Here is a 144,179-nt window from a genome sequence, read left to right as displayed (position 1 = left end):
GAGAATGAGGCCATGGAGGAGTACGTGAGGGAGGCGCTTTCACGCGGACACATTCGCAAATCCTCGTCCCCGGCAGGGGCTGGATTTTTCTTTGTGAAAAAGAAGGGCGGTGAGTTGAGGCCTTGTATCGATTACAGGGGTCTCAATCGCATCACGATCAAGAACGCTTACCCGATACCCTTGATTTCCGAGCTGTTCGATCGCCTCAAAGGGGCCACGGTCTTTACCAAATTCGACCTGAGGGCGGCATATAACCTGGTAAGGATCAAGGCGGGCGATGAGTGGAAGACCGCGTTTAACACCAGGACCGGTCATTATGAATCCTTGGTTATGCCCTTTGGGTTGTGCAATGCGCCCGCAGTCTTCCAGGAATTCATCAACAATGTTTTCCGTGACCTGTTGCAGCAGTGTGTGGTGGTCTATTTGGATGACATCTTGGTATATTCTGAATCCATGGAGGCCCACATTATGGATGTCAGACGAGTGTTGCAACGGTTACGAGAGAACAGGCTGTTCGGTAAGCTTGAGAAATGCGAATTTCACCGATCCCAGGTAACCTTCTTAGGTTACATCATTTCCGCTGAGGGGTTCTCCATGGATCCTGAGAAGGTTTCGGCTGTCTTACAGTGGCCCCAGCCCAGTGGTCTCCGTGCCCTGCAGCGCTTTTTGGGCTTCGCCAATTATTATCGGAAGTTCATCAGGGACTTTTCTATGCTAGCCAAGCCTCTCACGGATCTGACCAGGAAGGGCAGTAATTTCCAGGTCTGGCCGCTCGAGGCCATCCGAGCTTTTGAGGCTCTAAAGTCCGCCTTTGTGTCGGCTCCGATTCTGTCGCATCCCAACCCTGGGTTGCCCTTTGTCCTCGAGGTGGACGCGTCTGAGACGGGAGTAGGCGCCCTTCTGTCTCAGCGTAGAACACCCGAGGGTCCTCTGCTTCCTTGTGGGTTTTACTCCCGGAAACTGTCTTCCGATTGGTGACAGGGAGTTATTGGCCATCGTGCAGGCCCTTAAAGAATGGAGGCACTTGCTCGAGGGTTCGGTGGTTCCGATTCTCATCCTGACGGACCATAAGAATCTGACCTACCTTTCTGAGGCCAAGAGATTGACACCACGTCAGGCCAGATGGGCTCTGTTCTTGTCACGTTTTAATTAAGTGGTCTCCTACCTACCCGGTTCCAAGAACATCAGAGCGGATGCCTTATCACGGCAGTACTCCGAGCTTTCCGGGGAGGAGTCGATTCCGACTTCGGTCATACCTCCGAATCAGATCCTGGCCGCCATTCGCACCAGCCTGACCTCTCCCCTGGGTGAGCAGATTTTGGCGGCTCAATCTGGTGCTCCCTCTGGGAGACCTAACGGCAGGTGTTTTGTGCCTGAGGAGTTGCGCACTCGGTTGTTGCGAACCTACCATAACTCCAAGGCCGCGGGGCATCCTGGAAAGAATCAGCTGTCCTGGGCTGTTTCACGTCTGTTCTGGTGGCCTTCTCTACGTTCCGACATCACCGCATATGTAGCGGCATGCTCCGTTTGTGCCCAGAGTAAGTCCCCTCGGCACCTTCCGTTGGGCCTTTTGCAACCCATAGCCACCGGGGAGCGCCCATGGTCATACCTGGGGATGGATTTCATTGTGGACCTCCCTGCATCCCGAGGCCATACAGTCATTCTCATGATTGTGGATCGGTTTTCCAAAATGTGCCACTGTGTTCCTCTCAAGAAGTTACCCTCTGCACAAGAGTTGGCCACGATTTTCGCCAGGGAGGTCTTCCGGTTGCACGGTTTGCCCAAGGACATTGTGTCGGATCGGGGGAGTCAGTTTGTGTCCAGGTTCTGGCGCGCCTTTTGCTCCCAGTTGGGGATTCATCTCTCTTTCTCCTCGGCCTACCACCCTCAGTCCAATGGGGCCGCAGAACGATCCAATCAGGCCTTGGAGCAATTCCTTCGTTGCTATGTCTCCGATCACCAAGACAATTGGGTTGACCTCCTGCCTTGGGCTGAGTTTGCCAGGAACACGGCGGTGAACTCTTCCTCTGGGACGTCTCCCTTCATGGCCAATTATGGGTTCCAACCTGCCGTGTTACCGGAGGTATTCTCTCCCCAGGATATTCCGGCTGTGGAGGATCACCTTTCCGTCCTACGTGCTTCTTGGGTACAGATCCAGAGGTCCCTTGAGGTCTCTGCGCAGCGCCAGAGACTCCAGGCTGATCGCAGACGAGCGCCCGCTCCTTCCTACCAGGTCGGAGACCGTGTATGGTTGTCCACCCGCAACCTTAACCTTCGAGTGCCCACTCCCAAGCTGGCGCCTCGCTTTGTTGGTCCCTTCCGAGTGCTTCGCAGGGTAAACCCGGTAGCCTATGCCCTTGCGCTTCCTCCTGGCATGCGGATCTCCAACGTGTTTCATGTCTCCCTGTTGAAGCCATTGGTGTGTAATCGTTTCACTTCCTCGGTTCCTCGGCCCCGTCCGGTCCAAGTGGGCAATCGTGAGGAATATGAGGTGAGCAATATCCTGGACTCACGCCTGGTCCGCGGCCGGTTGCAGTTTTTGGTCCATTGGCGTGGTTATGGTCCAGAGGAGCATTCCTGGGTTCCCTCCGCAGATGTCCATGCTCCTGCTTTGCTCCGAGCCTTCCACCCACGCTTCCCTCTGAAACCGTTCCTTACTCCGCGGAGGAGGGGCCCTTGAGGGGGAGGTACTGTCATGGTCTTACCTTCTTACTGTTCTCCTTCATTTGACATGTGCTGGCGGCCATCTTGGTTTCTGGGTTTCTTGTAGCCTCCCACCCTGCGGCTTCTCCTTCCCACTGGGAGGAGCTGGATGCCTAGCTCATATATATAGGAGGTCTGTGGCTTCAGTTTCTTGCTTGGTCCTCCTGTGTTCACATGCTTCTAAGACTGCTGCTGCTTCTGGTTCCTGATCCTGGCCTCGTCTGACTACCCCGTTGGTTCCTGATCCTGGCTTCGTCTGACTACCCTGCTGGTTCCTGATCCAGGCTTCGTCTGACTACCCCGTTGGTTCCTGATCCTGGCTTCGTCTGACTACCCTGCTGGTTCCTGATCCAGGCTTCGTCTGACTACCCTTCTGGTTCCTGACCTCTGTCTACGTAGACCCTGCTTCGGTTTAGCCATCCGTTTGGACTTTTGCTTACAGCTTGCTTTTCAATAAAGCCTTCTTATTTCCACTTATCCTTGTTGTACGTCTGGTTCATGGTTCCATGACACCCTGGTTTACCCAATGCTAAAACGTTGGCGCAAGCTTTTGTCGACCATATTGTTAAATTGCACGGCATTCCCTCTGATATTGTTTCCGATAGAGGCACGCAGTTTGTGTCCAGGTTCTGGAAGGCTTTCTGTTCTCGCCTGGGGGTTTCTGCTGTCCTTCTCTTCTGCTTTTCACCCGCAGTCGAATGGTCAGACTGAGCGCCTCAATCAGAATCTGGAGACATATTTGCGCTGTTTTGTGGCGGAGAACCAGGAGGATTGGTGTTCATTTCTCCCTCTTGCTGAGTTTGCTTTGAACAACCGTCGTCAGGAATCTTCTGATAAGTCACCATTTTTTGGTGCATATGGGTTCCATCTGCAGTTTGGGACATTCTCGGGAGGGGCTCTTTCTGGTTTACCTGAGGAGGAGAGATTTTCCTCGTCTTTGTCTACCATTTGGCAAAAGATTCAGAGTAATCTCAGAAAGATGAGTGAGAAGTATAAGCGTGTGGCTGATAAGAGACGTGTGCCTGGTCCGGACCTGAATGTGGGTGATCTGGTGTGGTTGTCTACAAGAAATATTAAACTGAAGGTTCCCTCCTGGAAATTGGGTCCCAAGTTTATTGGGCCTTATAAAATTTTGTCAGTCATCAATCCTGTTGCCTTCCGTCTTGATCTTCCACGGGTTTGGAAGATACATAATGTATTTCACAGATCTCTCTTAAAACCATATGTCCAGCCCACGGTACCCTCCTCTTTGCCTCCTCCTCCGATTTTGGTTGATGGCAATCTGGAGTTTGAGGTTTCCAGAATTGTGGACTCTCGCATTGTCCGCGGTTCTCTTCAGTACCTCGTTCATTGGAAGGGTTATGGTCCTGAGGAGAGGATGTGGGTTCCGATGTCGGACATTAAAGCCACTCGCCTTATCAGGGCATTTCATAGGGCTCATCCTGGGAAGGTGGGTCCTGGGTGTCCGGAGTCCACCCATAGAGGGGGGTACTGTCACTACCAGAGCTTTGAGACGTTCTCACAGCTCTGTGTCTCCACCCCTGTGATGATGTCACTTAGAGTTTGGAGGTGTTCTCACTGTTCTGTTTCTCCGCCCCTGTGATGAGGTCTTTACTCCCAGCTGTCTCTCCTGCGTTTGATTTCCCTGCCTTTAAATCACCCCTCCTCCTATTGCAGGGCGTGGATTATATTTCTCTTTTCAGTTGTAGCTCTGCCTTGAGTATCTTCACTTCTTAAGCTACTAGTTCTCTGGACCTGTGTTCTGCTGCTGCAAGCACTCCGGATATTGCCAGCGGCCCTTAGATCCGTCTTCTCTGCGGCTGCAGCTCCATCAGCTAAGTGTGCAGACTTTGTTGTGTACCTGGTGATTTCCTGACTGGATCTGAGGTGGCCACGGTTCCCTCCATATTCTGAGCAGGGCATCGGTGGCCGTGCCCCTTCCACTATTGTAGGGGTTACAGGGCTCATCAGTCTAAGGTACGCGGGCATGCCTCGTTCCACCATTTGGATCCGGGCATGTGCTTTAGCAGCATAGGGAGAGTGTTGAGGGTCTGACAGGGGTCACCCTTTCTCTTCCCTAGTTTGGGTCCGGTCAGTAGCTCTTCTTACTGTGTATGCTCTGGTTACCCTTAAACAGCCGTGTCAGGAGGAGGGCGCACTGCGCCACCAATGATAATATAATTAACATTTAATACAGGAGGCGGGTGCTGCACCTGAGGGGTTAACTGCTGCTAATCGCAGCTCCCCGCCAGCCAGCATTTGTATTAAAGAGGACCTTTCATCTGTCAAAAAATTCTGAACTAAGTATCGTGATCTGTACAGCGGTGCCCAGGGATTTCACTGCACTTACTATTATCCCTGGTCGCCGCTCCGTTTTCCTGCTATGTCCTCCGGTATCTTCGGGGACATGGTTATACTGGGAGGAGACTGCCCTTGTTCTCCTGGGCGTCTACTCCCAGGCTGTAGTGCTGGCCAATCGCAGTGCATAGCTCACAGCCAGTAATGCTGAGCCCCCTCTTACTCTTAAGGGGAACCTGTTATTTTGAACATTTAGTACTATCCTTTTGGAAACATGCCACAGAGCAGAACATGCTGAGCAGATTGATATATAGATCTGTGGAGAAAAAAACAGGACAACTTGTATTTTATTCATTGAAATTCCAGCACATTCTGGGTTTAGGTGTCCAGTGGGTTTTCCTGATTATGGCCGCCCAATTGACCCCTAAGCCCAGAACAAGCGGGAATTCAAGTGAACAAAATACAAGTTGTCCGGGAAAAATAGAGGATGCTCAATTTTTTGACGTTCGTTTTTCACTGACCGTCAAAAAAATTGCCATACGAATAACCTCATAGACTATGATCTTAAAACGGACGTGTGATGGCTGTTAAAGAAATGTCCACCACATGTCCGTGGACACATGTCCATGTAGTCTAAAGCTAGCCACTTGGCAGTGTTAATTAACTATGCAGGGAAATAAAGCCACCAGCTACCACTTCAGGAGAATCTTATGTCTTAGTTCTGTATTTTTCGTGACGCCAATTGCAGGGTACTACCCCAGGGCCCTTCCAAGGTGTTAAAACGCATGCCCCAGACTAGGAATGCCAGAGTGGTGTAATGGCCTATAATGTCTCTATAGGGTGGTGATAATTGTGTCAACGGTGTCTCCTACCTGGGTACGGCTGGACTCCTGGCTCCTTTGCAATACATTTTAGTGTAGTGATAGTAGGAGTAATAGAGGGATTTTGCTGAAGAAATGATGTTCAGACATTTTATTTACTGAAGATAGCTTGTATCCAAGCAGTATATAACTTTGGTCCCTGGTCCCAGCAGGTTTTGGCGATCATTGGCAGGAATAAATGCTTCTGCTTGATATGTTGGGAGCTTGCAGGATAGGACGTCTGCTTGGTAGCTCTGTAACTGTGGCAGGAATTATTCTTCTGCACTTTTCTGTACCTTCTGTTTTGTGGGGACAGACTAGCTTAGGAGGAATAGCTTCTCCCAGGTCTCTGGACTTAATTCACAGATGATTTCTCAGGGGATGCTTTCTTCCTGGAACTCTGGAGGTTGTCTGCAGTTTTCTGATTCTGTTCATCCAGCTGAGCTGCAGGGCTCAGACTGGGAATTTGATCAAGTCTCAGATTGAGACTTGGTCCTTGCTGTCTTCCCTATGCAGGGGCCAACTAGAACTGGTTCTAACTGTTTTTTTCCTCCCTTGCTGCAGGAAGACGGAAACCTCCACTTATCTTCAGCAGGAGGGCAGAATAGAACAGGCTTGTTCCACTCTGAACGGCCATAACTTTAAAACCAATGATGCTGCCACCTGCTGGTAAACCTGGAAAATTACAAGAACAATTGAATTTAACATAGGTTTTACATGCACATTTGTGGAGGACATAAGCAAAATCACATCAGAAGACAGTATAAAAGCTCTTAACAGATAGTAGCGGGGTAGAAGCGTGTGGTAACACAACTCTGGGGTGTTACACTTACCAAGTGTGATATTGGATGTCTACCAACTATGTATCAAAATGAGTCAGACATGTGAGTTTTAGGGTACTCTAGTAGGAATTTAAGGTTTTGTTGAGTGGTTCTTGCTCCAGACCACCTTTAATCACTGGAGAAGATATGGTGGAACCTGATGTATGTATAGTGAGTGTCTTACACTTGAAATCTTTCAAAGATTTCAAAGGCTGAAGAACATCAGTGTCTTCACAGTTCCTCGGGCAGTATTTGTTAACATGCTGAAGAAAATAAATCATTTCTTAGAAAAAAAGAATTCATAGCGGAGAATATCATATTCAATTTCTGAAGACTATGACCCATTTCCATTTTTTTTTTCTTTATTATGGCTCTATAAAGCCCTAAATGTCTTGGAAGTGGAAACACACGTGACTGCCCATCTATGCCCTTGCTCACATCCTATTTCTAATGTGTTATTCATAACGCCAACACAAGACATGAAATTTACTGGGGAAGTGGAGGAAAATGTCTTTTGATCTGTAGCCAAACAGTTGCAAAGATTAGATACAAAATGATCTTTCATCCTTGTAAAGTGTTTCATTTCATTGATTTCCATGAAAACTTTTTGTAACGCTTTGTACTTCTCATCTGTGTGTGTGAAATTATATCATCTAATTATTCTCCAATTATTATACACTAAGTACCCGGCCAGTTCCTACTGCTCCGCACTCTATTGGCTCTACATTCAACCAAATGGAGCTCCACTAGAAGGGAGATATAATGGGCTAATGCCCTTTAGAGTCTGTTTTCTTGATGCACTGAATAACTTTCCTATGGGGGATGACGTTTTATCTCGGAGAGTCCTCCAAACCTTCCCAAACTGCTTTGATGAAAAAGATAATAGACAACTGGACATATTAATGTTCTCTTTCGCTCAACATCAAACAGGCTTGAGTCTTTTCCGAAGAAGATGTTCAAAGGGTAATTTACCAATTAGTGACATTAGTGATATTGTTGAATACAATGCAACAAGAAGAAAGACTAAGTGGTGATTTATGAAATATGGAAGTATATGTCTAGATGAACTGTAGCATTTACTAAACACTCAGAGGAGGGCCAGTTGAAGACAACGGACTGTAGGAAGACTATAGGAAATCATAATTAGAGATGAGCGAATTTCTTAAAAGTTTGATTCGGCCGATTTGCTGACTTTCACTAAAAAATTTGCTTCGTTACCAATTACTTTGTCATGAAGCGCATTTTTTTGTAAGTAGCAGGTGCAATAACATGGAGCGGCAATAGCGCATCTGAGGGTAAAATTAACAATAACTTTTTTTTATCAAACTTACCGCCTCCATTTGCTCGCGACGGGACGGCCGCCACCATCTTGCTTGAAGATCTCGGCCGAAATCCTGTGCGGCGCGTGATGATGTAATCTCGCGGCGCACAGGATTTCGGCCGAGATCCTCAAGCAAGATTGAGGCTGGCGGCCCGTCGCGAGCAAATGGAGAAGGTAAGTTTGAATTTATTATATTTTTTATACTATTTCAGGTTAAATCGATTCGCTGACACGAAGCACGAGGAAATTTGGCTTCTAGGCAAATCAAATTTATCCTGAAATTTGGAACGAATTCCACTTTGTGGGATTCCATTTGCTCATCTCTAATCATAATGTATCAAGGTTCAAGGTACATATTGTACATTTTTTATCTGGGGCTTAGGCTTCGTTGACATCTGGTTTAGAGGCCAGCAGAGAACAGCCTGCCAGAGCTCTCTGGATCCGACATAGCCGGACATTACTTTGCGCTCGCTGAGCCCTTTGACTGTAGCAGGATCCATTGGAGATCCAGCTGCTAAGTGAAATTTTTTTTGTCCAGCCAAATCCTGGCTGGATCTCTACTGGATCCTATTACAGTCAATAGGGGGGGACATGTGGTAACATCTGGCTATGTCAGAATCATTCCAAAATGAGTCGGGCGTGACCACTAGCAACCTCACCACCACCAGCATGATCCGCCACATGGCATCCAAGCACTGTAATAAGTTTGGGTCCACAATCTGTGTCTGCGGGTCACACCACTGCCTCCTCTTCCCCTGTGAACCCAAGCGCAAATACCCAGCCACCCACCCACAGGCCATAGCACTAAATGTGCAGCTTTCCAAATTACTGGCCCTAGAAATGTTGCCATTTAGGCTTGTGGACACTAAGGTCTTGCGCAGCCTGATGTCGGCGGCCGTCCCGCGTTACGCAGTCCCCATCCGCCACTATTTTTCAAGGTGTGCCGTGCCCTCCTTACACGAACATGTGGAAGGTCCACTTAACCTCGAACACATGAACAAGTGAATTCGACATGGACGCTACATTTTCCTGACGGCACACTGGGTGAATGTTGTGGAGGCCGGGAGCGAGTCGTACCCTGGGATGGCACAGGTGCTACCGATGCTAAGGATTGCAGGCCCTAATTCCATCAGGGTTTCTGCCACCACCTACGTTAGTGGCTCCAACCCCCACTTCTCCTCCTCCGCCTCGTTCTCCACTTCCACCTCAGAATTATCCTCTTGCAGCACCAGTCAGCCATCAGTCAGTAGCTGGAAGCAATGTAGCACTGCAGTGGGGAAGCGGCAACAGGCCGAGCTGAAGATGATCTGCTTAAGTGACAAACAGCACACCGCCGCAGAGCTGTGGCAGGGTATAAGAGACCAGACTGAGGTGTAGCTCTCGCCACTCAACCTACAACCAGGCATGGTTGTGTCTGATAATGGCCGTAACTTGGTGGTGGCTTTAGAGCTCGGCAAGCTCACACACATCCCATGGCTAGCCCATGTCTTAAACTTAGTGGTTCAGCGGTTTCTTAAAACTTACCCCAATTTGCCTAAACTACTGGTGAAGGTGCGCTGCGTGTGTGCACATTTCCGAAAGTCATCGACAGCTTCAGCCGGTCTGTCAACGCTGCAGCAGCGCTTGCAATTGCCAGCTCACCGGCTGTTGTGCAACGTGAGCACGCGCTGGAACTCCACGTTCCACATGTTGGCCAGGCTTTGTGAGCAGCAAAGGGCAGTAGTGGAATACCAGCTGCAACATGGTCGTCGCCTTTCTAGTCGGCTTCCGCTATTCACAAGAGAGGAGTGGGCATGGATGTCTGACCTCTGTGAGGTTTTAAGAAACTTTGAGGAATCAACACAGATGGTGAGCGGCGATAACACTATTATCAGCGTAACCATCCCACTTCTGTGTCTACTCAAACGCTCGCTGCTCACAATGAAGGAGGACGCTTTGCATGTGGAAGTGGTGGAAATGGGGAAAGACAGTACACAGGGTGATAGCCAGACCACCCTCCGTTCGTCTTCTTAGCGCGAATCGGACGATGAAGAGGAGGAGGAGCAGGATACGGTTGCTTCCGCTACAGAGGGTAGTACCCATGGAAGTTTAATTCCACCTGTTCTGCGTGGATAGGCAGAAGAGGATGAGGAGATTGAGAGTGATCCTCCTGATGACGACAGAGAAGTTTCGCCTGTTGGTACTCTGGCACACATGGCTGACTTCATGTTAGGCTGCCTTTCCCGCTACCCGCGCGTTATACGCATTTTAGACAACACGGATTACTGGTTGTTCACTCTTCTTGACCCCCGCTACAAAGAGAACTTCTCATCTCTTATTCCTTTGGTGGCGAGGACGAGCAAAATGGTGCAATACCAGAAGGTCCTTGTTTAAAAATTGCTCTAAAAAATTCCAGCTGACAACGCTGGCGGCAGAGGCCGTAGTTCCTTGGCCAACCAAGGAGAGGAGACGAGAGGAACACAAAGCAGTTCCAACAGAGGCAGGGCAACACTCTCCAAAGCCTGGGACAGTGTTATGACACCCCGCCAGCACCCTCACCCTGATGCGGTGCCTAGTGTCACAAGGAGGGAAACATTTTGAAAGATGGTGAAGGAGTACGTAGCAGGCGTGTCAGCGTCCTCAGTGATCCCTCAGTGCCTTACAACTACTGGGTGTCCAAGCTGGAAACGTGGCACAAACTGGTGCCCTACGCCTTGGAGGTGTTGGCCTGCCCTGCCGCCAGCGTTTTGTCAGAGTGGGAATTTAGTGCTGCTGGAGGCATAATAACTGATAAGTGTATCCGCCTGTCAACTGAAAATGCTGACAGGTTGACTCTTATAAAAATGAACAAGGCCTGGATTGCCCATGACTTCTCGACTCCACCAGAGGAAAGCGGCTGAACATAAAGGCACTCTAAATGTGTTGTTTATAATGTACTGAATACACTATATTCCCATGTAGAGATGGCCTTGCGGTTCGCCCAGCGGTCGTTTCTCGGCAAACTTTGCGTGTTTGCGATTCGCTGAACATGCTAACATATGGAGATATTCAGGCCCGCCATATTCTTTTACATTGTGAAGAACTTTGACCGATGACACATCCATCAGGTGGGACAGGACAGACAATTGAGACGTTTCAGCACATGGACATACCCCCTACCTTATAAATACACCCGATCTGGCCGCCATTTTACATTCAGTCTTTTGCCAGTGTAGGGAGAGGTTGCTGTGTGGAGCAGGGACAGGCTGTTAGGGACACTAAACACTAGCTAATAGGGCCACAAAAGTCCTTTTATGGACTGGTATAGGTGTGCTATCGATATGTGTGATACACAGAGGGGTGCGATATACTTATAATATACTTTTATAATGAGTCAAAAACACCTAGATCTATATAGTGATCATCTAGAAGTCAGGGGGCTAGGGGCTTACTAGGGCCATTTTTATATAGGGTAAGGTTCCGGACGGGGTCGCTCTTATCAGGGCGGGTGGTCTGTGGTTAGGCTATCAGGGCCAGAATAGCACCCCCCTGTAGGGCAATATCAGGGACAGAGTCACTAAAGCGGCAGCGGCCCTTGCTCCAAATGTTTTGGAGGGTCACCAGCAGGCCAGCAATCATAATTTTTCAAGGGTGTGTATGATGCCCTCCTTTATGTGTAATAAAGGGTGTATTGGAGCGCCATTCCTTATAATTTTTGGCAGTCCTTTCACTTAGTGCATAGGCTTTATGAGTGTAGGAGTCCCACTACCTGAACAATTGTACCACAATGTGAATGAGGCCCTCCATTATGTGATATACAGATTGTGCCTCTTCCTTGTAATTTTTGGCAGCACTTGCACTTTATATACAAGTAAATATACAGAAAAGAATGTTTCCTAACAATTATTTCTCTAAAATCGATTGTATCTTCGGTTTTGTGCGTATTATTGTCAGTCTGTAAAAGTGGCGCACTACTCGGACAACATGGTTCCCAGCAGCGACCTGGGAGTCCAAGATGCATCCAGACATCCTCCCCATGCTGTTCCCGAACCATTACAGTGGTGTTTCCATCAATTTCTGACATTTTCCTATGAACCACCAGACACCCTCCCGTCTTCAGAGCAGGGGGTGCCTGGTTTAATGCTCGGGTTCTCCCATTGACTTCCATTGTACTCCGGTGTTCTGTAGATGTCGGCCCGAGCACCCGAGCACTTTGGTGTTCGATCAACACTATTATTATTCAACTGGGAAGACATAAAATAGAGGCGGTCGTGCCCCATTTGTGGTTCCCGACAGCTAAAAGGATTACAAAGTAGCAGAACTGTATACCGCGTAGTGTGGTGCTCTTCAGGCCCAACACTGATGTGCACATAACCGGAGATGCCGATCTGAACCAAAGCAGCGCCGTTCTGCTGCGGGGATCCCAAACAGGTCTCAAACTTGTAGGGAACAGGAAGCAGTAAAAGAAGCAGATTGAAGGAAGCTAAGTCTAAGGGCTCATGCACACGACCGTTGCTGTTTTGCTGTCCGTTTCTCACGGATCCGTTGTTCCGTATCTGAGTTATTTTTCTCTCTGATTTAAGTACTCTTCCGTTCCGTTATTCCACAAAACATATCCGTATGGTTTCCGTATGCGATCCGTTTTTTGTGGATCGGAAACGGAAACATGAGCAATATGGGCTGGGCATAGCATTTCTACAGTATGGATCCGCAAAATACAGATTACATATGGATGTGTTCCGTGTGTGTTCCGTATTTTTTGTGGACCAATTGACTTGAATGGGGCCTCGGACCGTGATTTGCGGACAATAATAGGACATGCACTACTTTTTTGCGGAACAGAAATACGGAAACGGAATGCACATGGAGTACATTCCGTTGTTTTTGCGGACCCATTGAAGTTAATGGTTCCGCATACGGTCTGCAAAAATAACGGAAGTGGAAAGAAAATACGTTTGTGGGCATGAGCCCTAAGGCTAAGACTAGTTTTAAACTAGTCTTAGCCATACACTTAGCGACTCTCAATCTGCTTCTTTTACTGTATCTGGATGATCCTTTTACGGCTAACACTTCTATCTTCGAACTTCTAAAACACCCATTTACTAGAGGAATATTGCGACGATATTGGGGACTTTGCAGTTGATAAATCTGGCTGATATCAGCTCGACGGGCCCACCAGGTCCACTTCCCACCTACTTTTTAAAACTGAATAGTGTAAAATTGCAAAACGTAGCAAAAATTTTTGATCAAATGAACTCAAATTGTTTCAAAGCCTTATTTCACAACATTAAGGGTACTTTCACACTAGTGTTTTTGTATTCCTGTGACGGAACTCAATACTGGAAAAAAAACGGATCAGTTTTATCCTAATGCATTCTGAATGGAGAGCAATCCGTCCAGGATGCATCAGTTCAGTCCCTCTTACGTTTTTTGGACTGAGAAAATTCCGCAGCATGCTGCAGTTTTTTCTCCGGCCAAAATATTGAACACTTGCCGGATCCGGCAATAATTTACATTGAAGTGTATTAGTGCCGGATCCGGCTTGATAAATCCCCCCTTGTGTGTAGGTCTTGTAGTTGTCCAAATGCTGCACCCACGTTACGAGCCATACCTTGCAGACCCCTGCACTAGTTATATGTAGGACAGGGATAAACCTGACATCTCTTTGGTTGTGTGTAGACAATGCTATGCCTCATGGTTATTAAATGCCCCCTCCCTCCACTGTATGGCATCATATACAGGTATTGATGCTATCATAATGTGATCTAGCTGAGAATTGTGAACTGATTCCAATATATCGATCCTCTTCTCTCCATTTATTTATCTATGTAATTTAATTTTGGATCTAATGTGTCCCAGGCACCAGAACAGATTAGTTAAATGGCATTTACATAATGGATCATTCAAAACAGATTTATCCACACTGAAATACAATTAAAAATCCAATATCTTATCTTCCACAGCCGGTAATGCTATTCCAAAAAGTCAATCACTGAGCGGCATATCTGCTTAATTTGTTGATCGCCTGAAATGTACAGTATGAAAAGTCCAGCACTCATGAATAAAAAATGAATCCTGTCATACACAGAGCAAAACTGTGTTTCAATTTCATTATGGGATTATTAAAGTTGTATTGTATTGTATAAGGATGTAGCATAATCCAAACTGCACCAAAGGAGTAACCACCGATGGTCCCAGACTATAACTAGATTATAGGGTTTATGGGCTACAAGAGAGATTAAAATTAAAACAGTTCACAACCCTAAATAACACTGAAAAGTGAGGAGAGCAGTTTGTTTGGTTGTTCATAACTATATAATACTACCTCTTATGTACAGAAATATGACTACTATAATACTGCCTCTTATGTACAGGAATATAACTATATAATACTGCTCCTATGTACAGGAATATAACTACTATAATACTGCTCCTATGTACAAGAATATAACTACTATACTACTGCCTCCTATGTACAAGAATATAACTACTATAATACTGCTCCTATGTACAAGAATATAACTACTATAATACTGCTTCTATGTACAAGAATATAACTACTATAATACTGCTCCCATGTACAAGAATATAACTACAATAATACTGCTCCTCTGTACAGGAATATAACTACTATAATACTGCTCCTATGTACAAGAATATAACTACTATAATACTGCCCCTATGTACAAGAATATAACTACTATAATACTGATCCTATGTACAAGAATATAACTACTATAATACTGCTCCTATGTACAGGAATATAACTACTATAATACTGCCTCCCATGTACAAGAATATAACTACAATAATACTGCTCCTCTGTACAGGAATATAACTACTATAATACTGCTCCTATGTACAAGAATATAACTACTATAATACTGCCCCTATGTACAAGAATATAACTACTATAATACTGCTCCTATGTACAAGAATATAACTACTATAATACTACTCCTATGTACAAGAATATAACTACTATAATACTGCTCCTATGTACAAGAATATAACTACTATAATACTGCTCCTATGTACAGGAATATAACTACTATAATACTGTTCCTATTTTCAGGAATACAGCTACTATAATACTGCTCCTATGTACAAGTATATCACTACTATAATACTGCTCCTATGTACAGGAATATAACTACTATAATACTGCTCCTATGTACAAGAATATAACTACTATAATACTGCTCCTATGTACAAGAATATAACTACTATAATACTGCCTCCTATGTACAAGAATATAACTACTATAACACAGCCTGCTATGTACAAGAATATAACTACTATAATGCTGCCTCCTATGTAAAAGAATATAACTACTATAATACTGCTCCTATGTACGAGAATATAACTACTATAATACTGCTCCTATGTACAAGAATATAACTACTATAATTCTGCCTCCTATGTACAAGAATATAACTACTAGGGGGGGCAGAGCTAGCGCCGGACGGAGATGGCAGCTTAGTTTCCTGCTCTCCTAAGAGGATCGTTATAACGCTAGCCTACATCAGCACTTTCGGGCGAGAATGGTCAAGATCGGCAACCCGAAACAGGGTGACCACTCTTCTACCTCTAAAGGCCAAGTTCCGCCTGGAGAAATGGAGAAATTCCTTAAAAAGGCAGCCGCAACGGTTGCGCTGAAGGAAACAAAGATGGCGCCGACACTACCATCTAAAGCACAGAAGCGCGCCCAGGTCCTGTCGGAGGGGGAAAGCGAAGCGGAGGACTCTCTGGAAGCCTGCTCTGATCTTCCCCTCACCAGAAGGTATTTGGATCGAGCCCTGAGCAGGGTTATGGAACCCATACTCACAGAAATCTCGGCATTCCGGCAGGAGGTGAGGCACATAGGGGACCGGGTTGAGGCCTTAGAGTCGCGCCAGACAGCGTCCCTGAATCACCACTCTGCAGTGTCAGACGCCTTACGCCGAGGTTCCACCTACCTTAATGGGCTCCACAATGCGGTCGAAGACCAGGAAAATCGAGGGCGCCGCAACAACTTACGGTTTCGCGGGATCCCCGAAACAGTGCTGCCGGGAGACATACCAGCAACGGTCGTAGCAATTTGCGGTGCGCTGCTGGGCCCTGAATTTCACAAGAAGTAATAATTCAGCGAGCTCACAGGGCCCTCCGTCCGAAACCCAAACCCTCTGATCCGCCCAGGGACGTCATTTGTAAGTTCCTGAATTTTCCGATTAAGGCAGCCATTTTAGAAGCAGCTCGCGGTAATAAAAACCTTTCCTATGAAGAATGCAAGCTTGAAATCTACCAGGACCTGGCCCCTGCTACCTTAAAGAAAGGCAGGGCATTGAAGCCCTTGACCGACTGGCTTCGGTCCAACAAAGTCCTGTACCGCTGGTCTTACCCGTTTGGACTCTCATTTGCCTTTGCGGGGAAAAGAATATTCATCTCATCCTTTACAGACCTACAGGCTACCTACGACGCTTTGAACATTGACCCCTTGCCAATTGAGAACTGGGAGCTTTATCAAGATCTGAGTGACTTTCCAGAACTTCCTAAAATACTCCCCTTTGAAGTCCTGCGGACCCCGAAGACCTCCAGATCAAGGAAAAGAGGCCTACAGTTCACCCCTAGAAGCCAATCACGAGACCAACAGCCCAATCCCTAGCAACTTTCATCCACATGATTGGTTGTATCGTTTTGCCTTTTTCTCCTTTTTCTCTGAGCAGGTTATCGTCCCCTCTGTCTATTAATATGCTGTTATTTGTTTAGACGGGGAAATGTATATCTCTGCTTACCTGTTCAGATTGATCCTTTCTCCCTGATAATTCATTGGCTCTACTTGAGGCGTTATATGTCCTCTCTCATGGTCACAAGACCACACTTCCCCCTCATGTATGTAGCATATACACATATGCTTTGTTCTTTTTTGTTCACTGTTTTATGTTTTGTTCTCTGTTCTCATCCCATTCCTTCCCCAAGGTATAGGCTACTTCGGTTTGCAACACGTGACCCTCGCTGCGCCTGTGACATACTTGCGCACCTGGAGAGGAGCATACACGGTATCCCCATGCTCTCTTGGAGGAGGCACCATCTGCTTAAAGGTAACTCCACTCTCACTCCACCTTATGGCTGACCTACACATTGCTTCCTATAATGTCAAGGGCTTCCACTCCCCTTCCAAAAGGAGTCAGGTCTTTGCCGTTTTAAGGAAAGCCAAGGCTGAGGTGGTGTTCCTCCAAGAGACACATTATCGCTTTAACCGTTACCCCAACATGCAATTTTCATTCTACTCTGATTGGTATCACTGTGGGGGTAATTCGTCTGCCTCATGTGGGGTTAGCATAGGGTTTCATAAAAAATTACCATTTAAACTAATTGACCAAACTCTTGACCCAGATGGAAGGTACATACTAATCAAAGGCTCCATTGGCCAACAAGTATACACATTCATTAATATATATGGCCCTAATGCCAACCAGTCACAGTGGATAGCCAACATGGTCTCAATTGTCAGCCCCTTTAAAGAAGGAATAGTGATAATGGGAGGAGACTTAAACATTGCCCTAGTCCCACAGCTTGACATCTCCTCACATAAGTCGTCCCACTCAAGCAAATCCCTGAAATTAATCAGAAAAAACCTCTGGGATCTCCACTTGGTTGATTATTGGCGTTCCCTTCACCCCGATACCCTTGACTACACCTTTTACTCGTCAGTCCATGGTACGTACCACCGGCTGGACTACCTTTTTATTTCTTAGGAACATCTTCACCTGTGTAGTTCGGCATCGACTGGTTCCATCCACCTGTCGGACCATTCCCCAATATTTGTCAAGTTGCTAGCCCCTACAAAAAACCCTACCTGTTTTAACTGGCGTTTAAACGAGACCTTATTAGGCTCCCAAGATACAGTAGACCAAATCTCCAAACACCTAACAGATTACTTCTCTCTGAATGAAAGCGCGGATGTCTCATCTAACACACTTTGGGACGCCCATAAACCGGTTATTAGGGGTCAGTTTATCAAAATTGGGTCCTATAAAAAGAAATTGCAAGAGAAAGCCATAGACGAAGTCCTCAAAAAAATACAAGACCTTGAGTCTTGCCATAAATCATCCTCCACTGATCCCCAGTTAAAGGAACTCTCGGAATATAGGGCGAAACTAAAATCCTTGCTTTCCTCTAAAGCAGCCAAATACTACATGAGTGTGCAACATAAGTTCTTTGCTCATGGGGATAAGGCTTCAAAATTCTTGATGAGTAGAATTAGGGGAAGGAGGGCCTCGAATTATGTCCACCAGCTATCCTCAACTGGTGGTAAACCGATCTTCTCTACTTCTCAGATAGCTGCACATTTCCGAGACTTCTATAATAACCTTTACAACCTTGCCTCCCCTGGATCTACTGATGAGAGGGTGTCAGCCGTACGGGTTTTCTTAGACTCATCCAAAGTGCCGCATTTCTCCCCAGACCAGAAGCTACAATTGGAGGCCCCGTTCACCATTTCGGAACTTAGGAATGCTATGCTCCAGATGCCGTTAGGGAAGAGCCCTGGCCCTGATGGCTTTCCACTCTCATATGATAAAATATTTCAGGAACTCCTCCTCCCCCACCTCTTGAAGGTTTGTAACCAGTCCCTGACGGGCTGCCCGCTTTCTAGAGACATGACTATAGCGCACATTTCCATAATACCAAAAGAGGGGAAAGACCATAAACAATGTTCCAACTATAGACCCATATCCCTCCTAAACATAGACCTCAAACTCCTGGCAAAGATGTTGGCCAACAGGCTGGCTATTCTTCTACCCCTTCTCATATATGGAGATCAGGTTGGCTTCGTCCGAGCCAGGGAAGGCAAGGATAACACTTCTAGAGTGATCAATGTCCTGTGCCATGCCAAAAAGCTTTCTTCCCCTCTGCTTCTCCTTAGTACAGACGCGGAGAAAGCTTTTGATAGGGTTGACTGGCATTACCTAGAGCAGACTATGCTGAAGTTTGGCCTTCCTGATCCTTTTGTAAAGGCGACTTTTTCCATGTATGGGCAGGCGTCAGCTAGGGTACAAGTCAATGGTAGTCTGTCCGCCCCCTTCTTGATAAGCAATGGGACGAGACAGGGATGCCCCTTATCGCCTCTCTTATTTATCTTAGCACTAGAACCCCTTCTTGCAACTATAAGGTGCGATGAGGAGATTTCAGGTCTATGCTTGGGAGGCAGGGAACAGAAAGTGGCAGCTTTTGCGGACGATGTCCTTGTAATGACAGTCAACCCCCTAACCTCCTTACCGCATATCCAAACCCACCTAAATAGTTTCAGCCTAGCTTCAGATTTTAAAATTAACGCAGGTAAATCTCTGGTCCTCTGCAGGGGAATACCCCAATCTACAAAGAATCAGTTGATGGTGGACTCACCTTTTAACTGGTCTACGCCTACCCTCACATACTTAGGGGTCAAACTTAGTCCCAACATACAAGACCTCTTTGCTCTAAACTATATCCCCCTTAAGGAATCCATTTTTGAGGCCATAGACAAGCTAGCGCATTCTAACCCAACCCTTTCTTGGTTCGGCCGTAAGAATCTCCTTACATCGCTTATCCTTCCACGACTTACCTATCTACAACAGGTATTACCTATACCGGTTCCCAAGCAATACTACGAGCAAAGTTCCCAAAAATTTAGATCATTTATCTGGTGTAATAAAAAGGCGAGACTGTCGTTTTCTCTGTTAACTAGGCCTAGGCAGGCGGGTGGGATTGGACTACCAAACCCTGAAATCTATGGTAGGGCTATCCTCCTTACCCGGGCGGTTGCCTGGCTACGTTCCTCCCCGAAGTCACCCATAGTGGACATTGAAGTGGATATCCTTAAGACATCCCCCAGGGCTCTCCTGCTAGGCTCTCAATTGGTTTTTCCGGGACAATTCTCGGATTATCCAATAATAAAAGCCACACTGGAAGCCTGGAAATGGCTCTCGTCCTCACACTGCTCTATCCCTTTCCCCTCCCCCCTCTTGACAGTAGCAGATGTTATCGATACGGCCCCTCCTCCCATAAGATCCGCGACCTCGCAAGGGCTTAGGTCCTCATTACTACCCATAAACGCTTTGGCACCCTCCTCGGGGGGGTGGATGGATTACCAAGCGACAAACACTCTCCTAAACCCTCACCCTTGCGACATCTTCACTATTGTATATCTTAGAGCATATTTGAAACAGCACATAAATATAGGGGACCTATGCCGCCCCTTGGTTTGGTTCGAGTCAATTTTCTCCATCCATCCTACCCCTAGGAAACTTATATCACTAATTTATAGTAAACTCCGCTCACCCCCCATGCTGGCCAAGCCATCGTTTGTGAGGAGTTGGGAAGGGGATCTTAATATAGTAATCCCGTTTGATTGTCTACCTAGTCTCCTTTGTTCTCCCCATGGGGCCTCCCGCTGTGTACGAATTCAGGAAAATAATTATAAGATCCTTACTAGATGGTACAACACACCTGATAAGACATCTCTTTACTCTGAATCAGCGTCAGACGCTTGCTGGAGGTGCCATGGGGAGAAGGGCACCTTTTTCCACATATGGTGGTCCTGCCCTCCCATTTATAAATGGTGGAAGGAAATTTTTTCTTATGCTAATAAGATCTGTGGGACCTCCTTCCCAATCTCTCCACAACTGGCTCTCCTGTCCCTCCCTTCGTCCGACCATACTGCTAAACCACCATATGTATTTACTCAAATGCTAATAGCCGCGCGCCTCTTGCTTCCCAAGCATTGGCTACACTCCCATATACCATCCTTGGATGAATGGATCCAAAAAATGGATCAAATACACAGGTTCGAAGAACTTTCCTCATTGGAAATGCGATCCCATACCACCTTTCTCAAGAAGTGGCTTCCTTGGTCGGTATTCAGAAACCCCCAAAAGTAAATCAAGTACCTTGCCAATGATACTATGCCTCGGGTTTTGGGGGAGAGACCCTTACTTTAATTGCCCACTCTCTGGATAGCCTTCCACTCCAGTGGCTTTTGGAGTTGGGATCTTGCCCTGAGAACCACTCGGCCTTCCATAAAGCTATGTCCTTTTCCCCCCTTAGATACGGCTCTCGGTCTAAGACTATGCCTTTCCTAACATCAGGAAGTGTATTGCCCTCTTTCCTAAGGTAAGATATATTTTAAGATATGTAGTTCATGTCAGCTCATAAATCTTTCTCTCCTAATTAGGGATGAGCGAACTCGAACTGTATAGTTCGGGTTCGTACCGAATTTTGGGGTGTCCGTGACACGGACCCGAACCCGGACATTTTCGTAAAAGTCCGGGTTCGGGTTCGGTGTTCGTCGCTTTCTTCGCGCTTTTGTGACGCTTTCTTGGCGCTTTTTGAAAGGCTGCAAAGCAGCCAATCAACAAGCGTCATACTACTTGCCCCAAGAGGCCATCACAGCCATGCCTACTATTGGCATGGCTGTGATTGGCCAGAGCACCATGTGACCCAGCCTCTATTTAAGCTGGAGTCACATAGCGCCGCCCGTCACTCTGCTCTGATTAGCGTAGGGAGAGGTTGCGGCTGCGACAGTAGGGCGAGATTAGGCAGATTAACTCCTCCAAAGGACTTGATTAACTGATCGATCTGCAGCTGTGGATCATTGAGCTGCTGATCCTCAATTGCTCACTGTTTTTAGGCTGCACAGACCGTTTGTCAGTCACATTTTTCTGGGGTGATCGGCGGCCATTTTGTGTCTTGTGGTGCGCCAGCACAAGCTGCGACCAAGTGCATTTAACCCTCAATGGTGTGGTTGTTTTTTGGCTAAAGCCTACATCAGGGTGAAGCTGTCACACCAAGTGCATTTAACCAGCAATAGTCTGTTCATTTTTTGGCCATATACAAAATCAGGGGCAAGCTGCGCCTGTCACCAAGTGCATTTAACCCTCAATGGTGTGGTTGTTTTTTGGCTAAAGCCTACATCAGGGTGAAGCTGTCACACCAAGTGCATTTAACCAGCAATAGTCTGTTCATTTTTTGGCCATATACTAAATCAGGGGCAAGCTGCGCCTGTCACCAAGTGCATTTAACCCTCAATGGTGTGGTTGTTTTTTGGCTAAAGCCTACATCAGGGTGAAGCTGTCACACCAAGTGCATTTAACCAGCAATAGTCTGTTTATTTTTTGGCCATATCCCAGTCTAATTCTGTCACTAAATCCATACCGGTCACCCAGCGCCTAAATACTAGGCCTCAAATTTATATCCAGCTAAATCTGTCCCTAGTGCTGTAGCTGGGCGAGTTATTTAGTGTCCGTTCAAGCACATTTCTTGTTCTGGGTTGAAATACAATTCCCAATTTAGCAATTTCATAATTTAGTGGTTTCTGCTATATCAGAGCTATTTGAAATCTATCCCTAAAAGGGTATATAATATTCAAGGTGCACATTGGGTCATTCAGAATAACTTCACACACACCCGCTACTGTGTATTTCCAAGTCTAATTCTGTCACTAAACCCATACCTGTCACGCAGCGCCTAAATACTAGGCCTCAAATTTATATCCAGCTAAATCTGTCCCTAGTGCTGTAGCTGGGCGAGTTATTTAGTGTCCGTTCAAGCACATTTCTTGTTCTGGGTTGAAATACAATTCCCAATTTAGCAATTTCATAATTTAGTGGTTTCTGCTATATCAGAGCTATTTGAAATCTATCCCTAAAAGGGTATATAATATTCAAGGTGCACATTGGGTCATTCAGAATAACTTCACACACACCCGCTACTGTGTATTTCCAAGTCTAATTCTGGCACTAAACCCATACCTGTCACCCAGCGCCTAAATACTAGGCCTCAAATTTATATCCCGCTAAATCTGTCCTTAGTGCTGTAGCTGGGCGAGTTATTTAGTGTCCGTTCAAGCACATTTCTTGTTCTGGGTTGAAATACAATTCCCAATTTAGCAATTTCATAATTTAGTGGTTTCTGCTATATCAGAGCTATTTGAAATCTATCCCTAAAAGGGTATATAATATTCAAGGTGCACATTGGGTCATTCAGAATAACTTCACACACACCCGCTACTGTGTATTTCCAAGTCTAATTCTGGCACTAAACCCATACCTGTCACCCAGCGCCTAAATACTAGGCCTCAAATTTATATCCCGCTAAATCTGTCCTTAGTGCTGTAGCTGGGCGAGTTATTTAGTGTCCGTTCAAGCACATTTCTTGTTCTGGGTTGAAATACAATTCCCAATTTAGCAATTTCATAATTTAGTGGTTTCTGCTATATCAGAGCTATTTGAAATCTATCCCTAAAAGGGTATATAATATTCAAGGTGCACATTGGGTCATTCAGAATAACTTCACACACACCCGCTACTGTGTATTTCCAAGTCTAATTCTGGCACTAAACCCATACCTGTCACCCAGCGCCTAAATACTAGGCCTCAAATTTATATCCCGCTAAATCTGTCCTTAGTGCTGTAGCTGGGCGAGTTATTTAGTGTCCGTTCAAGCACATTTCTTGTTCTGGGTTGAAATACAATTCCCAATTTAGCAATTTCATAATTTAGTGGTTTCTGCTATATCAGAGCTATTTGAAATCTATCCCTAAAAGGGTATATAATATTCAAGGTGCACATTGGGTCATTCAGAATAACTTCACACACACCCGCTACTGTGTATTTCCAAGTCTAATTCTGTCACTAAACCCATACCTGTCACCCAGCGCCTAAATACTAGGCCTCAAATTTATATCCCGCTAAATCTGTCCTTAGTGCTGTAGCTGGGCGAGTTATTTAGTGTCCGTTCAAGCACATTTCTTGTTCTGGGTTGAAATACAATTCCCAATTTAGCAATTTCATAATTTAGTGGTTTCTGCTATATCAGAGCTATTTGAAATCTATCCCTAAAAGGGTATATAATATTCAAGGTGCACATTGGGTCATTCAGAATAACTTCACACACACCCGCTACTGTGTATTTCCAAGTCTAATTCTGGCACTAAACCCATACCTGTCACCCAGCGCCTAAATACTAGGCCTCAAATTTATATCCCGCTAAATCTGTCCTTAGTGCTGTAGCTGGGCGAGTTATTTAGTGTCCGTTCAAGCACATTTCTTGTTCTGGGTTGAAATACAATTCCCAATTTAGCAATTTCATAATTTAGTGGTTTCTGCTATATCAGAGCTATTTGAAATCTATCCCTAAAAGGGTATATAATATTCAAGGTGCACATTGGGTCATTCAGAATAACTTCACACACACCCGCTACTGTGTATTTCCAAGTCTAATTCTGTCACTAAACCCATACCTGTCACCCAGCGCCTAAATACTAGGCCTCAAATTTATATCCTGCTAAATCTGTCGTTAACGCTGTCCTGTTGTGGCTGGGAAAGTTATTTAGTGTCCGTCAAAGCACATTTTTTGTTCTGGGTTGAAATACAATTCCCAATTTAGCAATTTCATAATTTAGTGGTTTCTGCTATATCAGAGCTATTTGAAATCTATCCCTAAAAGGGTATATAATATTCAAGGTGCACATAGGGTCATTCAGAATAACTTCACACACACGCTTCTGTGCATTTCCAAGTCTAATTCTGTCACTAAATCCATACCGGTCACCCAGCGCCTAAATACTAGGCCTCAAATTTATATCCAGCTAAATCTGTCCCTAGTGCTGTAGCTGGGCGAGTTATTTAGTGTCCGTTCAAGCACATTTCTTGTTCTGGGTTGAAATACAATTCCCAATTTAGCAATTTCATAATTTAGTGGTTTCTGCTATATCAGAGCTATTTGAAATCTATCCCTAAAAGGGTATATAATATTCAAGGTGCACATTGGGTCATTCAGAATAACTTCACACACACCCGCTACTGTGTATTTCCAAGTCTAATTCTGTCACTAAACCCATACCTGTCACGCAGCGCCTAAATACTAGGCCTCAAATTTATATCCAGCTAAATCTGTCCCTAGTGCTGTAGCTGGGCGAGTTATTTAGTGTCCGTTCAAGCACATTTCTTGTTCTGGGTTGAAATACAATTCCCAATTTAGCAATTTCATAATTTAGTGGTTTCTGCTATATCAGAGCTATTTGAAATCTATCCCTAAAAGGGTATATAATATTCAAGGTGCACATTGGGTCATTCAGAATAACTTCACACACACCCGCTACTGTGTATTTCCAAGTCTAATTCTGGCACTAAACCCATACCTGTCACCCAGCGCCTAAATACTAGGCCTCAAATTTATATCCCGCTAAATCTGTCCTTAGTGCTGTAGCTGGGCGAGTTATTTAGTGTCCGTTCAAGCACATTTCTTGTTCTGGGTTGAAATACAATTCCCAATTTAGCAATTTCATAATTTAGTGGTTTCTGCTATATCAGAGCTATTTGAAATCTATCCCTAAAAGGGTATATAATATTCAAGGTGCACATTGGGTCATTCAGAATAACTTCACACACACCCGCTACTGTGTATTTCCAAGTCTAATTCTGGCACTAAACCCATACCTGTCACCCAGCGCCTAAATACTAGGCCTCAAATTTATATCCCGCTAAATCTGTCCTTAGTGCTGTAGCTGGGCGAGTTATTTAGTGTCCGTTCAAGCACATTTCTTGTTCTGGGTTGAAATACAATTCCCAATTTAGCAATTTCATAATTTAGTGGTTTCTGCTATATCAGAGCTATTTGAAATCTATCCCTAAAAGGGTATATAATATTCAAGGTGCACATTGGGTCATTCAGAATAACTTCACACACACCCGCTACTGTGTATTTCCAAGTCTAATTCTGGCACTAAACCCATACCTGTCACCCAGCGCCTAAATACTAGGCCTCAAATTTATATCCCGCTAAATCTGTCCTTAGTGCTGTAGCTGGGCGAGTTATTTAGTGTCCGTTCAAGCACATTTCTTGTTCTGGGTTGAAATACAATTCCCAATTTAGCAATTTCATAATTTAGTGGTTTCTGCTATATCAGAGCTATTTGAAATCTATCCCTAAAAGGGTATATAATATTCAAGGTGCACATTGGGTCATTCAGAATAACTTCACACACACCCGCTACTGTGTATTTCCAAGTCTAATTCTGGCACTAAACCCATACCTGTCACCCAGCGCCTAAATACTAGGCCTCAAATTTATATCCCGCTAAATCTGTCCTTAGTGCTGTAGCTGGGCGAGTTATTTAGTGTCCGTTCAAGCACATTTCTTGTTCTGGGTTGAAATACAATTCCCAATTTAGCAATTTCATAATTTAGTGGTTTCTGCTATATCAGAGCTATTTGAAATCTATCCCTAAAAGGGTATATAATATTCAAGGTGCACATTGGGTCATTCAGAATAACTTCACACACACCCGCTACTGTGTATTTCCAAGTCTAATTCTGGCACTAAACCCATACCTGTCACCCAGCGCCTAAATACTAGGCCTCAAATTTATATCCCGCTAAATCTGTCCTTAGTGCTGTAGCTGGGCGAGTTATTTAGTGTCCGTTCAAGCACATTTCTTGTTCTGGGTTGAAATACAATTCCCAATTTAGCAATTTCATAATTTAGTGGTTTCTGCTATATCAGAGCTATTTGAAATCTATCCCTAAAAGGGTATATAATATTCAAGGTGCACATTGGGTCATTCAGAATAACTTCACACACACCCGCTACTGTGTATTTCCAAGTCTAATTCTGGCACTAAACCCATACCTGTCACCCAGCGCCTAAATACTAGGCCTCAAATTTATATCCCGCTAAATCTGTCCTTAGTGCTGTAGCTGGGCGAGTTATTTAGTGTCCGTTCAAGCACATTTCTTGTTCTGGGTTGAAATACAATTCCCAATTTAGCAATTTCATAATTTAGTGGTTTCTGCTATATCAGAGCTATTTGAAATCTATCCCTAAAAGGGTATATAATATTCAAGGTGCACATTGGGTCATTCAGAATAACTTCACACACACCCGCTACTGTGTATTTCCAAGTCTAATTCTGTCACTAAACCCATACCTGTCACCCAGCGCCTAAATACTAGGCCTCAAATTTATATCCTGCTAAATCTGTCGTTAACGCTGTCCTGTTGTGGCTGGGAAAGTTATTTAGTGTCCGTCAAAGCACATTTTTTGTTGTGGGTTGAAATACAATTCCCAATTTAGCAATTTCATAATTTAGTGGTTTCTGCTATATCAGAGCTATTTGAAATCTATCCCTAAAAGGGTATATAATATTCAAGGTGCACATAGGGTCATTCAGAATAACTTCACACACACGCTTCTGTGCATTTCCAAGTCTAATTCTGTCACTAAATCCATACCGGTCACCCAGCGCCTAAATACTAGGCCTCAAATTTATATCCAGCTAAATCTGTCCCTAGTGCTGTAGCTGGGCGAGTTATTTAGTGTCCGTTCAAGCACATTTCTTGTTCTGGGTTGAAATACAATTCCCAATTTAGCAATTTCATAATTTAGTGGTTTCTGCTATATCAGAGCTATTTGAAATCTATCCCTAAAAGGGTATATAATATTCAAGGTGCACATAGGGTCATTCAGAATAACTTCACACACACGCTTCTGTGCATTTCCAAGTCTAATTCTGTCACTAAATCCATACCGGTCACCCAGCGCCTAAATACTAGGCCTCAAATTTATATCCCGCTGAATTTGAATACAATACATTGGGCCAAATAATATATTTGTTGTTGTGGTGAACCATAACAATGAGAAAAACATCTAGTAAGGGACGCGGACGTGGACATGGTCGTGGTGGTGTTAGTGGACCCTCTGGTGCTGGGAGAGGACGTGGCCGTTCTGCCACATCCACACGTCCTAGTGTACCAACTACCTCAGGTCCCAGTAGCCGCCAGAATTTACAGCGATATATGGTGGGGCCCAATGCCGTTCTAAGGATGGTAAGGCCTGAGCAGGTACAGGCATTAGTCAATTGGGTGGCCGACAGTGGATCCAGCACGTTCACATTATCTCCCACCCAGTCTTCTGCAGAAAGCGCACAGATGGCGCCTGAAAACCAACCCCATCAGTCTGTCACATCACCCCCATGCATACCAGGGAAACTGTCTCAGCCTCAAGTTATGCAGCAGTCTCTTATGCTGTTTGAAGACTCCGCTGGCAGGGTTTCCCAAGGGCATCCACCTAGCCCTTCCCCAGCGGTGAAAGACATAGAATGCACTGACGCACAACCACTTATGTTTCCTGATGATGAGGACATGGGAATACCACCTCAGCATGTCTCTGATGATGACGAAACACAGGTGCCAACTGCTGCGTCTTTCTGCAGTGTGCAGACTGAACAGGAGGTCAGGGATCAAGACTGGGTGGAAGACGATGCAGGGGACGATGAGGTCCTAGACCCCACATGGAATGAAGGTCGTGCCACTGACTTTCACAGTTCGGAGGAAGAGGCAGTGGTGAGACCGAGCCAACAGCGTAGCAAAAGAGGGAGCAGTGGGCAAAAGCAGAACACCCGCCGCCAAGAGACTCCGCCTGCTACTGACCGCCGCCATCTGGGACCGAGCACCCCAAAGGCAGCTTCAAGGAGTTCCCTGGCATGGCACTTCTTCAAACAATGTGCTGACGACAAGACCCGAGTGGTTTGCACGCTGTGCCATCAGAGCCTGAAGCGAGGCATTAACGTTCTGAACCTGAGCACAACCTGCATGACCAGGCACCTGCATGCAAAGCATGAACTGCAGTGGAGTAAACACCTTAAAACCAAGGAAGTCACTCAGGCTCCCCCTGCTACCTCTTCTGCTGCTGCCGCCTCGGCCTATTCTGCTGCTGCCGCCTCGGCCTCTTCCTCCGCCTCTGGAGGAACGTTGGCACCTGCCGCCCAGCAAACAGGGGATGTACCACCAACACCACCACCACCACCTCCGTCACCAAGCGTCTCAACCATGTCACACGCCAGCGTTCAGCTCTCCATCTCACAAACATTTGATAGAAAGCGTAAATTCCCACCTAGCCACCCTCGATCCCTGGCCCTGAATGCCAGCATTTCTAAACTACTGGCCTATGAAATGCTGTCATTTAGGCTGGTGGACACAGACAGCTTCAAACAGCTCATGTCGCTTGCTGTCCCACAGTATGTTGTTCCCAGCCGGCACTACTTCTCCAAGAGAGCCGTGCCTTCCCTGCACAACCAAGTATCCGATAAAATCAAGTGTGCACTGCGCAACGCCATCTGTGGCAAGGTCCACCTAACCACAGATACGTGGACCAGTAAGCACGGCCAGGGACGCTATATCTCCCTAACTGCACACTGGGTAAATGTAGTGGCAGCTGGGCCCCAGGCGGAGAGCTGTTTGGCGCACGTCCTTCCGCCGCCAAGGATCGCAGGGCAACATTCTTTGCCTCCTGTTGCCACCTCCTCCTTCTCGGCTTCCTCCTCCTCTTCTTCCACCTGCTCATCCAGTCAGCCACACACCTTCACCACCAACTTCAGCACAGCCCGGGGTAAACGTCAGCAGGCCATTCTGAAACTCATATGTTTGGGGGACAGGCCCCACACCGCACAGGAGTTGTGGCGGGGTATAGAACAACAGACCGACGAGTGGTTGCTGCCGGTGAGCCTCAAGCCCGGCCTGGTGGTGTGTGATAATGGGCGAAATCTCGTTGCAGCTCTGGGACTAGCCAATTTGACGCACATCCCTTGCTTGGCGCATGTGCTGAATTTGGTGGTGCAGAAGTTCATTCACAACTACCCCGACATGTCAGAGCTGCTGCATAAAGTGCGGGCCGTCTGTTCGCGCTTCCGGCGTTCACATCCTGCTGCTGCTCGCCTGTCTGCGCTACAGCGTAACTTCGGCCTTCCCGCTCACCGCCTCATATGCGACGTGCCCACCAGGTGGAACTCCACCTTGCACATGCTGGACAGACTGTGCGAGCAGCAGCAGGCCATAGTGGAGTTTCAGCTGCAGCACGCACGGGTCAGTCGCACTACAGAACAGCACCACTTCACCACCAATGACTGGGCCTCCATGCGAGACCTGTGTGCCCTGTTGCGCTGTTTCGAGTACTCCACCAACATGGCCAGTGGCGATGACACCGTTATCAGCGTTACAATACCACTTCTATGTCTCCTTGAGAAAACACTTAGGGCGATGATGGAAGAGGAGGTGGCCCAGGAGGAGGAGGAGGAGGAAGAGGGGTCATTTTTAGCACTTTCAGGCCAGTCTCTTCGAAGTGACTCAGAGGGAGGTTTTTGGCAACAGCAGAGGCCAGGTACAAATGTGGCCAGCCAGGGCCCACTACTGGAGGACGAGGAGGACGAGGATGAGGAGGAGGTGGAGGAGGATGAGGATGAAGCATGGTCACAGCGGGGTGGCACCCAACGCAGCTCGGGTCCATCACTGGTGCGTGGCTGGGGGGAAAGGCAGGACGATGACGATACGCCTCCCACAGAGGACAGCTTGTCCTTATCCCTGGGCAGCCTGGCACACATGAGCGACTACATGCTGCAGTGCCTGCGCAACGACAGCAGAGTTGCCCACATTTTAACCTGTGCGGACTACTGGGTTGCCACCCTGCTGGATCCACGCTACAAAGACAATGTGCCCACCTTACTTCCTGCACTGGAGCGTGATAGGAAGATGCGCGAGTACAAGCGCACGTTGGTAGACGCGCTACTGAGAGCATTCCCAAATGTCACAGGGGAACAAGTGGAAGCCCAAGGCCAAGGCAGAGGAGGAGCAAGAGGTCGCCAAGGCAGCTGTGTCACGGCCAGCTCCTCTGAGGGCAGGGTTAGCATGGCAGAGATGTGGAAAACTTTTGTCAACACGCCACAGCTAACTGCACCACCACCTGATACGCAACGTGTTAGCAGGAGGCAACATTTCACTAACATGGTGGAACAGTACGTGTGCACACCCCTCCACGTACTGACTGATGGTTCGGCCCCATTCAACTTCTGGGTCTCTAAATTGTCCACGTGGCCAGAGCTAGCCTTTTATGCCTTGGAGGTGCTGGCCTGCCCGGCAGCCAGCGTTTTGTCTGAACGTGTATTCAGCACGGCAGGGGGCGTCATTACAGACAAACGCAGCCGCCTGTCTACAGCCAATGTGGACAAGCTGACGTTCATAAAAATGAACCAGGCATGGATCCCACAGGACCTGTCCGTCTCTTGTCCAGATTAGACATTAACTACCTCCCCATAACCATATATTATTGGACTCCAGGGCACTTCCTCATTCAATCCTATTTTTATTTTCATTTTACCATTATATTGCGATGCTACCCAAAGTTGAATGAACCTCTCCTCTGCCTGTGTGCTAGGCCTAAATATATGCCAATGGACTGTTGCAGTGGTGGCTGACATGAAGCCTGATTCTCTGCTATGACATGCAGACTAATTCTCTGCTGACATGAAGCCAGATTGTCTGTTACGGGACCTCCCTCCTCTGCCTGGGTGCTGGGCCTAAATTTATGACAATGGACTGTTGCAGTGGTGGCTGACGTGAAGCCTCATTCTCTGCTATGACATGCAGACTGATTCTCTGCTGACATGAAGCCAGATTGTCTGTTACGGGACCTCTCTCCTCTGCCTGTGTGCTAGGCCTAAATATATGCCAATGGACTGTTGCAGTGGTGGCTGACGTGAAGCCTGATTCTCTGCTATGACATGCAGACTGATTCTCTGCTGACATGAAGCCAGATCCTCTGTTACGGGACCTCTCTCCTCTGCCTGTGTGTGTGCTGGGCCTAAATATATGCCAATGGACTGTTGCAGTGGTGGCTGACGTGAAGCCTCATTGTCTGCTATGACATGCAGACTAATTCTCTGCTGACATGAAGACAGATTCTCTGTTACGGGACCTCCCTCCTCTGCCTGGGTGCTGGGCCTAAATATATGCCAATGGACTGTTGCAGTGGTGGCTGACGTGAAGCCTCATTCTCTGCTATGACATGCAGACTAATTCTCTGCTGACATGAAGACAGATTCTCTGTTACGGGACCTCCCTCCTCTGCCTGGGTGCTGGGCCTAAATATATGCCAATGGACTGTTGCAGTGGTGGGTGACGTGAAGCCTGATTCTCTGCTATGACATGCAGACTAATTCTCTGCTGACATGAAGACAGATTCTCTGTTACGGGACCTCTCTCCTCTGCCTGTGTGTGTGCTGGGCCTAAATATATGCCAATGGACTGTTGCAGTGGTGGCTGACGTGAAGCCTCATTCTCTGCTATGACATGCAGACTAATTCTCTGCTGACATGAAGACAGATTCTCTGTTACGGGACCTCCCTCCTCTGCCTGGGTGCTGGGCCTAAATATATGCCAATGGACTGTTGCAGTGGTGGCTGACGTGAAGCCTCATTCTCTGCTATGACATGCAGACTGATTCTCTGCTGACATGAAGCCAGATCGTCTGTTACGGGACCTCTCTGCTCTGCCTGTGTGCTAGGCCTAAATATATGCCAATGGACTGTTGCAGTGGTGGGTGACGTGAAGCCTCATTCTCTGCTATGACATGCAGACTGATTCTCTGCTGTCATGAAGCCAGATTGTCTGTTACGGGACCTCTCTGCTCTGCCTGTGTGCTAGGCCTAAATATATGCCAATGGACTGTTGCAGTGGTGGGTGACGTGAAGCCTGATTCTCTGCTATGACATGCAGACTAATTCTCTGCTGACATGAAGACAGATTCTCTGTTACGGGACCTCTCTCCTCTGCCTGTGTGTGTGCTGGGCCTAAATATATGCCAATGGACTGTTGCAGTGGTGGCTGACGTGAAGCCTCATTCTCTGCTATGACATGCAGACTAATTCTATGCTGACATGAAGACAGATTCTCTGTTACGGGACCTCCCTCCTCTGCCTGGGTGCTGGGCCTAAATATATGCCAATGGACTGTTGCAGTGGTGGCTGACGTGAAGCCTCATTCTCTGCTATGACATGCAGACTGATTCTCTGCTGACATGAAGCCAGATCGTCTGTTACGGGACCTCTCTGCTCTGCCTGTGTGCTAGGCCTAAATATATGCCAATGGACTGTTGCAGTGGTGGGTGACGTGAAGCCTCATTCTCTGCTATGACATGCAGACTGATTCTCTGCTGTCATGAAGCCAGATTGTCTGTTACGGGACCTCTCTGCTCAGCCTGTGTGCTAGGCCTAAATATATGCCAATGGACTGTTGCAGTGGTGGGTGACGTGAAGCCTCATTCTCTGCTATGACATGCAGACTGATTCTCTGCTGTCATGAAGCCAGATTGTCTGTTACGGGACCTCTCTGCTCTGCCTGTGTGCTAGGCCTAAATATATGCCAATGGACTGTTGCAGTGGTGGGTGACGTGAAGCCTCATTCTCTGCTATGACATGCAGACTGATTCTCTGCTGTCATGAAGCCAGATTGTCTGTTACGGGACCTCTCTGCTCTGCCTGTGTGCTAGGCCTAAATATATGCCAATGGACTGTTGCAGTGGTGGGTGACGTGAAGCCTCATTCTCTGCTATGACATGCAGACTGATTCTCTGCTGACATGAAGCCAGATTGTCTGTTACGGGACCTCTCTCCTCTGCCTGTGTGCTAGGCCTAAATATATGCCAATGGACTGTTGCAGTGGTGGCTGACGTGAAGCCTGATTCTCTGCTATGACATGCAGACTAATTCTCTGCTGACATGAAGCCAGATTGTCTGTTACGGGACCTCTCTCCTCTGCCTGGGTGCTGGGCCTAAATTTATGACAATGGACTGTTGCAGTGGTGGCTGACGTGAAGCCTGATTCTCTGCTATGACATGCAGACTGATTCTCTGCTGACATGAAGCCAGATCCTCTGTTACGGGACCTCTCTCCTCTGCCTGTGTGTGTGCTGGGCCTAAATATATGCCAATGGACTGTTGCAGTGGTGGCTGACGTGAAGCCTCATTCTCTGCTATGACATGCAGACTGATTCTCTGCTGACATGAAGCCAGATTCTCTGTTACGGGACCTCTCTCCTCTGCCTGTGTGTGTGCTGGGCCTAAATATATGCCAATGGACTGTTGCAGTGGTGGCTGACGTGAAGCCTCATTCTCTGCTATGACATGCAGACTAATTCTCTGCTGACATGAAGACAGATTCTCTGTTACGGGACCTCCCTCCTCTGCCTGGGTGCTGGGCCTAAATATATGCCAATGGACTGTTGCAGTGGTGGCTGACGTGAAGCCTCATTCTCTGCTATGACATGCAGACTAATTCTCTGCTGACATGAAGACAGATTCTCTGTTACGGGACCTCTCTCCTCTGCCTGGGTGCCGGGGCCTAAATATCTGAGAATGGACTGTTCCAGTGGTGGGTGACGGGAAGCCAGATTCTCTGCTATGGAACCTCTCTCCAATTGATTTTGGTTAATTTTTATTTATTTAATTTTTAATTTAATTCATTTCCCTATCCACATTTGTTTGCAGGGGATTTACCTACATGTTGCTGCCTTTTGCAGCCCTCTAGCTCTTTCCTGGGCTGTTTTACAGCCTTTTTAGTGCCGAAAAGTTCGGGTCCCCATTGACTTCAATGGGGTTCGGGTTCGGGACGAAGTTCGGATCGGGTTCGGATCCCGAACCCGAACATTTCCGGGATGTTCGGCCGAACTTCTCGAACCCGAACATCCAGGTGTTCGCTCAACTCTACTCCTAATGTCACATTTCACCTGACTTTAACTAACTATGTTATGCTCTAGGTTCACGATAAGATTGTACGACATGAGTCTAGGTTGTGCCGCTAGATAAAATGCAATGTACTCTCTATTGATTTGATCCAGGCCTGCGTGCCTTACCTTGGTACCCTGTTACCCCCTGTTATTGTTGGAAAAACCAATAAAATACAAATAAAAAAAAAAAAAAAAGAATATAACTACTATACTACTAATCCTATGTACAAGAATATAACTACTAGAATACTGCTCCTGGGTAGAAGAATATAACTACTATAATACTGCCCCTATGTTTAAGAATATAACTACTAGAATACTGTATCTTATGTTCAAGAACATGACTACAATAATACTGCTCCTATGTACAAGAATATAACTACTATAATACTGCTCCTATGTACAAGAATATAACTACTATAACACTGCATCCTATGTACAAGAATATAACTACTATAATACTGCCTCCTATGTACAAGAATATAACTACTATAATACTGCTCCTATGTACAAGAATATAACTACTATATTACTGATCCTATGTACAGGAATATAACTACTATAATACTGCCTGCTATGTACAAGAATATAACTACTATAATACTGCTCCTATGTACAAGAATATAACTACTATAATACTGCTCCTATGTACAAGAATATAACTACTATAATACTGCTCCTATGTACAAGAATACAACTACTATAATACTGCTCCTATGTACAAGAATATAACTACTATAATACTGCCTCCTATGTACAAGAATATAACTACTATAATACTGCTCCTATGTACAAGAATATAACTACTATAATACTGCTCCTATGTACAAGAATATAACTACTATAACACTGCATCCTATGTACAAGAATATAACTACTATAATACTGCTCCTATGTACAAGAATATAACTACTATATTACTGATCCTATGTACAGGAATATAACTACTATAATACTGCCTGCTATGTACAAGAATATAACTACTATAATACTGCTCCTATGTACAAGAATATAACTACTATAATACTGCTCCTATGTACAAGAATATAACTACTATAATACTGCTCCTATGTACAAGAATACAACTACTATAATACTGCTCCTATGTACAAGAATATAACTACTATAATACTGCTCCTATGTACAAGAATATAACTACTATAATACTGCTCCTATGTACAGGAATATAACTACTATAATACTGTTCCTATTTTCAGGAATACAGCTACTATAATACTGCCTCCTATGTACAAGAATATAACTACTATAACACAGCCTGTTATGTACAAGAATATAACTACTATAATGCTGCCTCCTATGTACAAGAATATAACTACTATAATACTGCTCCTATGTAAAAGAATATAACTACTATAATACTTCTATGTAAAAGAATATAACTACTATAATACTGCTCCTATGTACAAGAATATAACTACTATAATACTGCTCCTATGTACAAGAATATAACTACTATAATACTGTCCCCTATGTACAAGAATATAACTACTATAATACTGCTCCTATGTACAAGAATATAACTACTATAATACTGCTCCTATGTACAGGAATATAACTACTATAATACTGTTCCTATTTTCAGGAATACAGCTACTATAATACTGCCTCCTATGTACAAGAATATAACTACTATAATACTGCTCCTATGTACAAGAATATAACTACTATAACACAGCCTGCTATGTACAAGAATATAACTACTATAATGCTGCCTCCTATGTAAAAGAATATAACTACTATAATACTGCTCCTATGTACGAGAATATAACTACTATAATACTGTCCCCTATGTACAAGAATATAACTACTATACTACTAATCCTATGTAAAAGAATATAACTACTATAATACTTCTCCTATGTACAAGAATATAACTACTATAATACTGTCCCCTATGTACAAGAATATAACTACTATACTACTAATCCTATGTACAAGAATATAACTACTAGAATACTGCTCCTGGTCCTGGGTAGAAGAATATAACTACTATATTACTGCCCCTATGTTTAAGAATATAACTACTAGAATACTGTATCTTATGTTCAAGAATATGACTACAATAATACTGCTCCTATGTACAAGAATATAACTACTATAATACTGCTCCTATGTACAAGAATATAACTACTATAATACTGTTTCTATGTACAAGAATATAACTGCTATAGGCCACGGATAAATTTTTGCAGACTCTGAACCTCCCCTCCATATCCTCATCCAAAGCCTCCCACTTGACTAGGCCCATCTCTGACTCGGAGATTCGTAAGGTTCTTATGTCTATCCCCTCAGGTAAAAGCCCTGGCCCGGATGGATTTTCCATCACTTATTATAAGTCCTTTCAGGATGTTTTAATCCCCCGTTTCAGGAATTTGTGCAATTACCTGCTCACTGGAGGCTCCCTTGCTCCTCACTCCTTATTGGCGCATATTACTGTCCTCCATAAGGAAAACAAGGACCCGACTAGCTGCAGTAACTATAGGCCGATCTCTTTGCTTAATAATGATGTGAAGTGCTGGGCGAAGATTTTGGCCACTAGGCTTCAAGATGTTCTGCCTGACATTGTCCATGAGGAGCAAGTAGGTTTTGTCCATGGCAGACAGGGGTCTGAAAACACGGTAAGGCTTCTCCATCTTGTAAATTGGGCCAAGAGATCCTCTAAACCCTTGGTTTTGGTGAGTACGGATGCGGAAAAAGCCTTCGACAGGGTCAGTTGGCAATTTATTTGTGCCATTTATACCTTATATTCGGCCCCCTCTGCCATGGTCAAAGTTAATGGAGCATTGTCCCCACCATTTCGCATCACCAATGGGACGAGGCAAGGGTGTCCCCTCTCTCCTGCACTATTCATTTTAGTGATGGAGACCCTTTTATGTAAAATTAGAGCAGATCCGGTCATTAAAGGCCTACAGATTGGCTCTTATACTCATGTTACTGCAGCATTTGCGGATGATCTTTTAGTCATGACCTCCAATCCTAAAGAGGCCTTGCCCAAATTGCTGAACATATTTGAGGACTTCGGATTTGTATCCAATTTTAAAATTAATTATGGGAAATCCATGGCACTCAATATCTCCTGCCCCCAAACTGAGATCAAGGTTCTTAAGCATACTACCCCATTTACTTGGGCCTCCAGAGACATTACGTTCTTAGGGACACATATTTCAGCCAACGTCCAAGATCTAGCCTCCCTTAACTACATGCCGCTCCTGCAAACTGTCCGCACCCATCTACAAAACTTGAAACTTCCATTTGTCTCCTGGGTTGGAAGAAAAAATTACCTTTATCCTCCCCAAATTTCTATATTTGCTGCAATCCCTCCCTATTTGGCTACCAAACTCATATTTCACAGAGGTCCGCCGAGTGTTCACACGCTTCCTCTGGAATGGCAAATCACCTCAAATTGCTTACTCTGTTCTCACAAGAGACAGGAGGTTCGGAGGCTTTGGGATGCCAGATGTGAAGCTTTATTACACTGCTGTACAGCTCTGTAGATGTGTAGCTGCTCTGTCCCATCAGTCTAGCTCCCTTTGCTCTCGTCTTGAGTCTGTACTGCTCACCAACCAAGAACAACTTACTTTGTGGGGTGTTAGGCCCTTCTCAGCCAATCACTACTCCTCCTCTCCGATTTGGAAGGGTATGTTGGTGGAGTGGTCCAAAATGGTTCAGTTCCAACTATTTAGCTTTCCTAATCCCTGTATGCCACTCAAATTTATACAAAGCCACATCCACCCTTCTGTGTCAAACCCCTCCGGGATTTGGTCTAGGCTCGTTGACTTATCTCTGCGAGATGTCCTTCTCCCAGATGGTAGTTTACATTGGGATTCAATAATGGACCGCCCTGAGGTTAAAGCTGCACCATTTATCCATTTAGAAAATTTCAAAAGAGATACTAAATTGTGTATTGGATCCTTTACTGGCAGTAGTTCTCCTTCCTGGCTTGAGAAGAAGGTCTTGGCTACTAAGCCCCCCTTAGACCATTCTCCCAGATGTATAAAGAAATACTTTCCTCCTTGCCACCGGAGCTCCATTATGTGGTCTTCTGGGAGCGGGAGCTCTCTCTGAACCTTACGGAGCCGGAAAAAGCCTTTGTCCTGGCACATTCACACGGCTTCAACCGTTGCGTGAAGATTCAGGAGAATTTCTTTAAGCTTCTTAGTAGGTGGTATAAAACACCTGAATTCTTGCATAAGCTAAACCCAGAAGTCCCCGAAACATGCTGGAGGTGTGGCATAGAAACTGGCTCTCTGTCACACATTTGGTGGCTCTGCCAGAAGATCCAACCGTTTTGGAAGTCAATTGAGTCATTGATTAACCGAATATGCAATACCAGGATCACCCTGGATGCTAAACTTATCCTGTTATGGTGCCCTAATAGTACCCTCACTCCCGCCAAGAACAATCTCCCGACGATGCTGCTCACAGCAGCTAAATTACTTAATCCCTTTTTGTGGAAAAATGATTCCCCTCCGACTCTTCCTATGTGGACTGATAAGGTGGACCAGATCTACCGTTTTGAGGAGCTAGCGCATTGGGAAACCAACTCACGCTCTCGCTTCTTAAAACTGTGGTCTCCGTGGAAAGCACATAGAAAACTTTACATGACAGAGCAGAATCCTCTCTTCCCTGTTTTCCCTACCCCCTTCCTTTCCTGAATGTTCCTCCCCGTTCTACTTCTTTCCCTCTTTGATATTTGTCTCCAATTGATGGCTATGATCACATGTAATGTTTACACATGATATGTATGCTTGATAACTATTCTGAGTCTCGTTGTCACCATATTGATGTCATGTGTGGGCATGTAGCCTTGATTTTTCTTTCAATAAAAATAAATCTGGTTAAGAATATAACTGCTATAATACTGCTCCTATGTACAAGGATATAACTACTATAATACTGCTCCTATGTACAAGAATATAACTACTATAATACTGCTCCTATGTACAAGGATATAACTTCTATAGTACTGGTCTTTTGTACAAGAATATAACTACTACAGGGGGGCACTGCCTCAGTGATTCAGCAGCTAAATAATAAATTTAACCTTCTGAACAATCCCTCCCCCTCTATGCCAGCAGACTTACTCCCCTTCGCTACGCGTCCGAATGCAAAACAAATAGCTCAGATTTGGCTTAAAATGCGCAAATTTAAGACAGAGGAATTTCTAAGGGCGACCTCTGGTGCCCTCTCTAGTGACCACCCGATACATACACTTATAAGCTCCTGTAATTTCCTAGATCTGATCGAGCTTAACTCAGTCTCCAAGCCATTGATAGGAAGTAACAGACACAATCCTACCCTGTCTTGGTTTAAAAAGCTCTTGACGTTTGAGACAATTCCTCGCAAGCTCATTTCCCTGTGCTATTTAACCTTGGTTAGTCGCCGCTCCCCTGGAACTCCGCAATACTTGAGGCATTGGGCTGCTGAACTAGATGTAGTGCTGAATGAGACGGATATTATGCGCATTCATGCACATTCCCATGGGTTTTCTAGGTGCACCAGGATACAGGAACATACATTACCCAATGGTATCAGACTACGAAGCAAATGTCCATTAGGGGTATGAGACAGGATGAAAAATGTTGGTGGTGCTTAGACACCACCGGCACTTTATCTCATATCTTCTGGTTTTGCCCCAAGATTCGGCCATTTTGGGAAGGGGTCTTGTCCACCATTAAGAAAATAACACATGTCGCCGTGGAGGTGCCCCCTACCCTGGTGCTCCTGTGGCTCCCAACTCCTACTTTCTCACCCTCAAAAAGGTGTTTGACCACTCATCTTCTCCAGGCTGCGAGATTGGTCATCCCACAACACTGGTTACGCACAGAACCCCCTACTGTGAAAGCTTGGCTCAATAAAGTGGATCATATCTGTCGTATGGAGGAATTGGCGAGTTGGGAGGACAGGACTCACAATATTTATGTGAAGATTTGGACACCTTGGTTCATGTTTAGGGGTGACCAAACGAGCAGACATTTGGCACACGAGACCACTAGCGACACTGTAGAGTGAGCCGTATTCGGATTGACTAAATATACACTTATTGCTGATTCATAGTATTATCTGTGTTTAGCCATCATAATTTTATTGCTTATACCCACGGGTGCAATTAGTGCGTACTCTCTTTATTTGATATGTTGTAATTGGCTATAAGCCATGGACAGATGACCAATTTTGGTTCCCTTCCCCATGTTTTCCCCATTTCCCTTATCCCCCGCTTTTTCTTCTTCCTTGTGATTCCTCGGTCTTCACCCCCTTCTCTCCCCTTCCCCCCCCCCCCCCGTTTTCTTCTCGATTCTTATGTCATATTGTTCACCTGTCATACTACAAAGTTCTAGGCATATTTGTGATATGTAAATGCAGCTTATGACTGACAGTTAGTCAGCGGACTGTGCCTATTTCACCTGCACATGAGTCCTGAAGGATGTATATGTTTTCGTCAACTAGATGAAGGATTAATATTTTAAATGCTTATCTCTATACTGTCAGGATATTGTGCTATACGCTTGTAATGTCAATGCTGTATTCTATTGCCTACATCATTGTAAACAGTTGTGGTATGCATTTTTATTGTGATTTTCAATAAAAAGAGACTTGTCAAAGAAAATAACTACTACAATACTGCTCCTACGTACAAGAATATAACTGCTATAATACTGCTCCTATGTACAAGAATATAACTACTATAATACTGCTCCTATGTAGAAGAATATAACTACTATCATACTGCTCCTATGTACAAGAATATAACAACTATAATACTGCTCCTATGTACAAGAATATAACTACTATAATACTGCTCCTATGTACAAGAATATAACTACTATAATACTGCTCCTATGTACAAGAATATAACTACTATAATACTGCTTCTCTGTACAAGAATATAACTACTATAATACTGCCCCCTGTGTACAAGAATATAACTACTATAATACTGCATCCTATGTACAAGAATATAACTACTATAATACTGCTCCTATGTACAAGAATATATCTACTATAATACTGCTCCTATGTACAAGAATATAACTACTATACTACTGCCTCCTATATACAAGAATATAACTACTATAATACTGCCTCCTATGTACAAGAATATAACTGCTGTAATACTGCCTCCTATGTACAAGAATATAACTACTATAATACTGCTCCTATGTACAAGAATATACCGTATATACTCGAGTATAAGCCGACCCGAATATAAGCCGAGGCCCCTAATTTTACCCCCAAAAAATGGGAAAAATTATTGACTCGAGTATAAGACTAGGGTGGGAAATGCAGCAGCTACTGGTAAATTTCAAAAATAAAAATAGATACCGTACCAATAAAATTACATTAATTGAGGCATCAGTAGGTTAAAGGTTTTTGAATATTTATTTCAAAGAAAAACAATATGGTATCAACAATAACTTTAACAGTACAAAAACCAACTAAAGCGAATATTCGATTTTTGGGAAAATACCAGTTCATGCCAATTTTTAATGCGAAAAATTTTAATGCAATTTTTTTTGCGAATTTTCGCAATCAAGACCTAGACTAGAGTATAAGACGAGGGGGCTTTTTGAGCACAAAAATATGTGCCAAAAAACTTGTCTTATACTCGAGTATATACGGTAACTACTATAATACTGCTCCTATGTACAAGAATATAACTACTATAATACTGCTCCTATGTACAAGAATATAACTACTATAATACTGCTCCTATGTACAAGAATATAACTACTATAATACTGCTCCTATGTACAAGAATATAACTACTATAACACTGCATCCTATGTACAAAAATATAACTACTATAATACTGCTCTTATGTACAAGGATATAACTACTATAATACTGCTCCTATGTACAAGAATATAACTACTATAATACTGCTCCTATGTACAAGAATATAACTACTATAATACTGCTTCCTATGTACAAGAATATAACTACTATAATACTGCTCCTATGTACAGGAATATAACTACTATAATACTGCACCTATGTACAAGAATATAACTACTATAATACTGCCTCCTAGCTGTGAGGACGTGTGTAGGTGGTTCTCCTCATGTCTGGAGCTAGCCCAGGGAAGGGCCTCCCTGGGCGGGGAACTTCCCCAAGCAAGGCCCAGGCTTCCAGGCCTCCACTGGGAGGAAACTCCCAGGCTCTTTCCAGTATGGATACAAGTCCAAAAGTGAATCCTGTGACAAGGGATGGCCAGAATGGAGGAAACACCAGTGCATTAAGTGCAAGTAAGAAAGATGGAGTAACAGTTGTGGTTCCAGAAAGGAAAGAAGGATTCAGCCGCAGTGAGTACAGCTCAGAGATGTGATGTGAAGCAGACCTCCAGCCCAGGCCTGCAGCGTCCAGTGCAGCATAGTGACCCCCAAAAGGTATCTTCTGTGAGTGGAAATCCCAACCTGCAGGCTGCACAGGAGGTGAGACAGGGCGCAGCACATGCATCAGGTGTGCAGCTCACCCCTCCAGCACACAGGCAGCGGAGGACATCTCTGGAGAGGCTGACATTACAGCAGAACCTGCAGCAGTGTGAGGTGGTGACCATGGCACGCTTAGGCCGCACCAGGTCTCAGTCTGGAAGTGGCAGCAGCAAAAATGCTGAAAGATCTATGGATGTGGCACAAGAGAGATCTGCAGAGAAATCTGATGGAGGCTCCAGGTCTGCTGAGTTCAAACAGCCTGAGAAGCTGCCCAAGACTGGATCCCAAACGAGAGAGACCCGTGCACCTGAGCTGCAGCTAGCAGAGGAGATCCCTGCCCTGGTGAGGAACATGGAGGAGCTGAAGGGACACAAACAAATGCTGCAAATGGAGATTGACTGTGTATACAAGCTAAAGACTGCAAATCCAAACTGTGCAGCCGTGTACGACCGTAAGCTACACTCACTCAGCTTGGAACTTGGTGACCTGGTAAAGCAGATGGACATTGTACTGGACAGGATGGGACCACTTGCTGAGTCCTATAGGAACCAGGAGCAGTTTTGCCAGCCAAGGCCTGAACCTTGAATCTGGATTTTTCTGATGCTGAACTGGATTCCAGTGTTACCCCTGAGGAGGCCCAGCAAGCGACAAGACCTGTGCTGCAAGCCGCAAAGTTTTCCTTTCAAAAAGGAGAGATTTATAAACAGGACAGTTTGCAACAGTGGCCACAAGGATCTGCAGCTATCCCTGAGGAGACACATGGACCTCAGACACCAGCACTACAAGTCCCAGGAGGCACAGTGCAGCAGGACAATGGACATCTATCCGTACATCCAGGTGATGGGGTGGCAGAGCAGATCTCTACTGCTGGGGCAGAGACTGGGGGTGATGGTGGACATGTACCTGAGGGGTCAGTGTCTGGGGGGAATGTACAGTCTGTATGGGAGATATCTGAGGATGGCATAGAGGTGGACGGGCTGGAGGAATCTCCACAGAGTAATGAGGGCGATTTTCCACCTTTACCCTCGAGCACAGAAGGTGTGAGTGACCCCCCTAGTGCAGACACCCCCCCAATAAGTCAGGGCCCTGAACCCCGCCAGGTCCCCCCCAGTAATGCCTGGAGCCGTGGTGCTCCATCTTTGTCCTCCGGCGCTCACTATACAGGTCAGGCCTTTAAAAGGAGGAATGTAGTGAGGTTTAAACATCGAGGCGCCAAAGAAGACCTCCCAGATCGGAGGCTTGTGGTCCGAGAACTCCTGTGTCGCCAGATGGGGTTTGTGCCAGCGGACATCTTGGCAGTCATTAATCTACCAGATAGACAGGGCTATGACATCAGCTTTAAGGTCATGTCTAATCTGGATAGATTTTGGGCTAATTTCCCTAGGTTCAGAGGACACTGACGATTGGAGTAAATTTATTTTTATTCCAATATCCAAGCCAGATACCGTCACTGTTAATATCATCTTCTGGAATGAAGCCGTCCCTCCCCAGGACATTGTTGTGTGGCTCAGGAGGCACTGTGACATGGTCTCTGATCTCACCAAGAACCGAGATGATGATGGTATCTGGACTGGAGGGTGGAAGGTTTTGGTGAAGCTGCGACAGCATAATAATGTCACGTGGCATCTACCAAACTCCTTCTTCATTGGGAGAGAGAAAGGCGTCTGCTTCTACCCAGGTCAGCCCAGGAAGTGTTTTAAATGTGGCAGAGCCGGTCATGTCGCGAGTGTGTGCACTGTGGTCAAGTGCAATCTGTGCAGTGAGGTCGGCCACATAAGTGCAAATTGTCAGAACATCAGATGTAATCTATGTGGTGCGATGGGTCACCCTCACAGAGATTGTCCGGACGCATGGCACAATGTCTGTAAGGAGCTTCCTGATGAGGAATTGTTAGAGGCAGATGCTGTAGAGGAGGAGGCCTTAATGTCAGGGTCCATTCTGACCACACAAGAAGTCCAGCAGGGATCAGGTACTGCAGCTCCAGAACATGAGGTCCCAGATACTGCACAGGGGAGTATGGAGGTTGTCCCTGAGGGCCAGCAACAGTCAGAGGTAGCCTCTTCTTCATCGCCAGCAGTATTTGAGGAAAGTAAGAGCAACAAGAGGAGGAAAAAAGACAAGTCCTCCCGTAAGCCTGAGGGTACAGCATGGCCGAGAGTGTCAGGAAGAAAGTCCATAAGGGGTCAGAGGTTATGGCCATATCCAACAGGTATGAAGTACTGTCAGAATCTGAGGGAGATTATGAGAGAGAACTGAAGAAAATAGATGATGAATGTGAAGGGGACACTGAGGATCCTCCGACCAAAAGGAAACCCTATGCTGTAGAGTCCCAGGTAGAATCAGACATGGAGACAGGTGGTAAGCAGGGCAACTCCGACCGACCTATGATGATGGGTATTACCTCGCTGCTCTTCCTTTTGTGTTGTGTAATGATGGCCGGGTTCTCTTTAAAAGTGCTTTCCAGCAATGTCAATAGTATTAAAGTAAGAAAGACAAGGCACATAGTGTATGACCACCTGAGATCTATTGATGCAGATGTCATCTTCTTACAGGAGACGCGTCTGACCACATCAGGACTTCTACGTGAGGCTGAGAGGGAATGGAGGTCTGGTCCTTCTTTCTGGTCACTGGCTGTGGAGCCTTATGCCGGGGTTGCTATATTGTTCACCACCAATGATGTGACTATACATAGACTGACAGAAGTTATTATGGGTCGATGTCTGGTCCTGGAGGTCACAATCCATGGTAGACGACTCCGGCTCATTAATATCTATGGTCCACAGTCAGTGGCGGAAAGGGTCCAGTTATTTAACGAGGTTAAGCCGTATCTTTTTACCTCTGTCCCAGTGGTGTTGGCTGGAGATTTCAATGTCACTAGGACATCGGGTGACAGATCCTCTGGCCGAGCAGTGACCAGGGACTCCAAGGTCCTAAATAGCATGATCCAGCAGGCAGGCCTCAGCGATGTGTTCACACAGGGTGGTAGGAAGCCAAAATTTACATACTCCTGTGCTGACAGAAGAAGTCGCATTGATATGGCTTTTGTAAACCCTACAGAAGTGGTTAGTGGGATGTGTGAGAAAATTGTCCCTTTCTCTGATCACTTGGCCTTGTCATTCTGTTTGGGATCCATGAAGCGTCCAGATGTTGGTAGAGGGCTATGGAGACTTAACTCCAGTCTCCTGGAGGATCCTTATGCCCAGGATTGTGTCCACTTTCTTTTTCAGCAACAACTAGAGAGAGTGGACTTTTATGATAGCATGGCTGACTGGTGGGAGGACGTCAAGGAGGAGATCAGATCCCTCTTGAGGAGACTGTCATTTAAGAAGGGGAAGAGTAAGTACAGCCAGTATCTCAAGCTGCGGAAAGAATTGGAGTCACTGTATTCGGCAGATGGGGGGGACCAACAAAAGATAAACCGACTGAAATCTGAGATAAGGCAGTATCAGTACAGCAGGTACACCTCCCTGGTTCTGGAACGAGATTATGGTTCCTTAGGGTCACCTGATCCCTTTGAGAACTGCCGGGAGCGTGTAGTAAACAAGGTGGTCACAGGTCTCACTGACTCCCAGGGTGTTTTGCAGGAATCTCGGGAGGGTATCCTGGGGGTGGTGAGATCTTACTATACTGACTTATTTCAGAAGAAGGTTTTGGATAAAGAGAAGATGACACAATTCTTGGAGGCAACTCCAGGCCCTGATACTCATGATTTGGACTTCTCTCCTTTAACAGCAGAATTAACGGTGGAGGAGGTTAAAGTGGCCATTGATAAATTACATCTGAAGAAGGCACCAGGTCCGGACGGTATTACCGCAGAATTCTATAAGAAATTCAGAGACCACTTGGCTCCAATCCTCGTGGACGTGTATAAAAATTGTCTAGAAAATCACCTGATGCCTCCGTCCATGAGGGTGTCATCGCTAATTCTGCTTTCTAAAGGTAAGGAGCCTAGCGACATCAAGAACTGGAGGCCGATTGCCCTCTTGAATGTCGACAGGAAAATTCTGGCAAAAATCCTTTTCTCTAGATTAGTCTGTTTGTCCCGGGCACTGTTGGCAGGCTGTCAGTTCGGCACAGTGAAAGGGCGGAACATCTCTGGAGCAGTCATCTCGATAAGGGAGATGTTTGAGAGATGTAAAGCTCTGAGGTGTGGGAGATATGTTGTTGGTCTTGACCAGGCTAAAGCCTTCGACAGAGTAGACCACGAGTATCTATGGGCCACTTTGTCAAAGTACGGTATTCCGGGACAATTTATTGATTGGCTGAAAACCTTGTACAGAGAGGCAGAGAGCTTTCCTCTGGTCAATGGTTGGCAGGGTGGCACGTTCAGGGTTGCGGCAGGGGTGAGACAGGGTTGCCCGTTGAGTCCACTGCTGTATGTGTTTGCCTTAGACCCGTTCCTGAGGTCGCTGCAGGAGTGTGATTTTCGGGGGGTACCGGTCCCCCACTGCTTGCCTCTGAGTGTTGTTGCCTACGCGGATGATGTGACTGTGGTGATATCTGAGCCTCGTGAGGTGCAGATGTTGTCGGCAGCCATCAGAAGCTACTCGGAGGCCTCAGGGTCTCTGGTCAACCTTGAGAAGAGTCAAGCTTTCTGGACACTGGATTCTGATCCAGACTTTGACCTGCCACAATTTGCGAAAGCCTCCACCTATATTAAGATCTTAGGGGTTAAATTTGGGAGGGACGATAACGCCAGGATAAATTGGGAGGAGAAGTTGGAAACCGGAAATGCAAAGGTTCAGCGATGGAAGAACTGGAGGCTGACCTATAGAGAAAGGGTTAAAATGCTGAAGACTTACCTGGTCCCTGTCTTCTTGTATATCTCTGTCGTTTTTCCTTTGCCAGAATCTTTCTCGGCTAGGCTCTTTAGCCTGTTCTTCCAGCTTCTTTGGGGGAACAGGTTAAACCCAGTAAAAAGAGGGATCACCTACCTGCAGAGGAGAGAGGGTGGGCTGGATATGTTAAATCCAAGGGTGTTCTTTGACTCCTTGTTCCTAAAAGTCAATTTTGGTGACCTGGACTCAGAGAACAGCTCCCTGTGGGTGAACAGTGTCAGGGACTGGATATTGCCTTTTGCAGAGTCTTGGGTGCGAGGCGGCAGTCTCAAGAGGGGTCGGTTGACTCGTGGCTTCCTCCCCCAGTACCTGAACTATGGTCTCCGATGCTTGAGAAACTGGCGGATTGATAAAGGGTGTATTGAGAGTAAGACCAGGAAAGAGCTGTACCTGACCATATGTAGGACTTTCTTTTATATACAGCCCGCATTAAAAGACTGTACAACAGTAACCTTAAAAGAAAGTCTGAGGTTTCTTAATGGAGTCAGGCTCCCTGCAAAATTTTTTGACATAGCCTGGCTGTCCTTGCATGGAAAGCTTTATGTTAAGGGGAATCTAAAACATCTGAGTGTCTCAGAGCGTAAGTGTCCCTTAGGATGTCAACAGGAGGAGACAATGGCACATTTTATATCTGAGTGCGAGGAGGGGCAGAAAATATGGCAGGAGGTATCCTCTAGGTTAAAGATCCCTAGACTGCGGCGTCTTACATACCCTGATATCATCTATGGGGTACCAGCCAGTATACCTGACATTGACCGGGGGACCATGTACCTGATTATTACAGTCATTAAATACTACCACTGGCATACTAGAACGAAAGTGTCCGTACATAGCGAGCCGTTCCATCACAGGCAAGCGGTGACCCTGATCCTGTCAGAGCTGAGGTGGATAAAGAACTTAGAATGTAGGAAAAAGGAGAGAAACAGGATGTTATGGAGGAAGGTACATATGGTGGATGTGGACTGATCCTCATAATGGAATTGTGTTTATTACTGATCTATTTACTTTATTCTCCTTTAACAGCAATGGACTATTGTTAAGTTAAAGTTATCATCATTATTATTATTTATACTGTTGGATATGTATGATTTCTGGTAAATGACCATTGTTTCTGTTCATTCAGATTGAATGTATTGTTATGTTTGTTTATACTAATAAAAATTGCCTCCTATGTACAAGAATATAACTACTATAATACTGCTCCTATGTACAAGAATATAACTACTATAATACTGCTCCTATGTACAAGAATATAACTACTATAATACTGCTCCTATGTACAAGAATATAACTACTATAATACTGCTCCTATGTACAAGAATATAACTACTATAATACTGCTCCTATGTACAAGAATATAACTACTATAATACTGCTCCTATGTACAAGAATATAACTACTATAATACTGCCTCCTATGTACAAGAATATAACTACTATAATACTGCCTCCTATGTACAAGAATATAACTACTATAATACTGCTCCTATGTACAAGAATATAACTACTATAATACTGCTCCTATGTACAAGAATATAACTACTATAATACTGCTCCTATGTACAAGAATATAACTACTATAATACTGCTCCTATGTACAAGAATATAACTACTATAATACTGCTCCTATGTACAAGAATATAACTACTATAATACTGCTCCTATGTACAAGAATATAACTACTATAATACTGCCTCCTATGTACAAGAATATAACTACTATAATACTGCTCCTATGTACAAGAATATAACTACTATAATACTGCTCCTATGTACAAGAATATAACTACTATAATACTGCTCCTATGTACAAGAATATAACTACTATAATACTGCTCCTATGTACAAGAATATAACTACTATAATACTGCTCCTATGTACAAGAATATAACTACTATAATACTGCTCCTATGTACAAGAATATAACTACTATAATACTGCTCCTATGTACAAGAATATAACTACTATAATACTGCTCCTATGTACAAGAATATAACTACTATAATACTGCTCCTATGTACAAGAATATAACTACTATAATACTGCTCCTATGTACAAGAATATAACTACTATAATACTGCTCCTATGTACAAGAATATAACTACTATAATACTGCTCCTATGTACAAGAATATAACTACTATAATACTGCTCCTATGTACAAGAATATAACTACTATAATACTGCCTCCTATGTACAAGAATATAACTACTATAATACTGCTCCTATGTACAAGAATATAACTACTATAATACTGCTCCTATGTACAAGAATATAACTACTATAATACTGCTCCTATGTACAAGAATATAACTACTATAATACTGCTCCTATGTACAAGAATATAACTACTATAATACTGCTCCTATGTACAAGAATATAACTACTATAATACTGCTCCTATGTACAAGAATATAACTACTATAATACTGCTCCTATGTACAAGAATAAACTACTATAATACTGCTCCTATGTACAAGAATATAACTACTATAATACTGCCTATGTACAAGAATATAACTACTATATACTTCCTATGTACAAATATAACTACTATAATACTGCTCCTATGTACAAGAATATAACTACTATAATACTGCTCCTATGTACAAGAATATAACTACTATACTACTCCTATGTACAAGAATATAACTACTATAATACTGCTCCTATGTACAAATATAACTACTATAATACTGCCCTATGTACAGAATATAACTACTATAATACTGCTCCTATGTACAAGAATATACTACTAAATACTGCTCCTATGTACAAGAATAAACTACTATAATACTGCTCCTATGTACAAGAATATAACTACTATAATACTGTTTCTATGTACAAGAATATAACTGCTATGGCACGGATAAATTTTTGCAGACTCTGAACCTCCCCTCCATATCCTCATCCAAAGCCTCCCACTTGACTAGGCCCATCTCTGACTCGGAGATTCGTAAGGTTCTTATGTCTTATCCCCTCAGGTAAAAGCCCTGGCCCGGATGGATTTTCCATCACTTATTATAAGTCCTTTCAGGATGGTTTTAATCCCCCGTTTCAGGAATTTGTGCAATTACCTGCTCACTGGAGGCTCCCTTGCTCCTCACTCCTTATTGGCGCATATTACTGTCCTCCATAAGGAAAACAAGGACCCGACTAGCTGCAGTAACTATAGGCCGATCTCTTTGCTTAATAATGATGTGAAGTGCTGGGCGAAGATTTTGGCCACTAGGCTTCAAGATGTTCTGCCTGACATTGTCCATGAGGAGCAAGTAGGTTTTGTCCATGGCAGACAGGGGTCTGAAAACACGGTAAGGCTTCTCCATCTTGTAAATTGGGCCAAGAGATCCTCTAAACCCTTGGTTTTGGTGAGTACGGATGCGGAAAAAGCCTTCGACAGGGTCAGTTGGCAATTTATTTGTGCCATTTATACCTTATATTCGGCCCCCTCTGCCATGGTCAAAGTTAATGGAGCATTGTCCCCACCATTTCGCATCACCAATGGGACGAGGCAAGGGTGTCCCCTCTCTCCTGCACTATTCATTTTAGTGATGGAGACCCTTTTATGTAAAATTAGAGCAGATCCGGTCATTAAAGGCCTACAGATTGGCTCTTATACTCATGTTACTGCAGCATTTGCGGATGATCTTTTAGTCATGACCTCCAATCCTAAAGAGGCCTTGCCCAAATTGCTGAACATATTTGAGGACTTCGGATTTGTATCCAATTTTAAAATTAATTATGGGAAATCCATGGCACTCAATATCTCCTGCCCCCAAACTGAGATCAAGGTTCTTAAGCATACTACCCCATTTACTTGGGCCTCCAGAGACATTACGTTCTTAGGGACACATATTTCAGCCAACGTCCAAGATCTAGCCTCCCTTAACTACATGCCGCTCCTGCAAACTGTCCGCACCCATCTACAAAACTTGAAACTTCCATTTGTCTCCTGGGTTGGAAGAAAAAAATTACCTTTATCCTCCCCAAATTTCTATATTTGCTGCAATCCCTCCCTATTTGGCTACCAAACTCATATTTCACAGAGGTCCGCCGAGTGTTCACACGCTTCCTCTGGAATGGCAAATCACCTCAAATTGCTTACTCTGTTCTCACAAGAGACAGGAGGTTCGGAGGCTTTGGGATGCCAGATGTGAAGCTTTATTACACTGCTGTACAGCTCTGTAGATGTGTAGCTGCTCTGTCCCATCAGTCTAGCTCCCTTTGCTCTCGTCTTGAGTCTGTACTGCTCACCAACCAAGAACAACTTACTTTGTGGGGTGTTAGGCCCTTCTCAGCCAATCACTACTCCTCCTCTCCGATTTGGAAGGGTATGTTGGTGGAGTGGTCCAAAATGGTTCAGTTCCAACTATTTAGCTTTCCTAATCCCTGTATGCCACTCAAATTTATACAAAGCCACATCCACCCTTCTGTGTCAAACCCCTCCGGGATTTGGTCTAGGCTCGTTGACTTATCTCTGCGAGATGTCCTTCTCCCAGATGGTAGTTTACATTGGGATTCAATAATGGACCGCCCTGAGGTTAAAGCTGCACCATTTATCCATTTAGAAAATTTCAAAAGAGATACTAAATTGTGTATTGGATCCTTTACTGGCAGTAGTTCTCCTTCCTGGCTTGAGAAGAAGGTCTTGGCTACTAAGCCCCCCCTTAGACCATTCTCCCAGATGTATAAAGAAATACTTTCCTCCTTGCCACCGGAGCTCCATTATGTGGTCTTCTGGGAGCGGGAGCTCTCTCTGAACCTTACGGAGCCGGAAAAAGCCTTTGTCCTGGCACATTCACACGGCTTCAACCGTTGCGTGAAGATTCAGGAGAATTTCTTTAAGCTTCTTAGTAGGTGGTATAAAACACCTGAATTCTTGCATAAGCTAAACCCAGAAGTCCCCGAAACATGCTGGAGGTGTGGCATAGAAACTGGCTCTCTGTCACACATTTGGTGGCTCTGCCAGAAGATCCAACCGTTTTGGAAGTCAATTGAGTCATTGATTAACCGAATATGCAATACCAGGATCACCCTGGATGCTAAACTTATCCTGTTATGGTGCCCTAATAGTACCCTCACTCCCGCCAAGAACAATCTCCCGACGATGCTGCTCACAGCAGCTAAATTACTTAATCCCTTTTTGTGGAAAAATGATTCCCCTCCGACTCTTCCTATGTGGACTGATAAGGTGGACCAGATCTACCGTTTTGAGGAGCTAGCGCATTGGGAAACCAACTCACGCTCTCGCTTCTTAAAACTGTGGTCTCCGTGGAAAGCACATAGAAAACTTTACATGACAGAGCAGAATCCTCTCTTCCTGTTTTCCCTACCCCCTTCCTTTCCTGAATGTTCCTCCCCGTTCTACTTCTTTCCCTCTTTGATATTTGTCTCCAATTGATGGCTATGATCACATGTAATGTTTACACATGATATGTATGCTTGATAACTATTCTGAGTCTCGTTGTCACCATATTGATGTCATGTGTGGGCATGTAGCCTTGATTTTTCTTTCAATAAAAATAAATCTGGTTAAGAATATAACTGCTATAATACTGCTCCTATGTACAAGGATATAACTACTATAATACTGCTCCTATGTACAAGAATATAACTACTATAATACTGCTCCTATGTACAAGGATATAACTTCTATAGTACTGGTCTTTTGTACAAGAATATAACTACTACAGGGGGGCACTGCCTCAGTGATTCAGCAGCTAAATAATAAATTTAACCTTCTGAACAATCCCTCCCCCTCTATGCCAGCAGACTTACTCCCCTTCGCTACGCGTCCGAATGCAAAACAAATAGCTCAGATTTGGCTTAAAATGCGCAAATTTAAGACAGAGGAATTTCTAAGGGCGACCTCTGGTGCCCTCTCTAGTGACCACCCGATACATACACTTATAAGCTCCTGTAATTTCCTAGATCTGATCGAGCTTAACTCAGTCTCCAAGCCATTGATAGGAAGTAACAGACACAATCCTACCCTGTCTTGGTTTAAAAAGCTCTTGACGTTTGAGACAATTCCTCGCAAGCTCATTTCCCTGTGCTATTTAACCTTGGTTAGTCGCCGCTCCCCTGGAACTCCGCAATACTTGAGGCATTGGGCTGCTGAACTAGATGTAGTGCTGAATGAGACGGATATTATGCGCATTCATGCACATTCCCATGGGTTTTCTAGGTGCACCAGGATACAGGAACATACATTACCCAATGGTATCAGACTACGAAGCAAATGTCCATTAGGGGTATGAGACAGGATGAAAAATGTTGGTGGTGCTTAGACACCACCGGCACTTTATCTCATATCTTCTGGTTTTGCCCCAAGATTCGGCCATTTTGGGAAGGGGTCTTGTCCACCATTAAGAAAATAACACATGTCGCCGTGGAGGTGCCCCCTACCCTGGTGCTCCTGTGGCTCCCAACTCCTACTTTCTCACCCTCAAAAAGGTGTTTGACCACTCATCTTCTCCAGGCTGCGAGATTGGTCATCCCACAACACTGGTTACGCACAGAACCCCCTACTGTGAAAGCTTGGCTCAATAAAGTGGATCATATCTGTCGTATGGAGGAATTGGCGAGTTGGGAGGACAGGACTCACAATATTTATGTGAAGATTTGGACACCTTGGTTCATGTTTAGGGGTGACCAAACGAGCAGACATTTGGCACACGAGACCACTAGCGACACTGTAGAGTGAGCCGTATTCGGATTGACTAAATATACACTTATTGCTGATTCATAGTATTATCTGTGTTTAGCCATCATAATTTTATTGCTTATACCCACGGGTGCAATTAGTGCGTACTCTCTTTATTTGATATGTTGTAATTGGCTATAAGCCATGGACAGATGACCAATTTTGGTTCCCTTCCCCATGTTTTCCCCATTTCCCTTATCCCCCGCTTTTTCTTCTTCCTTGTGATTCCTCGGTTTTCACCCCCTTCTCTCCCCTTCCCCCCCCCCCCCCCGTTTTCTTCTCGATTCTTATGTCATATTGTTCAGCTGTCATACTACAAAGTTCTAGGCATATTTGTGATATGTAAATGCAGCTTATGACTGACAGTTAGTCAGCGGACTGTGCCTATTTCACCTGCACATGAGTCCTGAAGGATGTATATGTTTTCGTCAACTAGATGAAGGATTAATATTTTAAATGCTTATCTCTATACTGTCAGGATATTGTGCTATACGCTTGTAATGTCAATGCTGTATTCTATTGCCTACATCATTGTAAACAGTTGTGGTATGCATTTTTATTGTGATTTTCAATAAAAAGAGACTTGTCAAAGAAAATAACTACTACAATACTGCTCCTACGTACAAGAATATAACTGCTATAATACTGCTCCTATGTACAAGAATATAACTACTATAATACTGCTCCTATGTAGAAGAATATAACTACTATCATACTGCTCCTATGTACAAGAATATAACAACTATAATACTGCTCCTATGTACAAGAATATAACTACTATAATACTGCTCCTATGTACAAGAATATAACTACTATAATACTGCTCCTATGTACAAGAATATAACTACTATAATACTGCTTCTCTGTACAAGAATATAACTACTATAATACTGCCCCCTGTGTACAAGAATATAACTACTATAATACTGCATCCTATGTACAAGAATATAACTACTATAATACTGCTCCTATGTACAAGAATATATCTACTATAATACTGCTCCTATGTACAAGAATATAACTACTATACTACTGCCTCCTATATACAAGAATATAACTACTATAATACTGCCTCCTATGTACAAGAATATAACTGCTGTAATACTGCCTCCTATGTACAAGAATATAACTACTATAATACTGCTCCTATGTACAAGAATATACCGTATATACTCGAGTATAAGCCGACCCGAATATAAGCCGAGGCCCCTAATTTTACCCCCAAAAAATGGGAAAAATTATTGACTCGAGTATAAGACTAGGGTGGGAAATGCAGCAGCTACTGGTAAATTTCAAAAATAAAATAGATACCGTACCAATAAAATTACATTAATTGAGGCATCAGTAGGTTAAAGGTTTTTGAATATTTATTTCAAAGAAAAACAATATGGTATCAACAATAACTTTAACAGTACAAAAACCAACTAAAGCGAATATTCGATTTTTGGGAAAATACCAGTTCATGCCAATTTTTAATGCGAAAAATTTTAATGCAATTTTTTTTGCGAATTTTCGCAATCAAGACCTAGACTAGAGTATAAGCGAGGGGGCTTTTTGAGCACAAAAATATGTGCCAAAAAACTTGTCTTATACTCGAGTATATACGGTACTACTATAATACTGCTCCCTATGTACAAGATATAACTACTATAATACTGCTCCTATGTACAAGAATATAACTACTATAATACTGCTCCTATGTACAAGAATCTAACTATATATAATGAGCCTATAATACTGCTCCTATGTACAGGAATATATCTACTATAATACTGCGTCCTAATGTACAAGAATATAACTACTATAATACTGCTCCTATGTACCAGAATATAACTACTATAATACTGCTTCTCTGTACAAGAATATACTACTTATAATACTGCTCTATGTACAAGGATATTAACTACCTATAATACTGCTCCTCTGTACCAAGAATATAACTACTTAATTACTGCCTCCTATGTTACAAGACTATAACTATCTTTATATACTGCCTCCTATGTACAACAGAATATAACTACTATACATTACTGCTCCTATGTACAAGATATAACTACTATAATACTGCCTCCTATGTACAAGAATATAACTACTATAATACTGCCTCCTAGCTGTGAGGACGTGTGTAGGTGGTTCTCCTCATGTCTGGAGCTAGCCCCAGGGAAGGGCCTCCCTGGGCGGGGAACTTCCCCAAGCAAGGCCCAGGCTTCCAGGCCTCCACTGGGAGGAAACTCCCAGGCTCTTTCCAGTATGGATACAAGTCCAAAAGTGAATCCTGTGACAAGAAATGACCAGAATGGAGGAAACACCAGTGCATTAAGTGCAAGTAAGAAAGATGGAGCAACAGTTGTGGTTCCAGAAAGAAAGAAGGATTCAGCCGCAGTGAGTACAGCTAAGAGATGTGATGTGAAGCAGACCTCCAGCCCAGGCCTGCAGCGTCCAGTGCAGTATAGTGACCCCCAAAAGGTATCTTCTGTGAGTGGCAATCCCAACCTGCAGGCTGCACAGGAGGTGAGACAGGGCGCAGCACATGCATCAGGTGTGCAGCTCACCCCTCCAGCACACAGGCAGCGGAGGACATCTCTGGAGAGGCTGACATTACAGCAGAACCTGCAGCAGTGTGAGGTGGTGACCATGGCATGCTTAGGCCGCACCAGGTCTCAGTCTGGAGGTGGCAGCAGCAAAAATGATGAAAGATCTATGGATGTGGCACAAGAGAGATCTGCAGAGAAATCTGATGGAGGCTCCAGGTCTGCTGAGTTCAAACAGCCTGAGAAGCTGCCCAAGACTGGATCCCAAACGAGAGAGACCCGTGCACCTGAGCTGCAGCTAGCAGAGGAGATCCCTGCCCTGGTGAGGAACATGGAGGAGCTGATGGGACACAAACAAATGCTGCAAATGGAGATTGACTGTGTATACAAGCTAAAGACTGCAAATCCAAACTGTGCAGCCGTGTACGACCGTAAGCTACACTCACTCAGCTTGGAACTTGGTGACCTGGTAAAGCAGATGGACATTGTACTGGACAGGATGGGACCACTTGCTGAGTCCTATAGGAACCAGGAGCGTTTTGCCAGCCAAGGCCTGAACTTTGAATCTGTTTTTTCTCCTGCTGAACTGGATTCCAGTGTTACCCCTGAGGAGGCCCAGCAAGCGACAAGACCTGTGCTGCAAGCCGCAAGGTTTTCCTTTCAAAAAGGAGAGATTTATAAACAGGACAGTGTACAACAGCGGCCACAAGGATCTGCAGCTATCCCTGAGGAGACACATGGACCTCAGGACACCAGCACTACAAGTCCCAGGAGGCACAGTGCAGCAGGACAATGGACATCTATCCGTACATCCAGGTGATGGGGTGGCAGAGCAGATCTCTACTGCTGGGGCAGAGACTGGTGGTGATGGTGGACATGTACCTGAGGGGTCAGTGTCTGGGGGGAATGTACAGTCTGTATGGGAGATATCTGATGATGGCATAGAGGTGGACGGGCTGGAGGAATCTCCACAGAGTAATGAGGGTGATTTTCCACCTTTACCCTCAAGCACAGAAGGTGTGAGTGGCCCCCCTAGTGCAGACACCCCCCCAATAAGTCAGGGCCCTGAACCCCGCCAGGTCCCCCCCAGTAATGCCTGGAGCCGTGGTGCTCCATCTTTGTCCTCCGGCGCTCACTATACAGGTCAGGCCTTTAAAAGGAGGAATGTAGTGAGGTTTAAACATCGAGGCGCCAAAGAAGACCTCCCAGATCGGAGGCTTGTGGTCCGAGAACTCCTGTGTCGCCAGATGGGGTTTGTGCCAGCGGACATCTTGGCAGTCATTAATCTACCAGATAGACAGGGCTATGACATCAGCTTTAAGGTCATGTCTAATCTGGATAGATTTTGGGCTAATTTCCCTAGGTTCAGGGACACTGACGATTGGAGTAAATTTATTTTTATTCCAATATCCAAGCCAGATACCGTCACTGTTAATATCATCTTCTGGAATGAAGCCGTCCCTCCCCAGGACATTGTTGTGTGGCTCAGGAGGACACTGTGACATGGTCTCTGATCTCACCAAGAACCGAGATGATGATGGTATCTGGACTGGAGGGTGGAAGGTTTTGGTGAAGCTGCGCCAGCATAATAATGTCACGTGGCATCTACCAAACTCCTTCTTCATTGGGAGAGAGAAAGGCGTCTGCTTCTACCCAGGTCAGCCCAGGAAGTGTTTTAAATGTGGCAGAGCCGGTCATGTCGCGAGTGTGTGCACTGTGGTCAAGTGCAATCTGTGCAGTGAGGTCGGTCACATAAGTGCAAATTGTCAGAACATCAGATGTAATCTATGTGGTGCGATGGGTCACCCTCACAGAGATTGTCCGGACGCATGGCACAATGTCTGTAAGGAGCTTCCTGATGAGGAATTAGTTAGAGGTAGATGCTGTAGAGGAGGAGGCCTTAATGTCAGGGTCAATTCTGACCACACAAGAAGTCCAGCAGGGATCAGGTACTGCAGCTCCAGAACATGAGGTCCCAGATACTGCACAGGGGAGTATGGAGGTTGTCCCTGAGGGCCAGCAACAGTCAGAGGTAGCCTCTTCTTCATCGCCAGCAGTATTTGAGGAAAGTAAGAGCAACAAGAGGAGGAAAAAAGACAAGTCCTCCCGTAAGCCTGAGTACAGCATGGCCGAGAGTGTCAGGAAGAAAGTCCATAAGGGGGCAGAGGTTATGGTCATATCAAATAGGTATGAAGTACTGTCAGAATCTGAGGGAGATTATGAGAGAGAACTGAAGAAAATAGATGATGAATGTGAAGGGGACACTGAGGATCCTCCGACCAAAAGGAAACCCTATGCTGTAGAGTCCCAGGTAGAATCAGACATGGAGACTGGTGGTAAGCAGGGCAACTCCGACCTATGATGATGGGTATTACCTCGCTGCTCTTTCTTTTGTGTTGTGTAATGATGGCCGGGTTCTCTTTAAAAGTGCTTTCCAGCAATGTCAATAGTATTAAAGTAAGAAAGACAAGGCACATAGTGTATGACCACCTGAGATCTTTTGATGCAGATGTCATCTTCTTACAGGAGACGCGTCTGACCACATCAGGACTTCTACGTGAGGCTGAGAGGGAATGGAGGTCTGGTCCTTCTTTCTGGTCACTGGCTGTGGAGCCTTATGCCGGGGTTGCTATATTGTTCACCACCAATGATGTGACTATACATAGACTGACAGAAGTTATTATGGGTCGATGTCTGGTCCTGGAGGTCACAATCCATGGTAGACGACTCCGGCTCATTAATATCTATGGTCCACAGTCAGTGGCGGAAAGGGTCCAGTTATTTAACGAGGTTAAGCCGTATCTTTTTACCTCTGTCCCAGTGGTGTTGGCTGGAGATTTCAATGTCACTAGGACATCGGGTGACAGATCCTCTGGCCGAGCAGTGACCAGGGACTCCAAGGTCCTAAATAGCATGATCCAGCAGGCAGGCCTCAGCGATGTGTTCATACAGGGTGGTAGGAAGCCAAAATTTACATACTCCTGTGCTGACAGAAGAAGTCGCATTGATATGGCTTTTGTAAACCCTACAGAAGTGGTTAGTGGGATGTGTGAGAAAATTGTCCCTTTCTCTGATCACTTGGCCTTGTCATTCTGTTTGGGATCCATGAAGCGTCCAGATGTTGGTAGAGGGCTATGGAGACTTAACTCCAGTCTCCTGGAGGATCCTTATGTCCAGGATTGTGTCCACTTTCTTTTTCAGCAACAACTAGAGAGAGTGGACTTTTATGATAGCATGGCTGACTGGTGGGAGGACGTCAAGGAGGAGATCAGATCCCTCTTGAGGAGACTGTCATTTAAGAAGGGGAAGAGTAAGTACAGCCAGTATCTCAAGCTGCGGAAAGAATTGGAGTCACTGTATTCGGCAGATGGGGGGGACCAACAAAAGATAAACCGACTGAAATCTGAGATAAGGCAGTATCAGTACAGCAGGTACACCTCCCTGGTTCTGGAACGAGATTATGGTTCCTTAGGGTCACCTGATCCCTTTGAGAACTGCCGGGAGCGTGTAGTAAACAAGGTGGTCACAGGTCTCACTGACTCCCAGGGTGTTTTGCAGGAATCTCGGGAGGGTATCCTGGGGGTGGTGAGATCTTACTATACTGACTTATTTCAGAAGAAGGTTTTGGATAAAGAGAAGATGACACAATTCTTGGAGGCAACTCCAGGCCCTGATACTCATGATTTGGACTTCTCTCCTTTAACAGCAGAATTAACGGTGGAGGAAGTTAAAGTGGCCATTGATAAATTACATCTGAAGAAGGCACCAGGTCCGGACGGTATTACTGCAGAATTCTATAAGAAATTCAGAGACCACTTGGCTCCAATCCTCGTGGACGTCTATAAAAATTGTCTAGAAAATCACCTGATGCCTCCGTCCATGAGGGTGTCATCGCTAATTCTGCTTTCTAAAGGTAAGGAGCCTAGTGACATCAAGAACTGGAGGCCGATTGCCCTCTTGAATGTCGACAGGAAAATTCTGGCAAAAATCCTTTTCTCTAGATTAGTCTGTTTGTCCCGGGCACTGTTGGCAGGCTGTCAGTTCGGCACAGTGAAAGGGCGGAACATCTCTGGAGCAGTCATCTCGATAAGGGAGATGTTTGAGAGATGTAAAGCTCTGAGGTGTGGGAGATATGTTGTTGGTCTTGACCAGGCTAAAGCCTTCGACAGAGTAGACCACGAGTATCTATGGGCCACTTTGTCAAAGTACGGTATTCCGGGACAATTTATTGATTGGCTGAAAACCTTGTACAGAGAGGCAGAGAGCTTTCCTCTGGTCAATGGTTGGCAGGGTGGCACGTTCAGGGTTGCGGCAGGGGTGAGACAGGGTTGCCCGTTGAGTCCACTGCTGTATGTGTTTGCCTTAGACCCGTTCCTGAGGTCGCTGCAGGAGTGTGATTTTCAGGGGGTGCCGGTCCCCCACTGCTTGCCTCTGAGTGTTGTCGCCTACGCGGATGATGTGACTGTGGTGATATCTGAGCCTCGTGAGGTGCAGATGTTGTCGGCAGCCATCAGAAGCTACTCGGAGGCCTCAGGGTCTCTGGTCAACCTTGAGAAGAGTCAAGCTTTCTGGACACTGGATTCTGATCCAGACTTTGACCTGCCACAATTTGCGAAAGCCTCCACCTATATTAAGATCTTAGGGGTTAAATTTGGGAGGGACGATAACGCCAGGATAAATTGGGAGGAGAAGTTGGAAACCGGAAATGCAAAGGTTCAGCGATGGAAGAACTGGAGGCTGACCTATAGAGAAAGGGTTAAAATGCTGAAGACTTACCTGGTCCCTGTCTTCTTGTATATCTCTGTCGTTTTTCCTTTGCCAGAATCTTTCTCGGCTAGGCTCTTTAGCCTGTTCTTCCAGCTTCTTTGGGGGAACAGGTTAAACCCAGTAAAAAGAGGGATCACCTACCTGCAGAGGAGAGAGGGTGGGCTGGATATGTTAAATCCAAGGGTGTTCTTTGACTCCTTGTTCCTAAAAGTCAATTTTGGTGACCTGGACTCAGAGAACAGCTCCCTGTGGGTGAACAGTGTCAGGGACTGGATATTGCCTTTTGCAGAGTCTTGGGTGCGAGGCGGCAGTCTCAAGAGGGGTCTGTTTACTCGTGGCTTCCTCCCCCAGTACCTGAACTATGGTCTCCGGTGCTTGAGAAACTGGCGGATTGATAAAGGGTGTATTGAGAGTAAGACCAGGAAAGAGCTGTACCTGACCATATGTAGGACTTTCTTTTATATACAGCCCGCATTAAAAGACTGTACAACCGTAACCTTAAAAGAAAGTCTGAGGTTTCTTAATGGAGTCAGGCTCCCTGCAAAATTTTTTGACATAGCCTGGCTGTCCTTGCATGGAAAGCTTTATGTTAAGGGGAATCTAAAACATCTGAGTGTCTCAGAGCGTAAGTGTCCCTTAGGATGTCAACAGGAGGAGACAATGGCACATTTTATATCCGAGTGCGAGGAGGGGCAGAAAATATGGCAGGAGGTATCATCTAGGTTAAAGATCCCCAGACTGCGGCGTCTTACATACCCTGATATTATCTATGGGGTACCAGCCAGTATACCTGACATTGACCGGGGGACCATGTACCTGATTATTACAGTCATCAAATACTACCACTGGCATACTAGAACGAAAGTGTCCGTACATAGCGAGCCGTTCCATCACAGGCAAGCGGTGACCCTGATCCTGTCAGAGCTGAGGTGGATAAAAAACTTAGAATGTAGGAAAAAGGAGAGAAACAGGATGTTATGGAGGAAGGTACATATGGTGGATGTGGACTGATCCTCATAATGGAATTGTGCTTATTACTGATTTATTTACTTTATTTTCCTTTAACAGCAATGGACTATTGTTAAGTTAAAGTTATCATCATTATTATTATTTATACTGTTGGATATGTATGATTTCTGGTAAATGACCATTGTTTCTGTTCATTCAGATTGAATGTATTGTTATGTTTGTTTATACTAATAAAAATTGCCTCCCATGTACAAGAATATAACTACTATAATACTGCCTCCTATGTACAAGAATATAACTACTATAATACTGCTCCTATGTACAAGGATATAACTACTATAATACTTCTCCTATGTACAAGAATATAACTACTATAATACTGCTCCTATGTACAAGAATATAACTACTATAATACTGATCCTATGTACAAGAATATAACTACTATAATACTGCTCCTATGTACAGGAATATAACTACTATAATACTGCCTGCTATGTACAAGAATATAACTACTATAATACTGCACCTATGTACAAGAATATAACTACTATAATACTGCCTCCCATGTACAAGAATATAACTACTATAATACTGCCTCCTATGTACAAGAATATAACTACTATATTACTGTTCCTATGTACAGGAATATAACTACTATAATACTGCCTGCTATGTACAAGAATATAACTACTATAATACTGCTCCTATGTACAAGAATATAACTACTATAATACTGCTCCTATGTACAAGAATATAACTACTATAATACTGCTCCTATGTACAAGAATACAACTACTATAATACTGCTCCTATGTACAAGAATATAACTACTATAATACTGCTCCTATGTACAAGAATATAACTACTATAATACTGCTCCTATGTACAGGAATATAACTACTATAATACTGTTCCTATTTTCAGGAATACAGCTACTATAATACTGCCTCCTATGTACAAGAATATAACTACTATAACACAGCCTGTTATGTACAAGAATATAACTACTATAATGCTGCCTCCTATGTACAAGAATATAACTACTATAATACTGCTCCTATGTAAAAGAATATAACTACTATAATACTTCTATGTAAAAGAATATAACTACTATAATACTGCTCCTATGTACAAGAATATAACTACTATAATACTGCTCCTATGTACAAGAATATAACTACTATAATACTGTCCCCTATGTACAAGAATATAACTACTATAATACTGCTCCTATGTACAAGAATATAACTACTATAATACTGCTCCTATGTACAGGAATATAACTACTATAATACTGTTCCTATTTTCAGGAATACAGCTACTATAATACTGCCTCCTATGTACAAGAATATAACTACTATAATACTGCTCCTATGTACAAGAATATAACTACTATAACACAGCCTGCTATGTACAAGAATATAACTACTATAATGCTGCCTCCTATGTAAAAGAATATAACTACTATAATACTGCTCCTATGTACGAGAATATAACTACTATAATACTGTCCCCTATGTACAAGAATATAACTACTATACTACTAATCCTATGTAAAATAATATAACTACTATAATACTGCTCCTATGTACAAGAATATAACTACTATAATACTGTCCCCTATGTACAAGAATATAACTACTATACTACTAATCCTATGTACAAGAATATAACTACTAGAATACTGCTCCTGGGTAGAAGAATATAACTACTATATTACTGCCCCTATGTTTAAGAATATAACTACTAGAATACTGTATCTTATGTTCAAGAATATGACTACAATAATACTGCTCCTATGTACAAGAATATAACTACTATAATACTGCTCCTATGTACAAGAATATAACTACTATAATACTGTTTCTATGTACAAGAATATAACTGCTATAGGCCACGGATAAATTTTTGCAGACTCTGAACCTCCCCTCCATATCCTCATCCAAAGCCTCCCACTTGACTAGGCCCATCTCTGACTCGGAGATTCGTAAGGTTCTTATGTCTATCCCCTCAGGTAAAAGCCCTGGCCCGGATGGATTTTCCATCACTTATTATAAGTCCTTTCAGGATGTTTTAATCCCCCGTTTCAGGAATTTGTGCAATTACCTGCTCACTGGAGGCTCCCTTGCTCCTCACTCCTTATTGGCGCATATTACTGTCCTCCATAAGGAAAACAAGGACCCGACTAGCTGCAGTAACTATAGGCCGATCTCTTTGCTTAATAATGATGTGAAGTGCTGGGCGAAGATTTTGGCCACTAGGCTTCAAGATGTTCTGCCTGACATTGTCCATGAGGAGCAAGTAGGTTTTGTCCATGGCAGACAGGGGTCTGAAAACACGGTAAGGCTTCTCCATCTTGTAAATTGGGCCAAGAGATCCTCTAAACCCTTGGTTTTGGTGAGTACGGATGCGGAAAAAGCCTTCGACAGGGTCAGTTGGCAATTTATTTGTGCCATTTATACCTTATATTCGGCCCCCTCTGCCATGGTCAAAGTTAATGGAGCATTGTCCCCACCATTTCGCATCACCAATGGGACGAGGCAAGGGTGTCCCCTCTCTCCTGCACTATTCATTTTAGTGATGGAGACCCTTTTATGTAAAATTAGAGCAGATCCGGTCATTAAAGGCCTACAGATTGGCTCTTATACTCATGTTACTGCAGCATTTGCGGATGATCTTTTAGTCATGACCTCCAATCCTAAAGAGGCCTTGCCCAAATTGCTGAACATATTTGAGGACTTCGGATTTGTATCCAATTTTAAAATTAATTATGGGAAATCCATGGCACTCAATATCTCCTGCCCCCAAACTGAGATCAAGGTTCTTAAGCATACTACCCCATTTACTTGGGCCTCCAGAGACATTACGTTCTTAGGGACACATATTTCAGCCAACGTCCAAGATCTAGCCTCCCTTAACTACATGCCGCTCCTGCAAACTGTCCGCACCCATCTACAAAACTTGAAACTTCCATTTGTCTCCTGGGTTGGAAGAAAAAATTACCTTTATCCTCCCCAAATTTCTATATTTGCTGCAATCCCTCCCTATTTGGCTACCAAACTCATATTTCACAGAGGTCCGCCGAGTGTTCACACGCTTCCTCTGGAATGGCAAATCACCTCAAATTGCTTACTCTGTTCTCACAAGAGACAGGAGGTTCGGAGGCTTTGGGATGCCAGATGTGAAGCTTTATTACACTGCTGTACAGCTCTGTAGATGTGTAGCTGCTCTGTCCCATCAGTCTAGCTCCCTTTGCTCTCGTCTTGAGTCTGTACTGCTCACCAACCAAGAACAACTTACTTTGTGGGGTGTTAGGCCCTTCTCAGCCAATCACTACTCCTCCTCTCCGATTTGGAAGGGTATGTTGGTGGAGTGGTCCAAAATGGTTCAGTTCCAACTATTTAGCTTTCCTAATCCCTGTATGCCACTCAAATTTATACAAAGCCACATCCACCCTTCTGTGTCAAACCCCTCCGGGATTTGGTCTAGGCTCGTTGACTTATCTCTGCGAGATGTCCTTCTCCCAGATGGTAGTTTACATTGGGATTCAATAATGGACCGCCCTGAGGTTAAAGCTGCACCATTTATCCATTTAGAAAATTTCAAAAGAGATACTAAATTGTGTATTGGATCCTTTACTGGCAGTAGTTCTCCTTCCTGGCTTGAGAAGAAGGTCTTGGCTACTAAGCCCCCCCTTAGACCATTCTCCCAGATGTATAAAGAAATACTTTCCTCCTTGCCACCGGAGCTCCATTATGTGGTCTTCTGGGAGCGGGAGCTCTCTCTGAACCTTACGGAGCCGGAAAAAGCCTTTGTCCTGGCACATTCACACGGCTTCAACCGTTGCGTGAAGATTCAGGAGAATTTCTTTAAGCTTCTTAGTAGGTGGTATAAAACACCTGAATTCTTGCATAAGCTAAACCCAGAAGTCCCCGAAACATGCTGGAGGTGTGGCATAGAAACTGGCTCTCTGTCACACATTTGGTGGCTCTGCCAGAAGATCCAACCGTTTTGGAAGTCAATTGAGTCATTGATTAACCGAATATGCAATACCAGGATCACCCTGGATGCTAAACTTATCCTGTTATGGTGCCCTAATAGTACCCTCACTCCCGCCAAGAACAATCTCCCGACGATGCTGCTCACAGCAGCTAAATTACTTAATCCCTTTTTGTGGAAAAATGATTCCCCTCCGACTCTTCCTATGTGGACTGATAAGGTGGACCAGATCTACCGTTTTGAGGAGCTAGCGCATTGGGAAACCAACTCACGCTCTCGCTTCTTAAAACTGTGGTCTCCGTGGAAAGCACATAGAAAACTTTACATGACAGAGCAGAATCCTCTCTTCCCTGTTTTCCCTACCCCCTTCCTTTCCTGAATGTTCCTCCCCGTTCTACTTCTTTCCCTCTTTGATATTTGTCTCCAATTGATGGCTATGATCACATGTAATGTTTACACATGATATGTATGCTTGATAACTATTCTGAGTCTCGTTGTCACCATATTGATGTCATGTGTGGGCATGTAGCCTTGATTTTTCTTTCAATAAAAATAAATCTGGTTAAGAATATAACTGCTATAATACTGCTCCTATGTACAAGGATATAACTACTATAATACTGCTCCTATGTACAAGAATATAACTACTATAATACTGCTCCTATGTACAAGGATATAACTTCTATAGTACTGGTCTTTTGTACAAGAATATAACTACTACAGGGGGGCACTGCCTCAGTGATTCAGCAGCTAAATAATAAATTTAACCTTCTGAACAATCCCTCCCCCTCTATGCCAGCAGACTTACTCCCCTTCGCTACGCGTCCGAATGCAAAACAAATAGCTCAGATTTGGCTTAAAATGCGCAAATTTAAGACAGAGGAATTTCTAAGGGCGACCTCTGGTGCCCTCTCTAGTGACCACCCGATACATACACTTATAAGCTCCTGTAATTTCCTAGATCTGATCGAGCTTAACTCAGTCTCCAAGCCATTGATAGGAAGTAACAGACACAATCCTACCCTGTCTTGGTTTAAAAAGCTCTTGACGTTTGAGACAATTCCTCGCAAGCTCATTTCCCTGTGCTATTTAACCTTGGTTAGTCGCCGCTCCCCTGGAACTCCGCAATACTTGAGGCATTGGGCTGCTGAACTAGATGTAGTGCTGAATGAGACGGATATTATGCGCATTCATGCACATTCCCATGGGTTTTCTAGGTGCACCAGGATACAGGAACATACATTACCCAATGGTATCAGACTACGAAGCAAATGTCCATTAGGGGTATGAGACAGGATGAAAAATGTTGGTGGTGCTTAGACACCACCGGCACTTTATCTCATATCTTCTGGTTTTGCCCCAAGATTCGGCCATTTTGGGAAGGGGTCTTGTCCACCATTAAGAAAATAACACATGTCGCCGTGGAGGTGCCCCCTACCCTGGTGCTCCTGTGGCTCCCAACTCCTACTTTCTCACCCTCAAAAAGGTGTTTGACCACTCATCTTCTCCAGGCTGCGAGATTGGTCATCCCACAACACTGGTTACGCACAGAACCCCCTACTGTGAAAGCTTGGCTCAATAAAGTGGATCATATCTGTCGTATGGAGGAATTGGCGAGTTGGGAGGACAGGACTCACAATATTTATGTGAAGATTTGGACACCTTGGTTCATGTTTAGGGGTGACCAAACGAGCAGACATTTGGCACACGAGACCACTAGCGACACTGTAGAGTGAGCCGTATTCGGATTGACTAAATATACACTTATTGCTGATTCATAGTATTATCTGTGTTTAGCCATCATAATTTTATTGCTTATACCCACGGGTGCAATTAGTGCGTACTCTCTTTATTTGATATGTTGTAATTGGCTATAAGCCATGGACAGATGACCAATTTTGGTTCCCTTCCCCATGTTTTCCCCATTTCCCTTATCCCCCGCTTTTTCTTCTTCCTTGTGTTTCCTCGGTCTTCACCCCCTTCTCTCCCCTTCCCCCCCCCCCCCCCCGTTTTCTTCTCGATTCTTATGTCATATTGTTCAGCTGTCATACTACAAAGTTCTAGGCATATTTGTGATATGTAAATGCAGCTTATGACTGACAGTTAGTCAGCGGACTGTGCCTATTTCACCTGCACATGAGTCCTGAAGGATGTATATGTTTTCGTCAACTAGATGAAGGATTAATATTTTAAATGCTTATCTCTATACTGTCAGGATATTGTGCTATACGCTTGTAATGTCAATGCTGTATTCTATTGCCTACATCATTGTAAACAGTTGTGGTATGCATTTTTATTGTGATTTTCAATAAAAAGAGACTTGTCAAAGAAAATAACTACTACAATACTGCTCCTACGTACAAGAATATAACTGCTATAATACTGCTCCTATGTACAAGAATATAACTACTATAATACTGCTCCTATGTAGAAGAATATAACTACTATCATACTGCTCCTATGTACAAGAATATAACAACTATAATACTGCTCCTATGTACAAGAATATAACTACTATAATACTGCTCCTATGTACAAGAATATAACTACTATAATACTGCTCCTATGTACAAGAATATAACTACTATAATACTGCTTCTCTGTACAAGAATATAACTACTATAATACTGCCCCCTGTGTACAAGAATATAACTACTATAATACTGCATCCTATGTACAAGAATATAACTACTATAATACTGCTCCTATGTACAAGAATATATCTACTATAATACTGCTCCTATGTACAAGAATATAACTACTATACTACTGCCTCCTATATACAAGAATATAACTACTATAATACTGCCTCCTATGTACAAGAATATAACTGCTGTAATACTGCCTCCTATGTACAAGAATATAACTACTATAATACTGCTCCTATGTACAAGAATATACCGTATATACTCGAGTATAAGCCGACCCGAATATAAGCCGAGGCCCCTAATTTTACCCCCAAAAAATGGGAAAAATTATTGACTCGAGTATAAGACTAGGGTGGGAAATGCAGCAGCTACTGGTAAATTTCAAAAATAAAAATAGATACCGTACCAATAAAATTACATTAATTGAGGCATCAGTAGGTTAAAGGTTTTTGAATATTTATTTCAAAGAAAAACAATATGGTATCAACAATAACTTTAACAGTACAAAAACCAACTAAAGCGAATATTCGATTTTTGGGAAAATACCAGTTCATGCCAATTTTTAATGCGAAAAATTTGAATGCAATTTTTTTTGCGAATTTTCGCAATCAAGACCTAGACTAGAGTATAAGACGAGGGGGCTTTTTGAGCACAAAAATATGTGCCAAAAAACTTGTCTTATACTCGAGTATATACGGTAACTACTATAATACTGCTCCTATGTACAAGAATATAACTACTATAATACTGCTCCTATGTACAAGAATATAACTACTATAATACTGCTTCCTATGTACAAGAATATAACTACTATAATACTGCTCCTATGTACAGGAATATAACTACTATAATACTGCACCTATGTACAAGAATATAACTACTATAATACTGCCTCCCATGTACAAGAATATAACTACTATAATACTGCCTCCTATGTACAAGAATATAACTACTATAATACTGCTCCTATGTACAAGGATATAACTACTATAATACTTCTCCTATGTACAAGAATATAACTACTATAATACTGCTCCTATGTACAAGAATATAACTACTATAATACTGATCCTATGTACAAGAATATAACTACTATAATACTGCTCCTATGTACAGGAATATAACTACTATAATACTGCCTGCTATGTACAAGAATATAACTACTATAATACTGCACCTATGTACAAGAATATAACTACTATAATACTGCCTCCCATGTACAAGAATATAACTACTATAATACTGCCTCCTATGTACAAGAATATAACTACTATATTACTGTTCCTATGTACAGGAATATAACTACTATAATACTGCCTGCTATGTACAAGAATATAACTACTATAATACTGCTCCTATGTACAAGAATATAACTACTATAATACTGCTCCTATGTACAAGAATATAACTACTATAATACTGCTCCTATGTACAAGAATACAACTACTATAATACTGCTCCTATGTACAAGAATATAACTACTATAATACTGCTCCTATGTACAAGAATATAACTACTATAATACTGCTCCTATGTACAGGAATATAACTACTATAATACTGTTCCTATTTTCAGGAATACAGCTACTATAATACTGCCTCCTATGTACAAGAATATAACTACTATAACACAGCCTGTTATGTACAAGAATATAACTACTATAATGCTGCCTCCTATGTACAAGAATATAACTACTATAATACTGCTCCTATGTAAAAGAATATAACTACTATAATACTTCTATGTAAAAGAATATAACTACTATAATACTGCTCCTATGTACAAGAATATAACTACTATAATACTGCTCCTATGTACAAGAATATAACTACTATAATACTGTCCCCTATGTACAAGAATATAACTACTATAATACTGCTCCTATGTACAAGAATATAACTACTATAATACTGCTCCTATGTACAGGAATATAACTACTATAATACTGTTCCTATTTTCAGGAATACAGCTACTATAATACTGCCTCCTATGTACAAGAATATAACTACTATAATACTGCTCCTATGTACAAGAATATAACTACTATAACACAGCCTGCTATGTACAAGAATATAACTACTATAATGCTGCCTCCTATGTAAAAGAATATAACTACTATAATACTGCTCCTATGTACGAGAATATAACTACTATAATACTGTCCCCTATGTACAAGAATATAACTACTATACTACTAATCCTATGTAAAATAATATAACTACTATAATACTGCTCCTATGTACAAGAATATAACTACTATAATACTGTCCCCTATGTACAAGAATATAACTACTATACTACTAATCCTATGTACAAGAATATAACTACTAGAATACTGCTCCTGGGTAGAAGAATATAACTACTATATTACTGCCCCTATGTTTAAGAATATAACTACTAGAATACTGTATCTTATGTTCAAGAATATGACTACAATAATACTGCTCCTATGTACAAGAATATAACTACTATAATACTGCTCCTATGTACAAGAATATAACTACTATAATACTGTTTCTATGTACAAGAATATAACTGCTATAGGCCACGGATAAATTTTTGCAGACTCTGAACCTCCCCTCCATATCCTCATCCAAAGCCTCCCACTTGACTAGGCCCATCTCTGACTCGGAGATTCGTAAGGTTCTTATGTCTATCCCCTCAGGTAAAAGCCCTGGCCCGGATGGATTTTCCATCACTTATTATAAGTCCTTTCAGGATGTTTTAATCCCCCGTTTCAGGAATTTGTGCAATTACCTGCTCACTGGAGGCTCCCTTGCTCCTCACTCCTTATTGGCGCATATTACTGTCCTCCATAAGGAAAACAAGGACCCGACTAGCTGCAGTAACTATAGGCCGATCTCTTTGCTTAATAATGATGTGAAGTGCTGGGCGAAGATTTTGGCCACTAGGCTTCAAGATGTTCTGCCTGACATTGTCCATGAGGAGCAAGTAGGTTTTGTCCATGGCAGACAGGGGTCTGAAAACACGGTAAGGCTTCTCCATCTTGTAAATTGGGCCAAGAGATCCTCTAAACCCTTGGTTTTGGTGAGTACGGATGCGGAAAAAGCCTTCGACAGGGTCAGTTGGCAATTTATTTGTGCCATTTATACCTTATATTCGGCCCCCTCTGCCATGGTCAAAGTTAATGGAGCATTGTCCCCACCATTTCGCATCACCAATGGGACGAGGCAAGGGTGTCCCCTCTCTCCTGCACTATTCATTTTAGTGATGGAGACCCTTTTATGTAAAATTAGAGCAGATCCGGTCATTAAAGGCCTACAGATTGGCTCTTATACTCATGTTACTGCAGCATTTGCGGATGATCTTTTAGTCATGACCTCCAATCCTAAAGAGGCCTTGCCCAAATTGCTGAACATATTTGAGGACTTCGGATTTGTATCCAATTTTAAAATTAATTATGGGAAATCCATGGCACTCAATATCTCCTGCCCCCAAACTGAGATCAAGGTTCTTAAGCATACTACCCCATTTACTTGGGCCTCCAGAGACATTACGTTCTTAGGGACACATATTTCAGCCAACGTCCAAGATCTAGCCTCCCTTAACTACATGCCGCTCCTGCAAACTGTCCGCACCCATCTACAAAACTTGAAACTTCCATTTGTCTCCTGGGTTGGAAGAAAAAATTACCTTTATCCTCCCCAAATTTCTATATTTGCTGCAATCCCTCCCTATTTGGCTACCAAACTCATATTTCACAGAGGTCCGCCGAGTGTTCACACGCTTCCTCTGGAATGGCAAATCACCTCAAATTGCTTACTCTGTTCTCACAAGAGACAGGAGGTTCGGAGGCTTTGGGATGCCAGATGTGAAGCTTTATTACACTGCTGTACAGCTCTGTAGATGTGTAGCTGCTCTGTCCCATCAGTCTAGCTCCCTTTGCTCTCGTCTTGAGTCTGTACTGCTCACCAACCAAGAACAACTTACTTTGTGGGGTGTTAGGCCCTTCTCAGCCAATCACTACTCCTCCTCTCCGATTTGGAAGGGTATGTTGGTGGAGTGGTCCAAAATGGTTCAGTTCCAACTATTTAGCTTTCCTAATCCCTGTATGCCACTCAAATTTATACAAAGCCACATCCACCCTTCTGTGTCAAACCCCTCCGGGATTTGGTCTAGGCTCGTTGACTTATCTCTGCGAGATGTCCTTCTCCCAGATGGTAGTTTACATTGGGATTCAATAATGGACCGCCCTGAGGTTAAAGCTGCACCATTTATCCATTTAGAAAATTTCAAAAGAGATACTAAATTGTGTATTGGATCCTTTACTGGCAGTAGTTCTCCTTCCTGGCTTGAGAAGAAGGTCTTGGCTACTAAGCCCCCCCTTAGACCATTCTCCCAGATGTATAAAGAAATACTTTCCTCCTTGCCACCGGAGCTCCATTATGTGGTCTTCTGGGAGCGGGAGCTCTCTCTGAACCTTACGGAGCCGGAAAAAGCCTTTGTCCTGGCACATTCACACGGCTTCAACCGTTGCGTGAAGATTCAGGAGAATTTCTTTAAGCTTCTTAGTAGGTGGTATAAAACACCTGAATTCTTGCATAAGCTAAACCCAGAAGTCCCCGAAACATGCTGGAGGTGTGGCATAGAAACTGGCTCTCTGTCACACATTTGGTGGCTCTGCCAGAAGATCCAACCGTTTTGGAAGTCAATTGAGTCATTGATTAACCGAATATGCAATACCAGGATCACCCTGGATGCTAAACTTATCCTGTTATGGTGCCCTAATAGTACCCTCACTCCCGCCAAGAACAATCTCCCGACGATGCTGCTCACAGCAGCTAAATTACTTAATCCCTTTTTGTGGAAAAATGATTCCCCTCCGACTCTTCCTATGTGGACTGATAAGGTGGACCAGATCTACCGTTTTGAGGAGCTAGCGCATTGGGAAACCAACTCACGCTCTCGCTTCTTAAAACTGTGGTCTCCGTGGAAAGCACATAGAAAACTTTACATGACAGAGCAGAATCCTCTCTTCCCTGTTTTCCCTACCCCCTTCCTTTCCTGAATGTTCCTCCCCGTTCTACTTCTTTCCCTCTTTGATATTTGTCTCCAATTGATGGCTATGATCACATGTAATGTTTACACATGATATGTATGCTTGATAACTATTCTGAGTCTCGTTGTCACCATATTGATGTCATGTGTGGGCATGTAGCCTTGATTTTTCTTTCAATAAAAATAAATCTGGTTAAGAATATAACTGCTATAATACTGCTCCTATGTACAAGGATATAACTACTATAATACTGCTCCTATGTACAAGAATATAACTACTATAATACTGCTCCTATGTACAAGGATATAACTTCTATAGTACTGGTCTTTTGTACAAGAATATAACTACTACAGGGGGGCACTGCCTCAGTGATTCAGCAGCTAAATAATAAATTTAACCTTCTGAACAATCCCTCCCCCTCTATGCCAGCAGACTTACTCCCCTTCGCTACGCGTCCGAATGCAAAACAAATAGCTCAGATTTGGCTTAAAATGCGCAAATTTAAGACAGAGGAATTTCTAAGGGCGACCTCTGGTGCCCTCTCTAGTGACCACCCGATACATACACTTATAAGCTCCTGTAATTTCCTAGATCTGATCGAGCTTAACTCAGTCTCCAAGCCATTGATAGGAAGTAACAGACACAATCCTACCCTGTCTTGGTTTAAAAAGCTCTTGACGTTTGAGACAATTCCTCGCAAGCTCATTTCCCTGTGCTATTTAACCTTGGTTAGTCGCCGCTCCCCTGGAACTCCGCAATACTTGAGGCATTGGGCTGCTGAACTAGATGTAGTGCTGAATGAGACGGATATTATGCGCATTCATGCACATTCCCATGGGTTTTCTAGGTGCACCAGGATACAGGAACATACATTACCCAATGGTATCAGACTACGAAGCAAATGTCCATTAGGGGTATGAGACAGGATGAAAAATGTTGGTGGTGCTTAGACACCACCGGCACTTTATCTCATATCTTCTGGTTTTGCCCCAAGATTCGGCCATTTTGGGAAGGGGTCTTGTCCACCATTAAGAAAATAACACATGTCGCCGTGGAGGTGCCCCCTACCCTGGTGCTCCTGTGGCTCCCAACTCCTACTTTCTCACCCTCAAAAAGGTGTTTGACCACTCATCTTCTCCAGGCTGCGAGATTGGTCATCCCACAACACTGGTTACGCACAGAACCCCCTACTGTGAAAGCTTGGCTCAATAAAGTGGATCATATCTGTCGTATGGAGGAATTGGCGAGTTGGGAGGACAGGACTCACAATATTTATGTGAAGATTTGGACACCTTGGTTCATGTTTAGGGGTGACCAAACGAGCAGACATTTGGCACACGAGACCACTAGCGACACTGTAGAGTGAGCCGTATTCGGATTGACTAAATATACACTTATTGCTGATTCATAGTATTATCTGTGTTTAGCCATCATAATTTTATTGCTTATACCCACGGGTGCAATTAGTGCGTACTCTCTTTATTTGATATGTTGTAATTGGCTATAAGCCATGGACAGATGACCAATTTTGGTTCCCTTCCCCATGTTTTCCCCATTTCCCTTATCCCCCGCTTTTTCTTCTTCCTTGTGATTCCTCGGTCTTCACCCCCTTCTCTCCCCTTCCCCCCCCCCCCCCCCCCCCCCCCGTTTTCTTCTCGATTCTTATGTCATATTGTTCAGCTGTCATACTACAAAGTTCTAGGCATATTTGTGATATGTAAATGCAGCTTATGACTGACAGTTAGTCAGCGGACTGTGCCTATTTCACCTGCACATGAGTCCTGAAGGATGTATATGTTTTCGTCAACTAGATGAAGGATTAATATTTTAAATGCTTATCTCTATACTGTCAGGATATTGTGCTATACGCTTGTAATGTCAATGCTGTATTCTATTGCCTACATCATTGTAAACAGTTGTGGTATGCATTTTTATTGTGATTTTCAATAAAAAGAGACTTGTCAAAGAAAATAACTACTACAATACTGCTCCTACGTACAAGAATATAACTGCTATAATACTGCTCCTATGTACAAGAATATAACTACTATAATACTGCTCCTATGTAGAAGAATATAACTACTATCATACTGCTCCTATGTACAAGAATATAACAACTATAATACTGCTCCTATGTACAAGAATATAACTACTATAATACTGCTCCTATGTACAAGAATATAACTACTATAATACTGCTCCTATGTACAAGAATATAACTACTATAATACTGCTTCTCTGTACAACAATATAACTACTATAATACTGCCCCCTGTGTACAAGAATATAACTACTATAATACTGCATCCTATGTACAAGAATATAACTACTATAATACTGCTCCTATGTACAAGAATATATCTACTATAATACTGCTCCTATGTACAAGAATATAACTACTATACTACTGCCTCCTATATACAAGAATATAACTACTATAATACTGCCTCCTATGTACAAGAATATAACTGCTGTAATACTGCCTCCTATGTACAAGAATATAACTACTATAATACTGCTCCTATGTACAAGAATATACCGTATATACTCGAGTATAAGCCGACCCGAATATAAGCCGAGGCCCCTAATTTTACCCCCAAAAAATGGGAAAAATTATTGACTCGAGTATAAGACTAGGGTGGGAAATGCAGCAGCTACTGGTAAATTTCAAAAATAAAAATAGATACCGTACCAATAAAATTACATTAATTGAGGCATCAGTAGGTTAAAGGTTTTTGAATATTTATTTCAAAGAAAAACAATATGGTATCAACAATAACTTTAACAGTACAAAAACCAACTAAAGCGAATATTCGATTTTTGGGAAAATACCAGTTCATGCCAATTTTTAATGCGAAAAATTTTAATGCAATTTTTTTTGCGAATTTTCGCAATCAAGACCTAGACTAGAGTATAAGACGAGGGGGCTTTTTGAGCACAAAAATATGTGCCAAAAAACTTGTCTTATACTCGAGTATATACGGTAACTACTATAATACTGCTCCTATGTACAAGAATATAACTACTATAATACTGCTCCTATGTACAAGAATATAACTACTATAATACTGCTTCCTATGTACAAGAATATAACTACTATAATACTGCTCCTATGTACAGGAATATAACTACTATAATACTGCACCTATGTACAAGAATATAACTACTATAATACTGCCTCCCATGTACAAGAATATAACTACTATAATACTGCCTCCTATGTACAAGAATATAACTACTATAATACTGCTCCTATGTACAAGGATATAACTACTATAATACTTCTCCTATGTACAAGAATATAACTACTATAATACTGCTCCTATGTACAAGAATATAACTACTATAATACTGATCCTATGTACAAGAATATAACTACTATAATACTGCTCCTATGTACAAGAATATAACTACTATAATACTGCTCCTATGTACAAGAATATAACTACTATAATACTGCTTCCTATGTACAAGAATATAACTACTATAATACTGCTCCTATGTACAGGAATATAACTACTATAATACTGCACCTATGTACAAGAATATAACTACTATAATACTGCCTCCCATGTACAAGAATATAACTACTATAATACTGCCTCCTATGTACAAGAATATAACTACTATAATACTGCCTCCTATGTACAAGAATATAACTACTATAATACTGCCTCCTATGTACAGGAATATAACTACTATAATACTGCCTGCTATGTACAAGAATATAACTACTATAATACTGCTTCTATGTACAAGAATATAACTACTATAATACTGCTCCTATGTACAAGAATATAACTACTATAATACTGCTCCTATGTACAAGAATATAACTACTTTAATACTTTCTATACTCTTTCTTCTCTATCCCACGCCCAGAGCAACATGAAGACTTCTCCCAGCCATGACTTGTGTGTTCCCCTGAAGCCTGTGTCTCCCCACTTTTGCAGTTTTTTTCCAGGCACATAAACTACACTGTGCTGCTAACCCTAATTCTGTGCCTATTGCTGCCCCATTTGCCCCTGTTACTGCACCTGCTGTATGACATAGGGATCTAATTTCCCTCCCAAAAATAGTGCAACATGGACAGCACCTCTGAAAACAATACAGCCAGATAGATAGTGCCCCTTATTGTACCGTAGGCCAGCAGGCATCAGTGGCGCCCAGTGGATAATATTGCACCATATAGTACAGCTGCCATAGTTTGTAGTCCACACAGTGAAAGTAACCCCATTTGTATGCGCCCCCCACACAAACATGTAACAAGTAATAATTAATATGTAACAAATCTACATATTTCTCTCATCTCCCCTCTCCTTTCTATCTCTCACATGCCCCCTATTTTATAGATAGATAGATATGAAATAGATGGATAGCAGGGGTGTAACTACCATAGCGGCAGACCATGCGACTGCTATGGGGCTCAGGGCAAGAGAGGGCCCAGTCTTACTTGGGATTATCTCCTCTTCTACTGGGGGTTAAAACTTGGTCAGGACTCTACCCTCTAAAGGAACATCTTTTACCAAATGAGGCAGCTGAAAAAATGGCCCAAGGGTCATTAAAAGGGGTTTAGGAAGAAACCCTTCTGTCCTGTGTGGGGAGCCTTGCTTGATCCTTGCTATGGGGCCCTTACTTCTCTATGTACACCACAGATAGATAGATAGATAGATAGATAGATAATAACAAAATGTATTTTCTAGACTGCATTTGGATGTTTTCCTAATATGAAATGATTATACAACCTCCTGTATTTCCTTTAAGTAACTCCGTTGCAGATTGCAGTTTTCCTGTTCGGGTGAGTTGAGGAGCCTCCATATAACTGTATAATATACAATTTTGAAAAAGAAACAGCAGAATGTAGAAAAGATTCCCTTATTACAATAATTGCTACGCTAGTAATGGATTTTAATGCACTAGAGAACTATCCAAAACTGCTAAGGCCTCCAGATGTGTTTAGGAGTAAAGAGTGTCAAACACAAATGAAAATATCAACCGACCTTATGAAAGCGCGAGCTGTAGGCAAATCACATATCGGGAAATGTTGGGCTCCTGGTTACATCACAAGATGGTTCCTAAAGCTTTCATTTAAGTCTTGGAAGTTAACCTAAGAGCCTTTGGCGCACTGGTCATGGACTCTGGGCAGAGTGGAAAATGGATGTTATTTAAAGGGGTCATCCATTCTGGCCTAAACCATATTTTCATTGCTGCAGTCTCTTCACTCAACAATTTACTTGAAGTTTCAGAATTTCAAAAATAAGACATAAATAAAATCATACTCTCTGTTGCTCTGCTATTGTCGCTCCAGGACATTTCTGGTCATCCATTTGTCTCTTCTTGACCAGCAGAAATTGCCCATTCAGGTTGCAGGTGACCAGACTCATCTGATGATTGGTAGAGAATAGAGTTGAGCGGACACCTGGAAGTCTGGGGCGAAATCTCACTCGGCATGAGATGACGTCATACGTCACCGAGCATGGCATTTTAGCCGAGATCTTTAAGCAAGAAGGCGGCAAATGGATTAAGCATTTTTTGTTTGTTTGCAATTTAGTTTAAATTCTGATTCGTGGCGGATCGACTTTATCCTGAAATTCGGATTGAAGTCCACTTAGTGGACTTCGATTCACTCATCACTAAGTGGAGCTTTTTGTTTTGTGTGCAGTATGACATTTTATTGCCACCATTTTCAGGAACATTAAACTTTTTGATCACTATTTTCTATTGTTTGAGAAGCATAAGAACAAAAACTGTGTGGGCTAAAAGGTGTTTTTATATAATAGTTCAGGTTAGGAATGCGCCAGTATCAATTAGGTGTGCTTATTTTTTTATTTTATTTTTTGTCATAAAAAAAGAATAATTTTTAAAGAGTTTTTTTCTCCTATTTTTTAATTTTAAGCATGGTATTTATTTATTTTAAGGTGATGTGAGCTTTGGTCATGTCTGTCGATAATGGTATACCCCGCATGGCGCTATTGTATACTGGTATAAGATGTGGGATTAGTACTTCATGAAAAGACAAGTAGTAGGGTATATTTTTTTTTATTTATTTATTTATTTACATTTTAATTTTTAGTCCCACAAGGGAACTAAAACTTCTGGCACACTAATTGCACCTAAAATTCACAGCAATGTTTTTATTTTGCAGTCCATTATAACTGTCATAGATAGGGGTATCAGTTACTCTGCAAACCCTTTAAAGTGGTTGTCCAGCTTTTCATACGTTTTAACATTTTATTCCCTCACTGTAGGTCTTGTGAAGTCAAGAATACTTATCTGCTTCATGTTACTTGGTTCCTGCTCCTTTGGCCCACTGCTCTTTTCAACAGGCCCTGGGCGCAACAGTAAATCACCCAGCATGGATAGGGGTTGTGTGTACTGCTGCAGCCAATGAGTGGCTGCAGCGGTGACATGACCCATTGCTGGGGGGGGGGGGCAATCATTGGTTGTAGTGGCACATGTGAGCCCATACAAGCTGAAAGTTTACATGTGGGGACCAGAGAGTAACAAAGAGTCCGGTGGACCAAAGGAGCTTGATACAGGGATCAAGTATGCTTGGCTCCATGGGTCTTGCAGCAGGGGAAAGAATTGTCATCTAAGAGGTTAAACAGCCGGGTTGGAGCTATCTCTGATCCCAGTTCAGGGATTGGGACTTTGATGGTAAGTTACAGCCGGGCTCCCATCAGCACAGCTCCTGTACCTGTGCGATCACCTTGCCTTACGGGTATGTAAAATTGCATTAAGGAGTTAACATGGCTTCAGACTGAAGCTTCACATTAGTCAAAATGAAAAATCTTCCTGCACCTTGGTTTCTATCTCGAGTCTTCATAAAGTCTCTTTCTCATTGATAGAACCGTCATTGTTGAACAGGTGGGTCATTTTTCAAAAAACATTAAAAATCCCCAAAACATCAACTAAAAGACATTCCAGATCTCATCCGCAGACAGAATTATTTTTAGCCATTTGTCTCGTTTTGCCACTTGCTCATTGAAGTGTATACAATTCTTCATGTCGACAGAATATTGCACCAGGTGAATTACTTCTTATCTCCTCATCTGCCGCTTTAAGTTCTTCAATATCTTTCGGATCCATCCATCAGGGGCTCGGGAACGAAAGGTCTCCGAGTTGTAACAAACCTGCAATCAAATGGAAAGTAAGTGGAAATGAGAGTTCTTACACTGCAAAAAGACTTGGAGCAAAAAATAACAAAAATAAAAAACATGTAAATGTAAATCCAGCACCTATTCTCAGAGGTTTCTCTTCATGCCTTAATCGAGGAAACAACCCTTCTAATCATCCTGGGGACACCACATATACTTTCATATACTTGGAAAGCTGTGGACGGTTGTTTTTGGATTTAAAATAAAAAAACATTCTTTGTAATATGGAAATAAAATAGTAATACTGCTCTTCATGTCTGAGACATTAGTTTCCTTTTTTTATTTTTTACTTTGCATTTTTTTTTTACTTATTCTCATGGTTTGAGCTCCCCTGAACACATCTTCTGTGATAACACATGGACTTTCTCAGGGAAGATCCTCTGTTCTATACTCCCTTTGAGGTACCTGAACCGCAAGAATTTTATTGGGTGGGCCATAATACTTCAATGTTCTTCTTCTCTGAATCTTTGCAGTATTTTACTTGGCAGTGAAGTTTCGTACACTCATTGACAAAAGAAATCCCACAATGAGAAGGAGTTGTTGGGATGAAGCTTTCTCTGTGTGACTGTAATGATGAGAAATGTAAGAGATTCCAATATTAGAAAAAAGACTGGATACAAGATGAGATATAGCCTCTAGCCTTGATACAAGAAATGATATGGCCTCTAGCCTGGATACAAGATGAGATACGGCCTCTAGTCTGGATGCAAGATAAGATACGGCCTATAGTCTGCATATAAGATGAGAAAAGGCCTCTAGCCCAGATACAAGATAACATACAGCCTCTAGCCTGGATACAGGATGAGATACAGCCTCTAGCCTGGATACAAGATGAGATACAAGCAGCTTCTTTAAAGATGAGATTACCTGTAGCCTGAATGCAGGATGAGATATGGCCTCTAGATTGGATACAAGATGAGTTACAACCTCTAGCCTAGATGCAAGATGAGATCTGGCCTCTAGCCTGTATACAGGATGAGATACAGCCTATAGCCTGGATACAAAATGAGATACAGCCTCTAGCCTGGATACAAGATGAGATCTGGCCTCTAGCCTGTATACAAGATGAGATATGGACTCTAGCCTGTATACAGGATGAGATACAGCCTATAGCCTGGATACAAAATGAGATACAGCCTCTAGCCTGGATACAAGATGAGATCTGGCCTCTAGCCTGGATACAAGATGAGATACGGCCTCTAGCCTGTATACAGGATGAGATACAGCCTATAGCCTGGATACAAAATGAGATACAGCCTCTAGCCTGTATACAAGATGAGATATGGACTCTAGCCTGTATACAAGATGAGATATGGACTCTAGCCTGTATACAGGATGAGATACAGCCTATAGCCTGGATACAAGATGAGATATGGCCTCTAGCTTGTATACAAGATGAGATATGGCCTCTAGCCTGGATACAAGATGAGATACAGCCTCTAGCCTGGATACGAGATGAGATACAGACCCTAGCCTGGATACAAGATGAGATATGGCCTGTAGCCTGCATACAAGGTGAGATACAGCCTATATCGGATACATCTGAGTTTCTCTGCTAGACTATTGCGGACAGCTCGCAGCACTGAATTTAATTAACTGAGACCGCAACACTGGAGTAAATAGTTACACTCCCAGGAAAGCGGCCACAGTTGCAATGTCATCCGGTTATTAACACTGCAGAACCCCCGCTGAATAAGGGCAACATAATAACTATAATAGTGACTGAACATTATATTATTTCAAGCACGGTGACACAATTTAATTTATTATCGATACCACATCGATACCAATAGGACTGTTTATAATACTAGCACTTGGAGACTATTTGTTATTTTGATTCATTGGTAGGAGGTATTGATTCCATATGTTCAGGTAACACTATATATTACAGCGGGAGCATATATGCACATTTGGCGAGATCTGACCAAATCATAGAATCAGTTCTATTTAATCTGCAGTAATCTTATGTGTATCTGCAGTGGCTATCACTAGTACATTTTATTTCAATTTTATGTAGTGTCCACAGAGCTGTATTTTACAGCTATTGGAGATACTAATCAGATTGTTCTTATTATATTCATATTTATTTATATGCATCTGTAATACATTATATGTTATTGATCTGATTTGATTTTATATGAATAAATAGTGTGATTATTCTATCTGTGCACTCCGGATATTAGAGTGCCCATCTATTCCCTGTTATACAATTTTGGTGCCTTGAGTGCGACATCAGATTGGTGCACCTGGCCATCCCAAACCAAGAGGTAGAGCCGTCCTACTTTTCTTCTTTGAGATACAGCCTATAGCCTGGATACAAGGTAAGATACAGCCTATAGTAATGGATACAAGATGAGAAACAACCTCTCCTGGATACAGGATGAGATATGGTCTCTAGCCTGGATACAAGGTAAGATATGGCCTCTAGCCTAGATGCAAGGTGAGATATGAGCTCTAGCCTGGATACAAGTTGAGATATGGCCTCCAGCCTGGATACAAGATAAGATATGGTCTCTAGCCTGGATACAAGGTGAGATACAGCCTCTAGCCTGGATACAAGATGAGATATGGCCTCCAGCCTGGATACAAGATAAGATATGGTCTCTAGCCTGGATACAAGGTGAGATATGGCCTCCAGCCTGGATACAAGATAAGATATAGCCTCTAGCCTGGATACAAGATGAGATATGGCCTCTAGCTTAGATACAAGGTGAGATATGGTTTAGTATGTAAGCATACAGGTTCTGTATAGTATCCTGGTGCTCATTTGTCCATAGGTTTCAGCTGGGCTTTTAGATCCTTCACACTCATAGGTTGGTGAAGCTGGCATCCCAGCTGGTCCCATAAATGCTTAACTGACGATAAATGTGGCGATCGGGTAGCCATGGAAGTGTTGTAATCTGGAGGAGACATTCTTGGGAAAACCTAGCTGCTTGTGGATGAGCATTATTAAAGGGATATTGTCACTTTAGGCGTTTATGGCATATCCACAAGATGTACACTGTGTCCAAGAGGAAGGGACTAGACTGAGGTAGATGCACCAATGTGCACCTACACACTGGGAGCTAGTAATGCAAACAACTCTCTGCCCCTCTTAGCAGTGGGGGAGGGGAGGGCTGAGTAAGGGACTCCCTATATTTTGCCTGGATACCCAAATAGAACATATGGACCTGGTGTGAGCCCCGAGAGCCCACAAATATTATTTTTCTTTCAAAAATGTATTTACTTATATAAAGTTCCAATATATTTGTCTTCTCATTTAGGATCTGTAGAAAGTTCTGTAACAGCTCCTATGGGTACTGTAATGGCATCCATAAATCTGGGGCCCGTCCCCTGCACCATTTATCTAATGCACATTACACCATCTTCCTACGACAGTTCATTTGATAAATGGGCCCCAGTGTATTACCTGTGGTGGAGAAATCACAACGCAACAGTATAAGAAGCTCAGCTCTGCTACATCTGACTGTAACAGAACGTTTGCCATTACATGTAGTCTTGTACATGCATCTTGGCCACCAGGAAGTATTAGACATTATACAGCGGCGCTCATTAAGACTTAAAGCAGCAGCTTCTCCGGAGAGCGGCCGTGTGGATGATAAATCACGAGTCTACAACAATTGCAGTTAATGAGATAATAAGTCGCATAAACTAATTCATTTCTCACCCAGTTACACAAAGGTGGAGACGGGTCCGTCCAAGCATAACCCCAAAGCTGCCCTCAATTTATCTGCGTTATGAACCGATCCTTTACCTGCCCCCTAATGACTCGTCTGGGAAATTGCTTCTTCTTTGGAGCTCTCTGAGGTCATAGCTTGGAAACAGGCAGCTGAGATAGATATATATCATCGCTTACTCAGAAACGTGCTGTCACGTACAACTCCAAATTTTTGCATTATATTAGTAGTTTCATGCCCACTGTCAATCGCCTACTTGTTAACTCTTCTGAAATGTCCAAGAGGCTCATGGAAAAGGGGCAGACCTCACAGATGAGTCCTCAAGTCATCTGGGTGCTGCCAAAATTTCCCAGATGGCAATGCTCCAAAAATCTGCCCGTTTGTCTTGGCATAAGATGCTGAATACTGTGGAAAGGGCCACGATATTGCAGCACGCTGGTCCGCGGGGGAGGCATGGTGAGAGGATGTGAGTGGTGTTGGTGGCAATGAAGGTGGTTGTAGTTTCCACTAGTGATGAGCAGGAGGTGCCATATTCGATTTCGTGATATTTCGCGAATATTCGATTAAATATTCGTGTTATATTCGTTGATTTTTCTTTTCTTTTGATAGTATAAGGCAACGTTCCTATGACTAATTGACTATGGCTAGGCTAATATGTGTTTTTTACGAATATTCTTAATATTGCTATAACTTTTTCTTTTAGAATATTCGTAATATTCTAAAAGACGAAGTTAGAGCAATATTACGAATTTTTGTAAAATACACATATAGATTGTAATTTAGCTAATATAGTGCTATAATCCTTTTTTTTCTCTAGTTTTTTTTTGCCTCTTCTGAACTTAAGTTTTGTAAAATATGTACACTATTAAAAAAAATTACTATAGCAGAATATTAGCTAAATTACAATCTATATGTGTATTTTACGAATATTCTTAATATTGCTCTAACTTCGTCTTTTAGAATATTCTTAATGTTGCTCTAACTTCGTCTTTTAGAATATTCGTTATATTGCTCTGATTTCGTCTTTTAGAATATTACGAATATTCTAAAAGACGAAGTTAGAGCAATATTAAGAATGTATGTAAAAAGTTGAAATCGCAATTAGATTATTATAACTTGAAATAATCGAATTGCGATTTCAACTTAGCACTGCTATATTCCATATTAGGCTAGAATTAACGAATATGGAATATAGCAGTGTTAAGTTGAAATCGCAATTCGATTATTATAACTTGAATTAATCGAATTGCGATTTCAACGTAATTCTCAAATCCGACAGTACGTTCTAGTATAAGGAGACGTTCCCATGGTGATCGGGACGCTCCATGAGCACGGAAGTCGGCAGAAGCGGCAACGGGCACTGACTGGAGCAGCCAGGAAGCCAGGAATCCAAAGGACAGGTAAGAACAACTTTAGGGAAGTGGGAAAGAAAAAAATATAACAATAAAAAAAAAAAAAAAGAATATTCGATTTCGCGAATATATAGAACTATATTCTAAATATTTGCGAAATCTCGAAGTTACGATATTCGAGAAAAAAAATTCGCAATTCGAATATTCGCGCTCAACACTAGTTTCCACATGGTGGCTCCTTCCTCAGTCTAGGGAAATGATGGCAAGGGCAGTTTTTTCCTCCCCTTTGGGTCACTTCCTAAGTTTAGGGCTTCTGCCTGGTTTTAGGTGGGGTGCTCTTGGTGTAGATATAGACGCATTTTGAGATGCAAGGCAGGAGAGCACAAGTATATACCAGTGGCAGCAAATGATGAATAGAGTCAATGACCAGGCCCGTGTGGTTACAATTAAAGATGAGCAAACTTATCAAAAATTCAATTAGGCCGCTTCACCGAAGTTCAAAAAGAAATTCAATTTGTTACAAATTGCATTCCATTGTATGTATTGGGTGCAATGACGGGAAATGGTGATCAAACCGCCCCAGTCATTGAATCCCTCAGATGCCATGTTCAATGCCGATTGTGTCACATTCAGGGGTTAATCATAGGTTAAAAACAAAAACATACATACTCACCGTATCCATTTGCTCACACAGAGGCTGTTGCGGCCATCTTGATTGAATAAAATGCGCCATTTTACGAGCATGCTGATGTATGACGTCATCATGCTTGGCAGGCTCGGTGACGTTATCACTGATGCCCTTACCATGAAGCGTGAGGTAATTCTGCTTTGTGAAGAAGCAAATTTTTCCAGAAATTTGGAAATGAAGTCCACTTTGTTAACTTCAATTCACTCAGCACTAGTTACAATAAATAAAGTCTCTTTTTACTAAATAGATGATAAGAGTTGCAGTAAATTAAGCAGCAATAGGTGCATTTCTGAGGTATATCACAAAGTAGGCTTTTCAATAGCTGTGTATAATCCGTAGCAACGATGGTAGTAGTCCTCCCTGAGTCTCTCTGTAGACACACTTCGCAATCTTCCTAAATAACCACATAGGTGCAATTCTGACCTCATTAACTCTTTCTTCAATTCCCGGGCTGCGGATGCAGATCTCTGATTTGGATGGCCAGTCCGTCTTCAAAGAATGGTGGACACCAAAGCTATATACTCTTCCTGCAATAAGTAAAGTCTTTTGCAATAAACGAGCAGTTCCTTACTGATGTTTCCAGGCAAGGTCTTGATGGTTCTGAGCTTTCTGCAGATATTCAGCACTACTCAGGAGTAATCGTTAGTAGTGTTAAGCAAACCCAAACTGTAAAATTTGGGTCCGTACTAAACTTTGTGCGTTCGGGTACCGGGACCCGAACCTGAACTTTGCCAGAAAAGTTTAAGTTTGGTGTTTGGACATTTAATACAGCTTTTTGAAAGGCTTCAGGGCAGCCAATTAACAAGCTTTAAGGCCTCATGCACACGACCGTTTTTTTTAAGGTCCGCAAAAACTTTTTTTCGTCCGTGGGTCTTCCTTGATTTTTGGAGGATCCACGGACATGAAAAAAAATAAAAATAAAATCTAAGTCAAGTTTGCCATTGAAATGATAGGAAAAAACGGACACGGATCACGGACGCTGATGACAATCTTGTATGCATCCGTGATTTTTCACGGACCCATTGACTTGAATGGGTCCGTGAACCGTTGGCCGTGAAAAAAATAGGACAGGTCACGGATGCGGCTGCCAAAGTCAATGGGTCCATGAAAAAAAAACGGAAAACGGCACAACGGCCACGGATGCACACAACGGTTCATGCCTAGTAATGGCATGGCTGTGATTGGCCGGTACATCATGTGACCCAGACTCTATACAAGCTGGATCACTTGTATCACCGCCCATCAGCTCTGAGTAGTGCAGGGACAGGAAGCAGGCAGCTGAAGTAAGGGAGAGTGTTAGGAATCTGGCTATTTGTTTTGTGGATGACCTACAGGGAGTGCAGAATTATTAGGCAAGTTGTATTTTTGAGGATTAATTTTATTATTGAACAACAACCATGTTCTCAATGAACCCAAAAAACTCATTAATATCAAAGCTGAATATTTTTGGAAGTAGGTTTTAGTTTGTTTTTAGTTTTAGCTATTTTAGGGGGATATCTGTGTGTGCAGGTGACTATTACTGTGCATAATTATTAGGCAACTTAACAAAAAACAAATATATACCCATTTCAATTATTTATTTTTACCAGTGAAACCAATATAACATCTCAACATTCACAAATAAACAAAACAAAAACAAATCAGTGACCAATATAGCCACCTTTCTTTGCAAGGACACTCAAAAGCCTGCCATCCATGGATTCTGTCAGTGTTTTGATCTGTTCACCATCAACATTGCGTGCAGCAGCAACCACAGCCTCCCAGACACTGTTCAGAGAGGTGTACTGTTTTCCCTCCTTGTAAATCTCACATTTGATGATGGACCACAGGTTCTCAATGGGGTTCAGATCAGGTGAACAAGGAGGCCATGTCATTAGATTTTCTTCTTTTATACCCTTTCTTGCCAGCCACGCTGTGGAGTACTTGGACGCGTGTGATGGAGCATTGTCCTGCATGAAAATCATGTTTTTCTTGAAGGATGCAGACTTCTTCCTGTACCACTGCTTGAAGAAGGTGTCTTCCAGAAACTGGCAGTAGGACTGGGAGTTGAGCTTGACTCCATCCTCAACCCGTAAAGGCCCCACAAGCTCATCTTTGATGATACCAGCCCAAACCAGTACTCCACCTCCACCTTGCTGGCGTCTGAGTCGGACTGGAGCTCTCTTCCCTTTACCAATCCAGCCACGGGCCCATCCATCTGCCCCATCAAGACTCACTCTCATTTCATCAGTCCATAAAACCTTAGAAAAATCAGTCTTGAGATATTTCTTGGCCCAGTCTTGACGTTTCAGCTTGTGTGTCTTGTTCAGTGGTGGTCGTCTTTCAGCCTTTCTTACCTTGGCCATGTCTCTGAGTATTGCACACCTTGTGCTTTTGGGCACTCCAGTGATGTTGCAGCTCTGAAATATGGCCAAACTGGTGGCAAGTGGCATCTTGGCAGCTGCACGCTTGACTTTTCTCAGTTCATGGGCAGTTATTTTGCGCCTTGGTTTTTCCACCCACTTCTTGCGACCCTGTTGACTATTTTGAATGAAACGCTTGATTGTTCGATGATCACGCTTCAGAAGCTTTGCAATTTTAAGAGTGCTGCATCCCTCTGCAAGATATCTCACAATTTTTGACTTTTCTGAGCCTGTCAAGTCCTTCTTTTGACCCATTTTGCCAAAGGAAAGGAAGTTGCCTAATAATTATGCACACCTGATATAGGGTGTTGATGTCATTAGACCACACCCCTTCTCATTACAGAGATGCACATCACCTAATATGCTTAATTGGTAGTAGGCTTTCGAGCCTATACAGCTTGGAGTAAGACAACATGCATAAAGAGGATGATGTGGTCAAAATACTAATTTGCCTAATAATTCTGCACTCCCTGTATAATGATTTTTTGTGGGTGCAATACACCAGCTTTGCACCCCTAACACAGAAATATAATAGTTAATCCGTCTGTTAGTTCGATGGGTGACATATACCCATTTTTTTTTTTTTTTTTATTAACAATTTTTTATTTTTGTTATTTTGTAAAGCAATAGTATACATACATGTTGATAAATCAGCGTTGAATGACATAAAGTAGCATACGGCATGATGACAGATAGTCTTGCAGTGCATGTTACAAATAGAACATTGAAGTTAAAAAGGAACTTATAAGGAGGAAAGGGGGCAGAGGAGAGGGGGAAGAGGGGGGAAGGGGAGGGGGAGGGAGAGGGGGAGAAAAAGGGAAGGATAAAGGATAAAGGGAGTCAGTCATGTTAATTAAGAAATAGATATATCACAAGTGTAATATACCACACATGTGGTGTCAAGAGAAATGTCTATATTGTTTCCAGCGGGTCCAGATCAGAAGAAAGGTGGGTCTAGAATTTAATTCCCAATGGGATAGTTCCTCCAGCCGGTAGATCTGGTCAACTTTATTAAGCCAGTGTTCAATATTTGGGGTCTCAGTAGAACGCCACAAAGTTGGAATAAGTAGGCGTGCTGCTGACATTAGGGATGAAAATAAGGCTAGTGTATGTTTGTCCCCGCCACGGATGCCAAATGATAACAAAGCGATCTCAGAAGTACATGGGAAGTCAGACTCACAGATCTTATTGCTAATTTGGAAGATGTCTTTCCACCATCCAGAGATCTTGGAACAATCCCACCAAATATGGAGGAATGTACCCTTGCTATCTCCACACCTCCAACAATGGTCTGGGACAGTGGGGAAGAATTTTGAGATTTTATCTGGTGTCCTATACCAGCGTGACAAGACTTTGTATCCATTCTCTTGGACTCGAACACATCGTGAAAGCTTATGAGTAGAGTTGAGCGAACACCTGGATGTTCGGGTTCGAGAAGTTCGGCCGAACATCCCGGAAATGTTCGGGTTCGGGATCCGAACCCGATCCGAACTTCGTCCCGAACCCGAACCCCATTGAAGTCAATGGGGACCCGAACTTTTCGGCACTAAAAAGGCTGTAAAACAGCCCAGGAAAGAGCTAGAGGGCTGCAAAAGGCAGCAACATGTAGGTAAATCCCCTGCAAACAAATGTGGATAGGGAAATGAATTAAAATAAAAATTAAATAAATAAAAATTAACCAAAATCAATTGGAGAGAGGTTCCATAGCAGAGAATCTGGCTTCCCGTCACCCACCACTGGAACAATTCTAGTAAGAAGCAGGGCGGCAATACCAGAGGGTTAGACGGATCGTTAGTGATAGGGATATGTGTCAAACAAGATTAGACGATATGACCAATAAATTTAGAGAGCGAGGCTACCCCCCTGATCTATTGAAAATACAGCGTAATAAAGCTGAGATTACACCACCAGATAGAACTAAGAAAGAAACAAGGATCCCCTTAGTGATTAAATACCATCCCTGGTCCCAGCGCCTTAGGACTATTGTTAATCAACATTGGCACATATTATCTAAGTCCTATCCACGGATAGGAGAGTTCCAGAGGCCACCCATGATATGCTATAAACGGGCAGAAAATATTAGGGATAAAATAGTCCGGGCGGATGTGGGAAGTAATAAAATAGAAAGAGGACAGAGTACTTTATCTACACCTAGACGGGGCACTTTTCCTTGTTTAAACTGTGTCAATTGTTCCAGCGTTATAAAGGGTTCATGTTTCTCCCACCCTCACTCAGGTGAAAATATTCCAATAAGGGGCACGTTCACTTGTGATAGTAGATTTGTGGTTTACATTCTTAAATGTCCATGTGGATTACTATATGTGGGGGAAACCTCGATGAGAATGAAGGACAGACTAAGTAAACACAAATCTACTATCCGTAAACAGAATTTATTACTCCCAATACCCCTTCATTTTTATGATAAAAAACACAACATCTCGCAGTTGAGGTATCAGATTATTGAAGGTGTATCATTACCCCGTCGAGGGGGTGACAGAAATAAATTGTTATTGAAAAGGGAGGCTTACTGGATCCATCGTCTTCAGACAATGGAGCCCAGGGGCCTCAATCGTGAGTACAATGTGTCCTGCTTCCTATAAGGCATTCGGCCTTATGCAATCTGATAAATATATTTCTTTTTTTCTTCAGCGTGATTAATCACTGCAAGAATGGACTATGTGACTGAAAATCTTCGCCAGTATAGAGTGGATATGTTTTTTGCGAATTTTCAATTGCGAATTTTCAGTTGCGAATTTTTAGTTGCAAATTTTCAATTGCGAATTTTCAATTTTCAATTGCGAATTTTCAGTTGCGAATTTTCAATTGCGAATTTTTCAATGCGAATTTTTCATTGCGATTATTTGATATGCGAATTTTATTTAATGAGGGAGGCGGAGCTTCTTTGATGATGTCAGTTCCTTTGTGTTTCATTTATGTATAAATAGCTGGAGTGTAAGATGTTTTATGCAGTCTGATGAAAGCACATCTGTGCTGAAACGCGTCACTATGCCATTTTGAATATGTGACTGAATAAATCTACATTGTGATCTACATCAGCGAAGTGCCGGTCCTTTCCTTTGAAACCACCACTGGAACAGTCCATTCTCAGATATTTAGGCCCCGGCACCCAGGCAGAGGAGAGAGGTCCCGTAACAGAGAATCTGTCTTCATGTCAGCAGAGAATTAGTCTGCATGTCATAGCAGAGAATGAGGCTTCACGTCAGCCACCACTGCAACAGTCCATTGGCATATATTTAGGCCCAGCACCCAGGCAGAGGAGGGAGGTCCCGTAACAGACAATCTGGCTTCATGTCAGCAGAGAATCAGTCTGCATGTCATAGCAGAGAATCAGGCTTCACGTCAGCCACCACTGTAAGAGTCCATTGTCATATATTTAGGCCCAGCACCCAGGCAGAGGAGGGAGGTCCCGTAACAGACAATCTGGCTTCATGTCAGCAGAGAATCAGTCTTCATGTCATAGCAGAGAATCAGGCTTCGCGTCACCCACCACTGTAAGAGTCCATTTTCATAAGTTTAGGCCCAGCACCCAGGCAGAGGAGAGAGGTCCCGTAACAGAGAATCTGTCTTCATGTCAGCAGAGAATTAGTCTGCATGTCATAGCAGAGAATCAGGCTTCACGTCAGCCACCACTGCAACAGTCCATTGGCATATATTTAGGCCCAGCACACACACAGGCAGAGGAGAGAGGTCCCGTAACAGAGAATCTGGCTTCATGTCAGCAGAGAATCAGTCTGCATGTCATAGCAGAGAATGAGGCTTCACGTCAGCCACCACTGCAACAGTCCATTGGCATATATTTAGGCCCAGCACACACACAGGCAGAGGAGAGAGGTCCCGTAACAGAGGATCTGGCTTCATGTCAGCAGAGAATCAGTCTGCATGTCATAGCAGAGAATCAGGCTTCACGTCAGCCACCACTGCAACAGTCCATTGGCACATATTTAGGCCCAGCACACACACAGGCAGAGGAGAGAGGTCCCGTAACAGAGGATCTGGCTTCATGTCAGCAGAGAATCAGTCTGCATGTCATAGCAGAGAATCAGGCTTCACGTCAGCCACCACTGCAACAGTCCATTGTCATAAATTTAGGCCCAGCACCCAGGCAGAGGAGAGAGGTCCCGTAACAGACAATCTGGCTTCATGTCAGCAGAGAATTAGTCTGCATGTCATAGCAGAGAATCAGGCTTCACGTCAGCCACCACTGCAACAGTCCATTGGCATATATTTAGGCCCAGCACCCAGGCAGAGCAGAGAGGTCCCGTAACAGACGATCTGGCTTCATGTCAGCAGAGAATCAGTCTTCATGTCATAGCAGAGAATGAGGCTTCACGTCACCCAACACTGTAAGAGTCCATTGGCATATATTTAGGCCTAGCACACAGGCAGAGGAGAGAGGTCCCGTAACAGAGAATCTGTCTTCATGTCAGCAGAGAATTAGTCTGCATGTCATAGCAGAGAATCAGGCTTCACGTCAGCCACCACTGCAACAGTCCATTGGCATATATTTAGGCCTAGCACACAGGCAGAGGAGAGAGGTCCCGTAACAGACAATCTGGCTTCATGTCAGCAGAGAATCAGTCTGCATGTCATAGCAGAGAATGAGGCTTCACGTCAGCCACCACTGCAACAGTCCATTGGCATATATTTAGGCCCAGCACACACACAGGCAGAGGAGAGAGGTCCCGTAACAGAGAATCTGGCTTCATGTCAGCAGAGAATCAGTCTGCATGTCATAGCAGAGAATGAGGCTTCACGTCAGCCACCACTGCAACAGTCCATTGTCATAAATTTAGGCCCAGCACCCAGGCAGAGGAGAGAGGTCCCGTAACAGACAATCTGGCTTCATGTCAGCAGAGAATTAGTCTGCATGTCATAGCAGAGAATCAGGCTTCATGTCAGCCACCACTGCAACAGTCCATTGGCATATATTTAGGCCTAGCACACAGGCAGAGGAGAGGTTCATTCAACTTTGGGTAGCCTCGCAATATAATGGTAAAATGAAAATAAAAATAGGATTGAATGAGGAAGTGCCCTGGAGTCCAATAATATATGGTTAAGGGGAGGTAGTTAATGTCTAATCTGCACAAGGGATGGACAGGTCCTGTGGGATCCATGCCTGGTTCATTTTTATGAACGTCAGCTTGTCCACATTGGCTGTAGACAGGCGGCTGCGTTTGTCTGTAATGACGCCCCCTGCCGTGCTGAATACACGTTCAGACAAAACGCTGGCTGCCGGGCAGGCCAGCACCTCCAAGGCATAAAAGGCTAGCTCTGGCCACGTGGACAATTTAGAGACCCAGAAGTTGAATGGGGCCGAACCATCAGTCAGTACGTGGAGGGGTGTGCACACGTACTGTTCCACCATGTTAGTGAAATGTTGCCTCCTGCTAACACGTTGCGTATCAGGTGGTGGTGCAGTTAGCTGTGGCGTGTTGACAAAAGTTTTCCACATCTCTGCCATGCTAACCCTGCCCTCAGAGGAGCTGGCCGTGACACAGCTGCCTTGGCGACCTCTTGCTCCTCCTCTGCCTTGGCCTTGGGCTTCCACTTGTTCCCCTGTGACATTTGGGAATGCTCTCAGTAGCGCGTCTACCAACGTGCGCTTGTACTCGCGCATCTTCCTATCACGCTCCAGTGCAGGAAGTAAGGTGGGCACATTGTCTTTGTAGCGTGGATCCAGCAGGGTGGCAACCCAGTAGTCCGCACAGGTTAAAATGTGGGCAACTCTGCTGTCGTTGCGCAGGCACTGCAGCATGTAGTCGCTCATGTGTGCCAGGCTGCCCAGGGGTAAGGACAAGCTGTCCTCTGTGGGAGGCGTATCGTCATCGTCCTGCCTTTCCCCCCAGCCACGCACCAGTGATGGACCCGAGCTGCGTTGGGTGCCACCCCGCTGTGACCATGCTTCATCCTCATCCTCCTCCACCTCCTCCTCATCCTCGTCCTCCTCGTCCTCCAGTAGTGGGCCCTGGCTGGCCACATTTGTACCTGGCCTCTGCTGTTGCCAAAAACCTCCCTCTGAGTCACTTCGAAGAGACTGGCCTGAAAGTGCTAAAAATGACCCCTCCTCCTCCTCCTCCTCCTCCTCCTCCTGGGCCACCTCCTCTTCCATCATCGCCCTAAGTGTTTTCTCAAGGAGACATAGAAGTGGTATTGTAACGCTGATAACGGTGTCATCGCCACTGGCCATGTTGGTGGAGTACTCGAAACAGCGCAACAGGGCACACAGGTCTCGCATGGAGGCCCAGTCATTGGTGGTGAAGTGGTGCTGTTCTGTAGTGCGACTGACCCGTGCGTGCTGCAGCTGAAACTCCACTATGGCCTGCTGCTGCTCGCACAGTCTGTCCAGCATGTGCAAGGTGGAGTTCCACCTGGTGGGCACGTCGCATATGAGGCGGTGAGCGGGAAGGCCGAAGTTACGCTGTAGCGCAGACAGGCGAGCAGCAGCAGGATGTGAACGCCGGAAGCGCGAACAGACGGCCCGCACTTTATGCAGCAGCTCTGACATGTCGGGGTAGTTGTGAATGAACTTCTGCACCACCAAATTCAGCACATGCGCCAAGCAAGGGATGTGCGTCAAATTGGCTAGTCCCAGAGCTGCAACGAGATTTCGCCCATTATCACACACCACCAGGCCGGGCTTGAGGCTCACCGGCAGCAACCACTCGTCGGTCTGTTGTTCTATACCCCGCCACAACTCCTGTGCGGTGTGGGGCCTGTCCCCCAAACATATGAGTTTCAGAATGGCCTGCTGACGTTTACCCCGGGCTGTGCTGAAGTTGGTGGTGAAGGTGTGTGGCTGACTGGATGAGCAGGTGGAAGAAGAGGAGGAGGAAGCCGAGAAGGAGGAGGTGGCAACAGGAGGCAAAGAATGTTGCCCTGCGATCCTTGGCGGCGGAAGGACGTGCGCCAAACAGCTCTCCGCCTGGGGCCCAGCTGCCACTACATTTACCCAGTGTGCAGTTAGGGAGATATAGCGTCCCTGGCCGTGCTTACTGGTCCACGTATCTGTGGTTAGGTGGACCTTGCTACAGATGGCGTTGCGCAGTGCACACTTGATTTTATGGGATACTTGGTTGTGCAGGGAAGGCACGGCTCTCTTGGAGAAGTAGTGCCGGCTGGGAACAACATACTGTGGGACAGCAAGCGACATGAGCTGTTTGAAGCTGTCTGTGTCCACCAGCCTAAATGACAGCATTTCATAGGCCAGTAGTTTAGAAATGCTGGCATTCAGGGCCAGGGATCGAGGGTGGCTAGGTGGGAATTTACGCTTTCTATCAAATGTTTGTGAGATGGAGAGCTGAACGCTGGCGTGTGACATGGTTGAGACGCTTGGTGACGGAGGTGGTGGTGGTGGTGTTGGTGGTACATCCCCTGTTTGCTGGGCGGCAGGTGCCAACGTTCCTCCAGAGGCGGAGGAAGAGGCCGAGGCGGCAGCAGCAGAAGAGGCCGAGGCAGCAGCAGCAGAAGAGGTAGCAGGGGGAGCCTGAGTGACTTCCTTGTTTTAAGGTGTTTACTCCACTGCAGTTCATGCTTTGCATGCAGGTGCCTGGTCATGCAGGTTGTGCTAAGGTTCAGAACGTTAATGCCTCGCTTCAGGCTCTGATGGCACAGCGTGCAAACCACTCGGGTCTTGTCGTCAGCACATTGTTTGAAGAAGTGCCATGCCAGGGAACTCCTTGAAGCTGCCTTTGGGGTGCTCGGTCCCAGATGGCGGCGGTCAGTAGCAGGCGGAGTCTCTTGGCGGCGGGTGTTCTGCTTTTGCCCACTGCTCCCTCTTTTGCTACGCTGTTGGCTCGGTCTCACCACTGCCTCTTCCTCCGAACTGTGAAAGTCAGTGGCACGACCTTCATTCCATGTTGGGTCTAGGACCTCATCGTCCCCTGCATCGTCTTCCACCCAGTCTTGATCCCTGACCTCCTGTTCAGTCTGCACACTGCAGAAAGACGCAGCAGTTGGCACCTGTGTTTCGTCATCATCAGAGACATGCTGAGGTGGTATTCCCATGTCCTCATCATCAGGAAACATAAGTGGTTGTGCGTCAGTGCATTCTATGTCTTTCACCGCTGGGGAAGGGCTAGGTGGATGCCCTTGGGAAACCCTGCCAGCGGAGTCTTCAAACAGCATAAGAGACTGCTGCATAACTTGAGGCTGAGACAGTTTCCCTGGTATGCATGGGGGTGATGTGACAGACTGATGGGGTTGGTTTTCAGGCGCCATCTGTGCGCTTTCTGCAGAAGACTGGGTGGGAGATAATGTGAACGTGCTGGATCCACTGTCGGCCACCCAATTGACTAATGCCTGTACCTGCTCAGGCCTTACCATCCTTAGAACGGCATTGGGCCCCACCATATATCGCTGTAAATTCTGGCGGCTACTGGGACCTGAGGTAGTTGGTACACTAGGACGTGTGGATGTGGCAGAACGGCCACGTCCTCTCCCAGCACCAGAGGGTCCACTAACACCACCACGACCATGTCCACGTCCGCGTCCCTTACTAGATGTTTTTCTCATTGTTATGGTTCACCACAACAACAAATATATTATTTGGCCCAATGTATTGTATTCAAATTCAGCGGGATATAAATTTGAGGCCTAGTATTTAGGCGCTGGGTGACCGGTATGGATTTAGTGACAGAATTAGACTTGGAAATGCACAGAAGCGTGTGTGTGTGAAGTTATTCTGAATGACCCAATGTGCACCTTGAATATTATATACCCTTTTAGGGATAGATTTCAAATAGCTCTGATATAGCAGAAACCACTAAATTATGAAATTGCTAAATTGGGAATTGTATTTCAACCCAGAACAAGAAATGTGCTTGAACGGACACTAAATAACTCGCCCAGCTACAGCACTAACGAGAGATTTAGCAGGATATAAATTTGAGGCCTAGTATTTAGGCGCTGGGTGACAGGTATGGGTTTAGTGACAGAATTAGACTTGGAAATACACAGTAGCGGGTGTGTGTGAAGTTATTCTGAATGACCCAATGTGCACCTTGAATATTATATACCCTTTTAGGGATAGATTTCAAATAGCTCTGATATAGCAGAAACCACTAAATTATGAAATTGCTAAATTGGGAATTGTATTTCAACCCAGAACAAGAAATGTGCTTGAACGGACACTAAATAACTCGCCCAGCTACAGCACTAACGAGAGATTTAGCAGGATATAAATTTGAGGCCTAGTATTTAGGCGCTGGGTGACAGGTATGGGTTTAGTGACAGAATTAGACTTGGAAATACACAGTAGCGGGTGTGTGTGAAGTTATTCTGAATGACCCAATGTGCACCTTGAATATTATATACCCTTTTAGGGATAGATTTCAAATAGCTCTGATATAGCAGAAACCACTAAATTATGAAATTGCTAAATTGGGAATTGTATTTCAACCCAGAACAAAAAATGTGCTTTGACGGACACTAAATAACTTTCCCAGCCACAACAGGACAGCGTTAACGAGAGATTTAGCAGGATATAAATTTGAGGCCTAGTATTTAGGCGCTGGGTGACAGGTATGGGTTTAGTGACAGAATTAGACTTGGAAATACACAGTAGCGGGTGTGTGTGAAGTTATTCTGAATGACCCAATGTGCACCTTGAATATTATATACCCTTTTAGGGATAGATTTCAAATAGCTCTGATATAGCAGAAACCACTAAATTATGAAATTGCTAAATTGGGAATTGTATTTCAACCCAGAACAAGAAATGTGCTTGAACGGACACTAAATAACTCGCCCAGCTACAGCACTAACGAGAGATTTAGCAGGATATAAATTTGAGGCCTAGTATTTAGGCGCTGGGTGACAGGTATGGGTTTAGTGACAGAATTAGACTTAGAAATACACAGTAGCGGGTGTGTGTGAAGTTATTCTGAATGACCCAATGTGCACCTTGAATATTATATACCCTTTTAGGGATAGATTTCAAATAGCTCTGATATAGCAGAAACCACTAAATTATGAAATTGCTAAATTGGGAATTGTATTTCAACCCAGAACAAGAAATGTGCTTGAACGGACACTAAATAACTCGCCCAGCTACAGCACTAACGAGAGATTTAGCAGGATATAAATTTGAGGCCTAGTATTTAGGCGCTGGGTGACAGGTATGGGTTTAGTGACAGAATTAGACTTGGAAATACACAGTAGCGGGTGTGTGTGAAGTTATTCTGAATGACCCAATGTGCACCTTGAATATTATATACCCTTTTAGGGATAGATTTCAAATAGCTCTGATATAGCAGAAACCACTAAATTATGAAATTGCTAAATTGGGAATTGTATTTCAACCCAGAACAAGAAATGTGCTTGAACGGACACTAAATAACTCGCCCAGCTACAGCACTAACGAGAGATTTAGCAGGATATAAATTTGAGGCCTAGTATTTAGGCGCTGGGTGACAGGTATGGGTTTAGTGACAGAATTAGACTTGGAAATACACAGTAGCGGGTGTGTGTGAAGTTATTCTGAATGACCCAATGTGCACCTTGAATATTATATACCCTTTTAGGGATAGATTTCAAATAGCTCTGATATAGCAGAAACCACTAAATTATGAAATTGCTAAATTGGGAATTGTATTTCAACCCAGAACAAGAAATGTGCTTGAACGGACACTAAATAACTCGCCCAGCTACAGCACTAACGAGAGATTTAGCAGGATATAAATTTGAGGCCTAGTATTTAGGCGCTGGGTGACAGGTATGGGTTTAGTGACAGAATTAGACTTGGAAATACACAGTAGCGGGTGTGTGTGAAGTTATTCTGAATGACCCAATGTGCACCTTGAATATTATATACCCTTTTAGGGATAGATTTCAAATAGCTCTGATATAGCAGAAACCACTAAATTATGAAATTGCTAAATTGGGAATTGTATTTCAACCCAGAACAAGAAATGTGCTTGAACGGACACTAAATAACTCGCCCAGCTACAGCACTAACGAGAGATTTAGCAGGATATAAATTTGAGGCCTAGTATTTAGGCGCTGGGTGACAGGTATGGGTTTAGTGACAGAATTAGACTTAGAAATACACAGTAGCGGGTGTGTGTGAAGTTATTCTGAATGACCCAATGTGCACCTTGAATATTATATACCCTTTTAGGGATAGATTTCAAATAGCTCTGATATAGCAGAAACCACTAAATTATGAAATTGCTAAATTGGGAATTGTATTTCAACCCAGAACAAGAAATGTGCTTGAACGGACACTAAATAACTCGCCCAGCTACAGCACTAAGGACAGATTTAGCTAGATAAAAATTTGAGGCCTAGTATTTAGGCGCTGGGTGACAGGTATGGGTTTAGTGACAGAATTAGACTTGGAAATGCACAGTAGCGGGTGTGTGAAGTTATTCTGAATGACCCTATGTGCACCTTGAATATTATATACCCTTTTAGGGATAGATTTCAAATAGCTCTGATACAGCAGAAACCACTAAATTTTTAAATTGCTAAATTGGGAATTGTATTTCAACCCAGAACAAAAAATGTGCTTTGACGGACACTAAATAACTTTCCCAGCCACAACAGGACAGCGGTAACGAGAGATTTAGCGGGATATAAATTTGAGGCCTAGTATTTAGGCGCTGGGTGACCGGTATGGATTTAGTGACAGAATTAGACTGGGATATGGCCAAAAAATAACCACACTATTGCTGGTTAAATGCACTTGGTGATGGGCGCAGCTTGCCCCTGATGTAGTATATGGCCAAAAAATGAACAGACTATTGCTGGTTAAATGCACTTGGTGTCACAGCTTGACCAACCACACTACTGAGGGTTAAATGCACTTGGTGACGGGCGCAGCTTGCCCCTGATTTAGTATATGGCCAAAAAATGAACAGACTATTGCTGGTTAAATGCACTTGGTGTGATAGCTTGACCAACCACACTACTGAGGGTTAAATGCACTTGGTGTGACAGCTTCACCCTGATGTAGGCTTTAGCCAAAAAACAACCACACCATTGAGGGTTAAATGCACTTGGTCGCAGCTTGTGCTGGCGCACCACAAGACACAAAATGGCCGCCGATCACCCCAGAAAAATGTGACTGACAAACGGTCTGGGCAGCCTAAAAACAGTGAGCAATTGAGGATCAGCAGCTCAATGATCCACAGCTGCAGATCGATCAGTTAATCAAGTCCTTTGGAGGAGTTAATCTGCCTAATCTCGCCCTACTGTCGCAGCCGCAACCTCTCCCTACGCTAATCAGAGCAGAGTGACGGGCGGCGCTATGTGACTCCAGCTTAAATAGAGGCTGGGTCACATGGTGCTCTGGCCAATCACAGCCATGCCAATAGTAGGCATGGCTGTGATGGCCTCTTGGGGCAAGTAGTATGACGCTTGTTGATTGGCTGCTTTGCAGCCTTTCAAAAAGCGCCAAGAAAGCGTCACAAAAGCGCGAAGAAAGCGACGAACACCGAACCCGAACCCGGACTTTTACGAAAATGTCCGGGTTCGGGTCCGTGTCACGGACACCCCAAAATTCGGTACGAACCCGAACTATACAGTTCGAGTTCGCTCATCCCTACTTATGAGGAATAGTGCAAAGTTTGAGAGCTTCTTTATGTGAGAAGCTTTTCTTTAAGTCACCCTCCCATATACCTATGAAAGCAGGTTTGACATCCGTGGCTGGGAGATTTATTTGCTTGTACAAAGTAGATATGAGCTTAGGAGGATATTTGGGAATAGTAATTAGGTTTTCAAACCAATTTGGAGTCTTTTGAGCGTTGAGTGTTTTTGCCCATGATAAGAGGTCCTTCTTTATGTAATTAGTGAGTAAACTGTTAGAGAGAGGAAGGTTTAGTGCTTCAAATAGAAGTGGGTCTGGTAAAATACCGCCACCTTTATCTAGTAAGTCTAGTATAGGTTTGTTGGAAGATCTGAGTTCAATAGGGGAGGACTCTTTTAATTCTCTAGGAGCTAGTGACATCATGTCTTTCACTAATAGCCAAGGAGAAGGTAGGGTTAGTGCCCGATGATTGGCGGAGAACCACTCCCATACCTTGATAGTATTGGAGATTAACGGGTTAGGTATTGAAGCCCGAGCAGGGAGTGATCTGTCCGCCAACAACAAGGCCCTAAGAGTGGACGGAAAATACACATTCTCCAAAGCTAACCATTGTTTCTGCTTATGGGGTCTAAGCCAGTCTATAAGTCTACATAGGTGTATTGCCTTCATGTATTTTTCAGGGTCAGGGAGGCCTATTCCACCCAAATGTTTGGGCTTGGTTAAAGTCGCAAAGGAGATCCTAGGTTTCCTTCCCTGCCAGATAAATTTCCTGATATAGTTATTCAAGGAGCGGAAGTATGAGTTAGGTATCGGTAGTGGGAGGACTTGTATCAGGTGGGTAAGCCTGGGTATCACCAATGACATAACCATATTTTTCCTTCCAAACCAGGATAGGCAGTGGTGATCCAATGAGTCCAGCTGAGCAGCGATGGCAGATAAGAGGGGTGTGTAGTTAAGGCGGAACAGGTCTGAAAGACGAGAGGTGATCTTAATACCTAGATAGTTTAGGTGGGGTGAGTTCCAGTCAAAAGGGGAGTTAGTTCTAAGAGTAGTGATCATTTTGGAGGAGAGACCACTGTGCAAAATTTGTGATTTATGGGGATTCACTTTAAAGTTAGATATGTACCCAAATTTGGTTAAGAGAGAGGTGATTAATGGCATTGAGATTAAGGGATTGGTGGTGATTAGAGTTGAGCGAACACCTGGATGTTCGGGTTCGAGAAGTTCGGCCGAACATCCCGGAAATGTTCGGGTTCGGGATCCGAACCCGATCCGAACTTCGTCCCGAACCCGAACCCCATTGAAGTCAATGGGGACCCGAACTTTTCGGCACTAAAAAGGCTGTAAAACAGCCCAGGAAAGAGCTAGAGGGCTGCAAAAGGCAGCAACATGTAGGTAAATCCCCTGCAAACAAATGTGGATAGGGAAATGAATTAAAATAAAAATTAAATAAATAAAAATTAACCAAAATCAATTGGAGAGAGGTTCCATAGCAGAGAATCTGGCTTCCCGTCACCCACCACTGGAACAGTCCATTCTCAGATATTTAGGCCCCGGCACCCAGGCAGAGGAGAGAGGTCCCGTAACAGAGAATCTGTCTTCATGTCAGCAGAGAATTAGTCTGCATGTCATAGCAGAGAATGAGGCTTCACGTCAGCCACCACTGCAACAGTCCATTGGCATATATTTAGGCCCAGCACCCAGGCAGAGGAGGGAGGTCCCGTAACAGAGAATCTGTCTTCATGTCAGCAGAGAATTAGTCTGCATGTCATAGCAGAGAATGAGGCTTCACGTCAGCCACCACTGCAACAGTCCATTGGCATATATTTAGGCCCAGCACACACACAGGCAGAGGAGAGAGGTCCCGTAACAGAGAATCTGGCTTCATGTCAGCAGAGAATCAGTCTGCATGTCATAGCAGAGAATGAGGCTTCACGTCAGCCACCACTGCAACAGTCCATTGGCATATATTTAGGCCCAGCACACACACAGGCAGAGGAGAGAGGTCCCGTAACAGAGAATCTGGCTTCATGTCAGCAGAGAATCAGTCTGCATGTCATAGCAGAGAATGAGGCTTCACGTCAGCCACCACTGCAACAGTCCATTGGCATATATTTAGGCCCAGCACCCAGGCAGAGGAGGGAGGTCCCGTAACAGAGAATCTGTCTTCATGTCAGCAGAGAATTAGTCTGCATGTCATAGCAGAGAATGAGGCTTCACGTCAGCCACCACTGCAACAGTCCATTGGCATATATTTAGGCCCAGCACACACACAGGCAGAGGAGAGAGGTCCCGTAACAGAGAATCTGGCTTCATGTCAGCAGAGAATCAGTCTGCATGTCATAGCAGAGAATGAGGCTTCACGTCAGCCACCACTGCAACAGTCCATTGGCATATATTTAGGCCCAGCACACACACAGGCAGAGGAGAGAGGTCCCGTAACAGAGAATCTGGCTTCATGTCAGCAGAGAATCAGTCTGCATGTCATAGCAGAGAATGAGGCTTCACGTCAGCCACCACTGCAACAGTCCATTGGCATATATTTAGGCCCAGCACCCAGGCAGAGGAGAGAGGTCCCGTAACAGACAATCTGGCTTCATGTCAGCAGAGAATCAGTCTTCATATCATAGCAGAGAATCAGGCTTCACGTCACCCACCACTGTAAGAGTCAATTTTCATAAATTTAGGCCCAGAACCCAGGCAGAGGAGAAAGGTCCCGTAACAGACAATCTGGCTTCATGTCAGCAGAGAATCAGTCTTCATATCATAGCAGAGAATCAGGCTTCACGTCACCCACCACTGTAAGAGTCAATTTTCATAAATTTAGGCCCAGAACCCAGGCAGAGGAGAAAGGTCCCGTAACAGACAATCTGGCTTCATGTCAGCAGAGAATCAGTCTTCATATCATAGCAGAGAATCAGGCTTCACGTCACCCACCACTGTAAGAGTCAATTTTCATAAATTTAGGCCCAGAACCCAGGCAGAGGAGAAAGGTCCCGTAACAGACAATCTGGCTTCATGTCAGCAGAGAATCAGTCTTCATATCATAGCAGAGAATCAGGCTTCACGTCACCCACCACTGTAAGAGTCAATTTTCATAAATTTAGGCCCAGAACCCAGGTAGAGGAGAAAGGTCCCGTAACAGACAATCTGGCTTCATGACAGCAGAGAATCAGTCTGCATGTCATAGCAGAGAATCAGGCTTCACGTCAGCCACCACTGCAACAGTCCATTGTCATAAATTTAGGCCCAGAACCCAGGCAGAGGAGAAAGGTCCCGTAACAGACAATCTGGCTTCATGTCAGCAGAGAATCAGTCTTCATATCATAGCAGAGAATCAGGCTTCACGTCACCCACCACTGTAAGAGTCAATTTTCATAAATTTAGGCCCAGAACCCAGGCAGAGGAGAAAGGTCCCGTAACAGACAATCTGGCTTCATGTCAGCAGAGAATCAGTCTTCATATCATAGCAGAGAATCAGGCTTCACGTCACCCACCACTGTAAGAGTCAATTTTCATAAATTTAGGCCCAGAACCCAGGTAGAGGAGAAAGGTCCCGTAACAGACAATCTGGCTTCATGACAGCAGAGAATCAGTCTGCATGTCATAGCAGAGAATCAGGCTTCACGTCAGCCACCACTGCAACAGTCCATTGTCATAAATTTAGGCCCAGCACCCAGGCAGAGGAGAGAGGTCCCGTAACAGACAATCTGGCTTCATGTCAGCAGAGAATCAGTCTTCATATCATAGCAGAGAATCAGGCTTCACGTCACCCACCACTGTAAGAGTCAATTTTCATAAATTTAGGCCCAGAACCCAGGCAGAGGAGAAAGGTCCCGTAACAGACAATCTGGCTTCATGTCAGCAGAGAATCAGTCTTCATATCATAGCAGAGAATCAGGCTTCACGTCACCCACCACTGTAAGAGTCAATTTTCATAAATTTAGGCCCAGAACCCAGGCAGAGGAGAAAGGTCCCGTAACAGACAATCTGGCTTCATGTCAGCAGAGAATCAGTCTTCATATCATAGCAGAGAATCAGGCTTCACGTCACCCACCACTGTAAGAGTCAATTTTCATAAATTTAGGCCCAGAACCCAGGTAGAGGAGAAAGGTCCCGTAACAGACAATCTGGCTTCATGACAGCAGAGAATCAGTCTGCATGTCATAGCAGAGAATCAGGCTTCACGTCAGCCACCACTGCAACAGTCCATTGTCATAAATTTAGGCCCAGCACCCAGGCAGAGGAGAGAGGTCCCGTAACAGACAATCTGGCTTCATGTCAGCAGAGAATCAGTCTTCATATCATAGCAGAGAATCAGGCTTCACGTCACCCACCACTGTAAGAGTCAATTTTCATAAATTTAGGCCCAGAACCCAGGCAGAGGAGAAAGGTCCCGTAACAGACAATCTGGCTTCATGTCAGCAGAGAATCAGTCTTCATATCATAGCAGAGAATCAGGCTTCACGTCACCCACCACTGTAAGAGTCAATTTTCATAAATTTAGGCCCAGAACCCAGGCAGAGGAGAAAGGTCCCGTAACAGACAATCTGGCTTCATGTCAGCAGAGAATCAGTCTTCATATCATAGCAGAGAATCAGGCTTCACGTCACCCACCACTGTAAGAGTCAATTTTCATAAATTTAGGCCCAGAACCCAGGTAGAGGAGAAAGGTCCCGTAACAGACAATCTGGCTTCATGACAGCAGAGAATCAGTCTGCATGTCATAGCAGAGAATCAGGCTTCACGTCAGCCACCACTGCAACAGTCCATTGTCATAAATTTAGGCCCAGCACCCAGGCAGAGGAGAGAGGTCCCGTAACAGACAATCTGGCTTCATGTCAGCAGAGAATTAGTCTGCATGTCATAGCAGAGAATCAGGCTTCATGTCAGCCACCACTGCAACAGTCCATTGGCATATATTTAGGCCTAGCACACAGGCAGAGGAGAGGTTCATTCAACTTTGGGTAGCATCGCAATATAATGGTAAAATGAAAATAAAAATAGGATTGAATGAGGAAGTGCCCTGGAGTCCAATAATATATGGTTATGGGGAGGTAGTTAATGTCTAATCTGGACAAGGGACGGACAGGTCCTGTGGGATCCATGCCTGGTTCATTTTTATGAACGTCAGCTTGTCCACATTGGCTGTAGACAGGCGGCTGCGTTTGTCTGTAATGACGCCCCCTGCCGTGCTGAATACACGTTCAGACAAAACGCTGGCTGCCGGGCAGGCCAGCACCTCCAAGGCATAAAAGGCTAGCTCTGGCCACGTGGACAATTTAGAGACCCAGAAGTTGAATGGGGCCGAACCATCAGTCAGTACGTGGAGGGGTGTGCACACGTACTGTTCCACCATGTTAGTAAAATGTTGCCTCCTGCTAACACGTTGCGTATCAGGTGGTGGTGCAGTTAGCTGTGGCGTGTTGACAAAAGTTTTCCACATCTCTGCCATGCTAACCCTGCCCTCAGAGGAGCTGGCCGTGACACAGCTGCCTTGGCGACCTCTTGCTCCTCCTCTGCCTTGGCCTTGGGCTTCCACTTGTTCCCCTGTGACATTTGGGAATGCTCTCAGTAGCGCGTCTACCAACGTGCGCTTGTACTCGCGCATCTTCCTATCACGCTCCAGTGCAGGAAGTAAGGTGGGCACATTGTCTTTGTAGCGTGGATCCAGCAGGGTGGCAACCCAGTAGTCCGCACAGGTTAAAATGTGGGCAACTCTGCTGTCGTTGCGCAGGCACTGCAGCATGTAGTCGCTCATGTGTGCCAGGCTGCCCAGGGGTAAGGACAAGCTGTCCTCTGTGGGAGGCGTATCGTCATCGTCCTGCCTTTCCCCCCAGCCACGCACCAGTGATGGACCCGAGCTGCGTTGGGTGCCACCCCGCTGTGACCATGCTTCATCCTCATCCTCCTCCACCTCCTCCTCATCCTCGTCCTCCTCGTCCTCCAGTAGTGGGCCCTGGCTGGCCACATTTGTACCTGGCCTCTGCTGTTGCAAAAAACCTCCCTCTGAGTCACTTCGAAGAGACTGGCCTGAAAGTGCTAAAAATGACCCCTCTTCCTCATCCTCCTCCTCCTCCTCCTGGGCCACCTCCTGTTCCATCATCGCCCTAAGTGTTTTCTCAAGGAGACATAGAAGTGGTATTGTAACGCTGATAACGGTGTCATCGCCACTGGCCATGTTGGTGGAGTACTCGAAACAGCGCAACAGGGCACACAGGTCTCGCATGGAGGCCCAGTCATTGGTGGTGAAGTGGTGCTGTTCTGTAGTGCGACTGACCCGTGCGTGCTGCAGCTGAAACTCCACTATGGCCTGCTGCTGCTCGCACAGTCTGTCCAGCATGTGCAAGGTGGAGTTCCACCTGGTGGGCACGTCGCATATGAGGCGGTGAGCGGGAAGGCCGAAGTTACGCTGTAGCGCAGACAGGCGAGCAGCAGCAGGATGTGAACGCCGGAAGCGCGAACAGACGGCCCGCACTTTATGCAGCAGCTCTGACATGTCGGGGTAGTTGTGAATGAACTTCTGCACCACCAAATTCAGCACATGCGCCAAGCAAGGGATGTGCGTCAAATTGGCTAGTCCCAGAGCTGCAACGAGATTTCGCCCATTATCACACACCACCAGGCCGGGCTTGAGGCTCACCGGCAGCAACCACTCGTCGGTCTGTTGTTCTATACCCCGCCACAACTCCTGTGCGGTGTGGGGCCTGTCCCCCAAACATATGAGTTTCAGAATGGCCTGCTGACGTTTACCCCGGGCTGTGCTGAAGTTGGTGGTGAAGGTGTGTGGCTGACTGGATGAGCAGGTGGAAGAAGAGGAGGAGGAAGCCGAGAAGGAGGAGGTGGCAACAGGAGGCAAAGAATGTTGCCCTGCGATCCTTGGCGGCGGAAGGACGTGCGCCAAACAGCTCTCCGCCTGGGGCCCAGCTGCCACTACATTTACCCAGTGTGCAGTTAGGGAGATATAGCGTCCCTGGCCGTGCTTACTGGTCCACGTATCTGTGGTTAGGTGGACCTTGCTACAGATGGCGTTGCGCAGTGCACACTTGATTTTATCGGATACTTGGTTGTGCAGGGAAGGCACGGCTCTCTTGGAGAAGTAGTGCCGGCTGGGAACAACATACTGTGGGACAGCAAGCGACATGAGCTGTTTGAAGCTGTCTGTGTCCACCAGCCTAAATGACAGCATTTCATAGGCCAGTAGTTTAGAAATGCTGGCATTCAGGGCCAGGGATCGAGGGTGGCTAGGTGGGAATTTACGCTTTCTATCAAATGTTTGTGAGATGGAGAGCTGAACGCTGGCGTGTGACATGGTTGAGACGCTTGGTGACGGAGGTGGTGGTGGTGGTGTTGGTGGTACATCCCCTGTTTGCTGGGCGGCAGGTGCCAACGTTCCTCCAGAGGCGGAGGAAGAGGCCGAGGCGGCAGCAGCAGAATAGGCCGAGGCGGCAGCAGCAGAAGAGGTAGCAGGGGGAGCCTGAGTGACTTCCTTGGTTTTAAGGTGTTTACTCCACTGCAGTTCATGCTTTGCATGCAGGTGCCTGGTCATGCAGGTTGTGCTCAGGTTCAGAACGTTAATGCCTCGCTTCAGGCTCTGATGGCACAGCGTGCAAACCACTCGGGTCTTGTCGTCAGCACATTGTTTGAAGAAGTGCCATGCCAGGGAACTCCTTGAAGCTGCCTTTGGGGTGCTCGGTCCCAGATGGCGGCGGTCAGTAGCAGGCGGAGTCTCTTGGCGGCGGGTGTTCTGCTTTTGCCCACTGCTCCCTCTTTTGCTACGCTGTTGGCTCGGTCTCACCACTGCCTCTTCCTCCGAACTGTGAAAGTCAGTGGCACGACCTTCATTCCATGTGGGGTCTAGGACCTCATCGTCCCCTGCATCGTCTTCCACCCAGTCTTGATCCCTGACCTCCTGTTCAGTCTGCACACTGCAGAAAGACGCAGCAGTTGGCACCTGTGTTTCGTCATCATCAGAGACATGCTGAGGTGGTATTCCCATGTCCTCATCATCAGGAAACATAAGTGGTTGTGCGTCAGTGCATTCTATGTCTTTCACCGCTGGGGAAGGGCTAGGTGGATGCCCTTGGGAAACCCTGCCAGCGGAGTCTTCAAACAGCATAAGAGACTGCTGCATAACTTGAGGCTGAGACAGTTTCCCTGGTATGCATGGGGGTGATGTGACAGACTGATGGGGTTGGTTTTCAGGCGCCATCTGTGCGCTTTCTGCAGAAGACTGGGTGGGAGATAATGTGAACGTGCTGGATCCACTGTCGGCCACCCAATTGACTAATGCCTGTACCTGCTCAGGCCTTACCATCCTTAGAACGGCATTGGGCCCCACCATATATCGCTGTAAATTCTGGCGGCTACTGGGACCTGAAGTAGTTGGTACACTAGGACGTGTGGATGTGGCAGAACGGCCACGTCCTCTCCCAGCACCAGAGGGTCCACTAACACCACCACGACCATGTCCACGTCCGCGTCCCTTACTAGATGTTTTTCTCATTGTTATGGTTCACCACAACAACAAATATATTATTTGGCCCAATGTATTGTATTCAAATTCAGCGGGATATAAATTTGAGGCCTAGTATTTAGGCGCTGGGTGACCGGTATGGATTTAGTGACAGAATTAGACTTGGAAATGCACAGAAGCGTGTGTGTGTGAAGTTATTCTGAATGACCCAATGTGCACCTTGAATATTATATACCCTTTTAGGGATAGATTTCAAATAGCTCTGATATAGCAGAAACCACTAAATTATGAAATTGCTAAATTGGGAATTGTACTTCAACCCAGAACAAAAAATGTGCTTTGACGGACACTAAATATCTTGCCCAGCAACAACAGTACAACGGTGGGTAACGAGAGATTTAGAGGGAATTAAATTTGAGGCCTAGTATTTAGGCGCTGGGTCACCGGTATGGATTTAGTGACAGAATTAGACTTGGAAATACACAGTAGCGGGTGTGTGTGAAGTTATTCTGAATGACCCTATGTGCACCTTCAATATTATATACCCTTTTTGGGATAGATTTCAAATAGCTCTGATATAGCAGGAACCACTAAATTATGAAATTGCTAAATTGGGAATTGTACTTCAACCCAGAACAAAAAATGTGCTTTGACGGGCACTAAATAACTTTCCCAGCTACAACAGGACAACGGTAACGAGAGATTTAGAGGGATTTAAATTTGAGGCCTAGTATTTAGGCGCTGGGTGACAGGTATGGGTTTAGTGACAGAATTAGACTTGGAAATACACAGTAGCGGGTGTGTGTGAAGTTATTCTGAATGACCCTATGTGCACCTTCAATATTATATACCCTTTTTGGGATAGATTTCAAATAGCTCTGATATAGCAGAAACCACTAAATTATGAAATTGCTAAATTGGGAATTGTACTTCAACCCAGAACAAAAAATGTGCTTTGACGGACACTAAATATCTTGCCCAGCAACAACAGTACAGCGGTGGGTAACGAGAGATTTAGAGGGAATTAAATTTGAGGCCTAGTATTTAGGCGCTGGGTCACCGGTATGGATTTAGTGACAGAATTAGACTTGGAAATACACAGTAGCGGGTGTGTGTGAAGTTACTCTGAATGACCCTATGTGCACCTTCAATATTATATACCCTTTTTGGGATAGATTTCAAAGAGCTCTGATATAGCAGGAACCACTAAATTATGAAATTGCTAAATTGGGAATTGTATTTCAACCCAGAACAAGAAATGTGCTTGAACGGACACTAAATAACTCGCCCAGCTACAGCACTAGGGACAGATTTAGCTGGATATAAATTTGAGGCCTAGTATTTAGGCGCTGGGTGACAGGTATGGGTTTAGTGACAGAATTAGACTTGGAAATACACAGTAGCGGGTGTGTGTGAAGTTATTCTGAATGACCCTATGTGCACCTTCAATATTATATACCCTTTTAGGGATAGATTTCAAATAGCTCTGATATAGCAGGAACCACTAAATTATGAAATTGCTAAATTGGGAATTGTACTTCAACCCAGAACAAAAAATGTGCTTTGACGGGCACTAAATAACTTTCCCAGCTACAACAGGACAACGGTAACGAGAGATTTAGAGGGATTTAAATTTGAGGCCTAGTATTTAGGCGCTGGGTGACAGGTATGGGTTTAGTGACAGAATTAGACTTGGAAATACACAGTAGCGGGTGTGTGTGAAGTTATTCTGAATGACCCAATGTGCACCTTCAATATTATATACCCTTTTTGGGATAGATTTCAAATAGCTCTGATATAGCAGAAACCACTAAATTATGAAATTGCTAAATTGGGAATTGTACTTCAACCCAGAACAAAAAATGTGCTTTGACGGACACTAAATATCTTGCCCAGCAACAACAGTACACCGGTGGGTAACGAGAGATTTAGAGGGAATTAAATTTGAGGCCTAGTATTTAGGCGCTGGGTCACCGGTATGGATTTAGTGACAGAATTAGACTTGGAAATACACAGTAGCGGGTGTGTGTGAAGTTATTCTGAATGACCCTATGTGCACCTTCAATATTATATACCCTTTTTGGGATAGATTTCAAATAGCTCTGATATAGCAGGAACCACTAAATTATGAAATTGCTAAATTGGGAATTGTACTTCAACCCAGAACAAAAAATGTGCTTTGACGGGCACTAAATAACTTTCCCAGCTACAACAGGACAACGGTAACGAGAGATTTAGAGGGATTTAAATTTGAGGCCTAGTATTTAGGCGCTGGGTGACAGGTATGGGTTTAGTGACAGAATTAGACTTGGAAATACACAGTAGCGGGTGTGTGTGAAGTTATTCTGAATGACCCTATGTGCACCTTCAATATTATATACCCTTTTTGGGATAGATTTCAAATAGCTCTGATATAGCAGAAACCACTAAATTATGAAATTGCTAAATTGGGAATTGTACTTCAACCCAGAACAAAAAATGTGCTTTGACGGACACTAAATATCTTGCCCAGCAACAACAGTACAGCGGTGGGTAACGAGAGATTTAGAGGGAATTAAATTTGAGGCCTAGTATTTAGGCGCTGGGTCACCGGTATGGATTTAGTGACAGAATTAGACTTGGAAATACACAGTAGCGGGTGTGTGTGAAGTTACTCTGAATGACCCTATGTGCACCTTCAATATTATATACCCTTTTTGGGATAGATTTCAAAGAGCTCTGATATAGCAGGAACCACTAAATTATGAAATTGCTAAATTGGGAATTGTATTTCAACCCAGAACAAGAAATGTGCTTGAACGGACACTAAATAACTCGCCCAGCTACAGCACTAGGGACAGATTTAGCTGGATATAAATTTGAGGCCTAGTATTTAGGCGCTGGGTGACCGGTATGGATTTAGTGACAGAATTAGACTGGGATATGGCCAAAAAATGAACAGACTATTGCTGGTTAAATGCACTTGGTGTGACAGCTTCACCCTGATGTAGGCTTTAGCCAAAAAACAACCACACCATTGAGGGTTAAATGCACTTGGTGACAGGCGCAGCTTGCCCCTGATTTTGTATATGGCCAAAAAATGAACAGACTATTGCTGGTTAAATGCACTTGGTGTGACAGCTTCACCCTGATGTAGGCTTTAGCCAAAAAACAACCACACCATTGAGGGTTAAATGCACTTGGTGACAGGCGCAGCTTGCCCCTGATTTTGTATATGGCCAAAAAATGAACAGACTATTGCTGGTTAAATGCACTTGGTGTGACAGCTTCACCCTGATGTAGGCTTTAGCCAAAAAACAACCACACCATTGAGGGTTAAATGCACTTGGTGACAGGCGCAGCTTGCCCCTGATTTTGTATATGGCCAAAAAATGAACAGACTATTGCTGGTTAAATGCACTTGGTGTCACAGCTTCACCCTGATGTAGGCTTTAGCCAAAAAACAACCACACCATTGAGGGTTAAATGCACTTGGTCGCAGCTTGTGCTGGCGCACCACAAGACACAAAATGGCCGCCGATCACCCCAGAAAAATGAGACTGACAAACGGTCTGTGCAGCCTAAAAACAGTGAGCAATTGAGGATCAGCAGCTCAATGATCCACAGCTGCAGATCGATCAGTTAATCAAGTCCTTTGGAGGAGTTAATCTGCCTAATCTCGCCCTACTGTCGCAGCCGCAACCTCTCCCTACGCTAATCAGAGCAGAGTGACGGGCGGCGCTATGTGACTCCAGCTTAAATAGAGGCTGGGTCACATGGTGCTCTGGCCAATCACAGCCATGCCAATAGTAGGCATGGCTGTGATGGCCTCTTGGGGCAAGTAGTATGACGCTTGTTGATTGGCTGCTTTGCAGCCTTTCAAAAAGCGCCAAGAAAGCGTCACAAAAGCGCGAAGAAAGCGACGAACACCGAACCCGAACCCGGACTTTTACGAAAATGTCCGGGTTCGGGTCCGTGTCACGGACACCCCAAAATTCGGTACGAACCCGAACTATACAGTTCGAGTTCGCTCATCCCTAGTGGTGATTATCAGAAGGTCGTCCGCGAAAGCGGCTAACTTGAATTCCAATGTTCCAATTTTTAGGCCAATGATTTCTTTTTCCTGTCTAAGTGCTTGCATCAGAGTTTCCATTACAAGGACAAAAATAAGAGGAGAGAGGGGACATCCCTGGCGGGTACCATTTTTTATGGAGAATCGGGAGGAGATAAGGTTGTTGACAGAAACTGCTGCAGAAGAATTGGTATACATTGCAAAGATAGCGTGTATGAAAGGATCAGGGATTTGGAAATTCTGTAAGGTATGTTTGATAAAGGACCAGTCTATACGGTCGAATGCCTTCTCGGCATCTGTACCTAATAAGACAATCGGCTTCTTTTTGTGAGAGGCAAAGTATAACACGTCCAAGATCTTGGTGGTGTTATCCTTCCCCTCCCGACCCCGCACAAATCCCACTTGGTCCGAGTGTATTAAAGCGGGAAGGAAGGATTGTAATCTGGTAGCCATCATTTTTGCAAGCAGTTTCAAGTCTATATTTAGGAGGGATATGGGGCGGTAGTTTGCACATGAAGAGGGGTCTTTACCTTCCTTTGGGATTATTGTTATTATTGCATTAGTCATCTCAGAGGATAATGGGACATTCTGCAGAGCTAGGTTACAAATAGGAAGGAAGTGGGGAAGTAGTGAGTCTTGGAATGTCTGGTAATAGGGAGTAGTAAATCCGTCAGGACCAGGGCTTTTTCCTTTAGGAGAAGCCTTTAAAGCTGCGGTCAGTTCAGCAAGAGTGAAAGGGTTTGACAGAGAACTTGTTTGAGAGGGAGATAGTGATGGAAGGTTCAAAGATCTTAAGAAAAGGTTAGTTTCAGTCTCTTTATCCAAGAGAGATTGAACTTGTCCAGGGGGGTCAAGATTATAAAGGGACTCGTAAAAATTTTTGAATTGCTCAGCAATTCCCGTAGAGGAGAAAATGGGGGTTCCCTGTGGGGCTTTGATAGAGGTTACATGTCTTGTCTGTTGTCTGCGCTTGATACGACTCATCAAAAATTTGGATGCCTTATTGCCATGAGCAAAAAATTTGTGTTGCGAAGACAGGTAGTATTTTGCTGATCTCTCATTCAGTAAATTTTTGAGGTCTGCTCTCAGTGCATTAAGTTCATCCAAATGTTGTTGAGCTAAGGATTTTTTATGTAGGGTTTCAAGGGAATGTATCTGGTCTAAAAGGGTAGACAAACGTTTCTCGGATTGTTTCTTTATGAAGGAGCATTTGCTAATAAAATGACCCCTGATAAAGACTTTATGGGCATCCCAAAGAACGTGAGGGGATATGTCAGGAGTGTTATTAATAGAAAAGTATTCATCTAGGAGTGACTTAAAGTGGGTCCTGTGTGCCTCGCTGCTCAGAATGGACTCATTGAGCCTCCAAATAGGGGACCTACCCGTGTCTGAAGAAGAACGCAAGGTACAGAATACCGGAGCGTGGTCAGAAATGGATATACTTCCGATCCTTGTATCGGTGCAGAATTGAACCTGATCCTTGGGGATGAAGATATAATCGATTCTGCTATAGGACTGCGCTGGAATAGAATAAAAAGAATAATCAGAACAATTTGGGTTAAGGCATCTCCAAATGTCAATCAGACCCAAACTATGTAATTTAGTATTTAACTTTCTCAGGGCTTTGGCAGAGAAGGAAGACCTTTTGGAAGAAGTATCAGTAAGGGGATGCAACGCCACGTTAAGATCTCCTGCTAAAACAAGAGTACCCTCATAATGATTTTCTATTAAAGATAGGGTAGATAACAACCACGATATTTGGTCTGAGTTAGGGGCATATAGGTTTACAAATGTATACATTTTCTGAGAAATATGACCTTTCAAAATAATATATCTCCCATCAGGATCTTGGATGTGGGAAGCATAGATAAAGGGAACATTTTTCTTAAAACCGATGCTCACTCCCCTTGAGGCGGCTCCATCAGCTCCGCAATGGTACCAGTTAGGGAATCTGGAAAAAGATAAATCTGGATATCTATTGTGTTTATAGTGGGTTTCTTGAAGAAAGATTATGGAGGACTTCTCCTTTCCCAGGAGGGAGAAGATTTGAGAGCGTTTTGATGGTGATCTAAGACCCTTCACATTGTAGGTAACCACTTTTAGGTCCGCCATATTGTTCTGGTCAGGGTTGGGGTGGAATAATCAAACCGGTACCTTGCGAAGCGAGGGAGCAAGACACTATACCAGGTGGCTCCAAAAACAGCAAGCATCAGCTCCAAGAACCCAAAATGGCTTTTAAAGGATCCAGACAAAGTGACATGACTGAGGGAAAAGAAATAAAAGATAAAAGAAAGAGCATATCTATAAACACAACAAATAACCAAACTCTGGTAAAACAAGTAGATGATGGGGATTTCCATCAAAGTAGTGAAAGGGGGTAGTGTGGGTAAACCCAAATATTAGGACTTGCCAGTATGTGGGACATGGCGAGCTAAAAGGCAGATGTATCTAGTGTTACATATTATTACGCAAGTAATACAACATGTTATATGCTTAGGACAGTCAAGGAGATAGGGAAAAGCATGATAGTGGGAAAGAGAGGCAAGATACTAGATAAGGCACATAAAGAATGCTGTTATTGGATATCTATAGCACCCAAACATTCAGGTAATTCTTCTAGGTGTCAGCAATCCACTCCTGCGTCGGAATCGTTGAAGTTTGGTAGCAGGCGATTTTTCCCATGAGGTGATTCTCGGGATAGCTGGGAGGGATGAGATGTCGGATACTGTATCCCAGTTGGCTATGTCCAATGGGTCAATGTCCATGGTGACATAAGCTGCTTGGAGATCCTCATATGACGAGACTTTGATGAATTTTCCCGCATGCGAGAATGTGACGCCAAATGGAAAGGTCCATCTGTATGGAATTCGATTGCTGCGAAGGTATTCCGTGAGGGGTTTAAGGATCCTTCTTTTTTGCAGGGTTACCGGCGCCAGGTCTTGGTAAATAGAAATCGGCGCGTCACCTAGTGAGATGTTGTTGGTTGTTCTAGCCGCTGCTAAAATCTTTTCTTTGTCCAGGAAGTTCAAAAAGCGGCATATAATATCCCTAGGTGGATCAGAGTCTTTCGGTCTTTGTCGCAGGGCTCTATGCGCTCTCTCTATTATCATGTTTGTAGGATCTTCCCTGCCCAGGAGAGATGAGGCAATATTTTTTATGGTAGTCACCAGGTCTTCCGCGGGCACTGTTTCGGGTACGCCCCTGAATCTGAGATTATTTCGCCGACTGCGATTCTCCTGATCTTCCATTGCGGCGTAGAGAGAGTTAATATGGCGCTGGCATGAGGAGAGAGATTGCCCCACGGCTGAGCTATGCTCCAGAGTTGCCGCTTGTGTGGCCTCTAGGGATTCCACCCTATGGCCTACATGCTGGATTTCTTGTGTGAGGCTGGATATCTCCTGCTTAAGTGGGGATAAGGCTTCAGCCAGGGCTTGCTTAATAAAGCGTCTTGAAACCGGCAGTTGGCGTGAGCTCACAGACTCACCTCCATCGCTATCATCATCGGAGGGGCCTTCCTCAGTCTCGGCGGGAGTGCGTTCATCCGCCTGCGCCATCTTGGATTCTTTCATCACGGCCGAGCTGGCCTGTTTTTTGAGGTATTTTGCCATCCCTGCGCCTTGGTTCTGGGATTTGGGCACCGCGCCTGTGTCAGTGGTCTTCTGCCCTCCAATCTTGACCATTTCAGCGCTTAAATTCGGACGTAAGCGAGTCCCTTGGCAAGGTAGTGTACGGAGCTCAGCAGTACATATCCTCTCGGCTCAGACGCTGGCTCCGCCCCCCGACATATACCCATTTTTGGTGTGAGATACATGTGCACTTTATACTTGACAGGGAAATTAATATAGATAATTCGGCCGGTAGTATATACCCATTTTTGGTGTGAGGTACACCTACTGTATAGTGATGAGCCGGAGGTGCCATATTCGATTTTGCGATATTTCGCGAATATTCGATTAAATATTCTTATTATATTCGTCGAAATCGAATATTCGTAATTATTTCATTTATCACGAATAATATGCGATTAAATTAATCGTGTGATTTATTTCTTTCTTTCCTTTATAAGGCAACGTTCCTATGACTATGGCTAGGCTAATATGTGTATTTTACGAATATTCTTAATATTGCTCTAACTTCGTCTTTTAGAATATTCGTAATATTCTAAAAGACGAAGTTAGAGCAATATTAAGAATATTCGTAAAATACACATATAGATTGTGATTTAGCTAATATAGTGCTATAATAATTTTTTTTTTGTCTAATTTTTTTGGCCTCTTCTGAACTTCAGTTTTGGAAAATATATACACTATTAAAAAAATTACTATAGCAGTATATTAGCTAAATTGCAGTCTATATGTGTATTTTACGAATTTTCGTAATATTGCTCTAACTTCGTCTTTTAGAATATTACGAATATTCTAAAAGACGAAGTTAGAGCAATATTACGAATATTCGTAAAATACACATATAGACTGTAATTTTTGTGTACTGTTATTCCAGTTTGGCATACTGCTCCCCGACAAGCGTCCCCGTAACCATGGGAACGCCTGTGCGTTAGAATATACCATCGGATCTGAGCTTTCACGATCTCAGGGAAAACTCTGATCTGATGGTATTTTCTAACCCACAAGCGTTCCCATGGTGACGGGGACGCTTGTCGGGGAGGAGTATGCGAACAACTGTACAGATAGGAAAACAATAATGCCAAAATTCTAAATAACGAATATATTCACTATATTGCTATGTATTTGTTTTTTAGAATATTGGTCATTTTATTTTCCATATGAAAACATGATTCCCCCTGCTTAAGTTGCTTGTGGGTCAATGGCTTATTGACCCACAAGCAAGCAGCAGAGAGAAATCATATTTTTAGATGAAAAAAAAAATAAAAATTTGATTTCACGAATATATAGAACTATATTCGAAATATTAGCGAAATCTCAAAGTTACGATATTCGAGAAAAAAATTCGCAATTCGAATATTCGCGCTCAACACTACTACTGTACACTGCATATGTGACAGGGAAATGAATATAGTTAATCTGACTGTTCGTTCAGCCGGTGACATATACCCATTTTTGGTGTGAAGTACACCTGCACTGCATACGTGACAGGGAAATTAATATAGTTAATCTGTCTGTTAGTTCGGTGGGTGACACATATCCATTTTTGGTGTGAGACACACGTGCACTTTATACGTGACAGGGAAATTATTTTAGTTAATCTGACTGTTAGTTCGGTCGGTGACATATATCCATTTTTGGTGTGAGATACACATGCACTGCATATGTGACAGGGAAATTAATATAGTTAATCTGTCTGTTAGTTTGGTGGGTGACCTCACAGAATGAGGAGAGCATCAAATAAGGGATGTGGCCCTGGTCATTGTGCTGCTGGGGTTGGTGGAGCTCCTGTTGCAGGGAGAGGACGTGGTCGATCTGTGCCAGCTACACGACCAAATGAAACACTTTCCTCAGGTGCACGTAGGCAACAGGACGTTCAGCGTCATTTTGTAGGCCCGAATACTGGTGTACAAATGGTGAGGCCAGAACAAGTAGAGGCGGTAGTAGATTGGATGGCTGACAGTGCCTCCAGTTCCTTCACATTGTCTCCCACCCGGTCCCCTGCTGAAACCGCAGAGTTGGCACCTGCAGACCACGGGCATCTGTCTTTCACCTCAACCCCTTCAGCCAAGCAGTCTGAGCCCCAAGTCATGCAACAGTCTCTTATGCTTTTTTATGACTCTGCTGGCGGGGTTTCCGTGGGCCATTCACCTAGCCCTGCTCCAGAAGTGGAAGAGATTGATCGCACTGATGCCCAACCACTTATGTTTCAGGATGAGGACATGGGAGGACCACTGCAGCATGTCTCTGATGATCATGACGAAACACAGGTGCCAACTGCTACGGCTTTCCACCGTGTGCAGACCGGCAAGGAGGGCAGAGTTGAAGAGTGGGTGGAAGATGATGTGGAGGATGATGAGGTCTTAGACCACCTCTGTCCCTCCAGTGACAGAGGTTAGAAGATCTGAGAGACTGGCTGCACGTTAGGTATCTGACAGCCTATCTGTTTCTACTTGTTGCAGTGTTGTTGTTGGTAATGACCACACCTCTTGTCTCAGGTGTAGCTTGTGGTCTTTACTTCTCCTCTATTTAGTCTAGACTCACACTTCATACCATGTGGTTGATATTATCTGCCTGGAGTTGGAAGAGCTGGTGTGTGGTCCTCATCTAAGTTCCCGCTCATCCATTTTCTATTGAAGATAAGTGTACTTCTCTTGGTATTTTGTTGTTCCCATTTGCTTGTTGTTTACTAGGCCTCAGGTAGACACTGGTTTGTTCATCTGGGAAGGAACCAGTAGTCTCAGACCCTGTCACTAATACTATGGATTTCAGGTGTATGAATATTCCCACCTTCAGGGTCTATTCATACTTACAGAAGTCAGGGCTAGCTTTAGGGTTTCCTTAGGTGGTCACCATTTCCCTTTCCCTAGCCTTGAGGCCTAGTTCCTGGTCATTTTCCTTCTGTTGTCATTCTGGTGTTCCTCCCCTCCCCTACACTGTGACACAAGGTCATGCGAGTGACATGTGCAGTTCGGAGGAAGCGTGGTGGTGACAGCAAAAGAGGGAGCAGGGTGCAAAAGCAGAGTGGCCATCCCACAGACAGTACACCTGCTACTGCCCACCGCACCCAGGGACTGAGCACACCAAAGCCATCTCCAAGGAATTCCCTGGCGTGGCAGTTCTTTAGACAATGTACTGACCACAGGACGCAAGTGGTTTGCACGCTGTGCAATCAGAGCCTGAAACGAGGCATAAATGTTCTAAACCTGAGCACAACCTGCATGACCAGGCATCTAACTGCAAAGCATGAGTTGCAGTGGAGTACACATCTGAAAAACCACAAAAAGATCTCAGGCTCCTCTTGCTTCCTCTTCTGCTGCAGTCTCGGCCTTTTCCTCCTCCTATGGAGTAACAGTGGCACCTTCCACCCCACAAACAGAAGATGTGGCAGCAACACGACCACTTTCACCACCCAGCTTGTCCACACTGTCCCATGGAAGCATTTAGCTGTCCATCCCCCAAACACTGGAGAGAAAGAGGAAGTACCCTACCTATCCACCCGCGATCCCTGGCCCTGAATGCCAGCATTTCTAAATTACTGGCCTTTGAAATGCTGTCATTCCGTCTGATGGAGACAGATTTTTAAAAACCTTATGGCGGTGGCTGTCCCACAGTACGTGGTTTCCAGACGCCACTTCTTTTCCAGGCAAGCCATCCCTGCCCTGCACAACCAAGTGGCGGACAAAATCAGGTGTGAACTGCGCAACGCCATCTGTGGCAAGGTCCACATAACTACCGATACGTGGACCAGTAAGCACGGGCAGGGACGTAATATCTTCCTAACAGCACACTGGGTGAATGCAGTGGCGGCTGGGCCTGAGGCGGATAGCAGTTTGGCGCATGTCCTACCGCCACCGAGGATTGCAGGACATTTTTCGTTGCCTCCTGTTGCTTCCTCTTCCTACTCTGCTTCCTCATCCTCTACCGCCTCCTCATCCGGTCAGTGTAACACCAACTTCAGCACAGTCAGGGGTGAACGACAGCAGGCAGTTTTAAAAATCATCTGTTTTGGGGAAAAACCCCACACCGCGCAGGAGCTGTGGACGGGCATGGAACAACAGACTGATGAGTGGTTGGTGCAACTGAGCCCAGTAGCTTAACTACCGGGAAAGCGGCTGCTTCGGGGCCCGGCAGCGTGCCCTGTCTATCACTGCAGAGGTACACAACATTCACAGACAACATATGGGGCCCCTCAACTCCGCACCCACCCCCCGCCGCTCAGTGTAAATGCTACATCCTTCTAAGCTACAGGACCTTTGATGATGTCATGACCATGCTACCAGTCATATGGGTGGGAGGAGCCAGGCATCCGCTCCTGACTTTGGCTACAACATATGAGGTTAGCACCCTAGGACTTAGAATTCCGGGTACTTAGGGGTTAATGCCGGGATGTGTATGGCCTCATTCACACATTGCAGATTTAGTCAAATCTGCAAACAAGATGTACAGCGTGTAGCATAGCTGTGTGTGTCTGCCTACCCAGAGCAGCTGTGTGAGGGGTGCATGTAGCAGAGCTGAGGGTGCTTCATGCAGCAAAGTTAGGTGTATAGCGTGAATCCAGCACAGTAGTGTGTGTGGTGTATGTAGCAGGGCTGTATGAGACAGAGGAATGTATAATGTGCACAGCAGAGCTGTGTATGTGAAATGTGCAACACAGTGATATACAATGTGCCACCCAGAGCTGTGTGTATATGCTGTGTGTGCCCTGATGCTCTCAAAAAGAGCAAGCAATATAAAACATTAAAGTTTGATACCTTTTACCCCTTAAAGACCGGGCCCATTAAAATGTTTACATTAGCCATAACCTTTTTATTTTTCCATTCACATAGTCATATGAGGGCTTATTTTGTGTGGGACAAGATGCATTTTTTAAATGCCGCCACTTAATTTACCATGTCTTGTATCAGAAAGCAGGAAAAAAAAATCTTTGTGGGTTAAAAAACAAAACACAAAAGAACCCCACACAATTCCGCCAAGGTTTTTGAGGTTTTGACATCACGGCGTTCACTAAAAATCTTTATTCTGCGGCTCAATACGATACTAAACTTGTATGGTTTTTATTTGGTTTAATTACTTAAAAAAAATAACTTTTCTATATTTCGGTCTATGTGAGGGCTTGTTTTTGTGTAACGATCAGTAGTTTTCTTGGGGGAGGGGGGGCCATACAAAAATTTGCTGTGGGGCCCAGTCACTTCTAGCTACGCCCCTGACTGAGCCTTAAGCCCGGCCTGGTGGTGTGCGATAACAGGCAAAATCTCGTAGCAACTCTGGGAGTAGCCGGTTGGACGCACATTCCTTGCCTGGCGCATGTGCTGAACTTGGTGGTGCAGCAGTTCCTGAAAAATTACCCCGATATGTCAGAGCTGCTGTAGAAAGTTCGGGCCGTCTGTGCGCGCTTTTGCCGTTCTCACCCTGCTGCTGCTCGCCTGTCAGCGCTTCAGCGTAACTTCGGCCTTCCCACTCACCGCCTCATATGTAATGTACCCACAAGGTGGAACTCCAGAGACTGTGCGAGCAGCAGCACAAAAGTAGAACTTCAGCTGCAGCACGCACGGGTAAGTCGCTCTGCGGAACAACACCACTTCACCACCAGCGACTGGGCCTCCATGCGGGACGTGTGTGCCGTGTTGCGCTGTTTTGAGTACTCCATCAACATGACCAGTGCCGATGACGCCGTTATCAGCGTTACTATTAGTGTTGATCGCGAATATTCTAATCGTGAATTTTTATTGTGAATGTCAACACTTTGAGAATTCGCCAAGATGTAGAATATAGTGATAAATATTCATAATCGCGAATATTCTAGATTTTTTTTTATCAGTAACCTCTCTTTTTTGCTTGAGAAGGCTGCAATGTCTTTGACAGAGCTTAGCAACATCCCTAGCAACCAACAGGAAGTTGCCGACCCCTTACTATATAAGAACCTCCCCAGCAGCCGTTTTCTGCAGTTTTTTTTTGCAGATCTGAGAGCGAATCATTGCTGAGCTCTGTGCTTTCATCTGGATCCTATTCCTTATCCAATTACATTAGAGAGTTAGCTCATATATATAATACAGATAATGACTTAATAGGATGGAAGATCATTTCAGTCATCCCCTAAACCTTCAAACTGACTACCCTTCCCCCAATAAGACACATGAATTCCTTCTTGGATAAAGAGGCCTACTCGGCCCAATTTATTAAACATTTACATACGGTAATTAACCAACTTTTCAATGTTACTAATAAAACACAGGAAAACATATCAAAATAAATAACAACATTCCGAACCTTGAAAGACTAATAGGATCCTAGAAGGCAACAAGGCAAGCCATTCTCATCACTCTTCCCCTCCATTTGTCATACCACCTTACCCTTGGCCGCGGTCACCGACCCAAGGGCACCAAATCCGCCAATTCTAATTCCATCTACCCCTGTCGGCCCATTTTGCCAAACAGGGGCCCCAACCACCAGCTTACCGATCCTCATGAGATGCACGCTCCAACTTGTCATGCACCTATTAAGCCTTGCATTGCCTTCCAGGACCCTCCGTTAACCTGCCACCAACGACCACAGGTGAAACCTCACCTATGGGTGTCCTGCCACACCCTCAAAGCTGTCTCCAATCCCTCCTGAAGCCCCAGGGCCCACACGTCGATACCCACATCATTGAGATGAACCCCGTCATCCCTAAGGAACTGAGGCGAGGCCGCCTCCAATTCCCGGTGACGCACCACTATGCCGCCATGCCTCCGCACAAAGCTCCCCACTTCCTTATTCAGCTTCGCTCTTGCCTTATTAATCCGGACAACCGACCGCGCCAAGCGCCAAACCCTCCGAGCAACCATTCAACTTCTGGGTCTCCAAATTGGGCACATGGCCTGAGCTTGCCCTTTACGCCTTGGAGGTGCTGGCCTGCCCTGCAGCCAGTGTATTATCTGAACGTGTATTCAGCATGGCAGGAGGCGTCATTACAGACAGACGGAGCCGCCTGTCCACAGCCAACGTGGACAAGCTTTAATTTACCAGGCATGGATCCCTCAGGACTTGTCCGTACCTTGTGCAGAATAGACATGTATACCGGCCGCACCCAGCCATTGTTAGACTCCAGAAAAGAAATCAGGGCTTGAACGTTCCTATTCACTTGAAGGAAGGAGCTGTCCCATTGAATTGAATGGGATGGCTGAGCTGTAATCACACCTGCTCACCGCTGTGGTTGCGACGGCGAGCAGCTAAATAGTAAAGTGAAGGCAGGTTTCGTATAAGCGTTGCTTTGTCTTCAAACTAATGATTGTCAGGGGTGCCAGGATTCAACCCGCCACCGATCTGATATTGATAACCTATTCTGAGGATAGGTCATGAATATAAAAAATCTGACAACCCCTTTAACTCTATGGTATGAGGTTAAAGGGGTTCTCCGGGCTTTTAATATTGATGACCTATCCTCAGGATAAGTCATCAATATCAGATCTGCGGGGGTCCGACACCCGGCACCCCCACCGATCAGCCGATCTCCGTGCCAGCGCTGCCTCCTCTTCACTGTTTACCTTCTCGCCGTGGCCTCTGCGGCGGTGAGCAGGTGTAATTACATCTAACCGTCCCATTAATTTCAATGGTACGGATCGCTTCTGTACAAGTGTATAAGAACGATCATTGAAATGAATGGGACGGTTAGGTGTAATTACACCTGCTCACCGCCGCAGAGGCGACGACGAGAAGGTAAACAGTAAAGAGGAGGCAGCGCTGGCACGGCGCGCGCCTCCTCTTCAAACAGCTGATCAGCAGGGGTGCCGGGTGTCGGACCCCGCCGATTTGATATTAATGACCTATCCTAAGGATAGGTCATCAATATTATTACGTCAAAATACCGCTCAGTTTTAATGAATAGATTGTACTGTAAATGCTGCACTAATATAGCAGTTTCATTCCACACATTATATTGTAGCTTTTAGTTACGGCTTTGTATTGCAAGAGACATCAATGTTAACCCCCTGCACTAACCCCTTTTAACATTTTATTTCACTTTTTTTTTCAGTCCCACTAGAGGACCAGACCATGTGATCGCTTATGTCAGCCTAACAGGTGCACTAACATGGCAAACCCGTTGACCTTTATTAGGCCCGGGCTGCTATGACAACCCGTTGGCATTTCTTTACAGGGTGCTAATGGGGTGACAGTGGAAGCCTCCTTAGAGATGAGAGAATCGATTCCTAAGAATCAAAATTTTACCAGAATTTTTCAAAAAAATCTGATTCATTAGAATCAGAATTTCTTGAGATTTGAGGTGAGAGAGAATTCCATGGCCTGAATCGAATTTCATAGTTGATTCAGATGAATTCTATTTGATCATTTAGATGCCACAGTCACTAATAGCTGTGGTTCAATGGACAGGTTCAGAGATCTCTCCAATACTGCCTGTTAAAGTAGACTGCTGACTGTCTATTATACCCAGCACTCACAAGTGACAGCTCCCGAGCCTGCTCCATTACTGCATAGTAAGTGCATGACCTGTCAGCTACACCTTATATTTACAACAAATGCCTTTAGTATGAGGCTAACAGACCTTAAAGGGGGGATTTTTAACTAAAGTCAATGACTGAGCAACATTAACAACAAACCTAACCTACTTCCTAATACTTCTAGGTAATGAAAACATTATCATAGGTACCCTAACTCTGTTTCAATCAAAGGAGCTATCCAAGTCTCCCAAACTGATGGCCTACCCAACCGATGGGCTGACGCATTCCCCTTATTGTTACCAGGCACAGCGCCATACTTTTCCTAGTGCTTGTGTCTGGTACTGCACCTCGGTCCCATGTCCTTGGATTGGACTGAGCTTCAGGGATCTACAATATCGGTCACATGCAACGATGGGGCGGGGGTTCCTGGAGTGGAACTCCCACTCATCTGATGAGGAAGGCCCATTCTAAGGACAGATCATCAGTTTTGGAGTCCTAGATAATCATATTAACAATTTCAAAGCTCTAAGTTGTGATTGTTCATCCACGCGAACCTCCTGCTTATGTTCTTATTCTCCACAAACTTCTTGGAATTGAAGCCACAAGCTCCGCACTTGAACGATAAACTTCTCGGCCTCTTGGCGGCAGGAATAAATGCCGTGTATTACAAGAGTAAAGCGTCTACTTAATACTTTGTGGTTTTTGCTAAAATGCACGAACGGTCTTAAGTTCCTTCCCCTGGGTGTGCAGATAAAAGTTCCTCCTATCATCGCTCATATCAAAGTCTTTTATGCCAGAGCTGTTTTTGCCTATGATAAGGGGTTAAGCTTCTAGTTTCTATGCGCTCATGTTCTTCGCACGTATCCCTGTCTGTAAAGATGCTGAATGATATATGCCGCCGCTGCTGCTTATCTGTCTAATCCCTCAGAATCCTAGCCACGTCCTTTGGTTTGTTTGCTCCTGTACTGAGCTTTGAGATGTCAGCACATTTATTTATTGGCTTCTCCCCTCCATTATCTAAATACAATTAATAGGGAGTCGTTTTGTGTCCCCTTCATTGTTCCTTGACCTCATCCATGAATATCCAGCATAGAATTAGCATCGATACCTCCAGTGGGAGCTTTCACCTTCATACCTTTACTTTGTTTTTTTTTTTTGTTTTTTGGAAAGTATAAACTCCGGAAGTCACTTTGCGCCATTGATTCTTTTCTCAAAGGCCTTTCGTACAAATCTTGGAGCCATTGGTTGGAACTTCTCCAAGTGGAAACCCTTTTTTCGGACATACAGAAACGAAATGCACATGGACTATCTTCCATTTTTTTTTTTGCGGACCCATTGAAGTGAATGGTTCCGCATATGGTCCGCAAAAAAAACGAAACGGACACGGAAAAAAAATACGTTTGTGTGCATGAGGCCTAACAGTGACAAATCTTGAACTTATGGAGCACAATGGTTATTATATGGTTTATTTTACCATATTGTTACATAAACACTACAAACATTGTAACAACCCATTTTCATAGCAATGATTTTTACTTGAGAGGTGGATTCTCTAAGCAATGATCGGTTTGGCGCTGGCTAGACTTTTGACCCTTAAAGGAGTTTTCCTCTAATACCCAGAAGAAACCCAAGCAGGAATGGGGAGAACATACAAGCTCCATGCAGATATTGTCCTTGATCAGACTCAAACCCAGGACCCTAGCACTGCAAGGCACCAGGGCTGCCCACTAATTAATGAATCTGCTATGCACAGGACTGTGCCTGTATCTGATTACTGGGGGCCCGGCATCCGGAAACCCAAGAGATTACAAAAATGGAGGTTGAAGGGTTCCCTATGAGCTTGTGCATGCATGACCACCCACTCCATTCCCATAAAAGTCCCATAGAAGTAAAAGGTACACATCCACCTTCCCCATACTAGCCTCTCATGGGCAACTCTAGGTCTTCCATGTTTGTGATCACTTGGGGTCCCAGCAGTAGAACCTTCATTGATAGGTGTAAGTATACAAACACTTTAACTCCTGCAAGTAAGTATGGACTTTCCTTGATTCCAAATTCTATTGGTCTAGAATGTAATACTACAATAATGCATACTTTCTGCAGCAGTCACTGAAATGTATGGTTGGCTGCACCCTTTCTCGAGGGCTATTGAAGCCAGACCTGCCGCAAACAACCCCAACATGGTTGTCCTCCTTAACTTTTCAGTAGGTGTGTGGGCCAATATGTAGTCAAGAACCCCTGCCTGGCAAATAAGTAATCTCCCCTATAACTGCTGAGCATGCTCTGAATTCCTGATAAGATCCACTTAACTGGGATATGATACCTGTATAAGGTCAATGCATCTGGAACTTGAACGCCTTAAGGAAGCTGCACAAGAAGATGTTACATAACCAAGTCTACTGGCAATAGAGTGCTATTTAGGCAGCTGTGTGGCAGTTTAACTTGGGCACAGTATGTCTGTATTATTTGGACACACATGATAAGGCTTGGCCTCTATAGTCGACCCTGCCTGGGATTTCTGATGATCTTTGGGGTTTACTCAACATTGGGTGTGTTTTAGGACAGTGTTTCCCAACTCCGGTCCTCAGGGCCCACCTGCCGGTCAGGATTTGAGAATATTCCACAGAATGAATACCTGTGGTAAGTCCTGATGCATAGATGATATGACCTGCTCAATAGTAAAGAGGTCCTAAAAACATGAGCATCAAGTTAACCCTGAGAACTGGAGCAGAAGAGCACTGTTTTGAGGTGTACAGTGTATGTGCTGTTTTTTTCAGTACATCTAGTGACTGATCCCCATCCACAAAACGTAAAACTTTTACGCTGTCTGTTTATTGAATGCTTTTGCTGATTGATCAGAGATGAGAAGAGTCTGTGACGATTTGCTTCTCCATCACGTACATGGTGTCGATGTATTTGTGGGCTCTCGTTAGGTGAGAATCTAACCTGAGTAACTACTTCCTTAGTGAGAAATTGCCGTACTAAATGTACTAATTATTAACTGCCTGAATAAAGTACGTTAAGAACATTTTATAGAATAACAATTCGCTGGTGGTGCAAGTATTCCTCACTGTTGTAACCAATAAAATTAGATCCTTGCACGTTCACAGCCCATACCCACATAACCTGAGAGAGCAGGAACAGACAGCTCTGGAGAGTAATAAAACCCTCCGATAAAGGAGGTAACATTATAATCCTGGATGTTGCAAGTTATGTGGCTATGTGCAAAATGATTCTGGATGACAGGGCCTGCTATGCCAAATTGGATAAGAATCCCCTTGAGACATTTAAAAGAGAGTTAAAAGAAATCCTCAATATGGCAAAAAGACGTAATCTGATCAGTGAGAATGAGTTTACCTATTTATCACCCACATACCCGACGCTGCCGGCCTTCTACAGTTTACCTAAAGTACATAAGAGAACTACTCTTAAAGGGAGGCCGATAGTGTCGGGGATAGGCGCTCTCACTGAAAGGATTAGTATATACAGGTCCTTCTCAAAAAATTTGCATATTGTGATAAAGTTCATTATTGTCTGTAATGTGCTGATAAACATTAGACTTTCATATATTTTAGATTCACTACACACCAACTGAAGTAGTTCAAGCCTTTTATTGTTTTAATATTGATGATTTTGGCATACAGCTCATGAAAACCCAAATTTCCTATCTCAAAAAATTAGCATATTTCATCCGACCAATAAAAGAAAAGTGTTTTTAATACAAAAAAGGTCAACCTTCAAATAATTATGTTCAGTTCTGCCCTCAATACTTGGTCGGGAATCCTTTTGCAGAAATGACTGCTTCAATGCGGCGTGGCATGGAGGCAATCAGCCTGTGGCACTGCTGAGGTGTTATGGAGGCCCAGGAGGCTTCAATGCGGCGTGGCATGGAGGCAATCAGCCTGTGGCACTGCTGAGGTGTTATGGAGGCCCAGGAGGCTTCAATGCGGCGTGGCATGGAGGCAATCAGCCTGTGGCACTGCTGAGGTGTTATGGAGGCCCAGGATGCTTCGATAGCGGCCTTAAGCTCATCTAGAGTGTTGGGTCTCGCGTCTCTCAACTTTCTCTTCCCAATATCCCACAGATTCTCTATGGGGTTCAGGTCAGGAGAGTTGGCAGGCCAATTGAGCACAGTAATACCATAGTCAGTAAACCATTTACCAGTGGTTTTGGCGCTGTGAGCAGGTGCCAGGTCGTGCTGAAAAATGAAATCTTCATCTCCATAAAGCTTTTCAGCAGATGGAAGCATGAAGTGCTCCAAAATCTCCTGATAGCTAGCTGCATTGACCCTGCCCTTGATAAAACACAGTGGACCAACACCAGCAGCTGACATGGCCCCCAGACCATCACTGACTGTGGGGACTTGACACTGGACTTCAGGCATTTTGGCATTTCCCTCTCCCCAGTCTTCCTCCAGACTCTGGCACCTTGATTTCCGAATGACATGCAACAGTCCAGTGCTGCTTCTCTGTAGCCCAGGTCAGGCGCTTCTGCCGCTGTTTCTGGGGAATGCGGCACCTGTAGCCCATTTCCTGCACACGCCTGTACACGGTGGCTCTGGATGTTTCTACTCCAGACTCAGTCCACTGCTTCCGCAGGTCCCCCAAGATCTGGAATCGGTCCTTCTCCACAATCTTCCTCAGGGTCCGGTCACCTCTTCTCGTTGTGCAGCGTTTTCTGCCACACTTTTTCCTTCCCACAGACTTCCCACTGAGGTGCCTTGATACAGCACTCTGGGAACAGCCTATTCCTTCAGAAATGTCTTTCTGTGTCTTACCCTCTTGCTTGAGGGTGTCAATGATGGCCTTCTGGACAGCAGTCAGGTCGCCAGTCTTACCCATGATTGCGGTTTTGAGTAATGAACCAGGCTGGGAGTTTTTAAAAGCCTCAGGAATCTTTTGCAGGTGTTTAGAGTTAATTAGTTGATTTAGATGACTAGGTTAATAGCTCGTTTAGAGAACATTTTCATGATATGCTAATTTTTTTAGATAGGAATTTTGGGTTTTCATGAGCTGTATGCCAAAATCATCAATATTAAAACAATAAAGGGCTTGAACTACTTCAGTTGGTGTGTAATGAATCTAAAATATATGAAAGTCTAATGTTTATCAGTACATTACAGAAAATAATGAACTTTATCACAATATGCAAAAATTTTTTGAAGGACCTGTATGTGGATGAGATTGAGGCCTTTTGTCACCAGCCTACCCTCCTACGTGAGGGATTCAATGGATGTCCTGAGAAGGCTTAACGAGTACAACATCCAATGGGATAACGATACCCTCCTTGCCAGTCTAGATGTCGAGGCTCAATCCCACGTCAACAGGAATGTGACGCTGTACAGGTGTTCTTGGCGAAAAGTGGTTCTCATCTTAGGGAACATAACAAACTGGTAGTGACATCCTGGACTTTATTTTACACCGGAATGTCTTCATTTTTGACCGTAGCATCTACCACCAGCTCAGGGGGGTGGCGATGGGCAGTCTCTGTGCCCCGACCTTCGCCAACCTTTACCTAAGCTAGTGGGAAAGGGAGACGGTGTTCAGTGAGGAAATGGAAGAATGGACCTCATCCATTCTAATATGGATGAGGTTCATAGATGACATACTCATACTGTGGAAGGGAACAAAGAATAAATTCAAGGAATTTGTGTCCAGGCTAAATGATAACACCTTGGGACTCTTTTTTCCATCAGAGATTGATGAGACACGTCTTACGTTTCTTGATCTGTCTATTTAAATCGAGTCCTCTGGTAGGTTGAGAGCTAAGATATTCCGAAAACCTACTGCTACCAATGCCTTTCTGAGATTGGATAGCGGGCATCCGCACTCACTCGAAAGGGGCATTCCAAAGGGGCAGTATCTTAGGGCTAGACGGAATTGTTCTCAGTGGTCAGACTTCTGTCACCACCAGACATCTGAGAAGCTCTGACAGATGCCTTTCAGAACCTCCTCCTTGAGCTTCCTTTGTTTTGGTTTTCAGTTCCTCATCTCGTTAGCCTCTCTCAGCTGTCATGTAGTTGGACTGATTGCATCCCTTTAAATTCCTCCCCATAATGCATTAGTTTGTGGTTTATACAACTTCCTGGAGTGTGTGTGCATGCTGATCCTATTTCCCAGTCTTCTACAAGTTAAGTGTTGTACATTCATTAGTGATTTTCTGTTTGCTGGATCCCAGGTGACCCTGACTCCCTCCGTGTCTAGTGTAGGGAGCTGGTGGTCATGTCCCCTCACTATTATAGGGTGTTCAGGTGTTATACAGTCGAGGTACGAGGATATGCGATCATCTACCATTGGGATTTTCGCATAGGCTGAGCAGTCAGGGAGAGTGCCAGGTCTGATGCAGGGGTCTCCCTTTTTGTTCCTTAGTTTTGGATCCAGTGAGTCATATATTCATTTTGTGTTGTCTTGTTTCCTGTACACCTTCCGTGACAACTTCAAAGAGTCGGCCAATGGTCTCCAGAAAAGATTTCTAGAAAGAGGGTACCCAATAGCGCCCCTAAAACAAGCTTATCAGCATGCGGCTGTATGCGACAGGGAGAGCCTCTTACATCCTAAAAGTAGGGCATCGCATGATATCCAGGTGCGGGCCTATGATACAGCACATTGAAAAATTTGGGCACTCCTGGAAGAGCATTGGGACATTTTGAGATCTGACCCAGATGTGGGTGACCTTATGGTTGAGTACCCTTGGGTCACGTATCGCTGTGGCGGATATTTAAGGGACAAACTGGTCCTGGCTGGCCTCAAGAAAACCAAATTAAGTGTGGCAGTTGTGTGGCCTGTAAGACCATCCTGAAAGGGAGTCAGTTTATAAGTTCTGTCACTGGACGCAGTTCTAATATCAAGTCCTTTATTAACTGCAAAACAGTAGGAGTATTGTACCTGGCAACATGCATCTGTGGTCTACAGTACGTGGGAAAAACATGTGAGTTCAGGAGACGCATAGGAGAACACCTCAAGGTGATGCCCCTATTGCACAACATGTTGCTGCCAATCACCCCGCACTGATGAACTGTGTGGTGTTTCAGGGTGTGGAACATGTGAGATCACCACCTAGAGGGGTGATATAGACATCTTACTCCTGAGAAAGGAGGCCCAATGGATTTTTACCTTGGACACGATTAAACCCAAAGGTCTGAATGACTCCATATGCGTGCTTTATTGAATAGAAGTGGAGGTTTCTATATCTCCGGACAGCAATGCCTATTCTGAGTCCATGGGTTTTTCCTTTAGTATACAGGAATATCTGTATGCCAGTCTTCTATTGCAGCTGCTCATACTTGATATATCTCAAACTGACTATGAACATGTATCCTTTTAGGATCCTATCCTTTCCTAAATCTGAACCAAAAAGCATAGAATGTACAGCACACTTAATTTTATGAATAGCTGCGATGATCTTTGCGACATTACTCTGGTGGTTCTCGGTTTATCTATTATTTCCTACTGTACTTTGTATCTATATGTCAGTGGATATCGGTTTAGAATACCGAGTGCCTCTGCGCTCTAGATATTGTTTCATTGTTGCAATACATTAAATGTCAGACGGCACTTCATTCCCGCGTCTCTTTATTCGGGGATATTTGCAGGTGAGTGGTGTACAGACTGACACTCGGCGAGGCTTATATCTGAATGGTTCATTGTCCCCCGGTACTTACGGTAACCCAAGTAAGCAAATATCACAGTATTAAAATACTTTTCCTGCAAAAGAAGAATGACAGGAGGAGGTGCGGAAGTTACGATACTCGTACCTCGTTGGCTCCTTTCTTGAAGGCTTGGCAAGTCAGTGGGTGGAGTGGTCTCCATTTAAACAATGCGGGAGTCGCCCGCGCTACGGCCCTCATAGCGTCGGAGGCTCTACTCTGCTGCACGCACGCCGTCAGAGGCGGGCAGCGTTTGTTATACTAGATTTATCAAGTCTGACAGGCGGGCATGGCATATGTCTCGATCACTACACACTCACCATCAGAGTAATGTAGCAATACGTCTGAACAACACTTTCTGTATGCTCCTGAGGGAATACCGTTTAATATCGGAAAATAAATACGCCTTCCTATGTTCAGTTCTTATAGATCATTATCAGTGCAGAGCCGCTCATCTAGTGCAGTGGTGACCCAGTGGTTGGTCCATCTAAATAATACCAGGGGTCTAATCCTTCACTCCAGGAGATATACTGGGGATAGAAGGATAGACCGGATATTATCTGGTTTGGACCTAGTCACCCCACTACCCTTGAGGGCTTTATATAGCTCCCACATAATAAAAGGGGGACGTTTTATGGCGGTGGGCGTTGAGGAGACAGTATATACATACATATACTCCGACTCGCACCACCAGCCTGATTGTTATATCTGGTGGAGAACCAATGTTTTATTGTTATTCAATAAAATGTTCTTAACGTACTTTATTCAGACAGTTAGAATCGAGAATCTAACCTGGAATAATGCGTTTAAAATGATATAAAAACTGGTTGTTACAATTGTATCCAGTGTTGGCAATCCTCAGCGAAGAAAACTCATCAGTGGCACAAATCTCTGATAGTTTGCAGCAATGTATCAGTGTAGTCTGGATAGTACACCTCACAGAGCGATGTCTAGACTGGATGCAATTGTAACAAACCCTTAGCTGTGAAACAATTCTGCCAGAACAAAAATTTCTGCAAACGAGAATAATGCCATTTACTGAAAGCAAGCAGAGATCTTAAAAATTAGGGAAAAAGAGAAACAGAAAGTATATTACAAATTTGTAGAACATTTAACTTAACAATTATTTTAAGGGAATGCATGACCTACTTATTTTTTTAATAAATAAAACCAGATATTTTTTCATTGTAGATTTTTTTCTATATTTTGAACATGAGCATTAGGGCGGCCACGCTGGTGTTAACAGCGTTAGTTGCTTTACAGCAGCTGCATGGACCATAGGAACCTGTAGTCTGGAGATTACTTGCAGAGATCCAGTACTGGGGCTGTCCGCAATGGGTTTATACTGTTGTAATGTTTTGTAATGTAACGCACCTTACATCCAGTATGTTCAAGTAGGAGCTAGGTGGGTCCAAACTAGCCTAGCCCTCTGGCACTTATGGTGTGGGCTGGCCCCACCCTCTAGTTCCAGAAGATTCAAGTCAGTCTAGCTGTAGAGAGGCAGGAGGAAGGGAGCACACTTCATGTGCTCCTCTCCCACAGACTCCAGCTTTGAGCTCTGGAGACTCCTGCATCTCCAGAAACTACAGGAGATTAAAGGGCTTCTGTCACCCCCCCCCCCCCCCAAAAGTCATTTTTCATTTTTGGGCTAATTAAAATCCTTATAGAGCGATTATTCAATATATAATGCTCTTACCTTTTTCTGTGGCTTAGTTTCTTTAAAAACCACACTTTTAGAATATGTTAATGACCTCTCTACCAGCAAGTAGGGTGGTTACTTGCTGGCAGTCGCCGCATCCTCCTTTAAAAAAAACGCCCCCTCCTCCTGTTGATTGACAGGGCCAGCGAGCGCTCTCCTCCTCCGGCTGGCCCTGTCTGCGTTCCAAATCTCGCGCCTGCGCCGTACCGGTCTTCAGTCGGCGCAGGCGCACTGAGAGGAGGAACTCGCTCGACCGCTCCTTCCTCAGTGCGCCTGCGCCGGGTGTAGATGTGACGTCATCGGCTCAGGCACAGTGAGGAAGGAGCGGCCGAGCGAGGTCCTCCTCTCAGTGCGCCTGCGCTGACTGAAGACCGGTACGGCGCAGGCGCGAGATTTGGAACGCAGACAGGGCCAGCCGGAGGAGGAGAGCGCTCGCTGACCCTGTCAATCAACAGGAGGAGGGGGCGTTTTTTTTAAATGAGGATGTAGAAAGGTAATTAACATATTATAAAAATGCGGTCTTTAAAGAAAATAAGCCACAGAAAAAGGTAAGAGCATTATATATTGAATAATCGCACTATAAGGAGTTTAATTAGCCCAAAAATGAAAAATGACTTTTGAGGGGTGACAGAAGCCCTTTAAAGAAAGAAAGAAAAAAAATAAAGGAGGAGGAATTGAATGACTACAACAAGAAAGAGATAGCAAGGTAATCCAGCTTAAAGTATGTTGGACCCTGCTGCTGCAAAGGGGAAACAAGTTAAGATACCCTATGCACCTGAGAATAGTGGACACTACAGCCACGGTTGCCAGAGCACAGCTATTAGCCAGAGATTCCTGTAGAAGATATTTTAGCCAGAGCAATCTGTAATGCCGTATTGATCTGCGTAGCTCATGCTGGGGCATCTGGAAGGATGTTGCACTGTGTAAAGAGATTTGCCGGATGCACACAGTAATGAGAGAGTTTTGTTAATTTTAACCTGGCCTGGTCTCTGATTCTCTTAACAGCACAAGCTGGCCATTGCATCTCCTACACGTGCCCTGCCCAGCCCCCACAAGAACTTCCCCCATTAAAACCATGGCCCTGAACCACCATCAGACACAGGGAGTGCCCCAAGGGAACACAGGGTGCCCCTCCACGGCACTGACCCCAGGACCAACAGCCAAAAGGAGTACATGACACATTATCATCGGGGCCACTACCACTTCCATCCTCTGCTTTGGCTCCTCAGGGGCTCTCTGCAGGCTTCTATGAAAAAGTGTTGTGGGCATGCTCTGTGACTTGTGAAGAGGTCATGGTGCAGGGAGGGTTCAGATAAGCTGTGACAGCACCTAGTGTAAGTAGTGGTTCTTGTGTTATCTATGTATAGGTATTACCTGTCATTGCAGTCCTGTCTGAGATAATAATGAGATGACTGCTGAGAAGTGATCTCCCCAGAACAGGAAGGGCAAATTTCTGAAAACTACAAAATTTTTGTTTTTTTATTTTATTTTTTATTTATTTATTACAGATAATGACATGGACAATTAACAAAATACCAAAACTTAAAAAAAAAAATATTTATCAGAAAAACCTGATTTAAACAAAAGACAATTATGAAATGACATTCCCCTTTAAAGCTTACTTTACATAAAACTTAGAATCCCCTTTTATTTTCATGGAGGTTCGATGTGAATGACGAAAAGGGGTGAATCTCCCTTTAAATATAAAATTCTAGATAAATAAATGAAAGCCGTAAATTCAGTCATTTTCAGTCTTTTCACTTAACCAATAAAACTATAACTTAAATTCCAATTTGCTGCTGTTAAAATACAACCAGAATTGAGTATCATTTATAACGCGCAAGCAAATTATCTACGAGGGTAATATCTCATTGAGGCCATAATTACGTATTACTCCCGGTGCTATTTATTCAAATTTAATATTTTAGTGACTGCGCAAAGCCACAAATTAGAATCTGATGTTCTCGTATGTAATTTCCTTTAAGAACGATTAGGACCTGACCGCTCTATATAAGCAGCGGATGGCTCCATAGAACTTTACAGAAAGCGGAGATTTTATGGATCGGATATGAATGTGAGCGCTGTCGCTTTAATAAATGGATGCAATGATTGCAGCTGGGTCAGGTCTATTTATAACACAACCGCTTTCTCTTATGGATGTGTGCAAACTGGGTTAAGCTAATGTAAGCAAATCTCATGCATAGTGTGAGGGAAGTCAGGAATGCCCTAGATTATGGCTGTTTTATGGAGAAAGCTTGGATAAATCTGGATTCTGCTATAATAAAGTGTAATCAATTGCAGGCACAATGTTACATTGTATTTAATGTTCTTCTGAAGCTCCTCTGGGGTGGAGTCTAAAAATGGGTGTGGCTAGAACAGCCTGCAGTCTATAGCATCATTGGAATGATAGCAGCAGGAGAGGAATGTACTGGTCTTGTGGGGGCAGGAAACTGTATACTCAAGGAGGGGAATGGAGGCAAGTGGCAGGTCAGAGATTAAGAGTGGAGTGATCGGAGTGCCCAGCAGCACAGAGGATATCAGGAGAGGACAGGAGTGTGCTGCTTTTGTGTGAGGTTAAAGAATAAGGGCTTCATAGAGGAAGCTCCTGGGTTCACCAGAAGGACAAAGTATTTGGAGAGAGGAGTGTAATAATCTTTTTGGGAGTTGCATAGTGAGAGGACCGAAGTCTCCAGTAGCACAGAGTATTTCAGGAGATGAGTGTGCCGACCCTGTGGGGGAGTCAGAGAAAGTTATGTAGTGCAAGGAGCGAGGACCTCAGCAGCACAGACTTTTACAAGAGAGCAATATACTGGGAGGTCACAGACTGGGAGCTACACACTGGAAAGGCCAAGAACTGTAGCAGCACAGAGTATTTCAGGAGATGAGTGTGCTGACCTGGTGTGACATCAGAGACAGAGAGTTATATAGTCAAAGAAGCATGGACCCCAGCAGCACAGAGTATTTCAGGAGATTAGTGTGCTGACCTTATGGGACGACAGAGAGTTATATAGTCAAAGAAGCATGGATCCCAGCAGCACTGAGTATTTCAGGAAAGGAGTGTGCTGACCTTGTGGGATGACAGAGAATTATATATAGTCAAAGAAGCATGGATCCCAGCAGCACAAAGTATTTCAGATAAGAGTACTGACCTTGTGGGACATCAAAGATAAATAGTTATATGGTAGAAGGACCAAGGACCCCAGCAGCACATAGTATTTCAGGAAAGAAGTGTGTTGACTTTGTGGGACATCAGAGACAGAGTTATATGGTGGAAGGACCAAGGACTGCAGCAGCACAGAGTATTATATAAGAGGATGTTGAAGCGTTAGACTTACAGTATATAATCGGGATCCCCAGCAGCACAGAGTATTACAGGAGACGAGTGTGGGTATTGGACTATTTACTAGGGATGATGTTAGAGAGAACAGAGCTGCATGTGTGGTTATGTGAGGAGAGGAAAGAAAGCAAGTGGGAGGTCACAAAGTGAGAGATGGGGGTCACAGCAGCGCAGAGTATTTCAGAAGAAGCATAGATTAACCTTAATAGGAGGCAATGAACTGACCACTTGCAGTATAGATGATGCTAATGAGGACAGGGCAGCTTCATACTGTGAGGAGGTGAATGGGGCCAAGTAAAAGGTTACAGACTGAGAGCTTGGTCCACAGCAGCACAGAGTATTTCAGGAGAAGGGTGTAGTAACCTTTTGGGAGGCAGTGAACCGTCTACTTACAAAATGTAATGATGATTATGAGGACAGAGCTGAATGTAACAGGGCAGAGTCAGGCTGTGAGGAGGTGACTGAGGCCAAGTGTGGAGAAGCAGCACAGAGTATTTCAGGAGATGAGAGTGATTATATTACTAAGGGCAGGCAGCACCATCAGTGTCATGATGTGAGAGGAACAAACGTATAAGGAAACTGTAGATTATGTCTTCAGGGCAAACGACATGGAAACAATGCCGAGAGAGAGAATATGTATTTACACCGGGTCAAAATAATGAATTCTGATCCGTCTGTGATTGTTTCACTGAGAAGAAGAAACGTATTGGAAATATCAATTAAAGCCACGGAACGAGGAGGAGGAGACGGGAGCGGAGAGGAGCAGCATTTCATCATGTACAGAAATATGATGAGACCGGTCCGGGGATACATTTAGGGCCACAAATAATGAATTCTTAAGATGAAAGCAGCCCGAGGGCAGACATCAGGCGGGCGCCGCTGTTCTCCTCCTCTGTCAAATGCTTCCTTTTCATTTTCTCTTTTCATTCATTGTCTCTAAAATAACGGAGGGGGGTTACAATAGACCGAGCCGAACGCAGGAGACATTTTACCACCAGGTCTATGATTACAGGGAGAACAGACATTTCTATTAACCACAACTGCATATTTAAAGGGAACTCGTGTCCATAGGCCCTATGACATCCTTTTCATTTCTCTTGGTGTATAATATCCTGAGCTGTTCTCAATGGTGGAAGATTATCAGTTAAAAAAACAAAAACAAAAAACAAAAAAAAATGGATTTTGAGATACTCTGTCGGAAGATGTTTATGCTATAGGTGTCTATGCGCGGCCACCCAGTGGTGACAATGTGAATTGCAGCCTGTCAATGGTTTTCCTAGTATGTCATCCTACTGTAATGAATTTGTATCATAGGCAATTGTCGTATTTAATAAAAATTGCACAAAGGTAACGGCGGACACATCTGTATTTGGCAATTTTATGAGATGGGACATCTGAGGGTTCTTTAAAAAGTGCATTTAGGGCAACAAAGGGCACAGATCATTTGGTCTCATCCCTCTCTATTTATATTGGACACCCCTACAACTGGCAGCATTTGAATAAAAAAGGACATATGATCCTCTTCAATCGACCCTAAACTAATACAGACATCTCTTAGCCCATAACTAATAGCTACCCTGGACCAGCCCACCTAAATAAATGTAAACGCCAGACCAGAGGACTTATAAACCACCCAGGACTCACTGTAATACAGCCCTCACACTAGAACCTCCTTAAATAAAACTTAAGACCCCTTTATAGAGACCTGAGACCGCCCTAAAGGGTATTTGTCACCACCATTTACCACTATGTCAAAAGGTTGGCAGCAGTCCATTCAGGCTTGTAAGCAGAATCCCATGATGTCTCTGGTATCTCCATATGTTCCATCAAACCTCAGAAAACAGACTTTTTCTAATGCAAATTACCACCCAGGTGCAATGAGTGCACTGCTTCTGCATCTCGCACCCAGAGGCTCCCCTCCCTGTCTTCTATGCTGCTTTCCCAACACTGTGATGGACAAGGTCAGGTAGTCCATGATGTCTTGTAGGACTGCATTATGTGCATGTGCAGTAAAGTGATGGAGTGATGGAGAGGTGGGCACTCTCTTACTATGTATGTTGGGAGCTCCTGGTGTCACAGGTGACATGAACCTGGAGAAACATGGAGAAACCTTGTAAAATTGCTCTACAGATCGTGGTCTTCCACCTTGGTGGCATCAGTGCCACAAACTTGAGAAGAACTTTTGTAATCCACTAGTTGGAAAGAAAGGACCACTTAAAAAAGTTTCAGTTAACAGATCTGAGACAAGGAATGAGATGCACGGGGGCCCGTCTAGAGCACCACTGAATATTCACTAATACGATTATATAGCACTATATTCTAAATCTATGCGAATTCTCGAAGTGGTGATATTCGCAATTAAAATTTGCGATTCGAATATTCGCGCCCAACACTATACTCTATGTTCAAGCTTATTTGTTCAACCATTTGGATTCTGTGTCTCTGATGCTTCCCTTCACTGCAACTGGAGACTATTAAATTAGTAATTATCTGGCTATCATGCTGAACGTCAGGGGCGAAGGTCTTCAAATAAGCTTCACCTTGGGCTTCAAGAGACCTTGTCCCACTAGAGAAGTAATGCTGTTTTTGGGGGGCAAGAACTGCGGCAAAGATGGTTGCAGTCAATCAGGGGAATTTGGATGCAGAGTAATAGGAATGGACCACTGTCTTGAACAAGCATTGTGCAGTGAGCCTCTGAGCAGCTGATGCAGAGGATGGGAGTGGTGGTGGCCCTGATGAGGTGTTGTGTCATGTGTACTCTCTCAGGCTGTTGCTTCCTGTGGATCAGTGCGGTGGAAAGGTGGTTTGAAGAATCAGGCGTAAACTAAGCGCATTAGTAGGTACAAAGTGCAATTTTTGTCACCTGATGATAAGATATGGTGGATGGTTGTGTGGCAATTAAATGGCACTTACAGGCACTTGTGGATATAGGTGTCCACAATACAGGCTCGGAGTTTGACTGACCTGGATGTTGTTTAGGAGATGGGTGTCTGAACTGTATTTCCCTCACCTGCAGCATGGTCTGTAAAGCGGTGGTTTACTAGCCACTCTGCTGACTACACACACTGTAGCTTTTATGATGGAAGCAATCTTGACTGGGTGAACCTCTCTGGAGCAGTGGTCTCATGGCAGAACTGGATAAGGTCCCTTGGAGAAGGAGCTCAAAGATCTGCTTCTTTCCTCCACTCTGTCTAGACTGTAACTCCCACTCCTGGAAGGAAGAAGGATCAGGCCACTCCTACCAAGAGGGGAGAAACTATATCTCCTCTGCATACCATACCATCAATAATACATATAAAATGATTGCAGATACCCCCAGGTCTGGTGTACTGCAACTGATGTGTCCACCTTTACCTTTCCACAAATTTGGTTAAGGACTCCAATTTGTCACAATATAAATTTAATACAAAATCAGGACATACTAACAAAACCCTCCTTTAGGCTGCAATTCACATTACAACCACAGGGGGGCTGTACAGAAACACACGTAGAATAAATAACTCCCAGCAGAGTATCAAAAAATTATGCTTTTTATTTATTTATATTTTTAAAAGCTGATGGTCTTGCACCGTAGAGCTTTGGAGTCAAGCCAAGAGGAAAGGTATGGAAGGACACATCTGTAGCTGAAGTTGCACCAAGGAAATATGATGGCGAGAACACAGTTTAGGCCCCAAGAACTGAGAACCCGAGCAGACCTGTTGCTCTCCTGAGGAGGATGGAGTGGATGGGGGATTTTTGGGATTGTTTACTGCACCATTTTGCTATAGTTACTTTATCACTACGTTGGGGCAATAACCACAGGTGTGATAGGAATTTCCCTCTGAATCGGATATCGAATTGGTTAAATCCCATTTTTACGGTGGCCAACAATATCCTTTTACTACTGGCATCAATCAAGTAAGGTCCATCAGCTTTATCGACGCTGGCCATCATTTCCTCCGCCATGCGCTCTCACAATACAGACGCTTCATATTTTCAGCCCCATAAACCAGTCGAAATCCAGGGCTTGGCTCATGGTCTGCGTTCCGAGAGCCAGAAAGGTCAATGTGTTTAATATCGCCCGTATGCGGGTCACCTGTCATAGGACCTGATATTAACAGCTCTAATAATTGGATTCAGAGGATTCAGCTCCTTGAGCAAACAGAACCAGTATTTTAAGGAAACGGCATGACATTTCTCAGAAACCCTCTTTATGTTGAATCTTGCAGTGAGGACTGTCACTGTCATTTTATGCAACGTTGGCATCCAAAAAAAAAATCCAAATTGTGCCGGTGAAATCTTAGCAATGGCTGGAATCTGAATAAGCATATTCATTTTCTAAAAAGTCGTCACGTTGACTTCACTATTCTGATCCTCTGGAGACTGCTGCATTATATCGGGGGGATATGTTCTACAGATTTTGCTGTATTATTCTGCTATCTAATTGTGATAAATGTCCAGCTACCTCAGTTATCACAGTGCTCTCAGCTACAGGGCTGGGCAGGGCGCCAGGGGATGCATGCACCTTTGGCATGGCTGTTAGGTGAATCAGATACGATTCTGCTCTATTTAAAGGAATATTACCACCTTAAACATCCACAGTCGTTATGTCTGATTGATGCAGGTTCCACCTCTGGTATCCGGACCT

This window comes from Bufo gargarizans, chromosome 6 (genome assembly GCF_014858855.1).
Source record: "Bufo gargarizans isolate SCDJY-AF-19 chromosome 6, ASM1485885v1, whole genome shotgun sequence".
In the NCBI taxonomy this organism is placed as follows: domain Eukaryota; kingdom Metazoa; phylum Chordata; class Amphibia; order Anura; family Bufonidae; genus Bufo; species Bufo gargarizans.
This window is presented reverse-complemented; position numbering follows the sequence as displayed.